This window comes from Narcine bancroftii, chromosome 2 (assembly GCF_036971445.1).
Source record: "Narcine bancroftii isolate sNarBan1 chromosome 2, sNarBan1.hap1, whole genome shotgun sequence".
Classification (NCBI taxonomy): Eukaryota; Metazoa; Chordata; class Chondrichthyes; order Torpediniformes; family Narcinidae; genus Narcine; species Narcine bancroftii.
Genome location: NC_091470.1, coordinates 225,875,776 through 226,019,954, shown reverse-complemented (window position 1 = coordinate 226,019,954; position 144,179 = coordinate 225,875,776). Strand labels below are relative to the sequence as shown.

The window sequence follows — 144,179 nt, the reverse complement described above, 5'->3', positions numbered from 1 at the left end:
GTACATTTGGTGTTATCAGTAGTGCGTAAATGTGTTGCGAGTACTTGGAAAGACAATACAGAGATTAACATACTACGTTGGCATAATGAATTGAAAACTTGTATTGTTATGGAAAAAATTACCTATAATTTATATGATAATTATTCCTTTTTTGTTAGCAAATGGTCTCTGTATTTGGAATATATGCATTTAAATATACTTTGAATTGTTCTTAACACTTATTATTTTCTAAAATATAAGTTATATTTTTGTCTCCCCTTAAGGGAGCTGGCTGAAGGGGTGGGAGGATGGGTTTGTGATTTTTTAAAAAATTATTTTATTTCTCTGTTTTTTTTCTTGTTTTTTATATATATATCTTTGTAAAATCAATTTTCGATGATTACTAGACTATATGTTATGTTTTTTCTATCTTTAAATAAAGTTTGAAAAAGGATTGGTAGACCTTCAACAATAATGGTCACATGATTCAGGGTAGCTGTTTCACTCAAAACAAGTTTTAATATTTATTGATTCAACTTTACCACAGTCTAATACTCTTCAGAAGACATTAAATGGTAAGTAAATAGCCAAGATTGGCTGCTTGGCGCAGTGTGAATAGATCCACCTCTCCAGGTTGTTCACTCAGATGTGAATCTTGACTCCCATGAGTTTTTAAAAAATAATTTGAATCTTTCTACACCACATTTTGATGCCTTAGGCTGCATCTTTTGAAATACAATAAAATCCCAGTATCCAAAATTCAAGCAACCAACAAAAAAAGAGGAAATAAATAAGTAACTACTATTATAAATAAGTAAGAATAAATTTAAAAAATAAAATTGTAGAAGTAAATATTCTGCAGAGCCACACACAATCCCTTGGTGAAGATGGGAGCAATCATTCAGCCAGCGGAGTGCCCCGGTCATTCCCCATCTGCAGCAAGCGTATGAATAAAGTTTCAATAAAGTTGTGCTTCAATAAAATGGGGCACCCAGGATGAAGAGCCAGTCAATGCTGCTGGGGCAACTCTCCCAAAGTATCTCCCCATCCCTGCTTGGTCAGAGTCTTTATCATTATTAGTATACTATTAAGTATATTAGTAAGGCTTTATCTGTAATTTTGGGGAAGGGGGTTAAATATGATGGTGATACAATTAGCGCAGGGGGGAGCAAAACTCTGTTACATCTCCAGCCACCGGGGTTCAAATCAAAATGTTAATTTTGCATGTTACGGGAATTACCTAATTAAAAGTGGACTTTGCATTATTAGGGGCTGCAACACTTTTTTTTTCAAATTACAATATATTTTGCACTCTTTTGTCTTTTAAATTATTTATTCTTAATGCAGATGTATTAGAAAAGGCATTGTGTCTCAGGCAACCGGAAAATTCACCTATCCAGCATCCACAATCCCCATAGGTGTCGGGTACTGTGGATTTTACTGTATATTGTCCTCTTATCTGCTTCTCATGGCTTTGTGTGTTAGCTCCCTTACTCATTCTTCATACATTTGCATAACCAATTCTTCTGGATTGGCTGTTACCATGGTTCTGACACATCAGCATTCTCTGCCTTTTAGTTTTCAAACTCACAGGGCAAAGTGCACAATTCTCCCTTCATGTTAAAGTATCTTGGATTGAATCGCTACCATTTAGATTTGGACTCACTCAACTGTGAATAGAGCCAATCCCATGCCAGAGAACCAGGTTCAGGCTTGACATTGGGTGGCTATCTGTGTGGAGTCTGTGCATTCTTCCTGTCATAATGCAGGATTCCTCCAGTTACTTTGGTTTCCTCCAAAATCCCAAACGCATGCAGGTTAGGGTGTTCATTTGCCACTGTAAGTTCCCACACTGTGTGTTGATGCGTGATATGCTCCATGGGGAATTCATTGCAATGTGGGAGAATAAAATAGGATCAATATAAATGGATTCTTGACAGTTGTCATGGAATTGGAGGATCAAATAAGACTATTTCAAGTCAAGTTTATTGACGAATGATTGTAGAAGAACAGCCCGAATGAGACAGTGTTCTCCTGTCCTCAGTGTAAAACATGTAGACACACAACCAGACATAACGCATATACAGACAAACAATACATATGCAGGACAAGTATTTTATCTATATATATTTACATTGCTTTGTACAGATAAGTCTCAGATGGTTAGTTCGAGAGCTTCCTTTAGTATTTCAGCATTCTGAATGTCCATGGGAATTTGTCTGCTCAGAATCACAATCAAAATTTATTTTCATGATCAGGTTATGAAATTCTGTGTTTTGCGGCAGCAATCTTAATGTGAAAACATTCATACTATAACCATCTTATAACATTACTGTATAAAAATTAAAATTAACAATGTACAAAAAGTAAGGCAGAGTCTTTGCTTCAATGATTAATCAGGAATCTGATGGCAGCGGGGAAGAAGCTGTCCTTGAGCCGCTGGGTGTTCGTCTTTAGGCTCTTGTACCTTTTCCCTGATGGTAGCAAAGTGAAGAGGGCATGGCCTGGGTGGTGAGAGTCTTTGAAGATAGAGGCTGCTCTCTTAAGACACCGCCTCGTGTAGATGTCCTCGATAGAGTGAAGTCTGGTGTCTGTGATATCGCAGGCCGAGTTAACAACCCTCTGTAGTTTATTCTTGTCCTGAGATTTGGTGTCTTCGTAGCAGGCAGTGATGCAATGAGCCAGAAAACTCTCCACGGTACACCTGTAGAAGTTTTTGAGAAATTTCACTGATATAGCGAATTTCCTCAAACACCTCACAAAATATAACCACTGGTGAGCTTTCTTTGTGAAGGTTCCAGGACAGATCCTCAGAGATGTTGACACCCAGGAATTTGAAGTCCTTGACCCTCTCCACTATTGAGCCCTCGATGAGGACTGTGTCATGCTCTGCTGACTTCCTTCTGAAGTCCACAATCTTTTCCGCAAGGTTGTTGTTGTTACACCATTCAATGAGCTGATTTATCTCCCTCCTCTTTGCCATTTGTGTTTCTGCCGACAACTGTGGTGTCTTCTCAAACTTGTAGATAGCATTGGAATTGTGCCTGGCCACACTGTCATGGGTGTATAATGAAGTAGAGCAGTAGGCTAAGCACGCATCCTTGGGGTGCACCTCTGTTGATGATCAGTGAGGTGGAGACGTTGCTTCTAATTCATACTGACTGTGGTCTTCTGATGAGAAAGTCAAGGATCCAGTTGCAGAGAGGGGGTACAGAGGCCTAGAGTTTGTAACTTCTTGACCTACACTGAGGGAATAATGGTATTGAAGGCTGAGCTGTAGCCTATGAAGAGCAGCTGAATGTATGAATTGCTGTTTTCGAGGTGATCCAGAGCTGAGTGGAGAGTCAACATTATTGCATCTGCTGTGGAGCGATTGTGACGATAGGTGAATTGAAATGAGTCCAGATCTTTACTTAGGTACGTGTTAATTCTGGCTTTGATTAGCCTCTCAAAGCATTTAATCACAGTAGAAGTTAGTAGCAGTAGCTGGTGAGGCAGCAATGAGAGGCTGAAAATGTCCAGTTAATTTGGCGCAGATTTTCAGTACCCTGCCAGGTATGGCGTCAGGGCCTGACACCTTGCAAGGGTTCACTCTCTTGAATGATGTTCTGACTCTATATTTAAAATAATACCAATAAAACATTAAAACAATGACATGCTAACACAAGATCATTCTGTTAGTCGTCTAACTGGGAAAAAACATGCAGCTCAGTTCTCTCAGTGACGGTATGACAAGATGTTGATAAAAACCTTCACCCAAGAAACACAAGTTAAATATCATAAACAGAAGTTAAACTTATCTGAACCACATAAGTGATTCTTATTTGAACACTAAAAGTAGAAACAGAAAAATCTTAAACCCAGAGGAGATTAGAGACACAGAGGTTCCAGGTATCGGAACTGGGTTGTGAGAGGGTGCCAGGGGCGTTGGAGGTTTTCTGATCGTGTTGGTGGTTCAGATCTGGAGCCTGAGTCACTGATAGTTTGGGCTGGACTCTGTGTGGCTGAGGAGGTTACGGAAGCACTGGAGGCGAATCTGGGGGTCTCTGAGACTGTGGGGCTATCTCTCTTTTGCTTCTCTTTCTCTGACTGTAAGAGATGTCTGGCAATTTCTGTTGGTGGTAAATCTGTCTGTCTTTCAGCAGACTAAAGCAAATTTGCACCTGTTTTTATTATGTAAAGCATCTTGATTCTTTTTCCTCCTTCCTTCTGCAAATAGACGTTAAATATTTTATCTAAGTGGGAATGCAACAGTACTCCAATAAGGACCTTTAGGGGAATGGCATCTGGCTTACACTTTTTCCAGGGGCAGAAATAAAGAAGAATGTTGCATAAAAAATGATTGAGCTCTGTTTTACTCTGGCTAATGTAACGGAGTGCTTTTCCCAAATTACAGGTATATATGATAAAACAATACCAGTAGGTACAAAGAGTGGGAGAGATGGTGAGTTTTGACCTTTTGGCTTAATAATGAATTCAATCTGAGGTTTCGTAGAAACATAGTTAATCTGTGATTATGTTGCAAGATGGCCTGACTGCTATATTTTGCATTTGTGAAAGGCTAGAGCAAGGGAGTACTTTTGATTGTATGATCTCTGATAACTCAGGCGTCGCGAGTTCAATCCTCGCTGGGGCCTCATTTCTGTGAGGGGCGCTGGACAAAGTGGCGACTCTCCGTCTTCTTTACAGTGGAAAAGTTAAAGAATTTCATGTAGTTATATTCTAAATGTAGTCTTACCTGACGAAAATTAAACCTTTACCTTTACTGAGGTTACCTAGAGCTGTTAACAGATGGGCAGACAGGGCACCTGGTCAGAAAATTGTGATGCATTAGTGACAGGAATGTCTTTTCAGTAGGTCACAGACAATTAAATTCAAGGTCAAGTTTATTGTCATCTAATTGTGCAGATATAACCTGAAGAAACAGTGTTCTCTGGTCCTCAGTGCAAAACATGCAGATATGCAACCAGACATAACACACATGCAGACAACCGAAACATATGCAGGACAAGTATTCAAATATAAAATAAATAAATGTTTAATAAATAGTAGAGTCATGGATGGTTAGTGTGAACAGTTTGTTTCATTGTTATATTTTATAAACCATGTTTCAGATTAAGGATTGATAAACAATTAAAATATCAAATAATGAATGCCAATGTTTTCTCCAGTAAAGAAGATGACAAGTGTTCAAAGTGAGAGATTTTTTTATTTGAGTACCGTGTTAATTTGGCATGCTTGCCATTTGGTGAAATCTGGATTACCAGATTTTCCAAATTATTGGATGATATTCCATTTAATAGTTTAACCTAGTGGTTCTCAACCTTTTTCTTTCCACTCACATTCCACTTTAAGTAATCCCTATGCCATAAGTACTCTGTGATTAGTAAGGGATTGCTCAAGGTGGGTTGTGAGAGGGAGGGGAAAGTTGAAAATGACTGCTTTAGACCCAATTGTTACTGAAATATTTTGCTTGAGAAAAATTGTCATTGGCCCATTTCCTTTGGAGTTTTGAAACCATGCACATAATGAGTCAATGAGATATGATTAAAACAGTGGTTTTCAAACTTTTTCTTTCTATCCACGTACCACCTTAAGCAATCCCTTACTAATCACAGAGCACCTATGGGCTGGGGAATACTTAAAGTAGTATGTGAGTGGAAAGAAAAAGGTTGAAACCACTGGCTTAACCCCAGTTTAAATTCACAATTTTAGAGATGATGAAATCATTTCTTAAATTTTCCAGTTAACCCAGAAAGACTCAAAGCTGCCTGGGAACTGGTGTGTTCATGGGAAGGTGAGAACAGGTGTTTGGTGAATTACATGGAGTGGAAGAACTAGGGGCCAGGTGGGGTAAAGGGAATTGGAGAACCAGTACACGGTCAGCCAGATGCCGAAACATTGAGTTTTCCAAATATCCGGAAAATGGATGATGTGATTTTTTTTTCTATAATTATCTGGATGATCCCAAAATTGAATCTTTGGCAGAAAATGCAAGCTCAAACCAGACTTATATATTCCAGCTCAGTAAGATTTTTTGAGATCATGGTTTGGATTATTTTTAGCCCAAAATGCAGAATTGAGTGTCGAGTAATTAAGTATCAGTTCTGAGAAGTTCCAATGGAATGGAGGGACTGTCAACATTTCAAACTGATTTGAATAGAAAGATAGATGAAAATGATTAGAGAAATTTATGAAGCGATAATATGACTAAACTTATTAACATAATGTACAGGTTAGTCCAATATAATTTTTTACATCAATTATATTTAACTCCTCAAAAATTAAAAAAGATTTAATTTAATATCCTCAGATTTATATTTTAGATGTGGTAAAGAGATTTTTTCCCCCCACACGATTTGGTTATGCCCCAAAGTTAAAACATTTTGGATACAAGTTAAATTATTTTTGGAAAAAAAATAAAATTGATCTTGTTTTTATTAGGAGATATTAAAATGATGAGTTTAAAATTATGATTAACTATGTATCAAACTGAATTTTTACGATTAGCTTTAGCTGTATCTAAGAAATGTCTGGCTATCGCTTAGAAATCTGATTTGGTGTTGGGGATTCAAAGATGGTGCACTGAAGTGAAATTTTGTATCCCTCTTGAAAAGGTAACCTAATATTTACGGGATAAATATCATTTCTTTTTGAAAGTATGGAGCCCATACTTACAAATTGTTGGTTAGAAGATATGAGCTCTCAATCTGTTCTGGTGATGGTTTAAAGTTGAATTATATACATAATTTATGATCTCTTTCTTTCTTTTTTTTCTTTTAGTGGGTTTTGTAGGGTAAAGAGAGTGGGAGGTAAGGGAGAGGGGAGGTTGAGGTCATATATTGTCCACATATATTCTTCTTTATATGTATTTTATTATAATTGAATGTAAATTTGATTTTAAACTTTTAAAATAAAGGATTAAAAACATTTAAAACATTAAGTGGCAAGATAAATTATAAGAACAATGCTGAAAGACAGGAGAATGCACGAGTGGCAGATGAATGTGGCTGGGTATGTGCTCCTTTCTGAACTCTTTATCAAGCATCATCATTATTTAGTAAAATAAAGGTTACATTTGTGTTTTGAATGAATTAATAAATGAGAGTTTATTGTCCTATAAATAAGTTCAATGCACAGGTACAATGAATGTCTAACTCGTGGCAAATTCCCACTAACACAACTAACACAAATTAAGTATGATTGAAACATCCTGAAGAAGAACAAAATATAAAATGAAAACAAAATATTTGCAGTTGGTTTGGCTGAAACTACAAAAAGAAAGAAAAGGGTTTTGTCACATGTGATTGTTAACTCGTGTCATGGTTTGGGTGATATGGGGAAGCTCAAAATGTGATTGTTGTTGGACTAAAACTGTCCTTGCACCTGGAGGTTTTGCCTGAAGTTAGCAGTGAGAAGAGAGCATGGCCAGGATGATGGGGTCCTCCAGTGACCTCCAGCTGCCTTCTTAAGGCAAAGTGAGAAGGCATCCAAACGACATCTTTCTATTCCACCATGCTAAGGATGATTTAATTTGCATTTGTCCTGGTTCCTGTTGAATCAGAAACCAGCTTACTGTGTAAATTTTAAATGAGTTTTAAAGGAGGCTATGCCTATCTGTAAGAGTGCTTGGTGGCTGAATAACTGGCAGGATGTATAACTACCATGAAGAGAATGATGGCTATTAAATAGCCACAATAAGTCAGAGAAAGCAGACTTCCAATTAAACAACCTAGCAGAATTCATTGCCAAGGGAGATCCTGCACACAAATGTGCCTCAACGAAAGCCCTTAGCTTTGATCTTGTGATGCAAATGGTCATGGGTTATTTTATATTTTATATTACATAAATATGTCTTTTAAAGAGATAGATTGTGGGGATTCAGTGTAGGTCATTTCATAAGCAGAGTAACAAAACACATCTCATTTAAAATGCAAGAGCTTTGCTGAAGCTACACATACTGGCATCAGTAATTTTTGCAAAGACAATGGAACTGCTTTGGAAAGAATTTCCAAAGCAGGTGCAAATAAAAATCCAGGAAAAGTGCTGATAAAGATCTTTCAAGGATTGGGTTTGGAGCCTTGGGAGGAGGTTTGTTTTTTACAAGAAGAGAGAGAGAGAGAGAGAGAGAGAGAGAGAGAGAGAGAGAGAGAGAGAGAGAGAGAGGGGGGGTCAGTTCTGCAGTAGTTTTTGAGGCTGCAACATGACAAGCTGGCAGGCTTGTTGAAACCCCCATTTTAAAGATGAGTTGTGAGTTCTGAGTTCAGCCTGTTCAAACCCCTTGTGGTCCTTACAGGAGGAAATGGCTGGCTAGAGTGTTTCTCCTGAAATAAGTGAAACAAGAGGATCTCTGTGGTGACCTGGTTATCATTTGGAAAACCCATGATGGGGCAAGTTTCTTCAGTAAAACACCGAAGTGACTGATTAGAGGAAATCAGTTTGTGGGAGTCCAACGAGCAACAAATCTCTCTCTGAAACTAACAAGAACCTTCCTGAGTGGTAACCATTTATCTTTAAGCACCAGAGCCTGGTGAAGATTCATAATTGTTAAATTCTGTGCACAATATAAGAATTGCCTGATATCGGTGAACTTGGAGAAGTGAGAAGTAAACGATTGGACTGTGAAACAAAGAACTTTCCTGAACATATACACATTACATACACATGTGCTTAGAATTAGAAGGGGGTTAAGTTAATAATAATAAGTTAAAGTTTGATCTTGTTATTATGTTTAAAGAAAATTAAAAGCAACTTTTGTTTATGTAACCACTTATCTTGGTGAATTTCCATTGGTGCTGGGTTTTGGGTCCTCTGGGCTCATAACAGAATTTTAATCCATTTGGCAAATTGGCAGCATTCCTTGCCTGCACTGGGACCCTTGCTTTTTTAAAATTTCTTTTTGCTGGTTTAGATGAATGCTTTGCCAATGACACATAAATACATGTGGGAGGAAAGAGCCTCAATTAAAGATGTACTATCGGTACAAATGTCTCAATTTTAGAAACAAACCTGTAGTCTGAAGCTGTTTAACAATTAAAGAAACAGATCTTGTTTTGTATAACTAGGTTAATTGAAAAGGATAGACATAACAGAACTATAGGTTATGCTGAATAACTGCTGGTGTCCATGGGATGCTAGAAATTTTCTATTTATACAGAATCCCAGTCTCTGAAATAGATGCGCAAGATGGTGAAACAAGAAAGTCTGCAGATGCTGTGATTGTAGTTAATATACCAAATTGCTGGAGAAACTCAGCAGCGTCCACAGGAAGCAAAGATAGATACCAATGTTTCGGGCCTGAGCCCTTCGTTGAGGGCTGAGGATATATATTATATAGCATTCCTGATATTCTTCAGGGTGGAACTGGTCAGGATCCAGAATAGAGACTATCTCTTGATTTCCAGAATGGAGGTAATAGACTGCAGGAATTGTTGATAAATTGCTGAAACTTCTTTGAGCTTGTTTGATTTCCATTCTGAAACGCTGGTTTATATACCTTTGCTTCTTATAGATGCTGAGTGACCTGCTCGGTTTCCCCAGCACTTTTGTGCATTAATCATATTGGTGTCGGTCTTCCACTACATCTTCCACAGATTTGTAATAATACCTTTGTGCATAAACATACAATGAAAATCAGCTGATAAATAGTTGATAGTCTGGTGATCAATGCTGGCTGCTTTGAGTCAAGGGGAGACTGAGGAGCTATTTTCTGAAATCTAGTTAATGTTACAATGTAACTCAGGGAAAACATCATTATTGCTTTGATATAAAGTATAAAAAACTTGCCAAAATACTGTTTAGTTTCTGAACAGTTTGCTCAATCTAATCTTAGCCTGGTGGAACGATCATTCATTTGAAAGGTGAGGAAGATCACATTATAGCCGTTTTGGAGAAAGTCTGTTGGATCCAAGGTAAAATAATACATTAGATCAGTTGTTCTCAACCTTTCTCTTTCCATTCACATACCACTTTAAGTAACCCCTATGCCATAAATGCTCTGTGATTAGTGAAGTGAGTGAGAAGGGAAGATTGAGAATTACTGCTCCAGACCCAATTGTTGCTGAAATATTTTGCTTGAGAAAAATTGTCAATGGCCCAATTCCTTTGGGGTTATGAAACTGTGCACATAATGAGTCAATAAGGAACGATTAAACAGTGGTTTTCAAACTTTTTCTTTTCACCCACATACCACCTCAAGCAATCCCTTATTAATCACAGAGCACCTATGGCCTAGATAATACTTAAAGTAGTATGTGAGTTGAAAGAAAAAGGTTAAGAACCAATGCTTTATTTCATCAAAGCCTTCTGTCAGGTGGAGTAAGAGATGATGAATTCCAGTCCAACTTCTAGTGCAGAACATAAAAATGTATCTGAGACCTTGACAGAAATGTGTGAAAATTTGCTTTCCATACCATTGTTAGCAACCTTCTCATTGTGTTCTTCTCAGTTGGCATTCTGACTTTTAGTCTGTTACATCACATGTGGGTCATTTGAAATCCTTGAAAAATGTTGTTTTTTTAAAATTGTCTCCTTATCAACTAATAACTGGGGTTTGCATCCTGGATCAATGCGAAATCGCAGTCATTTTGAAAATGCATTGTAGGTTAGTTACAATAGGTAGAAAATTCCATTCCGAAAACAACTAAAAGGAGAAAGTTTGTTCAACTCATCTCCTTCTTCCTTAAACCATGAACAATTTGCTGGAGTTCCTCAACTTGCTCCCTCTCCTCAAAAAGGTGAGTAATCATGCCCAAATTCTTTGACACGGCATTTTAAATTTCCTCCAATCACACAGATAATCATAGAATCAGCTCAGTGTTACAATGAAAAATCTTTGTAGTACAGTAGAAGTCCGAAACTCCAGAATTGGATCAGTCTGGATTCTCCGGCAGTGCTTTTAAAATTCAAATTTAACGAGGAATAAATCTTGATTGTTTATTCATTAATGGATACAGCATGGTTTATTGATCAAAACAAGCAGTTTTCAAGAAAAATAAAGTGGCTGCTTGTTGCCACTGTGCTAAAGCCCGGTAAATTTAACAAGTTTGAGAGTTTTTGAAAAGTCCAGATTCTTGGGTGGTCCAGATTTCTGGGATCCAGATTTTGGTCTTCTACTGTCATTGCAAAATCAATCTGCAGACTTATTTTATCCATCTCTCATGTTTGTCCAGAAACCTTCTTTTCTCATTTCCAAAGGGAGATTTGTGGAGTTGATTTTCACTGGAATACAAAGAGCAATGTCCTAAATCAATTTGCCCAGGAGAAAGTTCCATATATTTAACAATTTCAGCAATTAGAGTGTGAGTAGGGCACTGCAACCTTGAATGAAAGGTTTGTTTGTTAACATGCAGGCAGCAGGATAATCGACCATCTTGTGTTCATTTGGCCTCTTCTCTCAGAGGTTTTGCATCACAGCACACTGCCACTTTTTGTTGGCCCATGCTTTCATTACCCTGAATCTCCCCCTGGCTTTTAGTGGGAAGGTTGTGGTGTGTCTTGAATGAATCTTGGAGCAAGTTTATACTCTCTGTAAAGTGGGTGACCCTATTTCTGTTCTTTACTTAGTTCTTCCCTGGTTGGGATTGTGCGCTCCCTCCTGGAGGTGGGGATACAGGGGGTAAAATGTTGGTTCTGGGGAAACTCAATATTCCATATCTCTAGTGGGTGATCTTTCCCATTTCTGGGCTTGGGATTGAGTCTATGGTTATGGGTGTGGTTAGTGTGTGGGCTCAGATTGGGGTGTAGGCTCAGGTTAGGGTGTGGGCTCAGGTTGGGGTGTGGGCTCAGGTTGGGGTGTGGGCTCAGGATGGGGTGTGGGCTCAGGATGGAGTGTGGGCTCAGGTTGGGGTGTGGGCTCAAGTTAGGATTGGGATCCTGGTTAGGGTTGGGATTCTTTTTAGCTTTAGGTTTTGGGTTGGGTTAGGCTTAGGGTAAGACCCCCTAACACTTAAATCAACCACTTTGGCATTCCTGTACTTTTCCTGCAGGTGTATTCCAGATCTAAATATCTCTAGATCCTAAAGTAGATATTCTAGTGCTCTGAAATGGGTGAGCGGGTCTGGGCTACATCAAAGCATCAGTTAAGGGCCCATGACTCAAACATGGCAACAATTGAAAATGTGACATCTAGAACCAAGGACAGACTCAGGGGTGAAGAATGGAGGTCTGGTGATTGCAGATTGTGAGTGGGTTCTTTGGTCATCTCAGTGACAATGGTAAGTGGCTGGCAGTTTGGTTCTGGTGTTGTGGTCTGGAGACATGTTTGGGTGGGAATCTGAAATCCTTGGCTTCTGGGGTTGTGAGGTGCTGCACCTGGAATGATTGGAATCTGAGATTATGGAGGGAAAGGGATTCTCAAAATTTTGGATTAGGACCCTGAATCAGAACTGAGTGCAGTTGAGAGAATGGCAATATAAAAAGGAGAGAGGAAGGGGTAGGACAGGGACTGTGATAGATGGAATTAGGTGAGATGGGGGGGATGATGATCAGATGGATCCAGGTCAGGGAAATGGGGGAGAACGTTGCTTTTTCTCCTCTTGTCTGTTCCATATCAAAATTTAAATTTATTGTCAGAGTACATATATGACATCATATACAGTCCTGAGATTCTTTTTCTTGTGAGTCAGGCAGAATTTCTGCTTATTGGTAACTGCAATCCGTACTGGAATAAAGATATGTACACAATGGAGGGAAACGTAAAAAAAGAAAGACGTAAACAAACTGCAATACAGAAGAAAATAAATATTAAACAATAAATAATGCACAAAGTAATAATGTCCTTAAATGAATCTCTGATTGATTTGGTTTAGGAGTCTGGTGGTGCAAGTCTTGTAGCACGTATACCTCTTTCCTGATGGCAGTAGTGAGAACAGCGCGTGTGCTAAGTGGCGTGGATCCTTGATGATTGCTGCTACTCTCTGATGGCAGTGTTCCCTGTAGGTGTTGTCGGTGGTGGGGAGGGTTTTGCCTGTGTCCACTACCATTTGCAGGGCTTTATGCTCTGGGGTATTGGTGTCCCTATACCAGACCATGATGCAGCCAGTCAGCACACTTTCCACCTCACAGCTGCTAAAGTTTGGCAAGATTTCTGATGACAAACCAGCCCCTGTCTCTAAACTCCATCCTCCCCCTGCCACACCCGGCTCCACCTGGACATTATCCTGGACCTCATCTTGTTTCACCTCTCACCTACTAGTTGCTTCCCCAAGCTTTCATACCCTTACACTGGCTATCTTTCCTCTACTTTCTCAGTTTTGATGCAGGGTCTTGACTTGAAGCATTGACCAACCCTCTGCCTCCACAGATGTGGCCTGAATTGATAAGTTCCCCTCAGGGTCGGCACCAAGGGGGGACATCCGCGGGCATTGAGGGTACTGTGCCCCCATCGCTGGCCGGCAGACCCACCCCTTCACCCTACCGCACCACTAGCGTCTAGCCTGACATACGCTAGCGACTCTCCACCCACCCCTGGCCACATCATGAGCAAGTGTCAAGCATAAGCAGCAGTGATACGACACAAAATAAAAGGATCGCTCTTACCTCCTACATCAGAAGGACAGATGGTGTTAACGACAGGTAGGTGTCGGCATTCAATAGTAACCCCCCTCCTGGTTGACAGGTAGGTCCTGGCTAGCACCACTCCCCCACCCCCGGCTGAACAAGCCCTCCTCTAACACACTAATGCCCCCTCTAACATTCGTTCTGGCGCCAACCCCTGGTTCCTCCAGTAGTTTGTTTTATGCTCCTGATTGGAGACTCCTGTGTCTCCAAAAGGACCTTAGCATGGGGAATGTCATCATTACTTTCATGTTTGACATGGAAGTCACCTCAGTCATATAACACTGACTTACTGTGTGAAGTATCCCGCGGAACCTTTGGAATGATGCAGAATGACTGAGAATGCTTGTTATCGCATTTCATGCGGTGTGTGAAAAAAAGGAGCTGGTTTGCTTGCAATTCGCTGAGAAGACAGAAGAAGCAATTAAGTTTGCAGGCATCAGTACCTCTGGGAATGCAAACTTACACAACACGGATGACAGCAAAACCGGCAGCGAAATGGGTAGATTCCTCAGGGTGCTTTGGTGGGCATTTTTCTACCTGCTGGCCCCGAGCGGTTTTACTTCTGGGGTCCTGTTGAGATGGACCTGAGCAGTGCTGGTTAAGAGGTGAGCAAGTTGTGTTGGGAATGGGGACTGGGCAGAAAGAGAAAAGTTTGAAACAAACAGAACGATGGTGTTCATGGGCAAACAAAAAAGAAGCTCGCAATTGTCAGGACCCTGCCAGAGTTTTATTACAGGTTGTCATCGGCAGTACTTGGTTTCAGTGAAATGGCCCGTCGATGGATCATAAACTGACACTCTTTGTGAAGGCGTACCTTCATTATTTCCTTTGCACAATTCATGGCTTTTTCCTTCATTGATTATTCTGGTGCAGTTCTGATGTGACTGATCATTATCACACTGGAAAGTGACCAATTTCCATGTTTCCCTTTCTCAATGATTATATCTGGTTTTTAAAACTGCTCCTCGCCCACAGTAAAATGACTCATGGTGAAAATATAGCACCACAAATAAAATCATAATTACAAGTTGGAACAGATTTTGTCTCCAAAACCAAAATGCTGAAATCATGGGTGACAATGGGGCAGGCAGCATCTGTGGAGAGAGAGCAGCAGTTTATAGTTTGGGCCAAAGACTTCTTATTGGGAATGTTTGGTCAACCTTAAACATTTCAACCCAGGTTCAAACCCAGCGCTGTCTGTAAGGAATTTGTACATTCTTCCTGTGATGGCATAGGTTTCCTCTGGATGCTCCAGTTTCCTGCAAAATGTAAGGGATTTGCAGATGAATTTGAGTATAATTGGGGCAGCTTAGGTTTAAATGGCTTGAATCAGCTTCTACCGTGTCGTAAATAAAAATATTAAAATTTAACTCTCCTTCTGTCTCTCCCGATGCTGTAAGAGATTGTATTTGCCACATATATGGTTTGAAGTGCATCAAATGTCTCAAAATATTTTTGCAACCTTGGTGATTTGTACAAACAATTATTAGTGACCATTGCCAAAAATAATCACCTGTTATAGACGTTGTTGAGAGAGAATAATGCTGCTGGATTTGGAGATTGAATGGATGGCAGAGCAGTCACTAAATTTCAGGATTAGTAGTCAGTGGGAGTGAATCCCACCAGGGTAGCTATGTAATTTAAAATTCTTTTGCTCACCAAAGTCTGCAATATTTCTTTTAAATATTGACTTTATTAACAGCAATTAAGGCCTTTTATGTTGTCATAAAAACCCACTTGATTCGTTAATGTCCTTTGGGAAAAGAAATCTGTGATCTTCATCTTCTATGTGACTCTCGAATCATCATCTATGGAATGATCTCTTCCTTACCTCCTCAATTCAGGGGCAACTACTGTTGTGTAACAAATGCTGGCATTGCCAGAAGAGTCTGAGCAAATAATAAACCTCAGAACTTAGACGAATGCAATATACCAGCTCCATCACTTATTTTGATTGTCAGATTTAATACACCAAAGTGCTGGAAAAACTCTGCAATCATGGCATAGCGGTTAGCGCAACACCTTTACAGTGCCAGCAATCAGGACCGGGTATCGAATCCGCGCTGTCTGTAAGGAGTTTGTACGTTCTCCCCGTGTCTGTGTGTATTTTTCCTGGGGGCTCCCGTTTCCTCCCACCGTTTGAAACGTACTGGGGTGTAGGTTAATTGGGTGTAAATTGGGCAGCACGGATTCGTGGGCCAAAATGTTATCATGCTACAGGTCTAAATTAAATTAAAATTATTTATACAAAGATAAAGATAGATAATCAAGGTTTCGGGCGTGAGCCCTTTGTCATGGTATGAGCAAAAAGCAGGCAGACAGCTAGATAAAATGATGGTAGAAGGGGAAGGGGAAGGGGTGGGAAGCTGGAGGAAAGGAGAAAGAGTGGTGGTGAAGGAGAGGGAGACAGGAACGGGGCCTAACAGAAATGAGAGAAGTCAATGTTAAAGCCATCTGGTAGGAGAGTGTCCAGATAGAATATTGGGGTTTGTTCCTCCAATTTGCAGGTGGCTTCAGCTTGGCAGTGCATGTTGGTGTGGCAATGGGGCAGGAAATTGAAATGGTTGGCCGCTGGGAGGTCCCCGCTATCACAGTGGACAGAACCAAGGTGCTCAGCAAAACCATCTCCCAGTCTGCATCCAGTTTCTCCAATGTAGAGGAGACCACAGCGGGAGCTCCGGATGCAGTAGGTGACCCCTGAAGATTCACAGGTGAACTGCTGCTTCACTTAGAAGGACTGTTTGGGGCCCCGAATGTTAGTGAGGGAGGAGGTGTGGGCACAAGTGTAGCATTTCCTGTGGTCACAGGGGTAGGTACCAAGGGATCACTTAGACTCCATATTACATTAGCTGGCACTATTCAATCAAAAGACAAAGCCACAAATCCATTTGGATATTTCATATTGAATATGTTTGATAGATGTTACATGTTCCCATGTTTAACTACATTAATCAAACTTTGCAATTTGCTGTGTCCTTCTAATATGTTCCTATCCCTGCAATCAATTCTTATTGAATTGTAATACATTTTACATAGCCCTGATGGTGATATCAAGCATTAATGATCGTAACTGTTCTCACATTGCCATATGGTTTTCAAACTGCATTCTTTATGAATCAAATAAATATTTTACACAAAAATACAGGTTTTACTATGAAGGTATTTAAATAAACATTGAGTGAACTATTATTTGCTTATAGTTATAGCCAGAAAATTTAAAAAAAAGGGAAATTTGGTCTTACAATTTGATTGTCTGAGTGCTCTGCCGACATAACCACTCCCCATCTGGTTGACAGACTATCATCGAGTCACAAATATAACCATATAACCATATAACCACTTACAGCACAGAACAGGCCAGTTCAGCCCTACTAGTCCATGCCGTAACAAATTCCCAACCTCCTAGTCCCACTGACCAGTGCCCGGTCCATACCCCTCCAGTCCTCTCCTATCCATGTAACTATCCAGTCTTTCCTTAAATGTAACCAATGATCCCGCCTCGACCACGTCTGTCGGAAGCTCATTCCACATCCCCACCACCCTTTGCGTAAAGAAATTTCCCCTCATGTTCCCCTTATAATTTTCCCCCTTCAATCTTAAACCATGCCCTCTAGTTTGAATCTCCCCCACTCTTAATTGAAAAAGCCTATCCACGTTGACTCTGTCTGTCCCTTTTAAAATCTTAAACACCTCTATCAAGTCCCCCCTCAATCTTCTACGCTCCAGAAAAAAAAGCCCCAGTCTGCACAACCTTTCCCTGTAACTCAAACCTTGAAATCCTGTCAACATTCTCGTGAACCTTCTCTGCACTCTCTCTATTTTGTTTAGATCTTTCCTATAATTTGGTGACCAAAACCGTACACAAATCATAGAAGTATTTCCCTTCGGGTCACGGCGCCCATTGTCCAATCATGTCACTCTACTGAAAACAAAACAAGGAATGGTTAAAAAAGAAAGACCAACATGTTTAACTTATTCAAAATTATATTTCAGAGCTAATGAACAAAATTAGAAAAATTATTTAATTCCTGAGATGGGAAAGAGCGTAAAGGTATCGGAATGAATTGAACACCAGATTATCATTTATCAATAATGAACCAGCTTGCTCTGTGAATTCGGAGAATAAATGAAATTCAGATATAATTTAAAAAGGAATTTTAAATGGAAATTCCAGTTAGTTCGGGATAACCAGATGATCAACTATTATCAAGCTGATTTTCATTGTATGTTATGATCATGGAAAAAGGTACAGGAGCCTAAAGACAAGCACTCAACGGGACAAGGACAGCTTCTTCCCCACTGCCATCAGATTCGTGAATGATCAATGAACCAAAGACACTGATTTATTTTTTGGTGGACTATTATTATTTTTTATAGTAATGTCATAAGATGGCATTACTATGAATGTTTGCCCTGTGATGGTGCCACAAAACACGGAATTTCATGACTTGTTCATGACAATAAATTCTGATTTATCAATACCTTTTGGTTGAATTGAGAACTAGCACCATGTAATGGGAAAATGAACAAGTAGCAGTTGATTTATTCTTCCCAAAAATAAGATCCTGCTCATTCAGAGAGACATACTGGTTCATTAGTTCAACATATGAGAAAAATTTCATCGGAATCATCATATCCAAAATGTATTTATTTTACTTGTAGGCATCTTTTTCAGTTTGAAAGTGTCTGGAGAAATGACTCAAGGTGGATTGATTTAGTTTCTCATACCAGCACAGTTACAAATAGGTTAGCATTCTTCCACATTTTCAACTAATTTGCCAAAGCAGAGATTTAAAAGTCTAAATGTTTTTTTTACTCTGGACAAACCAATCTGTGTTATTCATCTTCTCCAGTCTTCCATTCCATCCCCTTTGATCTCCTCAGCCCTCCCCCCTTTTAAGCATTACTGCCTTCTACATTTTCCCCATTCTGAAGATACGAGATTGATCTGCAATGTTCACTGTGCTTCTCTCTTGAAGAAAGGCTCAGGCCCAAAAACATTGCGAATGTATCTTTACCTCCTACGGACGCTGCGAGACTGGCTGAGTTCCTCCCGCATTTTAGTGTGTGTTCTTACTACAATCTCAGTGGCTGCAGACAACCATGTTTCACTTCTCCTCACAGATGCTGACCAAACTGGTGAATATTTCGATGCATTTCAGTTTTATTTCCCATGGAACAACTGTCTGGTTTAGCTCATCAAACCTGATGGTTGAGTCATGGGAGCTCAGTAGGCAAGAGAGCAGAGAGGTACTGAGCTCCACCATTTGTCCACCCCCCCTCCCTCACAGACAGAATTCTTTCCTTGTATAACAAGTCCATCTTCAGCTCCTTAGCTCAGAGGAGAAAGATCAGACATGTTATTATAAATGAGAGTTGAAGCAGCAGTGGGGAGAAGTCAAGGGGGTGGATCTGATGGAGAATAGTTCCAGCTACAGATTGATTTTTCACTTCTGCTCCTCCCTCTTCTTGACAGTGATTGTCATTAGATTTAAGAAGTCTCCAAGTACCATCAATGAAACACCTGCAGAGTGCTGGTCGCAAACATCATGCACGGGGCTTTAAGATGGCAACATGGCGGATATATTTTAGACCTCACCGGGCCAGGAATATTGATTGAAGAGTGGAATGGTGTGCTTTAGCGTTTGCCTGGACATCACTTGGCTTTGATACGTCACCATCCTGCTCATCCATAAATGGAGTATTGATAGATTCAAGATTCATTTTATTGTCATGTAATAAACACAATATCATATTACATGAAATTGGTTTTGCCTGCTCTTAGATTCATATTTGGCACAAATTGCCTGAAGCACCTCTAACAGTCAGAGAAAGAGAAACCAAAGAGAGATCCCCCCAGCGTCACCGAGTGTCCGCAGCCACCCAGAGTCCAGCCCAAACCATCAGGCAACCCGAGCTCCAGATCTGAACCTCCAATAGGATCCAGAATCCTTCAATGCCCTCAGCACCCTCTCACATCCCGGTTGGCTACCCCAAGCATGAACCTCCCCTTGCTGGGACACAGGAACTGTCCACTGAGCGCATTTGCCCCAGGATGCATTTGGGGGACGCCACCACAGAGACCCCTTCAGCCAGTCTCGAGCCTGTCTCCAGCAGTCCACAGCCTGGTGCGAGTCCTTTGACCGTAGTCTCTTGCAGCCTGCGTGGGTTCCTTGCCTTGAGCCACTAGCAGCCTTCTGCCTGTGTGGTTCCTTCAGCCGCAGAGCCCCTCACTGGTCTACTGCTGTGATCACTGTCCCATGGGTCGCCTCCTCTCCTTCTCTTTCTCAGATGGGGGTTGGTCTCCCTGTTTTCTGGTGGCCGGCAGCAGTCCCCTTCTTCCCTGGAATCTGCCACCCCTCATGGCTGCTGTCGATCAATGGCACCACCATCTTGGGCACAGACCCTGGGGTTGCATGATTATAAATAAAACCACCATCAGCTCCTTTAATGGGCTGTTCAAAGCCTGTATGGAGCTGACGACAGTCAGACTGGGTGGGTGGACCCCACGGGAGCACTGTGACTCTGCTCCCCGTTCTCCGCGGTCTGCATCAGTGTCGTTACAGCAGCTCTTGTAGCAATCCAGGCTGCTTGAAAGGCACTCTTGTGCACCCTAAACCCAAGCGTCTCCTCCCTTGCCAACTAAACCAATGAAACTTTGGTTCCTGACGTCCCTGGGAAATGCAGTCAAATGGATGACCTGAAAGGCAGAATTCTATTGAAGGATAGCTGGTCAACTGCAACAGCCTGGGGAAAGTGTGAATTAAGACTTTAAGAAAGTTAGTTCCAGGTCTTGTGCAAGAGGCTGAAATTCCGAGAAATTGTTGCAATTAAACAACTGGTACAATTAAACCCAAATTGACTGAATGCTTCGCAAGAACACATCCATCTCATGGTTCTTTATCCCACTTCCACTATGTTCTCTTTGTCTTTGGCCAAATTAATTGATGTATATTTTGCAACAAAATACCTCATACACCTACAGGGATTGGTAGATGATGGATAATAATATTTTCCATATGCTTGAGACTCACTTTTACAATGCCTAACTAATACACCAGCATTAAGAATAAACAGTTTAAAAGACAAAAAAAAACCCTACTGTGTACAAACTTACATTGAACAAACTTCACTTGCATGAATTTATAAACCTGAAGAATTTTACTTTATTTTCGGCCACTTTCTTTGAGAACATTTAACTGCTGCCTGCATCTCCATGCAGCTGCCCAAAAGATGAACAATAACATTATAGATAGTTAACTCCCTCTCCCATAAACATAGATAATCCCTTAATAATATACTGTAGCGGACACAGAAAATAGCTGTTGAACACGGCAATTGAGCAAACAGCCCAAGGGATGAGATAACTGCTCCCATAGGCCGCAGTAATCACGGTCGAATCGGCCATTCACTGCCAGTGGATCGCAGGGGGTCCAATCTGGGCCCGCGTATCCGGGACAGCCCCGCTCAAGCCACGCACTGGTGGTGACGGGGCCGGCTGCCTATAAAAGGCAGAGCTGAAGCCCAATAAAGTCAGTGTTGATTACACTCCCTTCATGTGAGAGTCTTCTTTCTTCAACCTCAAGCTCTATCCATAGTGACCCCACTAATACTAATAATATAAGGATTCTTACTAAGCAGGCAGCCAACGGCAAGTGGCATCAACCAGCTCTTCATCCCAGGCTATTTCACACAACTTTATTCAAACAGCTGCTATGAGCAAACCTGGCTGGATATTTGCTCCCATTTTCACCAAGGGTTTAGGTGTTACTTCAGAGAACATATCTTTTATAAATTTTAAACATTTAAAAAAAAATTATTCTTATTTATTTTAAAATTTCTGTTTCTTTATTTGTTTTCTCAGTTTATTTTTTGCAGATTGATTGAGATTGCTTGAATAATGGGGATTTTATTTTACAGTGAGACGGGATCTTCAGCGAACAGGCTAACTGGTTTCTGTAAGATTACCTACAGCTGTGCAGAGAACACAACAGAGTCTGGAATTAATACTGAAAGGGAAGATCAATTATCACCAAGCAAGAGCAGCACTGTCGTGGGGTTCATTCAGGAACCTAATAGATGCAGGGAAGAAAATTAAAGTAGTTTGTGCATATTTTCACACTCTTAAGCCTTCTGTCTGATGCAAGGAGGAAAAAAGAGAGTGTGTCAAGTGTGTGATGGGCCCTTCAGTCTGTTGGCTGCCTCTTCCAGGCAGCAGGAGATGTAGATGAATTCTGAGATGCATTCACTACCTGTTGTAGTTTACTCCAATCTTGAACAGAGTAGCTCCCATACTGTCATCTTCACAGAAATGTGAGCATCGATATTCCAGATTATGATCTTAATCTTCCAATAAATCAAACTTTGTAATTGCAGATTTATGTAGCCTTTAATTTGTAGATAAAAGGAATAAACATTTTGCATAACTTCACATTGAAATTTTCATAATGATAAGTAACAAGGCATAATGTATATTAATAATATTCAACTTTAAACAAAGATAAAAGAAATAAGCAAAATAAGATGAATTCAAAGAAAAGTATCTTGACCTTATATCTCTTTTATGATTTTTCGAGGAACGAGAGCAAGCTCCCCGTATAGTAATAAAATTAACTACAAATCAAAAAAACACTGGTTTTAACCTTTACACATCCCATGCGATGAAGAATCCTGTAAGCATGCTTTTGACAGTGCCCCTGTAGAAGCTGCTGAGGGAAAAAGGGGACATGACTCCTTGGTGTGGTTTCTTGATGGTCATGTTGACGTGCTTGGGGAGAATTGATGTTGAGTGTGATTGTGGAGGAGATGTTGTTATTCCTCTTTGATTGCGGTCTGGTAGACATGAAGTCAAGTGGTACAGAAGGCCTAGGTTCTGAAGCTTGGGAATGGGTTGCTAGGCACTATGGTATTAAGGGCATGAACTGTGGACTATCATAGGTGTCCTTAGCACCCAGGTATTCCAGGGCTGAGTGGAGAGCTGAGGAAGTAATGTCTGTTGTAGATTTGTTTGGCTGACAGGCAATTGAAGTGGGTCAAGGGTTTGCAAAATAAAATTGTTAGAACATAACAGAGGGTTATGGGTGTGAGGCTTAGTTTGTTGAGCAGGTTTATATAGGTCGGCACAAAATCTTGGGCAGAAGGGCCTGCACTGTGCTGTAATGTTCCATAATAAGAAGCAGGAGTAGGCAGATCAGCCTAACTAGGTGAGGACCTAACTAATTCAAACTTGGTCCAACACTGCTTTCCTGTCAGTCTACCATAGTTCAGTGAAACACAGATGTCTATAGATGCTGTGATTTGAGCAAATGCACAAAGGTGCTGGAGAAACGCAACAGGCCCCGTAGCATCCAGAGGAGGTAAAGCTACTTCCTACCTTGAAGGAAGCCTCAGGCCCAAAATGTTGGTTGTACATCTTTGCCTCCTCTGGACCCTGTGGGACCCGCTGACTTCTTCTAGCACTTTTGTGGATTTTCTCCCGTAATCTTGACACCTTTCCAGTTTAATCTAAATGCCTGTCTCTCTGGGCTGGTCAAAAGATGACATTAAGGAGGGAAGGGTCACAATTCCAAAATCAGCTCCATTAAAGGATCCCACAGACGTTGAATCAGTTACCTCAAATTGTCAGAAACACAAAGATTATGAAAACAGGGGCTTGCTGAGGAGTGTAAGGTAAAACATCATGAGATGGGAATGTGTAAGGAGTTACCCTGTACAGGGCTGTAACAAGATGTGAATGCATCCTTGTACTTACAAGATAAGAGAGACATTGATGGATTGAGAGGCAGGAAGCTAGCAGGGAAAGGATAGCAACAGTTTTAGTCATTGGACAAGTAATGATATGATGATGTTCTAAGCACGTATCCAAGGGTATAAAAAATCACCATTTTGCTGATAACGGCAGAATGCATTCTCCGACTAACATTGTTAGTTGCAAGTGTTACAATCCGGTAATAAAGAACAAAGAACCCTGATTTCGACTCAGTCTGGTGTTTGTCTCACTCATTCATGAACAAAGCAGACCTAACAGGAGATAATGGGCCAGCTGTAGAATTGATAGCACCTTTTTTTTGAGGAGACTTTAGTGACTCTGAAGGCTCTGCCTGTGACCATGAAACTGACAGCAACAATCATAGGTACCTGTAGCCGGCACTGAAAGCACCATTAGTCACAGTGGCATTTCCACATCCCTTCAATGGATGACTGATGCACTGCTTGTGAAAGGCGGCAAGTCATCTATTTACTTCCAGGATCCCAAGGGAGAGATATGACAACAAGGTAAATGTTTTAGGCTGTTACATGATTCCTCGCAACCTTAGATTCGACAGAGTGAAACCAAGTAGAGATATAGATGCAATTGGTCAAGCCCAAAGCTTCATGAATCATACTGCCCATAGTATGCCATGTAAGCAACGCTGTGGGTTAATGCCAGATTTTGAGATTTACATGTGATTTCTTCATCATTGCAGCTGACCACCACACCTGGTTCATGAATAATATCCAGAGCTGTTTGCAATGTTGGTCTGCAAATAGGCAATTGATCTCTTCTCCAACTAAGGTCTTAGTATCACTCAAGGACAGACCAGAGGTTAATCCAACCAAGTGCTGCATTAAAGAGAGAACATTCAAGGAGGCAGGAACAATTTCACTATTGTATGTATACAAGTAAACAGCATCTCCACACAGACACAGTAACAAAGTTTCATGTGGAACATACAGCAGCTGATTGTTATAGGTCTTTGATTTTCGATCCAGTTGGCTCACAGTCAAACCATGTGAAGGAGCATTACTTAGAATGTTGGGTTCAGTTCTGGTCACCTCATGACAGGAAGGATGTGGAAACTCTGGGGAGAAGTGTTATCAAATGAGGAGTGCTAGTGGCCCCTCTTTGTGTGCCTTTATGGCAAGCAAGAGTTGACAAATTTTATTTATTCCAGGTAGACCCCACTTCATAAAGGTGGAGTGTTTCTGATAAACTGTTCGTAATCTGAAAATTCATAAAGTGAAGACCCACTGACTACTATTGGAGGCAATTTTCGTAAAAGCGAAAACCCATTATAATTTCTTCATAAAAGCGAACATGGGTTTCTTTGTATAAGAGAATTAGTATAATTTGAGTATTCGTAAAGTGAGGTTTACCTGTATTACATGGCAATAAAGGAATCAAATCATAAATCCTTGTTCTATTTAATTTCCTTTCTATCTCAGCCCCTTCACGTTTATTTCATCCACAGGAGGCATTTCTACTAGTGGTGTAATTACATATCACCACATTCACCCCCCCCCCTTAAAAAATTGTTATCCCCCTACCCCACCACCCCCGTCCTCCTTCCCTTGTTTGTAAGTTTATAAGCCCAAAATTTTTCGCGGCTTCCATTGCCTTCTGGACCTCCTCGGTAGTGGTATAGGGGTGGGGAGTGCAGACTGCCTTTTGGCCTTTCTTGGTGGAGGTGTTGGAGTGGGAAGTGATAGATGGCCATGTGACCATGTGGGCTGAAGATCCTCTTGTATAGGATTAGGTCCTGCCATCAAGTCTAGGGTGGTGATATTTTGTGGGGCAGGCGTACTCAGGGTCCTGATTTCCGGGATGGGTAGTATAGTCCTCTGGGGTCACTCGATGGATAACTGTTCTAGTGACTGCTGCTGTGCTCCTTGTTGATCTGTAGAGATCTGTGTTTCCTCCGCATTGTTCACACATCCGTCCGGTGTGAGATCCCTGGTGGCCACCGAGTCTTCTCTTCCATCTGGGAATGTGATGAAGGCATACTGAGGGTCCGTGTGCCTCAACTCCACTTGATCCACCAGCAGGTCCGCTTTGTGGGGTCTGCAGTGCTTCCAGAGGAGAACTGGTCCCGGTGTCATCATCCATTTAGGCAGTACTGTGTCCGTCGTGGCTTTCCTTGTGAAAGAAAAGATACGGTCATGTGGGGTCATGTTAGTGGCAGTACACAACAAAGAACGTATAGAGTGTAGGGCTTCTGGCAACACTTCTTGCCATCTAGTAACAGGCAGGTCTTTTGCTTTTAAAGTCAAGAGGACTCTTTTCAGATAGTGGCATTTTCTCTTTCGACTTTTCCATTCCCCATGGGATTGTAACTTTAGTGCGGCTGGTAGCAATCCCTCTCTCATGCAGGTACTGCTGTACTTCTGTGCTCATGAATGCAGCACCCCTGTCAGTGTGTATGTAGTTCGGGTACCCAAATATGCTGGAGATGGGTTGGATGCATTTTATAACAGTGGCTGCTGATACATCAGAACACTGGATTGCGACGGGGAAACGGGAATATTCATCTATTACGTTTAGGAAATAGACATTTCTATTATTGGACGGGAGCGGGCCTCTAAAATCGAGGCTGAGGTGCTCAAAAGGTTTGGTAGCTTTTATCAGGGTGGCTTTGTCTGGCCGGTAAAATTGCGGTTTGCATTCCGCACAGATGGGGCAGGTCTTGTTCATTGACCTCACTTCCTCTACCAAAAATGGGAGGTTTTAGGTTTTAATGAAGTGAAACAGTCTAGTGACCCCCCGGGTGGCCCAGCTCATTGTGCAAGCTCTGCAACTGGGACGTGTGGTTAAGGATGGCACAAGTGCCTCTGGACAGCGCATTGGGGGCTCGTTGAGTCTCACAGGGCGGTATAAAATGTCATAGTTAAATGTAGACAATTCTATCCGCTAGCGCAGGATTTTGTTGTTCCTAATTCTCCCCCTGTTCTCGTTATCGAACATAAAAGCCACAGACTGTTGGTCCATGATGAGGGTGAAGTGTTTGCATGCCAGATAATGTCGCCAGTGCCTTATTGCTTCTGCAATGGCTAGGGCCTCCTTCTCTACTGCTGAGTGTCTTACCTTTGACCCCTGTAGGGTTTGCGAGAAAAAGGCCACTGGTCGTCCATCTTGGTTTAGGGTGGGTGCCAGAGCCACATCGGATGCATCCGTTTCTACTTGAAAAGGGATCGACTCATCTATGGACCACATGGTAGCTTTACCGATATGGTCCCTAATGTCCCTGAATGTACTGGTGGCTGCTGGGCACAGTGGGAAAATTTAGGCTCTTATAAGTGGGCGGGCCCTCTCAGCATAGTTGGGGACCCATTGGGTGTAGTAAGCGAACAGTCCCAAACACCTTTTTAGTGCTTTCAGCATGTGTGGCACTGGGAGGTCTAAGAGAAGGCGCATACGGGCTGGGCTGATTTCCCTGTTCTGCATTATGTAGCCCAGGAATGACAATTTCCTGGCGCTAAAGACGCATTTGTTCCTGCTGTATGTTAGGTTCCTTTACTTGGCTGCCTGGAAGAAGTGTTTTAAATTCGTGTCATGATCCTCCTGAGTGTGGCCACAGATTGTCACGTTATCTAAGTAGGGGAACACTGCTTTCAGTTGGAACTCATCTACTATTCAGTCCATTTCTCTCTGAAACAGGGACATTCCATTGGTGACACCGAAGGGGAGTCACAGAAATTGATACAGCTTGCCGTCTGCCTCAAATACCGTGTAAATGTGATTGCTGTTTCTAATGGGCAGTTGGTGGTATGCTGCCTTCAGGTCTATGGTGGAGAACATTTTATACTGCTCAATGTTGTTGACCATGCCTGCTATGCGTGGCAGGGGATAGACATCTAGTTGTATAAATTTGTTGATTGTCTGGCTATAATCCACTACCATGTGCAGTTTTTCTCCTGACTTTACTACAACCACCTGGGCTCTCCAGGGGCTGGTGCCCTCCTAGAGCGCCTGTGGACCTCTGTCCTAATGAAGGCTTTGTCCCTCAAGCTGTACCTCCTGCTCTTTGTGGCTGTTGGTGTGCATTCTGGGGTCAGGTGTGAGAACAGCAGAGGGGGTTCTATGTTCAGGACAGACAGGCTGCAGTGTTGTTTCTTCGCAAGGCGTAGTGGGGGGGTGAGGCCCGTTGTGCACTATTGTAATGCTTTCTAACTGCCACTGAAAATCTAACCCCACTAGTACTGGGGCACAGAGGTGAGGGAGTACTAGTAATTTGAACCCTTCATATTTTGTGCCCTGGATTTCTAGAGTAACCCCTGCAAAACTGTTTTATCTCAGCTGGCTGCTAAAAGGATCCGGTGCTCACTCGGGCGTGTGGGGAGGGCAAGGTGGTTGACTAACCCCTTGTCAATAAAGCTTTCAGTGCTTCCACTATCTATTAAGCAATTTACTCTCACATCATTAATTTTGATCCACACAGTGGCATCAGATAAATTGTGTGGACTCACCTGATTCATGCGTAGGGAAGCAAGTCTGGTGTGTCCTTCATGTCCTTCCATCCGATAGTACTTGGCATCATATTCATCTCCTGAAGACTGTGTCCTCTGCTCTGTAGCATTTGTTCAAGATGGCCGGTTGCACATGGCATTCTTCTTCTGTTTGTCTGTGGAGAAAGAAGAGCTTTCCCTCCTCTCATTAGCATGAGAATGGGTCTTGGCTGTGGTCTTGGGGCTTCTGCAGACTTTTGCATAATGCCCACATTTTCTACAGTTGGAACAGACATTTTCTCTGGCAGGGCAGAGGGCTCTGGGGTGCTTTCTTTGTCCATAGAAAAAGCACTTGGAACCCTCAAGGTGTGCTGCTGCTGTGAATTCCTGTGAGGCACCATACTTTTCTTTTCGTGGGGCTAGAGAGTCCAGCAGTGTGACGTTTGTTCCAACCCCAGGGTCCTGTGAGTACTCCTCCAATTCTTTCCTGGTGCTTTCTAAAGCTTCTGCAATAGTCTCTGCTTCATCTAGCCCCACCATTCCTTTCTCCAGCAATCGATGTCTCGTCTCAGTGGACCATATCCCCGCAACAATTACATCCCGAATAAGATCCTCCACATACTCCTGAGCTGATACTGTTTTAAAGTTGTAGCCTCTTGCCAGGTCTTTCAGAGAGAGTATAAAGTCTCTGGCAGACTCCCCTACTTGTTGTGACCTGGTCATGACCCTGTACTGGGAGTGGAGTTCGCTATACCCCTTACTGTAATGCCTCTGTAAAGTGCTCATTGCCTCTTGGTAGGACCTGGCATCTTGTATAAGGGTGGTCTCCCAGCTGCGCTTACAGCAGCATTAATAGCTCTTTATCTGATGCCTCAGCACCCTCCACGTAATTTAGGAAGCATCTCTGCCAGTGGCCGAAGTGCGTGCTGGCTCTGGGATTTCTGGGGTCGAGCTCCAGCCTGTCTGGTTGCAGCACATGGTTAAGCTGCAGTCTCTGGTCCCTTAGGTAATGTGGGGGCACCCTGGGGGTCGTTCCTGGTCTCCATGTGGTCTCTGGGTCTAGGTGTAGCAAGGGCAGATCCTGGGGTACTGGGAGCTGCTGGTAGAGCCTCTGTGAGGCTTGTGTCTGCTGGAGGAGTTACCTGAGTGCTTGGGGCTGTTGGCTGAGTCTCTGGCTTTGGGACATTTGCAGCGGGCTTAAGGGGGATCCCAGCGGTAGAGTCAGGTCTCCGTGGTACTGGGGAAACTGCTGCTGGGGAAGAGATGTTAGTGGTGTCTGCTTTCCCTGGCTCTGGAGTGGTTGGGAATTCTGCACATACATGGCAATTGGGAGCATGACTTGTAGGGATCCTTCCACCCACGCTTGTAGTGGCCCCTTTCTGATCGGACCGGGGTTTAGGGTCGGCAGTGCCTGTATTGGTGAACCCATGGGCAGGTGGGGCTCTTGGCCATTTCATACCTGCCCTATCATACTTCTGTGGTCTTCCCCACATTCCACCACGATTCCAGTACAGCAGTCGCTCGCTGTCTCTGTCTTCGGATGCATGTGCGTGATGGTCATCCCTGGATTCCATTCCTCAAGAAGATTCTCCAGGTGATCGGGAATGCATGTTGGAGCAGAAGCAGCTTCCATCCTAGTAGCTATGGTATTAGTTTATTAAATTGTACTGACAATAACCACACCAGCAGTGTGAGTATAAGACAGCTTTAATAAACTAATATGTACACTAAGAGGTCTTGTCTCTCTGCAAGATAAACCTGGAAGGCTAGACTGTAGCTCTGGACTGCTTTATATACAAGGTCACCAGGATGACCCCTGGTGACTTAGTGGTGTAATTACATATAACCACACTCTCCATAACTCAATTCCAGCAACATATTGACAAAGCTCCCCTGCACTCTTCCCAGCTTAATCTTTGATCATCTGTATGTGGCCATAGCTGTCAAAGCTGGCCCTCACTCTCTATTCCAACCTGCACCGAGAAGGCCATTGGTTTGCTAGGTACTATGCAATCATGCTGGTGGTGAGGGTTATATAGAACAATTCCAGCACAGGAACAGACCACTTCGGCCTCTCTCTTCTGTGCCAAACCATTTTTTGCTGCCTTGTCCCACTAACCTGCACTCAGTGCATAGCCCTCCATACCTCTTCCATCCATATACCTGTCCAAATTTCCCTTAAATGTTAAAATCAAACCCACATCTACTACTTCAACTGGAAACTTATTCCACACTCCCACCACTCTCTGAGTGAAGATGTTCTCCCTAAACTTTTCCCCTTTCACCTTTAACCCATGCCCACTTGTTTGAATCTCACCCACCATCAATGGAGAAAGCCTATCTACATTTACTCTATCTGTCCCCTTCATAACTTTAAATACCTCTATCAAATCACCCCTCATTCTTTTATACAACAGTGAATAATGTGAATAACCTGTTTAACCTTTCCCTGAAAGTCAGTTCCTGAGGTCCAGGCAGCATCCCAGTAAACCTTCTCTTCACTTTCTCTATCTTAACGATATCCTTCCTGTAATTAGGTGACCAAAACTGCACACAATATCTAAAATGAGCCTCACCAATGTCTTATACAACTTTACCATAACATCCCAAACTTGGATTTATGAAGGCTAATATCCCAAAAGCTCTCTTTACAACCCTATTCACATGTGATGCCACATACAGGGAATTTTGTATGGGTATCCCCAGATCTGTCTGTTCTACCTCACTCCTCAGTGTCCTACCATTTACCATGCATATTCTTTCTTATTTTGTCCTTCCAAAAATGTAACACCTCACACTTGTCTGCATTAAATTTCATCTGCCATTTTTCAGCCCACTTTACCAGCTGGTTCATATCCTTCTGCAAGCTCTGAAAACCTTCTTCATTGTCCACAACACCTCCAATCTTAGTATCATCGCAAACTTGCTGATCCAATTTACCACATTATCATCTAGATCACTGATATAGTTGACAAACAACAATGGTCCCAGAACCAGTCCCTGAGGGGCACCACTAATCACAGGCCTCCAATCTGACAATCATCCACCACTACTCTCTGGCTTCTCCCTTCCAGCCATTGTCAAATCCAGCTCACTACTTTCCCATGGATACCTAGTGTTTGAACCTTCCCGACTAACCTCCCATGTGGGACCTTGTCAAAGGACTTACTAAAGTTCACATAGACAACATCCACAGCCTTTCCTTCATCAACTTTCCTGGTTACATCCTTAAAAAAGTCTAGAAGATTGGTTAAACATGATCTACCCCGTAAAAAGCCATGTTGACTATCCCTCATCAATCCTGAGTATCCAAATAATTGGATCTCTGATATATCTGATCTCTTAAGAAAAACTTACCAATCAGATGCAATCAGATGCAAGGATCGACAATGAGATAGACAACAGACTCGCCAAGGCAAATAGCACCTTTGGAAGACTACACAAAAGAGTCTGGAAAAACAACCAACTGAAAAACCTCACAAAGATAAGCGTATACAGAGCCGTTGTCATACCCACACTCCTGTTCGGCTCCGAATCATGGGCCCTCTACCGGCATCACCTAAGGCTCCTAGAACGCTTCCACCAGCGTTGTCTCCGCTCCATCCTTAACATCCATTGGAGCGCATTCATCCCTAACGTCGAAGTACTCGAGATGGCAGAGATCGACAGCATCGAGTCCACGCTGCTGAAGATCCAGCTGCGCTGGGTGGGTCACTTCTCCAGAATGGAGGACCATCGACTTCCCAAGATCGTGTTATATGGCGAGCTCTCCACTGGCCACCGTGACAGAGGTGCACCAAAGAAAAGGTACAAGGACTGCCTAAAGAAATCTCTTGGTGCCTGCCACATTGACCACCGCCAGTGGGCTGATATCGCCTCAAACCATGCAGCTTGGCGCCTCACAGTTTGGCGGGCAGCAACCTCCTTTGAAGAAGACCGCAGAGCCCACCTCACTGACAAAAGGCAAAGGAGGAAAAACCCAACACCCAACCCCAACCAACCAATTTTCCCCTGCAGCCGCTGCAACCATGTCTGCCTGACCCGCATCGGACTTGTTAGCCACAAACGAGCCTGCAGCTGACGTGGACTTTTTACCCCCTCCATAAATCTTCGTCCGCGAAGCCAAGCCAAAGATTGACTTCTTGCTCACTGGCCTATAATTTCCAGAGTTACTTTTGGAGCCTTATTTAAACAATGGAACAACTCAATCTACTCTCCAATCCTCTGGCACCACACCTGCGGCTAAGGATATTTTAAATATTTCTGTCACAGGTCCTGCGATTTCTACACTAGCCTCCCTCAAGCTTTGAGAGATCATCTTGTCAGGCTCTGGGAATTAATCTACCCTTATTTGCTTTAAGACAACAAGCACTTCCATCTCTTTAACCTGTCTAGGTTTCAAGACCGCACTGCTTGTTTTCCTTACTTCCCACGACCCTACATGGAACATTGAACATTACACACAGCACAGGACTCCCGACCATGAATTTATGCTGACCCATATAACATCTACCAAAAAAATGAAACCTGCCCTACCTCATAGCCCTCGAGATTTCTTTCATCCATGTGCCTGCCTCTCTTAAATGTCCCTATTGATCTAGTCTCCATTACAACACCTGGCAAGGCACTCCTGGCACCCACAACTCTGTGTAAAGAGATGACCCCTTAAACCTTTCTCGATTCACTTTGTACACTATACAATGTTTGCTACTCCCACCCTGGGAAAAAGGCGCTGGCTCTCTCCCTAATCTCTGCCCCTCAGAATCTTGTAGACCTCTATTAGGTCTCCTCTCATCCTTCTATGCTCCAGAAAGAACAGCTCCAGCTCTGCCTCTTTTCACATATTTTCCAGTCCAGGCAACATCTTGGTAAATTTCCTCTGCACCCTTTCCATAGCATCCACATCCTTCCTGTAATGAGGTGAGCAGAACTGAACAAAATACTCCAAGTGTGGTCTCACCAAAGATTCATAAGAGCTGCAACATTACCTCACAGCTCCTGAACTCATTTCCCTGACTGATGAAGCCAGCATCCCATAAATTGTCTTCACCATCCTATCAATTTGCATGGTGATCTTGAGAGGACTATGCGTCAGACCAGGTATCCTACACTGAAAGATATTAATAAACCAACTACTATTTATAACAATCTTTGTTGTCTCTTATGGTAAAGCCTATTTTATACAACCTAATGGACAAACTATTGTAATGGAATTCATATGAGGTTTTCTACATTATGAACTCAGGTCTCTGAACTGAACTGATTTTGCCCAGTTCTGTTCCAATGTTCCATATACCAAGATCCCTCTCCTTATTTGTAGTTTGGCTGAAACCTCATCCTATGATGTGTACCGAGAGCTCCAAGATCCTTGAGGCTCTCCGTCAAAGTAGCTTAAAACCTGACGCCCCCTTTCCAGTCTCTCCACGTTCAAAGAAGACAGTTTGAAAGTCTGCAATTATAGCCATGCAACCTAGCACAACAGCAATATTCTTTTAAACTTCTAATTCATCCCAAGCTATGTTCCAGATTTGCAAGCAAATTAAAAACTGCGATCCTAAATACAAAATCTGCCAATGTCATAACTTTGATTGAACTGGAGGTATTCAGTGGGTCAGACAGCAACATGAATAGAGATTATTGTGGTGAACAGAGTCAAGGTGCTCAACAAAATGATCTCCCAGGCTAAGTCCAGTTTCTCCGATATAGAGAAGGACGGAATGGGAACATCAGATGCGGTAGACAACCCCATCTTCACAAGTTCACATTCACAAGATTCACAATTCACAAGTAAAATATTGCTTCACTTGAAAAGAGTGTTTGGGGCCTCGAATGGTGATGAGGGAGGAGGTGTGGACACAGGTGGAGCATCTCCTACAGTCACAGGGATAGGAGCCAAGGGGATGATTGGCGAGGAGGGTGGAGTGAACAAGGGAGTCATGGAGGGAGCATTGTCTGTGGAAGGTGGAGATAGGAGGAGAGGAGAATATGTGTTTAGTGGTGGGATTATGTAGAAGGTGGCGGAAATGGCAGAGGAGAATCTGGTGGGGTGGTAAGTGAGGACAAGGGGATTCCTATCCTTGTTGCATTTGGGGGCAGAGGGGACCAGGGCAGATGTGCTGGTAATAGAGGATATGCAGGTGAGTGCTGAGTTGATGGTGGTCAAGGGAAAGTCACATTGTTTGATGAATGGACATCTCTGATGGCCAGGGATGGAAGACCTTATTCTGGGAGCAGATATGATAGAGGCAGAAGAATTGAGAGAAGGAAATGGAATCCTTGCAGGGGACAGGGTGCGAAGAGGAGTAGTCGAGGTAGCTGTGGGAGTTGGTGGGTTTGTAGAAGATGTCTGTCAAGCATTTGTCTCCTGAGATAGAGAGACTGAGGAAAGGGAGAGTGTTGCTTGAGATGGGCCAAGTAAATTTGAGGTTGGGGTGGAAGATGGCAGCAAAGTGGATGGTTGACTAGGTCATCATTAGTACATGAGGTTGCAGCAAAGTAGACATTGATGTCGTGGAGGAAGAGTTGAGGGGCCTTGCCTGTGTAGGTTTGTAGCATGGATTGCTCCACATAGCCAACAAAAAGGTAACCATAGCTTGAACCCATGTGGTACCCATGGCTACCCCTTTGACCTTTGCGAATGTGTGGTGAGTCAAAGGAGAACTTATTGAGGGTGAGGTCATTCTGCCAGCTGGAGGAGGATGGTAGGTGGAGGGGGACAGGTTATGTCTATTATCCAGAGAGGAACAAAGGTTTTTGAGATCTTCAGCATGGGGGATAGAGGTGTATAGTGATTGGATTTACATGGCACAATTGAGTTCAGGGAACTGGAAGTTGTTAAGTGATTGAGGGCGTGTGAAGTGTCCTGGATGTAGGTGTGGAGGGACTGGACCAGGGGGGACAAAACAGAATTGAGGTAAGCGGATACCAGTTCGGGAGGGCAGAAGCATGGGGACATGGGTTTGTGGTTCTTAGATAGGAGATTACAGTGAACATGCAGGAGAATGGAGAGGAGACCAACACCAGATGACCATGGATTCATTGGCTGACAGAGCAGCCTTAAGAAACTGATGGCCTATCCCTTACATCCTTAAAGGCCCATTTGTGGAAATAATAGTGAAGGTCTTTTTAACTTCAATCCATTTCAAAGATTTTTCAACATCACACTTGCTTATTTTTGATTATGGAATGTCTTGTCACAGGAAGATATTCTCTGGAATGGACGATGATGTGGTAAACACTGTATATATGTCGGGATGTATTAGGACATGCCCCTTTCTGACTATGCCTGTGGCTCCTCCCAAAGACCCCTGAATAAAGTTGACTGTGCCACAGCCCCCTCTTAAGTCCAGGGCAGTCGACCAGCATGGACAGACCTCCATTCTGTAGTTAGTAAAAGCCTATCAGTTTCTCTCCAACTTCTAGTCATGAAGTTATTGATGGATCAAATACCAGAGCCAATGAATTAATCATAAATGTGGACAGTCTTTTGTTGCACATTGTCAATAATATCTGATTAAAATACTGAGTGGACCAAATGAGGAAAAATGATAGTGTTGGTTGGATTTGTACATAATGCTTAAGTTTTTTTTTCTGCAAAAAGAAGAGAATACTAAATGTCTTACAGCACAGAAACAGGCCTTTCAGCCAAACCACCAACCATTTATGCAAATTCTGCACTCAACCCGTTTTATTTTCCAAACATTCACATCAGGTTTTCTTCGGTTCTATCACTGACTCATTTAAGGATGCTTCCCTGTGCATGTTATTGATTTTATTTTATTCTCTTTGTATTGCACAGTCAGTTTTTTGTAGCAACTTCGATCCACAAAAATTGTTGCTTGGAGGCTAAGTGAGGCATTTGTCTGTGATGTGTTTCTTGAATGAATCAGTAACGAAGCCCAAATGAATTTTCTTAAAAGGCCTTTATTAACAAACACAAAAGGGCTAATGTCTGTATTAAAGTTCAACATCACTGGCAAAAATCTTCTGTAGAACGAAATACAGATTAATCACAACATATAATGTGCAACGTTCTAAGGTTCGTGTAACGTTCAACAGAAATTCTAGCACACGCTCCTCGGATCGCCCCAACTGATGATGCAGGCTAACGAACCTACCTTTCAGCGGGTGCAAACCCTGATGCATGCTCACTGCAGAACGCACTGGCCCTGGCTTCAACCGCTTGCTGCCAGGGCTGAGCCAAACACGCATTTGTTAACCCAGTCCATGGTGCTCTTCAGCCAGCCCCAGCTGAAGCCATCGCTGCTAGGGACGGGCCAACTGTGCATGTGCGGATACGGAAAGAGGCCCACAGACCCCGAGACACCGCCGGCACCCGAGGCCAAACCACAGGAAAGGAACAAGCCTTTGGCTCTTGCATCCGCTCCTAATTGTTATAATATCTCATAATAATCACTTAATTATGCAATCAATTATAAATAATAACTTGCATATTATGCAGGTCTTTTTTCTTCATTGGTGGTTACCAGTACATAGACTTGGAAAAGTGTGATCTTTACCACCACTCTGGATCAGTAAAGTTCTGTGTAGTAGGAAAAAAACAACAATAAGTCAGTTTGTACTTATCAAAGTTCCGCCGTCTCCTGCAAAAACGTCAACCAGTGAACCTCAGATCTTCTTCAGACTGAATAGACACATCTTTGCTTTTGAGTTTAACATGAGATGTGATGTTGGATGCAGTGGCCTCTCCAGGACCAGTAGATCATTTTCATTTTCTTTTAATTATAGCTATACAGTACATTATATAGTTTTAGTTTTTGTAGTTATACCTATAATGCCACTACAGCCTAATGTATTTAAAGTAATTTAGAAGCTCATCTACTTACCTCCGGGAAGATCTACGGGTCAAACTACGTGACCACGAGCTGCTGTGGGGACAAGGCCTAAAAGCCTTGGGATTGCGAACCCCTGCAGCCCGCCTCTCCCATCCATCCTGTTCGCCAATGTCTGTTCCCTGGAGAACAAAATGGACCACATCTGACTCCAGAGTGCGCGCAGCATGAGTGCAGGGATGGCTGTGCTTTGGTCTTCGCTGAATCGTGGATCAGTGACCGAGTCCCGGACGCTGCCATTCAGCTGGGTGGGCTCACTTTATTTTGGGCTGATGGAGATGCTGCCCTGTGTGGTAAAGTCTGTGGTGGGGGCTTGTGTGTTTAGATCAACACGGAATGGTGTAAGGATTCTGTACCAATCTCCAGTCACTGTTCAACACTGGTGGAATTTGTGACTGGCAGATGCAGACCATCTACTGTGGGAATTTAATATGGTCATCATAATTGGACTGTATATTCCCACCCTTAGCTAATGCTAAGGAGGTGATCTGGAAACTGTATGGGCCTATAAGCGAATTGCAAACTGCACACCCTGACGGGCTGTTTATTATCTCTGGGGATTTCAACCAGGTGAACCTCAAGTCAGGGCTACCTAAATTCCATCAGTATGTGGACTTTGCTTCGAGAGGGTCAAATTAACCTTAGATACTCAGACCACATCCCTGTAATACTAACCCCAGCATACAGACCATTCATCAGATGCTCCAAACATGTCTAAAGCAGGTTAAAATCTGGCCAGCGGGGGCCATTTCATGCACTTCAAAACTGCTCTGAGCTCACTGACTGGGACAAGTTCAAGGAAGAGCCAACCATTTTCGACTGCATCAATCTGGAGGAGGGCACAGCATCAATGACCAGCTACATCAGTAAGTGTCCGGACGACGTCACTGTGCCCAAGTCCATCCCTACTCACTCTAATCAAAACCATGGATGACAGTGGAGGTGCACGTCCTGATCAGGGACTGAGACTCTGGTTTCAGAGCATACGACAAGGTAGCCCTGGCTATTGCAAGAGCCAAATTGTTTAAGGCCATCAGGGAAACAAAGCATGCACATGCCCAGCACATTTACATCACTTCCTGGACAGCAAGAACATGCGACGCATGTGGAAGGACATCCAAGACATCACCAGCCACAGGACTATGCCATCGGCCTGTACTGGTAATGCCTTCCTCCCAGTCGAAATGAACAACTTCGACGCATGTTTTGAGGTGCAGATCGATGTGGCGGTAAAGAAGACCACCAAATGATCAGGTGCTGTGTCTTACAGTGGCCGATGTGAAGAGAGTTAGGCAAGGTCAACACGCAGAAATCTGCTGGACTGGATAACATCCCCAGCAGAGTGCTCAGGGATGTGCGGCTCAGCAAATCTTTAACATCTCCCTGAGAAATGCCATAGTTCTAACGTGCTTCAAAGCTGCCACCATTGTCCCCGTGTTGAAGAAGCTGTCTGTGTCCTGCCTCAATGACTACCCTTCTGTTGCACTCAAGCCCATCGTCATGAAGTGCTTCGAGAGGTTCGTCATGGGGCACATCAACCTCCTGTTGCCCTCATCATTGGACCCCCTGCAATTCGCATATAGATCCAACTGCTCTATGGATGATGCCATCACCATTGCCCTCCATCTCCCCCTCACTCACCTGGAAAACAAGGACACACATGTTCGAATGCTGTTCATTGACTTCGTTTCATGCGTCAACCTCTTACCATCAGACCTCTTAAATAGGTCACTTCGAACAACAGCAACAACAGATCCTTTTAAGCTCGTCAGTACCTTCACTTCAGCCTTCTCAGCAGCAAGTTTTGATTTCAGATCCAATTGCTCCCTGTTCCTCCTGAGCTCCAATTGCTGCTTCATTTGCTGCCTCCTTAGCTGCTCCTCCTGGTCTATTTGCTGCTTCATTAGCTGCTCCTCCTGGTCCTCTCAGGCGTATTTCTCATCAAGCGCACCTTTTGGAACTTCTTTTGTTTCTCCTGCTTCCAGCATTTAACACACTGTTTTCTGGACTCACTTCTGGTACATCAGTTGTTGCCCGGAAATCTGACTCCTTTTCAAATTTGAATCGTACATCCTCTTCCCTTTCATCCTCCTCACCGACATTTGGTGACACATCTTTAGCCAGTTCAGTACCTCTGACTCTAGAATCAGCTGACGTCGTCGGCAGTGCTTTCACACATTCTTTACTCTCATCTACTGAAGCTGCCTCGTCTTTTTCTTTAATTGCCGGCTTCAGTCCAGCAACGAGAGCACTTTTGTCGCCTGTTGTATCTAGCCCCTGATGGCACAGTTCTTTCTTAAGGTCTGCCTTCTTTCAGTTTCAATACATTGTGACTCAGTGCAGAGACCTAAAGCAGTGGTGACTATCTTGCCCGTATCCATCTTGATGCTGAGTGCCCAGCACAGAAACACAAGCAAACTGTACCGTTATCAGCAAACAAATCTCCACCGCAGCATCCATAAATTATGTCACTAATTTGCAAGGAATGTGTTTACCAACGTGTTAACAAAATCCTCTTCTCACAGCTTAGAAGTATTGAACACTTTTTCTGGCCACTACTCAGGCCAATGAATAAGGATTACAAACTGCAAAGCAGCTCTGCATTTCTAAGTTAGCCACCATATTGTTTTCAATTCAATCAATTTCCCCTTACGGCAGTCGAAATGTTCCAATAAAAATTTCAGTCGACTAATTGTAGTGACTTTGATCAATAAAATAGTCACTTGGAGGCTATGTGAGATGTTTGTCTGCAACGTATTTCTTGAATTAATCAGTAATGAAGCCCAAATGAATTTTCATAAACAGTCTCTATTAACAAATACAGAAGGGCTAACATCTGTAGTATCATTCAATATTAATAGCAAAAAACTAGAAGAAAGTAATGTTATAGTAAAATACCAAATAATCATAACATGTAACGCCCATGTAATGGTCAACAGAAATTATTGATCCCTCCTCAGATCACCCAATTGATGATGCAGGCTAGCGAACCTCCTTTTCGACGCGCATAAACCCCTGCACATGCTCATTGAAGAGCACGCTGGCCCTGCCAAATGCGCATGCGCTGCCATGCTCTGGATCCATAAATGGTGCAGGCCTTCGTGCATGCGACCCATGGGAAGAGGCCTACAGACCCCGGGACATCACCAACCCCCTCAGCCAAGAAACAGGTAAGAAGCGAGTCTTTGGCTCTTCCAACATTCGTTACCCTTTCTCTTCGTTTATATTTGTATGTTGAGTGGAGCATTTTTTTTGCACTACCAATAAGTGGTAATTCTGCCTTGCCTGCAGGACAATCTGAAATAAATTTGAATCTATACACATGGGGCACTTTACTGTGGCCTATTAATCAAAAAACCTATAAATCTTTGAGATATGGGAGGAATTTGGAGCTCCCGGAGGAAACCCACGCAGAAATCTTAAGGTCGGAGAATGTGCAAACTCCACCGAAAGAATACCAGAGGTCAGAATTGAAACCTGCTTGCTGGAAGTTTGAAGCAAAGAGGTCTACTAGTGCCATCCAGAATATATATTATGTGAATCAGGAAGTTTATATTATATAAAATGTTGAACAGAAGAATGTTCTTAAAAGACTAGTTATTAAATAAAGCATTTGACTGTTATATGTATTACGAGCTCCCATTTTTATTTTAGTGGGACTGTCACTTGAAGAGTTAACATCAAGCTGCAAACCTGCACAGCTTTGGGGAGATTGGCTATGACTGTGTCCGAAGTTGATACTTTGAAGAGGAGTAAGGAAGTGTCCCAGAGAGGGTCATGTGACTGACACTGAAGGAACAACACACTTGGTGAACAGCAGCCATCTCCAAAGTTGTGCGAGAGTGACTCTGTGTGGTTCTGGACACCTGCCAGGGGGATCATTGAACCACACTGTAATCAAAGGAAAGGTCACTTTGATTGACCCGTTTTTGGGTTTTTGGAAGCTGGAGAATTGCTGCATTTGGATCATGACAAGATAAGTTACTGGAAGAAAGAAAATAAACTGATGTAGTGTCTACAGTTTCATTGTCCATTCAGAAATCTGATGGCGGAGGAAAATAAGCTGTTTTTGTAATGCTGGGTGAGTCGGGCTCCTGTACCTCCTTCCTGATGGTAGCAGTGAGAAAAGGGCATGGCCTGGGTAGTGAAGTTCCTTAATGGTAGAGGCTGCTTTCTTGAGACACCGTCTCTTAAAGATGTCCTTAATGGCGTGAAGACTAATGCCCTTGATGGGGCAGGCTTAATTTTCAACCCTCTGTAGCCTTTTCCTGTCCTGTGGATTGGCATCTCCATACCAGACAGTGATGCAACTAGTCAGAATACTCACCAGGGTACACTGAAGACATTTGCAAGTCTTTGGTGACATAACAAAGCTCTTCAGACTTGAGGAAGCCATCTTCAATTCTAAAGGACAGCTTTAAAAAAAATAGTGATGAAATCAAATTTAGCTCAATCTTCCTGGAGGAACGAAAAGTAAAATGGCCAACCTGAATAATATTTATAGGTCCACATCACAAAATCAGTTGCTAATATAAGAATATTTGGGGAAGGCCACACGTCTATTCAAACTTGTTTTGGTATTCAAAAACAAATCCTGGTTGATCTATTTCAGCCCACTTCCAGACTAGTGCCTAAAATATTTAACAGGCCTGAATGTACTAAATAACTGAATAGACATTGCCCTTTGAGGCAGAGCATTTTAAAGGTTTTCATCCACCTATTGAAAAATATTCCTCTTTGCCACATTCTAAACTGCCCAGTCTCTGATTATGAGGCAGTATCTTTTGGTTCTAGGCTCTCCAGTCAAAGGAAAGATCTGCATAGCACTCATCCTGACAAACTTTTTTGGTATTTTGTATGATCTCATAAAGGCACGTTGTTCTTCTGAACATTAGCCATCCTTTAAAATCTCCGTAATGGTACCAAAGACTATCTACCCTCTGATTACTCAATTTAGATCTCTGTGGTTTTATGTTTCTAAATATTGCTGATTTTTCAAAAGTCGTTGAAGCAAAACTCTCATCGAGTTCAATTCTGCTGACGGGCAATATCTGCAAACACATGCATATAGGATGAAACTAGAGCGTTGAATCAGTGCAAAGTTTTTCTCCCCTGGATCAAGATCCCAGGGATAACTTCAGTCCCACCACTCCCAGTCACCCTTGCTCAAGCCCAGAGTAAACTGACCTGTACAAACTGTGTGGTGGATGAGCTCGGCCTGAGCATACGAGAAGCTCCTGTGAGAAACTATAAAAAACTCACTTGAAAACTCTCTATTCACAGTCATCCCATTATTAATTTGGACAAGATATACCGAAGAATAACTTTGAATGAAGGTATCCGAAATAGTTATAATTTTGTTAGATATAATATTCTTTCTGAATTGCACAGGGAATTAGTTCAAGCTTCTGTTCTTCTTTCTTATTTCATTTTCCATCTGGGAAATATGTACTCAATCTTTTGGGTTCAGAACATCATCTTGGATCAACGACATTGCATTGAAAGTCTATTGCCTCATTAATACAATCTGGTAACGATGACCTCTATAAACCATCACATTGTAGGAAGCATATATTATGCATCAGGTCTTAATTAGCACTGTTTCTTACATATTACAATGAATCTTCTTCATTTCCTTCCTCTTTGTACCCAGTTCTTTGCAAGGCTATTAGCTATCCTCAGGTTCAGTCGACATCTGAAACAGTTTAATGCTTGCTGATATGGTTTATGACCTCTTTGAAGCCATCCAAGGTATTAAATATTATAACAAGGGATAATTATATCAAACGAAAAACCTTAGAACAATGGCGACAGGTTGTGTTTGCACTAAGAATAAATACTGTAAAGCTGGGCAAGGCTAATGGCCACCATCATGTCAAGCCTTCTACAGGAGCTCTGTTATTCTGTTATGAGCTTCCTGACAGGGTGACTCATGATGTGGATTGGTGGCTCCAGAGCATTGGATTGCAGGTCAATCCACAAAACCATCAGACTGGCAGACAGGATCACTGGTATCTCCCTCCCAACCTTTGCCCCACCAACATGATCTAGTGGGATTAATGTTTGAAAATTGCGGAGAAGCCCTTCCACCCTGTGCACAACTGCTCCCTTCAGGGAAGAGATTCAGGAGTATCAGAGCCAGACCCACCGGAGTGAGGAACAGCTTCTTCCCCGGTCAGTGAGACCGATGAACGACTGAATGAACTTCTCACTCAAATCCTCCAAGACCCTACTATTTATTAAACACCACTTATTGATTTTTATATATGTATATCATTTGCCTGTATGTGTGTTATGTCTGGATGTGTGTTTGCAAGTTTTTGCACTGAGGACCATTTCGTTGGGTTGTATTTGTAGAACTGGATGATAATAAACTTGAACTGCAAATGGAAATGTTGTGCAACAAAGTCTTGTGTTTGGTATCACGAATAACCCATTCATTACTCTCTTAATGTTTATCATCTTAGTTCACTGATTAAACTACACCCTATTACTAGGGGCAAACATTTCATAATTATGTTTCATAAACTGGAAGACTCAGTTTCTGAAGAAGATGAGATGCAAACATTGGGTTTGTGTTAACTTTATTTGAAATATAAATTAAGCATTAATTCTCCATAAAAAATGAAATCACAACATGACTGCAATTAAAGTGATGCAATAAGCCAACGATTGTCGTTTATGAAATGATATATTTTCCAATCTATGCCAACTTACAATACTGAAACGAAACATTCAAGTTATTTTTCTTTTGAAATGTCCATCCTATCTTTTACTTTCTATTCACGTGTAAATCATTGATATGGTCATTAGTTTGCTGCTACCTGGATTCACAGATTAAATCAATGCTATTATTTATAATTGAACTTCATTACATAATGTGTACACCTGGTGAAATCATTCAGACTTGTTTAGTGGTTTGATTTTCTATAATAATCATTCTATATTGTGTTTGGACCTGCAGGTGATGATACAGCTGCAACCAGCAACCCAGGTCACACTCTGTTCTCACTGCAGCCATCACAAGACTTGCACCACCAGGTTCAGGAATAATTGCTATCCCTCCACCATCTGACTCTGAAACAATGGACTCAATCAGAGTCTCATTTGAGGATTCAACTTTGCAAATAATTATTATTGAATATTTGTGGGGTTTTTTTTGTATTGCACAATAAATTTGCTTACATTTCCTTCTTTTGTATATATACCTTTTTTCCTTTAGTACAGATTACAGTTACCGATAAGGACAAATTCTGCCTGGCCTACTGGTAAAAGAATCTCAGGGTTGTATGTGATGTCATGTATGTACTCTGACAGTGAATCTGAACTTTGAATATTTTGGTCCGCAGCATCTAAATCTGTTTTAAAACAATCTTTAATATGCTGCTGATGTTTAAAGCTTAATTTTAATCATATGCAAGATGACATTTATACTGTAATGAATATTTATTACACCAGAGGGAGAGAAAACAACATATAAGTATAAGAGCAGCTGCAGTTATGTATATTTTGGGACTGGGTTGAGGTTAACTGGGTTGTTAAGTGAGGCACGACTCTGTCCCACTCAGTTCCACTATTGACGGTGTTTAAGGCATTTCCTGTGGGAATAAGAGTTCAGGGAGGAGAGAAAAAAAGATAATGCAATACATAATATAAAAAAATAAAACAAACTACTCCCTTAAATCAAAAATACTTGGGAGAGAACAAGCAAATTATATTCAAAGCGATATGAAATATCTCTGAATTCCTGCTTCCAATGTAATTAACCCTATGCCTTCATTTGAATTCTACTGATGAGACTTTCCACACTAGTGTTCATGGGATGTCTTCCTTTTTTCTTTGCTATGGTGTCTTCTCTGCCATAATTGGAAAGGTTCTCAAGCCCTTTCTCATCTTTGCCCCTCATTCAAAGCCTCTTCTTATTGTTATCCTTGTCCTTTGACCTGACCGTCCTCCACTCAACACATCACCCTCCATAATTTCAACCGCTTTCAATGAGATTTCACCATGCGACACCTCTTCCCATCCCGTCTCCCTTCCCTTCACCACTCAAAAAGGCCAACCCATCTTTGGCCCCCTGGTTCACCTTTACATCTCCATCAACTTCCGCACCTCTAACAACATTCTCTTGTACAATCGAAAGCCCCTTTTCCCACTGGCATCCTGTCCCAGGAATTAACTGAGAATTTACTGGGACAGGGTCCATTGGAAAAGGAACACTGTCTGAACACCGGTGTCAAATGATGTCATTTCATACTGGGGATTAACAACTTTGACCCCTACTCATATCCCCGGTGTTTGCTGTCGTCAGCGTGCTAATAAAACCAGTGGGAAAGGGACAGCAGAAAGTCACTCATTTCCAGTTAAAGGTAGAAGCCTCCGATCCCCGGGGATAAGTTGTGTTCAGTGGAAAAGCAATTAGTGTCCCAGTGGAAATGGCACAAAAGCCTTCCTATCTCGGGACACTGCATGGCCAATTAACTGGGATGCCAAGGGGCTAATGAAAGCGCAACACCTGCCTGACACTCTCTATCCACAATCTTGGGACCAAACAGTTCTCCACTGCCAGAGTGAAGCCAATTTCCTTGTGCCTCCACTTATCATCTTCCAGCCTCTATCACGTTCCCTCCCCATTGTAGGTTCCTTCTGTCCTTTTTTCCCCTTCCTTGTCTCCTCCCATTTATTACTGCTGGAAGAGTATCATTCAAATATTATCCCCAAAAATAAAGCAAACGCTCTCAAGTCTTAACATCCATAAAATGGGTATCTGCTTTCCTTTATTTTGCTCTTCTAACTGTTTCTAATGATCTCCTTTTCTCCCCTTCCCGCCCAGCATGAACCTTGCGCCACTCACCTTGCCTCCCCATTGGCTTATTCCCACACGCACCATCGCAACTCCTCGCTCTGACCGCGCGCACATGCGCAACCAATGGCAGCTCTCCATCAATCACACCTTCACCAACCAGTCTGCGCCATTTTCTGAGCATCTGCTGTGACTTCCTGTCGCCGAGATGGTCCATGGCTAGAAGCTCTGCAATGCACGACCCTTGAGACAGCTGCACTTGCTCTAAAATAGTGGCCTTCAGGGAATTGTATGGGTCATCTTCACCTGGATTAATTAGAACATCTTCTACCTCGCAAGCAATGCTCTCTGGGAGGTGTGTGATGAATAAACCAAATTTAGTCTTCTGGCTTGTAATATTAAGCAAGGAGAAACGTGCTTCGAGGATGGAGAACCAGGTGTGAGCGGTGTTCATATAAAGGTTGAGAACTTCCATTATGACCTCCCTAACTGCTCCTGCGACCAGTTTATCATCCTCCATTTTCACCCAAAGACGTTGTGAACCAGTAGGGTCACCACTTGTCGGAGCAAAAGAGACTCACCGTGTCCATACATTTGCCTCCAATGCTTCTACAACCTCCACAGCCACCCAGATTCCAGTCCAATCCATTGGCGACCCGAGCACCAGCTCCGAACCTCTGACACGGTCAGGGACCCTTCGTTGCCCTCGTCCCCCTCTGGCCAGTTTGAGCCGGTCTCCAGCAGTCCGCAGCCCGGCCCCCGACAGCAGTCTCCAGCAGCCGGCAGCTTCTGTGGGTTCCTCTCCTCGAGTCGCCAGCAGCCCGCTGCGGTGCCCCCGCCTCACTGGTCCGCCTCCGTGGTTACAGCCCCGTGGGTCATCTCTTCCGATTTTCCTTCTCAGACAGGGATTGGTCTTCTCGTCCTCTAGTGCCCTGCTCCAGTCTTCCGCTTTCCCCAGAATCTGAAGCCCCTCGTGGCTGTTGCCGATTAGTAGGCGCAGGCCCCGAGGTCATGGGATCTCTAATAAAAACCACCATCAGCTTCCTGGATGGGCCATTCAAAGCCTGCACAGAGCCAACGGCAGTTGACTGGGCGGCTGGACTCCGCGGGCTGCATAGTTAGCATAGCAGTTAGCACCAAAGTGCCAGTGGTGTGGGTTCAAATCTGGCGCTGCCTGTAAGGTTAGGTAACTTGGACAGCTTCAAGATTATAGAATGATATAAAGAGGTGTTTACGTTAACAGACAGTCTGAGAGTGTGACACACATTTCAGATAAATCGAAGAAGAAATGGAAAAGATCAATTGGCATTTTGGAGAAGAATGTGGAATACCCTGCTTCTGACCATAATTGAAGCCAAGTCCATGTGACATTCAAATGGAAAATATTGTAAAAGAATTATCTTGCATTTATATTGTGCCTTTCTTGGCCTTGACAAGCACCGGAGTGCTTTGCAGCTAACAAAACATCTCTGGAATAACATAATTCTTCAGTCACTGGGAAGAACAGCAGTTAGTTTTATTGTATGGCAAGTTACCATGACCACCAAGTGACCAAATATTAAATGCTAATAAATTTATTTGAGTGATTGATGTTAATGAGATTACTGGGAGGAAATTAAATGTTTATGTTTGAATGGAATTTTTGATCAGCAAGGGAAGCTAATTTGCAAGATGTACTCTCTGACAATGCAGCACTTGCCTCAGTACTCTATTAATGAGATGTAAAGCAGAAAAAAATGGCAGAACTGAAATTAAAAACCGAGAATGCAAGAAATAGTCACCTGTCTGGTCTCATTTATGGAAAGAGAAATAGACTTAATGTTACAGTTCAATGACCTTTCGTCAAAATTGGAAATATTAGATCACTAAGCAGACGTTCAGAAGCTGGGCGTGGGGCATCAGAGACGGGGAGAACAGCGCACTCACCGGCTGCGGGCAGTTGGCGGCTTGTGACCGAAGGACCCAAACAGGCAGTGGGCTGCTGGAGGCTGGCTCACGGGAACCAGGTCTCGGAACTGGGATTCGAGAGGGAGCTGAGGGCAAGAGGTGCTCCGCAAAGGCCGCAAACACTGAAAGCTTGGTACTTCTTGATCATGTCGGAGGTTTGGATCAGGAGCTCCAGCTCGAACTGGAGTCCATGCGGCTGCAGAAGCTGCAGAAGTTGGAGGAGAATCCACAGAAACTCGGTGTCTCTGAAGAAACTTTCTTTTGCTGTTAAAAGCATCGGGCAGTGCTTGTGGTGACTTTCTGCTTTATGGAAGACAAAAGCTGAAGTATGTCATATATATTATATTTTTAATGTATCATTATGTGACAATAACTTTGAACTTTGAATGAGGGACAGAACGAAGGGAGAGGGAGAACCCCGAGATTGAAACACACATGAATGGTGATACTGACGGAGAGTTTGGTAAAAATGTATTAGTCGCTCCTGAGAATAATTGGACAATGCCTGTAAAAGAAGACGTAAATGGAATGAAGTGCAAGTCACTGAACGTGGACAAATATTTAAATTAAGTTTTGTCTTGGTCCTGTATATCTGGAAGCAGGTGCACATTAACATATAACAAAGAGGCAATTAGACCCATTGTTTATGTGTCAACTTGTTGAACACCAATTAAGCACAAGGATTTCTTGTAATTTTTCCATTTGACTGCAAAATCTTTTCTTATTCAATTACATGATTGCCTTTTTGTAAGTTACTATTGAATCCGCATTTACCAGTATTTTAGGCAGTGCACCCCGGGACCTGAACTCACTTGGCTGAAAATGAGCATCATTGTTTATTTGGGTCTCCCAGTGGCCAACCATCTCAGTTCTGCACCCCACTCCTGCACTGACCTGTCTATGCCCTCGTGTACTGTCAAACCCAGACTATGCGTAAAATGGAGGAGCAAAACCTATCTTTCTGTCTGGCCACTCTCCAACAGGATGGCATTAACATCGACCTCCACTTTCTCCTCGTCCACTCCCCATTCTCCCTCTCTCCCCCGTCCCTCTGTCTTCTTTCCTTCAACCCCCTCCCCGCCAACAACTTCCCTCTCCATTCGCAGAGCCTTCCTTCCTCCCCCTCTTTGCTGGTGTGCCCTCCCTCCCTTATCCACCTGTTATCTCCAGCCAGTGGGCTTGTTCGCTTCCCCTCCTGCCCCTCTTAGCGCCTGCCTACATTTTGTTCATACCTTGACGAAGGACATAAGCCCAAAACTTGGTTATGTATCTTTATCTTTTCTATCTGAGGTACACTGTTTGACCTGCTGAGTGTCGCCAGCATTTTGTTTTTACTGCAATCACAGTGTCTGCAGACTTAGGTGCTTTACTCTTTTAATTCCATATTCTCTAGTTCTCTCACAGGTTCTAGTTACACTCAGGCTGGTTGTTCACCTGTCTGATTCCAGAGTCCTGAAGCAGATATTCTATTCCAAGCTCTGTCATGGGCAGAAAGACTGTGGCAAAGATTCAATGAGTTCTTGAAAGATTGCAATGTCTGTAGCGTGATCAATATCTACAAGTAGGCACAAAGCAAGGGTTTAATAACCTGAAATGTCAGGCACATCATTACATGCTGCTGGCCCGGATCCAAGGCTGGTATGGAGGGAGGAGCCTTTATTGGGGGTTACAGAGTCAGAGGTGGGCCAGTCAGTAGAGTGTAGTGAGGTCACCTCCTGCACGATTATATTCCACCACATTCACCCCTTCTTTTTAGATAAAGTCCGGCAGGGTGAAATGGGACAGTGTCCATCGTTACTGGTTGTGCAGTCCTTCATAGATCACAGGTTCAGCCAGTCTAGTGGCTTTATCCGCCACTGTGATCACCACAGCACTGTTTGCGTCGTTGTCGGCTCTGGCAGGATGGTGACTTATATGATGGATTAAATGTTCGGGGGCTGTTCTGTGTTAGTCCGAATGGGTTCCAGGGGGTGTGGGGTGTTGGGGGTTCAGTTCTTGGTTGAAGGGGTGGTGGTGGGGGAGGAGGTCTGAGGGGTAGTGGTGGTGGATTCAAGTGGTAATTTATCTGGAAGATACATTTGTTGCTGATGAGGGTCTCTGGGTGCACCTCCTTTTTCAGGGCCCCTGCTCGAGCTAGGTCCTGGATGGACACTGTGTCTTCCACCCTGTCTGAGTACTGTACTTAGGCATACTGGGGGTTCGCTTGCAGGATGTGCACTTCCTCAACCAGCGGGTCTGCCTTGTGGGTCCTAATGTGTCTGTGGAGTAACACCGGCGCTGGGGTCATCAGACTGGCAGTGTGGCAGATGTTGACCTCTTGTGGAAGGAGAACAGTTTCACATGTGGGATGGCATTCATAGCAGTACAGCGTGTAGCGCCTCCAGAAGGACGTCTTTCCACTTGGAGACAAGCATCCTTTTTGACTTGACAGCCATGCGGATTGCCCTCCAAATTTTGCCATTCTCCCTTGCCACCTGCCTATTCCCATGAGGGTTGTAGCTGGTGGTCCTGCTTTTGGCTATGCTCTTGGACAGGAAATATTGGTGCAACTCCTCACTCATGAATGAGGATCCCAATCACTGTGAATGTAACTGGGGTAACAAACAAAATGAAAAGGTTGTGGAGGGTTTTAATGACCGTAGGCTTGGTCATATCCAGGCACAGAATGGAGAATGGGAAATGCGAGTACTCGTCCACGATATTCAGGAAGTGCACATTCCAATTTGTGGAGGGAAGGGGGCCCTTGAAATGCATACTGAGACATTGAAGGGGTGGGTAGCCCTCAACAGCTGGGCCTTTTCCAGCCGGTAGAGCAGTTAAGGGTCAGCTCCCTGATCTCCTCCACTGAATAGGAGAGGTTGCGAGCCCTCACAAAGTGGTAGAGCCTGGTGACCCCAGGGTGGCAGAGGCTATCATGGAGGTTTTGAAGGCAATCTACTGGCATCCTGGGACAGGCCATTGGGTGGCTCATTGAGCTTCCCAACCCAGTACAAGATCTCATAATTGCAGGTGGAGAATTCAATTCTCCACCTCATGATTTTCTCATTTTAAATCTTCCCCTGCTGTTTATTGTTAAACATAAATATGACAGCTCTCTTGTCCATCAGCAGGGTGAATGTTCAGCCAGCCAAATAGTGCCTCTAGTGGCACACAGCCTCCACTAAAGTCTCGACTCCTTCTTGGTGGATGAGTGCCTAAGTTTGGGACCCTGGAGAGTCTGGGAAAAGAATGCCACGGGCCTTCCTGATTGTTTCAGTGTGGTGGCCAGGGTGAAGTCAGAGGCATCGCTCTCCACTTGGAAAGGGCGTGCATCACCACCTTGGCAATCTTATCCCTAATGCCTTCTGGGCCTCCACCGAGGGTGGAAACGTAGTGGTTCTCACCAGGGGGTGGGCTTTATCCACGTAATTGGGGATGCATTAGGCATAGTACGAGAGGAACACCAGGCATCTATTCAAGGCCTTGAGGTTTTGGGGCAGTGGAAGTTCCAGAAGTGGGCGCATGCGCTTCGGGTCAGGGGCAAAGAAGCCTCGCTCCACCATGTACCCTAGTATTGCCAGACGTGGTGCGGAACATTCACTTTCTCAGGGCTTTAGTGGTGGCAAGGAACTTCTGCAGGCTTGCGTCGTGTTCCTCCTGGTTATGGCCTCAGGTGGTGACATTATTCAAATTATGGATAAGAGGCTCTTAATTTATAGTTATCTACCATGTGGTCCGTCTCCCTTTGGAGCACAGATGCGCCATTCGGAAGGCCGAATGGGACCCGCAGGGAAGTGGTAGAGGCAGCTATTGGCCTCAAATGCCGTGCATGGCAGCCCTCCGGGTGGATCAGGATCTGATGATACGCCGAATTGAATCCAACTTCCTACGTGATACAGCAAATTATCTTTCTGTTCAACTTGAAGTTGTCTATCATAATCCACAATATGTTTTCAGAAAGCAAAAAACCTTTTGAAAAAAATGTTGTCCAGTGAATCAGTCAAAGGGAAGAAGAAGCATTTGGGATAAAGATTGGAAAGTATAGATGGAGCATAGGGAAAGTATGAATCGAGAGCACACACTAGGTCAGTTGCCGAAGTAGCACACCATCTCACCGTCCATTATACCAATGTGCAAGAAGGGCAAGGTGATATGCCTCAATCTCTATTGGCCTGTAACTCTATTGTCACCACGGCAACTCTGGCAAAGCAATTCTATGCCAATAGCTTGTGGATAGCGAAGGTCCCTCCTCGCAAATGACCAGACATTCTGCAGTGTGATGTACAGAAGGGCAGTGATAGTTAATCTGCTCAGAAAGTTGAAAGGGCAAATCCAAGTTGGGAAATGCCTGGCAAATTAGGTTCTGGAGTTTTTTACAGATGCGAGAATCACGTACAGCATGAGAGATTTACACCTTGTGGAATTGAATTTTGTGCGTGAAATCCAATCACTAATTATGTTCAGGTACTCTAATTTTGTGGGAGGTGAAATTCATTCAGGATTCTCTGTGTGCATTACTTACTGAAGGCACATGTAAATGAGGCTAATTACATGAGTGATGCAGACCTCAACAGCAAGTGTAGCCTAGATATGAATAATTTAGACCTCAATCTACCTGGGCCACAGGCAGGAGGCAATCCAACAGGAGTAGGATTTTCTTGCTTCAGTTCAGTTCACATATTGTTCTTCTGTGAGTTCCCTTGGAAGTCCCAATGATTGCTGTCACCATCCAGCATGCCTACTAGTCACAGCTGCGACATGTAGTCCCGAGGACAATGTCCCATCATTCAAGGACAAATATGCCCAAAAGTGTCCCCATTGGTTCCAGAAGGAGGTCCTGGTGGGTGAATTCTGAAAGTAAGGTCACATTTCAAAATGAGGTCATTGTGTAGTCTTTATCTATCTGTGGGATTGATGTTTGAAATGCACACAACAGTTTGTACATTGCATCTGACTAGGCCTTGAAACAACAAATCCACATCTTTTCACGCATTGAAGATTTCTTTCAATTAAGACATACAGCATGATAACTGGCCCTTCCTGCCCATGAGCCTGTGCCAGTCAAATACCCCAGTTAACTTGCAGACCTCCACCATGGGAGGAAACCGGAGTGCCCAGGGGAAACCCACGCAGATTCAAGGGTAAGCTCCTTTTAGACAGCGCCAGATTCGAACCCAGGTCGCTGGTGCTGTAATACTATTGTGCAAACCACGACGCTAACCATGCTGCCTGTGGAGCGCGTCGGAAGAACCAAAGACTTGTTGATCCAAACTAAGGTTTTTATTAACTAAAAGACTGGCGCATATCACAAGTAGGTCGACCAGTCCAGAATGACCTCATCTGGTTAGGAGCAATCCTTTAAGACCTGCCAGTAAGTGTGGCTACACTCTCAGCCAATCACAGTCATCATACACTACCATCTGTAAATATGTACATATACACATTGGTGATAGAATCTGTACTATCACATTCACCCCTTCTTTGAGAACTGACCCCAGGGTGCATGGAAGTTAGGGGCTGTACCGGTCAGGAGGCCTGACCATCCGGCGTGACCGCCGTGGTGCCTGGATTGGCACTGCTCTACCAGCTGGAGAAGGCCCCAATGGTGTTGTCGACAGTCTAGCCTGAGCTGGTGGGGTGGTGTTGGTCCCTCTGTTCAAGCACATGACCTGGGAAAGAAGGAATAGGGGGAGGTTGGGTTAAAAGGCACTGCTGCACCTGATCCAGCTTGGGCTAGGTCTCTTACCAAGACTGTGTCCTCCCGCCCGTCTGGGTACACAGGTTCGGGAAGCAGGAGTACTCGTCGATGGCTGTAAGGATGTAGATGTTATGGTTGGTCGATGGTAGGGGTCCCATGAAGTTTACGCTGAGGCGCTCAAAGGGGCAGGTGGCTTTGATGACATGGGTGTTCTCCAGACGGAAGAAGTGGGGCTTGCACTCAATGCACACCGGGCAGGCTTGGGTCATGGAGCGAATCTCCTCGACCGTGTAGGGCAAGTTGAGAGAGTTGACAAAGTGCGCGAACCTAGTGACCCCTGGATGACAGATCTCCTCGTGGAGTCTCTGCAGCCTGTCCAGTTGTATGTTGGTGCAAGTCCCCCTGGAGAGTGCATCTGGTGGGTCGTTGAGTTTACCAGGCCGATACAGTATGTCATAATTAAAGGTGGAGAGCTCGATTCACCAACTGACGATTTTGTAATTCTTTATCTTACCTCGCTGGGTATTGCTAAACATGAAGGAGACCGCACGTTGGTTGATCAGCAGCTTAAAGTGCCTGCCAGAGAGGTAGTGTCTCCAACAACATAATACTTCGACTATAGCCTGGGCCTCCTTCTCGACAGAGGAGTGTTGGCTCTCAGGACCCTGGAGGGTTCTGGCGAAGAAGGCTACTGGCCGGTCGGCCTGGTTCAAAGTGGCTTCCAGTGCAAAGTCGGATGCATCGCTCTCAACTTGGAATGGAATGGACGCGTAGATGGCGTGCAGCGTTGCAGCAGCGATGTCCGATTTGATGCTGTCAAAGGCCACTCTGGCTTCGGTTGACAGAGCGTAGGAGGTGGTCTTGATGAGTGGCCGTGCCTTGTCGGCATAGTGTGGAACCCATTGGGCATAGTAAGAGATAAAGCCAAGGCAGCTTTTGAGTGCCTTCTGGGTGGGGGGGGGGGGGCAAGTCCATGAGGGGACGCATACGGACAGTATCCGGCATGACCACCCCGTTCTCCACCACACAACCCAGAATTGTGAGCCGAGTGGTCCAGAAGACACACTTGTCAAAATTATAGGTCAAGTTCAGCCGAATTGCAGTGTGAAAAAATTTCTCAAGGTTGGCATCATGATCCTTCATGTTGTGGCCACAGATGGTGACATTGTCCAGATACGGGAAAGTAGCAGTCAGCCTGTTCTGGTCCACCATCCAGTCCATTTCCTGCTGGAAGACTGCGACGCCATTTGTAACCTCAAAGGGTACCCTGAGGAATTGATACAGCCACCCATTCGCTTCAAAGGCCATGAAAGGTTGGTCTTCTTGGCGGGTCGGGAGCTGATGATAGGCCGAACGTAAGTCAATGGTGGAAAATACATGTTATTGGGCGATATGATTCACCACATCCATGATCCGTAGAAGGGGGTATGCATCCAGAAGCGTGAAGCGGTTGATTGTCTGGCTGTCGTCAACCATCACCCGCGGCTACTCCCCGTTTTTAAGAACCACCACCTGGGCCCTCCATGGACTCGAGCTAGGTTTGATAATGCCCTCGTCCAGCAGTCTGCGCACCTCGCTTGTGATGAATTTCCGGTGTTCATCACTATATTGCCGGCTTTTGGTGGCCACAGGCTTCCAGCCAGGGGTAAGGTTTGTGAAAAGCGCTGGCGGAGCAACTCGGAGGGTGGAGAGACTACAGGTGAGGCCCGGGGTGATGGGGTGGGTGGCTCATGCTGCCACTGGCAGGAGGCTTCTGGGGTGGAGTGGTTATTGACAGAGAGTGGAACGTGAGGCCCCCCAAAGTGCAGGGAAACGGTTTGAAACTGGCACTGAAAATCCAGTCCCAGCAGTGAAAGGGCACACAATTGGGGAAGGACTAATAATTTGAAGTCTCTGAATTTGATGCCCTGGACTTTCAGTCTCCACACAGTACCCTTTTACATCAGTCGAGTGCGATCTGGTCACCAATGAAATTCTCTGTGCAATGGGGAGAAAAGCCAATCTGCAACGGTGGGCCAGGTCTGGGTGGATAAAACTGTCAGTTGACCCCAAGTCAAATAAGCAATTGGTATAGTGTCCATGCACTTTAATCAGTTCCATAGCTTTTGTGAGGGTTTGGGTGAAGTCCTGGTCGAGGGTTACTGATGCAGAGACTTGTAATTGGGACAGTGGAGTCCTGTGTGATGACGTTACACAACGTGTGCATAATGACGTCACGCAAACAGTTGGGCCTGAAGAGACAGCATCGAGGAGTTGGTGTTGCTGCCTGCAGCCTGCTGGGGGTGTCGGCCAGCCAAAGGTAAGTGTTGGGGGTGGCTGCTTGCTGTCGGCAGTGGGGCGATCATTTGGGCGATCAGCGGTGGCGTGTTCCCGGTCGGCAGCGTCAGTCGCAGTTGCGGGTACCTGGTCAGCTGCCTCAGTGGTGGTGGATCCCCAATCAGTAGTGGTGGCAGGTCCCTGGTCAGCAGCAGCAGTGGCGGGTCCCTGTTCGGTGGCAGTGGTGGCGGGTCCCTGGTCGGCGGTGGCAGCGGGTCCCTGGTCGGCAGTGGCAGCGGCCGTTGAGGTCGGGGCTGGGGCCTGGTCGGATGTTGCTTCATGAGGTAGGGTGAATGTCATTGTGGCAAGGGTGGGTTGTACCTTCCGTGCTCCGCATCTGCCCCGTGACGTCAGGTGCTGCCACGCAGTGGAGTTCTCGCTCTCATTCGACGAAAGCTCTGAGGAAGAAATGTTTGAAATGGAGAGTGGCGATTGGGCTTTACACGAGGCACTGTGTTTGAGGGTGGCCATCTTGGAGTGACAGACTACAGCAAAGTGGCCGTTTTTAAGGCACTTCTGGCACCTGGCTTTTCTCGGCGGGCACTGGCACCTGCTATGCTTGTTCCTCCCGCAGAAATAACACTTTGGGGTTGCATCGGGCAGCGAGGCGGCAGTAGTAGGGTAGAGGGAGGGCATCCTACTCACATCAGAGTGTGGGGTCCAGCTCCGAGAGTACGTGTCCATACTTAAGACCGCAGCCTCCATCATCTCTGCGATCAAGATCACGTCCTCTAGGTTTTCTCCCCCGTGCTCTAGCAGGTACTGCCTCACCTCATTCGATCGAACCCCGGCCACATAGGCATCCCGAATGAGATCGTCTGTGGTCTCTGCAGCAGTTCTGTCTGTGCAGGCACAGTCCTTGCCCATTCCCCTTAGTGCCTGAATATAAGCTCGACAGGATTTAGCCTCCTTTTTTAAAAATATTTTTTTATTTTTCACACTATGAACCATATTAACCAAAATACACACAAACATTTCCCTCTTGAATATACAGTGTCATTTTCTCCCCTTTGAACCCTCTCCCTTCCCTCCCTGCTTCCCACCCCCCTCCCAATCCATTAAACGTTCAACATATACAATACAATAAACCCATTAAACAATATCATCACACAATGAAAATAAACATAATTGTGTCATCTACTTTTACACACTGGGACAATTCATTTCGTCTTCTTCTCATTCTATCATTTTAGGGGATGGAGGTCCGTGGTAGGCCCTCTCTGTTGTGTTCCGTGTACAGTTCCCAAATTTGTTCGAATAATGTGACTTTATTTTTTAAATTTTATGTTATTTTTTCCAATGGAATACATTTATTCATTTCTATGTACCATTGCTGTACTCTCAGGCTCTCTTCTGATTTCCAGTTTGACATTATACATTTTTTTGCTACAGCTAAGGCTATCATAATAAATCTTTTTTGTGCTTCATCCTGTTTGAGGCCTAATTCTTTACTTCTTATATTACTTAGAAGAAAGATCTCTGGATTTTTTGGAATGTTACTTTTTTGTGATTTTATTTAATACCTGATTTAGATCTTCCCAAAACTTTTCCACTTTCTCACATGCCCAAATTGTATGTACTTTTGTTCCCGTTTCCTTCTTACAGCGAAAACATCTATCTGATACTGTTGGGTCCCATTTATTTAACTTTTGAGGCACGATATATAGCCTGTGTAATTAATTATATTGTATCATGTGTAACCTTGAGTTTATTGTATTTCTCATAGTTCTGAAGCATAGCTTTTCCCATATTTCATTTTTTATCTTTATGTTTAGATCTTGTTCCCACTTTTGTTTGGGTTTATAGCTTATTTCAACATTCTCTTTCTCTTGCTGCTTGATGTACATGTTAGTTATAAATCTTTTAATTATCATTGTGTCTGTAATCACATATTCAAAGCTGCTTCCTTCTGGTAACCTCAGCCTGCTTCCCAATTTGTCCTTTAAGTAGGTTTTCAGTTGGTGGTATGCAAACATTGTACCATGAGTTATTCCATATTTGTACTTCATTTGTTCAAAGGATAATAAATTATTTCCCAAAAAACAATTTTCTATTCTTTTGATCCCTTTTCTCTCCAATTCTCTAAAGGAAAGGTTATCTATTGTGAAAGGGATTAGTTGATTTTGCGTCAATAATAATTTTGGTAGTTGGTAATTTGTTTTTTTTTCTTTCTACGTTTATCTTCTTCCAAATGTTGAGCAGATGGTGCAGTTCTGGTGAACTTCTATATTGCACCAGTTTTTCATCCCACTTATAAAGTATATGTTCTGGTTCCTTCTTCCCTATTTTATCTAGCTCTATTCTGGTCCAATTGGTTTTTCCCTTGTTTGATAAAAATCTGATAAATATCTTAATTGTGCTGCTCTATAATAATTCTTAAAGTTTGGTAGCTGCAAACCTGCTTGTTTGTACCATTTTGTTAATTTATCTAGCGCTATCCTCGGTTTCCCCCCCTTTCCATAAGAATTTCCTCATTATTTTCTTTAGGAATTGGTAACAATTGAAATAGGTATTGTATCCTTGGGAAGATATTCATTTTAATGCAATTTACCCTTCCTATCAGTGTTAGTGGGAAATCTTTCCGATTTTCTAAGTCATCTTGTAATATCTTCTTTAATGACTGATAATTTAATTTGTATAGATGGCTTAGATTATTATCTAGTTGAATACCTAGGTATCGGATTGCTTGTGTTTACCATTTAAATGGTGATTCTTTTTTAAACTTTGTGAAATCCGCATTATTCATTGGCATCGCTTCACTTTTATTTGCATTAATCTTGTACCCTGATATTTCTCCATATTCCTTCAATTTCTTATGTAGTTCTTTTATTGATAATTCTGGTTCTCTTAAGTATACTCTGATGTCATCTGCAAATAGACTGATTTTATATTCCTTCTCTTTTATTTTTATCCCTTTTATTTTATTTTCTGTTCTTATCAGTTCTGCCAATGGTTCTATTGCTAAAGCGAATAGTGAGGGAGATAGTGGACATCCCTGCCTAGTTGACCTGCTTAATTTAAATTGGTTCGATATATATCCATTTACTGGCACCTTCACCATTGGACCCTTATATAATGCTTTAATCCAATTAATATATTTCTCTGGTAGGTTGAACCTCTGTAGTACTTTGAATAAATAATTCCATTCTACCCTGTCAAAGGCTTTCTCTGCATCTAAAGCAACAGCCGCTGTTGGCGTCTTATTTCCTTGTACTGCATGGATTAAGTTAATGAATTTACAGACATTGTCTGTTGTTCGTCTTTTCTTAATAAATCCAGTTTTATCTAGTTTTACTATTTTTGGTACACAGTCGGCCAATCTGTTTGCTAATAGTTTTGCTATTATCTTATAATCTGAGTTAGGTAGAGATACTGGTCTATATGATGCTGGTGTTAGTGGATCTTTCCCCATCTTTGGTATTACTGTAATTATTGCTGTTTTACATGAATCTGGCATGTGTTTCTTCAATCTGGTTCATTACTTCCAGGAGAGGAGGAATTAGTAACTCTTTAAATGTTTTATAGAATTCTATTGGGAGTCCGTCCTCCCCAGGCATTTTATTGTTCGGTAGCTTTTTTAATATATCCTGTATTTCCTCTATTTCAAATGGTTTTATCAATTTGTTTTGCTCCTCTTCTTGCAATTTCGGTAGTTCAATTTTAACTAGAAACTCATCTATTTTGTCTTCTTTCCTTTTATTCTCAGTTCGGTATAATTGCTCGTAGAATTCCTTAAAGTTTTCATTGATCTCTGTTGGGTTATATGTAATTTATTTGTCCCTTTTCCTTGATGCCAATAAGATTCTTTTAGCTTGTTCTGTTTTAAGCTGCCAAGCCAGTATTTTGTGCCTTTTTTCTCCTAGCTCGTAATACTTTTGCTTTATTTTCATTATGTTCTTCTCCATCTTATAAGTTTGTAGTGTTTTGTATTATATTTTTTGTCCGCCAATTCTCTTCTTTTTGTTGTATATTCCCTTGTTGCTAGTTCTTTTTCTGTACTTACTATTTCCCTTTCCAGCTGTTCTATTTCCTGATTGTAGTCCTTTTTCATCTTAGTTACATAACTTATTATCTGCCCTCTGATGAAGGCTTTCATTGCATCCCATAATATAAATTTGTCTTTCACTGATTTTGTATTTATTTCAAAGTACATTTTAATTTGGTGCTCAATAAATTCTCTCAGATCCTATTTTTTAAGTAGCATGGAGCTTAATCTCCATCTATACTTTCTTGGTGGGATGTCCTCCAGTTCTATTGCTAATAACAGGGGTGAGTGATCCAATAACAATCTAGCTTTATATTCTGTTTTCCTAACTCTCCCTTGGATATGGGCTGACAACATGAACAGGTCAATCCTTGAGCATGTTTTATGTCTACTTGAATAATATGAGTATTCCTTCTCCTTTGGGTGTTGTCTCCTCCATATATCCAAAAGTTGCATTTCCTGCATTGATTCAACCATAAATTTGGCTACTTTGTTCTTTTTGCTAATCTTTTGTCCAGTTTTATCCATCTTTGAATCCAAATTAAGGTTAAAGTCCCCTCCTATCAATATATTCCCCTGCTTATCTATAATCTTCAAAAAAAAAATCTTGCAAATATTTTTGATCCTCTTCATTAGGTGCATATATATTGACCAATTTCCAGAGTTCTGAATATATCTGACACTTTATCATTACATACCTCCCTGCTGGATCTATTATTTCCTCCTCTATTTTGATTGGTACATTTTTATTGATTAATATGACTACACCTCTGGCTTTTGAGTTATATGATGCTGCCGTTACATCCCGTACACAGTCTCTCCTTAATTTATTGTGTTCCACTTCAGTTAGATGCGTTTCCTGCATGAATGTTATATCTATTTTTTCTTTTTTCATTAAATTTAATAGCCTCTTCCTTTTGATTTTGTTATGTATTACATTAATATTTATAGTCATATAGTCAAATGGCCATTTCATACTTTGTTTACATCTCATTTCCGCTTCCTCACCACCACCTTTCCCCTTTTTCCTATTTCCATTTCTCAGTTTTCATTTTTTGAACGCACTGTATGACAACACTTCTAAAACATAAAATATTTCAACCATTCCCACATCTGAAATTCCCTTAACCCCAAGTGTCCCCCCCTCTCTGAGTCGCCCCTTGTCCCTCTCCATTTGGACTGCGAACCTGTTCGCAAGTGTCAACTGATTTCGCAGTGACTGTTATTCTCCCACCCAACCCCCTCCAGAAAAGACTTTTATCTTCACATTACAACAAAGTTCCCCCTCTTTTCTTCTCCTTTTCTTCTTCTTATTTATTTATTTATTTATTTACTTATTTTTGGGCTGTTGCCTCCTTGTAGCAAGTTTGTTCCGAGCATAGACCCTGTTCACCGGTTGCTCATAGAGCCCTTTCAGCACCTTCGTGGCTGCGGCGTAAGTGGTCGCGTCCGGGACACTCTGGTAGACTCTTGGGCACACCATAATCATCAATATTAGTAGTTGAGAGCTGTAAGTATGTTTAGAAGCATCTCACCCAGTGCTTAAAGTCATTCGAGGCTGTAGTTGACTCTGGGTTGACGTCGATGCATTTCAGCTGTAGCATATGCTCCATCCCTTCAAAACTTTTTAGTTAATAAAATTGTAGAGCACGTCGAAAGAACCAAAGGCTTGTTGATCCAAACCAAGGCTTTTATTAACAAGTAGATCAACCAGTCCAGAATGACCTGGTCTGGCTAGGAGCAATCCTTTAAGACCTCCCAGTAGGTGTGGCTACACTCTCAGCCAATCACAGTCATCCTACACTACAATCTGTACATATACACATTGGTGATAGAATCTGTACTATCACACTGCCCAAATATTTCAAAGCCAATATTTATTAAAGTAGAAATTCTTAAAACAGATGCACCAAAGATAATGAGCTGGAAGTTCTTCTATATTGTCTTCTAATGACATTAAAACAAAACTCATGATCACACTAACACTGCTTCAGAATGAGAAGAAGACGAAATGAACTGACCCAGTGCGTAAAAGTAGATGACACAATTTTCTTGTTTATTTTCAGTGTGATGACATTGTTTAATGGGTTTATTGTATTGTATATGTTGAACGTTTAATGGGTTTGGAGGGGGGTGGGAAGGAGGAAGGGAAGGGAGGGGGGAGAAAGGGGAGAAAATGACACTGTGTATATTCAAGAGGGAAATGTTTGTGTGTATTTTGGTTAATATGGTTTATAATGTGACAAATAAAAAAATTTAAAAGAAGAAAGACTCGTTGGATAGGAACATTCAAAAGGAAGGTTTCCTGAACAGTCTCGTCAGGTTTCTCTGCTTAAAATTGACATTGTTGCATTTGGCATGTTGTGATGTTTTGCAAAGAAACATTTAATGGATGTTGGGGTAGGTTGGTCACGGGGAGGGGTGGGGATCATACACAATCAAACAGTTTAGAGGTGCCAATGTACAGGACAGGAAAATATTTCAGAGTTGTTAACTCAGCCAATAATGTCACGGGCACTAGCCTTAACTCCTTCGAGGTCATATACAAATGTCTTAAGAAAGCTACCTCTAAACACAAGGACCCCCACCACCCAGGCCATGCCCTCTTCACTCTGCTACCATCAGGAAAAAGGTACAGGAGCCTGAAGACGAGTATCCAGCAGCATAAGGACAGGTTCTTCCCCGCTGCCATTAGATTTCTGAATGGACAATGAACCATAGACACTACCTCACTTTATCCTATTCCCTTACACTATGTATTTATTATTTTAAATGTGATTTAGAGCAATATTTATGCTGTAATCCTGCCACAAGACCTATTCATGACAAATTCTGATTCTCTTTTCTGTTGAAGAAGAGTAATTTTTGTACATGAGTTACAAGGAGGTCCTCCAAGTTATCACCAGGCACTCCTGGCAGGAGATTGATGAGTGGGGAGGGTGGTGGAGGGGGGGTCCTCTGAGCTATAGGGAGAGGTTGAACAGACCAGGGCTTTATTTCTTGGAGTGCAAGAGGGGTAATCTCATAGAGATGTACAAAATCATAATCAGGAAAGGAATAGATCAAGTGAATGCAGGGAGTCTTTTATTTCCCCCAGAGTAGGGGAATCCGTAACCAGATGTTTAAGTTGAGGTGGGGGAGGGGGATGGGGGAGAGATATAACAGGAACCTGAGGAATAACATTTTTTTATGCAAAAGGTGTTGGGTGTATGGAATGGGCTGCCAAAAGAGGTGGTTGAGGCAGGAACTATTTCAAGGATGGGTTGATGGAAGATTTTGGTCATCATGAGCAATTTAGGCTGAAGGGCCTGTTTCCACACTGTGTGACCCTTTTACTCTAATAGTGTAGTTAAGTTGTTCTCAACCTTTTTCTTCCCACTCATACAACTTTAAGTGACCCCTATGCCATTGGAGCTCTGTGATTAGTAAGGGTTTGCTCAAGGTGGTAGGTGAGTGGGAAGGGAAGGTTGAGAATCACTGCTCTAGACCCAATTGTTCCTGAAATATTTGGCTTGAGAAAAATTGTCATTGGCCCATTTCCTTTAGAATTATGAAACCGCGCACATAGCGAGTTATTGCGGTGTGGCGGTGTGAGCAGTGGAAGAAACACAGCCATCACGTTGAGGGTCATTAACAACTGTTTTTATCCAAATTCAGCACATCCCAATAAGAGCAGCATGAGCTCAGTAACCTGGTGTATTGCGCTATCATAATCGCTGCCAAGGGTGCGCACTGGAAGGGATGCTGGACTAAGAGAGAAACCACTGACAACTCCATTTCCCCATGGCTGCCCCGCCACGTGGCGATACAAGCGGGGCCGGTTTGCCATGAGGATGTGCACCACCATACAACCCCCACAACTGGCTACGCGTCCTGTCACTTTGGCGGCCAGCCCCGGCGCTTGGGCGCGGCCATCTGCACTGGCTGTGATGTCCAGATAGGCCGCCTTCAGGTGGTCCACTATAAAAAGTTCCTCTCTCCCCCTAATGTCCAGGGTGAAGGTTCCGATGCAAGACTTTGTATGGCCCCTCGTATGGTCGCTGTAGCGGTGCATCTTGTGATCCCCTCCACATGAAAACAAACTGGGCTGAGTTGAGCTCTTTGGGGAGATGAAACGGCCGGGTGCATTGGCATTCCAGGGAGGGGAGCTAGGGAGGCCAGTTGCCTGCATAGGTCTGCCAGCATGTTTTTGTCAGTGGCCGTGGTGTCAGAGTCTGGGCCGAAAAACTCACCCAGCAGGGAAAGCGATGCGCCATAGACCATCTCCGCTGCTGAAGCCTGCAGGTCCTCCTTGGGTGCTGTCCTAATTCCGAGGAGGACACAGGGAAGTTTGTCCACCTAGTCTGGTCCAGAGAGCCTGACCATAAGCGATGCCTTCATGTGCCTGTGGAACCTCTCCACCAAACAGTTGGACTGCGGGTGGTATGCTGTGGTGTGGTGGAGCTTGACTCCCAGGAGCTTCATCATCTGTCCACAGGGCAGATGCAAACTGCGCCCTCCATTGCCAGTGATGTGCACCAGGACTTTGAAACAGGCAATCCTTTGGCTGACCAGAATCCTGGTGCACATCTCTGCAGAGAACTCCTTAATCAGGACGGCCTCCGGCCACCTTGTGGCCTGATCCACCACCGTGAGGAGGTAACGAGCCTCCTTGGACACTGGCAGGGGCCCGATGACATCAACATGGATGTGTTAGAATCTGCGAACTGCCGCGTCGAAGTTCTGGATGAGGGCTCGCGTGTGTCGCTGGTCTTTGGAGGTCTGGGACCTGGTACAGTTCCTGGCCAGTTCCGCCACCTCCTTCTTCAGCCTGAGCCACACAAACCGTTCCGTGACCATCCACACGGTTGTCTTTATCGCTGGGTGAGCGAGGTCATGGATCAGACTGAAGACCTTCGCCCTCCAGTGAGGTGGGACCACCGAGCACAATGTGCCTGTTGAGACATCGCAGAGCAATGTGTCCAGGCTGCAGGGCACCTAGACATCCTTGAGTTTGAGGCCTGAGATGGCGGTCCGCCAGGCCTGTGTCTCCGCATCATTCCTCTGTGCCTGAGCCAGTTGCTCGTAATCCAGACTGGGCGCGAGTGTGTTGATGGCTGGACGGGAGAGTGAATCCGCCACTACATTGTCTTTGCTGGCCCTGTGTCGGATGTTGGTCGTAAACTCAGACACATACGAGAGGTGGTGTTGCTGTCTGGTGGACCATGGATCCTTGGCCATTGCCAGTGCTTGAGTGAGGGGCTTGTGATTCGTGAAGGCTGTGAGCGACCTGCCCTCGAGGAAATAGCAGAAATGGTGGATTGCTCCCGATTGAAAGTGCTGTATTTGAGCTCCGGTGGGCGCATCTGCTTTCTGAAAAAGGCCAACAGGCACCATTGTCCATTGAGCTACTGTTCCAGAACACCCCCCACCCCCCACTGTCGTAGCTGAGGCATCCATGGAGAGCGTCATGTGCGCCTCTAGTTGCAGGTGCACTAGCAGCGTGGCGCTGGCTAGAGCCTCCTTTGTCACGATGAAAGCCCTGTCCACCTCCTCTGACCATGATAAAGTATTTTCTTTGGTGGTCATGAGCACAAACAATGGGCGCATGGTGCGCGCGGCTCTGGGGATGAAACGATGGTAAAAGTTCACCATCCCCGCAAACTCTTGGAGGCCTTTCAGGGTGGAGGGTTTGGGGAATCATTGAACAGCCGCTACCTTCTCCGGCACCAGTGCGGCCCCAGCCGCCAAAATGGTATGCCCAGGAACTGGAGGGATTCCTTGCCAAACTGGCATTTGGCCACGTTGACCGTGAGGCCGAAATCCACCAGCCGGGCGAAGTGTGTGCGGAGGTGGGCTTTGTGTTTGTTGTGGTTGCAACTAGCAATGAGAATATTGTACAGGTAAATGAACACAAAGTCCAATTCTTTTCCAACCATGTCCATGAGGCGCTGGAACATTTGGGCCACGTTCTTTATACTGAAAGGCATATGCAGGAACTTGAAGAGGTCAAAAGGGGTGATAATGGCCGTCTTACTCAAGTCCTGTGGATGCACCGGGATCTGATGGTATCCCTGTACGAGGTCCACTTTGGAGAAGACCCGTGGGCTATGGAGGTTGGCGGAGAAGTCCTGTATGTGGGGTACTGGGTACCTGCCGGGAGTGGCTGCATTGTTCAACTGATAGTAGTCTCCACACGGTCTCCAGCCCACGGACGATTTCAGGACCATATGGAGTGGCGATGCCCAGGCACTGTCTGAGTGCCGGACGATTCCCTGTTCCTGGAGCCTAGAGAACTCCTCCTTTGCCTGCTGGAGCTTCTCGGGCAGCAGTCGTCTGGGTCTAGCTTGCAGCGGTGTCCCTGTGTGGCAATGTGGTGGAAGACCCCATGCTGGGGCAGGGTGGTGTTGAACTGTGGCTCTAAGATGGGGGGGAATTCATGGAGGATCTCATCGAACGCGTCCCTGGCGGTGGCTATGATGGCATTTTCGGGCCTGCAGGCTTCTGCTGTGTCCAGTTGGGTGGAGTGGAATGTTCTGGTGTTGACCAGCCTTTTGCCCTTCATGTCAACCAGTAGGCCATAAGCTTTGAGGAAGTCAGCCCCTAACAGCGTGGTGCCCACAGAGACTAAGACAAACCTCCAGTGGAACTTCTCCTTTCTGATCTGGATCTGTGCCTGCAGGTTCCGTAGGTCCTGATGGTGGAGCCGTTGGCTGCCTGCACAGTTGGACCTCGAGATAAGGTGCGAGTTTCTAATGCTGTGGGGGCATGGATGCTGAGCGCAGCCCCTGTGTCCGTCAGGAATCGGAGGCCAGTGGATCTGTCCGTCACATGAAGGAGGCTATTTGTGTGGCCAGCTGTCACAGCCATCAACGGTGGCTGGCCTGGTTGTTTCCCTAAAACCTGCAGGGCTGGCGGCACTTACGGGCTTGCGCTCCCCAGTGCTGGTGGTAGAAACACCAGGTCGACTAGCCCTCTTCTGGGTTGGTCTTGGGAAAGCTTATGGTTGGCTGGCTCCTGATCGTGCCACCTGGTTGAGGGCTGCCTCGTTCTCCCTCTTCGTGGGCCAGAGGGCATATGCACAGGCTGCTGCTCTCCTCGGGTTTGAGTAGTCCTCATCCGTGAAGAGCAGATGGATGTCTTCCAGCATCTGTTCCAGGAATATCTGGTAGAAGAGAAAACAAGGCTTGTGGTCTTCCACCAGGGCCAGCATTTCACCCATTAGTGCTGATGGACTATGGTTCCCAAGCCTATCTAGGTGAAGGAGCCAGGAAGGCCGTTGCTGGGGAGTTAGCCCGAAAGTTCCAAGCAGCAGGTCTTTGAGGGCAGTGTACTTCCCCGTAGCCGGGGGGTGGTGGATGATTGGTTCAGGGCACTCATGACATGATATAACATCGTGGCACCTGAGGAGATGTTGCAGAGTTGAAATTATGCTTCCGCCTGCCCGAACCATGTTCTGGGTCGGTGGGTCCAAAAGGCCGGAAGCTTGATGTAGACAGTGTTAACCTCTGCTGAATCCTTGGTGTTTTGAGTCCAGAAAAACGTCTGTGCTCGTCGGGGTCACCACTGTGGCGGTGAGAGCAGTAGAAGAAACACAGCCACCACGTTGAGGGTCGTTAACGACTGTTCTTATTCAAATTCAGCACGCCCCTATAAGGGCAGCAGGAGCTCAGTCACCTGGTGCATTGTGACATCATAATCACTACCCAGGGTGCGCGCTGGAAGGGATGCTGGAGTCAGAGATAAACTTCTGATGACACCATTTCCCTATGGCTGCCCCACCATGTGGTGATACAGGCGGGGCCAGTTCACCATGAGGATGTGCACCGCCACATAGGTATGATTAAAACAGTGGTTTTCAAACCTTTTCTTTCCACCCACATACCATCTTAAACAAATCACAGAGCATCGATCACATAGGGATTACTATGTGAGTGGAAAGAGAAAGGTTGTGAACCATTGGGTGTAGTTGATCAATTCCTCCACTTACAAAGGGGCCAAGTTCCTACAGCCACTTTACCAGGTTCTGTGGGAGGAAGGGAAGTAAAGACCCCTCTCCTTTGGTGTGTGGATTGGTTGACCACCCAGTTTTGCAGAAATGCGCAGCACAAGGAGAGGAGCAGAGATCTAAAATGACCAACAAATTGAGTTCAACCATGAAGCCAAAATCTATGTTGTACATGAAGGCATCAGAATAAAGATTAAAGACAGGGGGAGGAATCCAGACCAACAGGCAAAAGGTGGTGAAAATATAAGATAAGAAGAGAGATGAGTATTGATTTGACTCTGTGAAAGGAAATAGACGGAAAAGGAGATAAAGAGGGAGATAGAGGGAGAGAGAGAGAGAGAGAGAGAGAGAGAGCTGGGGCAAAGAGAGAGAGAGCGAGAGAGCTGGGGCAAAGTTAACAGTGAAGAGGAAAAGGGGGTGGGGTGTTTAAGCGGAAAACAGAGGGGTAATTGTTAATGCCATCCAATTGGAGGGTGCTCGAGTGGAAGATGAGGTGTCATTCTTCCAATTGTGGGTGGTATCAGTCTGGAAATGGACAGGCATGCCCTCAAGAAAATTAAAGAGCCAGAATCAAGTCTCAGCTCTCCTCTTTGTTCAGGCGCCTTGTCGTTCGATGGGGGTGATCATGTCTCTCTATCCATCACGGTCTCTGACCCTCAGAATTGTAGTTGTGGCCTCCCCTGTTTCTAGCCATGATGCTAATCCATCCATCATTTTCATTCTCTGGGCCTTTTCATAGTCCACCTCTGCATGGAGGACAGCTTAAAGCTGAATTAAAAGGTATTTTTTACCTTTTCACGCAGGTCCAGAAAAGCCTGCTCTGATGTCCCCTTTCAGCCTGGAGGCGGCTGAGGCATTTATGCAGTGTTCAGGAGGTGTGGTTTCTGCTGTTGTGATGCCATACATACGTGCCGAGCAATGGCCAACTTTGTTACCCATAATTCCCCACGCAGCTCGGACCGCTCTGCATTTCCTACAAAAGTTCCAGCTGTATGGGGGATTATGGGTAGGGTAGACCCCTGTTGCTCTGCCACGTACTGAGCGGTTGGTGTTGACGAATGGCCTTGAATTCCGAAGTGTACTGGTGAGGTGCTGGAGGTCATAGAGGCTGTCACACCCTGCCCCGGCCACCCCCTGACAACCCCTCCAGCCTCCCCTGCCCCAAGGGAGTCATGGAAGGAGAGGGGTGAGAGAGTGGGAGAGAGAAAAGTGAGATGGGTTGCGGGCTGATGACATCACCATGACATCATCAGCCCACCCCTAGCCAGCCACTTATAGCAGCAGTACATTCATTATACGTGGTGGAGCACTCTGCTCCACCGCTGACACTACCTCGGAGAGGGATTGGATTTAGTGCCTTGGAGCCAGTCAGGAACATTCAAGAAGGTAAGTTTCCGACGTGAGGGCGGAGAATCTTCGCCTTTACGTTCATATTTTTTTGCTTTATGAAAAGGCCTAATGTCTGCATCTGCTTCTTTTTCCAGTTGTAACTAAATGTTCTAATGTATCATTTTGCATGATGTGTCAAAGAACTTCGATCACTGTTTTCCAATTCTTTTAAGTAATGTACGTTTTGTTTTTAGTTCTTTGAAGAACATCTTCATTTGTTACTTTATCATATCCAGTTGACTCTTATCATATCCAATTAACACCTTTTGTTGGTCTGGACTCCTTCCCACTGTCAAGCTTCAGTCTTTATTCTGATGTCTCCGTCTTCTTTGCTTATTCTTTGAAGAAGGGCTCAGATCCAAATTGTCCATAATATATCTTTACCTCCAATGGACCCTGTGAAACCAGCTGAGTTCCTCCAGCATTTTGATGTGTCTTTACAGATGCAAATGAGAATTATTTATCTGAAATTTTAACCTCTACCAGTCTTGGTGACTCAACTGTAGTCTGGATCGACATTGAAACAAATCTCAATGTTGATATCAAAGATTTCAGATTTATTGCCAGAGTACATACATAAATAACATTATATACAACCCTGATAATTTTTTTTCCTGGGGGTGAGACAGAATTACCACTTATTAGTCATTAAAAAAAAACTTCACAACATACCCATGTAAACAAATAAAGAAATATAAACCAACTGACTATGCAATAGAGAGAGAAAAATATATTTTTTAAAAAATCGATAAAGTTCAAAAATAAGGTTACTTAAATGAGGGGTAGCAGCTGTTCCTGAACCTGGTTGTGTGAGTCTTGTGGCACCTACGCCTCTTTCCTGATGGCAGCAGTGAGAACAAAATGTGTGCTGGTAGCATCCCCTGTAGCTGTTCTTGATAGTGGGGAGGGTTTTGCCTGTGATGCCCTGGGCTGTGCCTATTTCTTTTTGCAGACCATGATGCAGCTGGTCAGCACACTTTCCACACACATCTGTAGAAGTTGGCCTGGGTTTCTGATGTCATACCAAACCTCTGCAATCTACTGAGGGTGGAGGTGATGACTTGCTTTCTTCATGATACCTTTAGTGTGCTCGGTCCAGGAAAGATCCCCTGAGATAGTGACTCCCAAGAACTTAAATTTGCTCACCTTTTCCATCTATGATCCCCCAATGATCACTGAATCGTACACCTCTGGTTATCCCTCCATGAAGTCAACAACCAACTCCTTAGTTTTGGTGACATTATGTTCAAGGTTGTTCTTAGTACACCATTCAGCCAAGTTTTCCATCTCCCTCCTGTATGTTGTCTCAATGCCACTTTTAATACAATTCCGCCCCCCCCCCCCAATACTGTGGTATTGTTAGTGAATTTGGCCAGAGTGTTGTCAAATGAACCACACAATCAAAGGTGGTAAAGTGAGTAGAGCAGGGGGCTAAGAATGCAACCCTGCGATGCTCTGATGTGGATGGAGATTGTGGAGGATGTTTTCTTACCAATCCTCCCTGATTGTGGTCTGGAGGTGAGGAAATCAAGGATCTAATTACATAGTGGGGTGTTGAGTCCCTGGTTTGTTCATCAGTTTTGAGGGGTTGATGGTGTTAAATGCCTTTAGTCATGAATGATTATGATGTATGATGGTGTAAAACATTCACCATTTTACAAACAAAATTAATTTATAATGATTAAAATATTATAACTATTTCACCCCATTAACCCCACAATACTCAACACTAATTCATTCTGTCTTTTTGGCCTCTTGACTCTCTGATCACAAAAAATAGTCATTGTTGTAAAATCAAACCACTGAAAAATTGTAACTAACAGAATTACAGGCTATGTGTTATCTCTCTCCCCCCCCCCCACCCAGCCTCCATCCTGCCCAAGGTCTTAGTCCTGTCAGCTCACAGGTCAGGATGCCAGAATCTAGTCTCCAGTGTATACAAATGGTTTGACAGAAGAGTCAGAGATACTCGGTGTTGCTCATGGTATTTAATCAACTGAAATCAAACGTCAGACATTGGGAAAACAGACATAACATCATTGGGAAAATTGCAAAGCCAGAATGCAGGACGGGACATTTGGCTTAGAAACCGGAGGAGCTCCCCTTCCCAACATAAAACTTCCCCTGGAATCCACTCTGGATGGACGAGGGAGGGTTGATGGGGAGTCTTGGGGAGAGAGAAAGATGATATAGAAGAAGGTGACCCAGACGACAGAATCAATGTCGCCTCTTGGAACGTGCACATTAGTGCCTACCTCCAGTTATTTAGATGAACTCTAGACTCACTCAAATGCTGCCCAATTCTTCTGCTGCCCAGCTACATAGGGAGTAAGTTATGGAGCCCAATTAACCTACTGCTATATCTTAAGGATGTGTGATCTTGATTAGAGGGAAGGGTTAGATTAGGGTTAGCTTTAGTTTTTAGTTGTTATTCCTTTATTTTACGGTATTTCTGGGGTGATACAAGCAGTACACTGGCCATACTCCTACTAGCCTACTGCAGGGTGCAACCTCTATACCTGCAGGTAGACAACCTGGGAGGCTGGTCTTCCCTACTGTCAATCACCAGCCCGTATAAAGTCTTCAGGGACAGTTAGACACGTGGAGCCATCAAAGGAACTGTGACTGGTCTGTACAAGTTTAAGCTAATTAAAGCCTGTTGTACAGTCTGTGGACTTTGCGTCAGAATTTTTTGCCCAGCGGCGCTCACAATTTCATAAATGGGTTTAAACTTGGTTGCATGGATCAAGTTAATTAAATGTTTTTGAGGTATTACAAGCAATTATTGATGTAGTCTTATCTACTTTTCCTTTCCATTGGCTTTTAATGTGTGTGTGTGTGTGTGTGTGTGTGTGTGTGTGTGTGTGTGTGTGTGTGTGTGTGTGTGTGTGTGTGTGTGTGTGTGTGTGTGTGTGTGTGTGTGTGTGTGTGTGTGTGTGTGTGTGTGTGCTTACCTGTATACAAATAAATAATTATGTAATTTTCAATTCTGTATTAATGCTTATATGTTAAACTCAATAAAAATATTTTAAAGAGAAAATAAAAGGTTGTGTGAAGAGACAAAAGCCCCTTAACAGAGAGCACCTGAGGTCAGGATTGAACCCTTGTTGCTAGAGCTCTATGGCAGCAGCACTAACCCACCACAGCACTGCTACACCCCTCCTGACAAGCCGATGTACATTAGGCCGACATGAATTTTGCAAGCAACTTTACGTTTAAATTTATAAATTTAGACACACAGCACGGTAACAGGCCCTTTTGGCTCACCAACCCGTGCCACCCAATCGCACCCAATTAACGTACAACCCCCGAGGGTGGTGGGGGGAAAACCAGAGCCCCCAGGGAAAACCCACACAGACACAGCCACAACTTCTTTAGAGTTTAGAGATTCGAACCCGGGTCGCTGGCGCTGTGACAGTGTTGCACTAACTGTGCTGTATTGTCAGGGAGTTGAATGGCCAACAAAACAAGATCATGAGGATCCTATTGGGTGAACAGGCCACACCTTTTTCCCAGGATGGCACTGGCCCATACCAGAGGACATCCATTTAATGTGAGTGGGGGAAAGTTTCGGGGAGGTGTCAGAGGTAAGCTTTTTACTCAGAGAGTAGTGGATGCATGAAATGAACTGCCAGGGGTGATGGTAGAGGCGAATATAATAGAGATATTTAAAAGACACTTAGATAGGCACATAGATGTAAGGAAAATGGAGGGTTATGGGCTGAGAGGAAGTGTTAGATTGATAGTGGAGCAGGTTTATGCAGGTCAGCACAACATTGGGCTGAAGGCCCTGCATTGTGCTATGTTAACCCTGGCAACAGAGTGGCTGACTGGACTCTCCAGGTCCTCCCCAGGTTAGGAACACCTGAATTAAAGTTAGCCTCTACGTGCGAATGAATAGGAGACCAGCTGCTCCGGGGATCCCCAAGCCCCCCCCCAGCAGACACAGCACTTGAAGGCTGGGGGGAAGCAGAGCTGGGAGCACCAAGACAGTGAGGCTAGCTGGCTGCTGCTCTTCCCTCATTTGCTCTCCCTCACATCCTGGTTGTCTCTGTGATTCTCTCACACACAACATCTGCTCTCTTTGGATCGAATCAGTAAAAGATGCATGCTGAACAGTCTGGAGTGGCTGGGTCAGGAAATTCTGGAAATATTCGGCAGGTCAGACAGTGTTTGTGGAGAGAGAAGAACAGTTCATGTTCATCTGATGGCAGCACTCATGATGTGGTAATTCCAATTCATACTGGTGCAAAGGAAAGTGACTTTGCAAGAGTGCAGGCAATCCTTCATGGTGTCCGTATAATGTACTGTACATGCAGCAGAATTTTACTTTGGCATCAGGTTTGACACAGACATGTGGGCTAAAGGGCCTGTTCCCATATTTGTTCTCAGTCTGAATTGATCTTTAATTCATTGTAACTCTCTACTGTGTAAATTTTGCTCTTTTCATGGCTGCATGAATGTTAGAGATGACCTGTTGGACTGCTTGCAGAAGAACTCCTCACTGTACTAGGTACTATACGACAAATAAAACTAAACTGGGCGTCACAGTTCGTGTAGCAGTTAGCAGTTAGTGCAATGCTATTACAGCGCCAGTAACCTGGGTTCAAATATGGCACTGTATGTGAGGAGCTTTTACATTCTGTCCGTGTCTGTGTGGGTTTTCTCTGGGGGTTCCTCCCACCCTTCAAAATGAGGTACAGGGGTTGGAAGTTAATTGGGCTATTTGGGTGGCATGGGCTCTTGTTGCTGTGCTTTATGTTAAAATTTAAATTTAAACTGCCTTCAAACTAGTATATGGTCTCTTCATCCCTCCTCTCAGAACTTGCTTGCTTTCTCACATGATCTGTTCTCAGTCATTCCCCTGAAAAAGTAACATACCCTGTTGAGTGTTTCCCCTAGTCTCACTTTTTATCTTAGGTTTCCACCTTCTGCCATTTTTTGGCTTCACTTGCGAATTTGGTGGCTTGTTGCAAATTGTCCGACAGGCAGTCTGGCCTGTGGCATGGAAGGATTCAAAGCCTGAGGGTGTGCATTAGTGAACAGAGAAACTGTAACTTTAAGAAGATGGTGAATAGCATCAGTTGCAAAGGAAAAAAAAAAGACCCTACAGTGTGCACAATGAAACCAGACAGGAGTTTCCATCTTAGAAACAAGTCCACATGACCAAAGGTCAATTATTCAGTTGAAGAAGATCATGGTTTATTTATAGGCCGTCTGTCCTGTTAATGAGATTAGCTCATTTCTGGTGCACTGGTCATCAGTTTCAATACATTTTATTCTGAGACACCTTAATATGATTCATTTGTGCAACTCAGTTAGTGCAGTGTTATTATAGTGCGAGAGGGCTGGGTTCAAACCCAGCACTGTGTGTAAGAAGTTTGTATGTTCTCTCCATTGTTTGCGTGGGTTTGTTCCGGGGCTCTGCTTTCCTCCAAACATACAGTGGTTGGAGGTTAATTGGAGTATTTAGCCTGCATAACTAAATTTAAAATTTAAAAAAATGTTGGCTCACGTGGAGCAAAGTAATGAATGCTAAAAAAATCCATTAACAGCCCCAATATTAATTTCAAAATTAATATTGTTCTTTTACTACTGTTGATTAAGTGATCTCATCAGTTTTGTGAGTGGCAGGGTGGACAGTAGGAATATGATTTGCAATGTTGATTATTTAACTCTGGTCTTGGTTACACTACCAGATATATATGATCTTTGCATCCTCCTTGGCCACAGGACGGGTGCTGGAGGTTTGGAGAATGGCGAATGTGGTCCCGTTATTTAAAAAAGGTAATAGGGAGAATTCTGCAATCTCTCCACCATCAGACTTCTAAACAACCAACTCAATCAGGACTCATTTAAGGATTCTGACTTTGCACATTATATATTTATTTTCTTCTGTATTGAACAGTTGATTTGTTTACATTTACTCCAGTCAGAGGTTTTCTCTTGAAACTTGGGGGAGGGGGTGTTAATTATGTATAATGTTATTTTTCAGGCAGCTCTGTGGAGGGGAGGAACCTGCAGATGCAGTGACGGTTAAATGTTTTCATAGAATGTGACTGAAAATAAAGTAAAATGCTTTAAGATTTATATATTTATATTATATATTTTACAGTAGTAAAAGAACAGAAGAAACCCATGCAAATAATGGAGAGAACATATTTATTTATATATTTATATATTCATGGTCTATAAATAAACCATGATCTTCTTCAACCGAATAATTGACCTTAGGTCATGTGGACTTGTTTCTAAGATGGAAACTCCTGTCTGGTTTCATTGTGCACACTGTAGGGTCTTTTTTTTTCTTTGCAACTGATGCTATTCACCATCTTCTTACAGTTTCTCTGTTCACTAATGCACACCCTCAGGCTTTGAATCCTTCCATGCCACAGGCCAGACTACCTGTCAGACAATTTGCAACAAGCCACCAAATTCTCAAGTGAAGCCAAAAAATAGCAGAAGGTGGAAACCTAAGATAAAAAGTGAGACTAGGGGAAAAACTCAACAGGGTATGTTACTTTTTCAGGGGAGTGACTGAGAACTGATCATGTGAGAAAGCAAATACAATATTTGCTATCTGCAAATAAGATATTTCTTAAGGAAAGAATTGGGACCATCTATGTCCCTACCTAGTAATGTGGAGATTTTAATTCTACAGGGGAATGAGTGTAAATTTATCTCTAAGATGTATTTTTGGAGGAAACTGGAGCATATGGAAGAAACCACACAAACATGAGGAGAACTTACAAACTTCTTACACACTTGGTGCTGGTTTTGAACCCAGCTCTTTGGCATTGTACTGGTGCTGGACTAACTGTTACACCAACTGTGTTGTACAAATAAATGATATGAAATGGGTTCACAATAAAATTTAAATAAACTGATGACTAGTATTACCTATTCCAGAATGAGGGCCTGAAGCTGGGCTGACACAGGTTGAGGGAGAGATGGGAGTCGGACTTGGGCACAAAAGTCAATGAAGAGTGGTGGCAAGACCTGTGTCTGGACAGCATGACTGGGGTCATCAATGCAGATACAGATTGGTGCAATCCAATTTTTTCAACCACTGTACCTCACACCACAAATATTACACAAATCAAAATTGGAAATTTCAGAAATGTGCTTTAGGTGTGGTGTGGAGATTAGAACCTTTGTCCATTCCACCTGGCTGTGTACAAAGGTGAGATCCTTCTGGGTGAAAAAAATTACAAAAATGGATTTTCCATGGAATCTTGAGTTGTACCTCCTGGGAAATATTGAGGATGTGAGTGTAGACTGTCCATATACCAAGCTCAGTTCGTGAAGGTCATGTCGGTAGCCAGGAAGTGTATAATGGTTATGGAAATCCGACTCCTAATTAAATACCATGAAAAAAGCAGAGCTGCATTCCCCTGGAGAAAACCACTTACAATTTAAGGAGGAAAAATGGCACATCGTTAAAGTGTGGCAGTCATATCTGAAATACATGGGCATGCAGATTTGACTAGCCCCTCCCCACAAATATGAGTACTGTAACAATCCATCCCAGCAGGGAAATGAGTGGAATTAGATTGGACGTGAGACAAACGATGTGCTTTTTTAGTTTAGTTTTTAGTTCTTTCTTTTTATTCCTTATTTTTTGTTATTTAGTCACCCTGGTTGTTTTTCCTAGGTTTCTGTCAGTTTTTTCTTAGGTTTCTGTAGGGGTCGTGGACCCCCAAGTATTTGTATCTGTGTAATTTATATGACCACATATTAGGGTTGGGGGGCTGGGGAGGTGGTGGTGGGGTTGGGGGAGGGAATAAATACAGAGTGCTGAAAGGGATTGTACTGGTTGTTTGAATTTTTATGTCTATGAAAATCAAAAATAAAATATTCAAAAAAATGTATATATTCATGCAAGTGAAGGGTGTTCAGGGTACATACATTAGAATATTTTTGTCCTTTGACTTTTAAGCTGTTTATTCTTAATATAGGAATTTTAGTTTAGCTTTGTAAGAGTTAAGTCTCAAGCAACTGGAAAATACACTTATCTGGCATCTACCAATCCTGATTGGCGCCAGATACCAAGGTTTTACTGTATAAGTTTGAGAGTTTATTGTCATATACATAAGTACAATGTAATATGTCCCAAATCTTCTATTCAGTGCTTTGGCTGGTGAGGTCATGTGCCTTCTGCACTGCCCTGTCTAACTGCATTGCTACATTCAGGGAACTATTTTTCTTTCACTTTCTCACACCAGTGTGAATAGCTTACCTCTGATGTCTCCCTGCAACTTTTCTCCACTCACCTTAAACAGATATCCTCCATATTGGTCATTACTGCCCTGGGTAAAAGCTGCTGGCTATTCACTCTATCTATGCGTCTCATAATCTTATACACCTCTGCAAGTTGCCTCTCATCCTCTGTTGCTCCAAAGAAAAAAAGCTTTTGTCAAATGCCTTGCTAAAATCAATATAAACTGCATCTACTGTCACACCCTTGTCAATCCTCTCTCTCCCTCTCTCCATCCCTCTCTCTCTCTCTCTCTTTCTCTCCCCCCCCCCTCCCTCTCTCTCTGTGTTGTGCTCTACTCCTGGTTACATTATTCCATGGGATGGATAGGAATGAGCTGGCAATGTCTCAATGAGCTGCGGTATCCCTTCACGCACCGTTCTAAAATTGTTCTCAAGTATTCACATTTGACATGTCTGGACTGTATGCAGACACGTAATAGTCAGTAAAAGTGATCTTGTCCAGTATGCTAACATTTCCTGTGTGTCTCTCAGGCCTCTATTAACATGAGAACATCAAATGTAACTTTTCCTTGCATTTACTTAAATTCTCCGAATGGCTTAAATGCAGAATTAGAAAATGCACCCCTTCATGTACATTAGAAAAATGTTGCATTTAGCCCACAAGTTTACCAAAGGTACATGGCCTTAGCATAGGCCATCATACAGGTTATTGTAAGCAGCTTTCCTGTGTAAGGAAAGAGGAACAATCATATTCAACTTCTACTCTTAGTCACCATCCATTGACTAGAACTGCACGGTAATGATTTTTTTGGACTGATTTAAGCTTGGTTTTGTTGCTATATGTGCATCTTTCTAAGATTTCTTATCTGGCCTCATACATGAAAGAAAGGCTAATATATAAGAATGCACATTATATTGGCATCTACCATTTTCCATAGGTGCCGGATACATGGAGTTTTACTGTATTTGAAACTGATAGCTATTATAAAAGTGTAGAATTAACTTGTTTTCAAGCAATCAAGTTCAACAGTTGAAGGCAAAGGGGGGAGTGGTCATCGTTGGAGTGGGCTGAGTTAGATGGTTAAGGCTTTGGCTCAACAGGCTTTGGTGAGAAGAGGTAAGAGGTGAGGAATAGTCGGAGTTGAAGTCAGAAAGGGCCATCCTATTCAAGGGACAGAAAGGATTCAACAGGTAGGCACAGGTAAGGGCAGGTTTTTTTTTAGATATCATATATTTTGTTCATCAAGTCATAGACAGTGGGAATGACAGCCAAGGCAGGGGAATGAATGCTCCTCTTGCAGAGTGTAGGTCATGAGGGAAGGCCAGCAGTATCCTTGATGACTTCATCTGCAAGAAGTGCATCCAGCTGCAGCTCCTGTCAAGCTGAGTTAAGGAATTGGAGCTGGAGTTGGATGAACTCTGGATTAATCAGGAGGTAGACAGGATTACAGGGACACCTAGAAGGCAGAAGGAGGGTAGATAGGTGACAATCAGGAGAGGGAAAGGGAACAGGCAGGCAGTGCCGGGGACCCTTGTGGTCATCTCCCTCAAAAACAAGAATACCATTTTGATTCTGTTGGTGGGGTGGGGGGAATCAGGCATCTGGCACAGTCCTGTGGCTAAAAAGGCAAGGAAAGAGGAGGCAAGCTGTAGTGATAGGGGAGTCCATAGTTAGGGGCACAGATAAGATATTCTATGGAAAGGATCAAGTTTCACAGATGGTATGTTGCATCCCCAGATCCAGAGTCCAAGATATTTCAAGTTGAGTTCACGGCATTCTCAGGATGGAGGGTGAGCATCCAGATATTATGGTCCATGTAGGGACATGGATAGGAAGGGTGAGGAGGTCCTTCAATGAGTGTTGAAGGAGTTAGGTGCTAGCATGAAGGAAAGGACCTCCAGGGTAGTGATCTTAGGATTACTACCTGTGCCATGTGCTGGTGAGGTTAGAATTAGGAGGATAATGCAGCTTAACACATGGCTAAAGACATGTTTTAGGATAGAGGGCTTCAGATTTCTGGATCATTGGGCTCCCTTCCAGGGAAGGTGGGACCTTTTCTGATAGAATGGTTTACATCTGAACTTGAAGGGGACATAATACTTGTGGAAAGATTTTCTAGGGCTACTCCGGTGGATTTAAATTAGATTTGCAGGGGGAGGGGAACCAGAGTGCCAGAGCAGATAGAGGAGTGGAGGAGGGAAAAGATGATGTTAAAATTGCATGCACTGTTAGAAGTCAAAGGGTTGAACGTGGTGGAAATGTTCTCAGGTGAATCTATTTCAATACATTGTAGGAAAGGCAGGTGAGCTTGGAGCATGGATTAGCATGTGGAATTGTGACATGGCTATTAGTGAAACTTGGTTGCAGGAAGGGCAGGACTCACAGCTCAATGTTCTGGGCTTCCGTTGCTTTAGACATGATAGAATGGGGGGGGAGGCATAAAAGGGGAGGAGTGGCATTTCTCATGAGGGAAATTATCACAATTGATCTCAGGCTCAGCAGACCAGAGGGCTCATCTACTGAGGCTATATGGGTGGAACTGAGGAACGGGAAAGGTATGACCACATTCAGGGGGTTGTATTATAGACCACCCAATAGTCAATGAGAATTGGTGGGGAAAATGTGTAAAGAGATAGCAGACAGCTGCAGGAAACATAAGGTTGTGATAGCAAGAGATTTTAAATTTCCACAAATTGACTGGGAATCCCATACTGGATGTCTTGGAGTTTGTCAGATGTGTTAAGGAAAGTTTTCTAAAACATTATACAGAGGTACCAACTGGAGAGAGTACAATACTGAATCTCCTAATAGGGAATGAGGCAGGACAGGTGACCGAAGTATGTGTAGGGGAGCATTTTGGACCCAATGATCATAAAGCCAATAGTTTCAAGTTAATTATGGAGAAGGCGAGGACTGGGCCTCAGGTTAAGATTCTAAATTAGAGCTAGGCCAACTTTGAGGAAATGAGAAAGGACCTAGAATGCGTGGATTGGGATAAGAAGTTTTCAGGCGAGGATCTACAAGATAAGTGGAGGTCCTTTAAAGGTGAAAATTTGGCGAAGTTAACAGGCATAGGGAACCTAGATTTTTGAGGGATATTGGGGATCTGGTTTGGAAGAAGAGAGATATGTATAAGAGGTATAGGCAAACATGGAGAAAATGAGGTACTTGATGAGTATAAAGAATGCAAGAGAAACCTCAAAAAATAAACCTGGAAGGCTGAAAGAAGTTATAAGGTTACTTTGACAGACAATGTCCAGGACAGATTACCTTGTTTTTCAGTTGGTTTACCATTTAGGGTTAAATATTTATTAAGGTTAAGTGTTGAGGCAGTGATTGGATCATTGGCTGCAGGTGTGAAGAATTAAGAAAATTGCCTAGAGCTGCACAATAGTGGTGTTTCTAGACTTTTTAGCTTTACTTAAAAGGAGGAATAGGGCTAGCAGCATTTTAGAGTGGGAAAGTGGTGCCTTTGTTGAACAGTGACTGAGGAGAGCTGATGTTGCTTGAATTCAAGAAGGTAAGTCTAATTAAGGGAGTTTTCAGACAAAGTTAATGGAGTCAGCTAGGGCTGTGGATTATTCTAGCATAGGATGTGGGAGATCTGGAAAGGTATACTTGTTCCAGACCTGCAGAAAGTGCATTCAGCTCCAGCTACTTACTGACTGAGTTCTGAGAGCTGGATGAAGTGTGGGTTATTAAAGGGGCTGAGGCAATCATTGAGAAGAGTTATGGGGAGTTAGTCACCCCCAAATAGACAGATAGTTGGGTGATTGTGCAGAGTACCCTTGTGGATGTTTCCACTGGGAATGGCTATGCTGTTTTGGATGCTGATGGTGCGGAGGATCTACCAGGGGCAAGTTGAGGTGGTCAAGACTCTGGTACAGAGGCCATCAACTTGGCTCAGAAGGGAAGGGCTGAGAAGAGGAGAGCCTTAATAATAGGGGGCTTGTTGATGGAAGACAGGAAGTTTCTTGGCATGTATTGAAATTCCTGGTTGGTTTGTAGCCTCCCAGGTGACAGGGTCAGGGATATCTTGGATTGAGTCCACAGCATACTGGAAGGGGAGCAGCTGGATGTTGTGGTCCATGTGGGGACCAATGACATAGATAGGAGGAGAGATGAGGTCCCCAAGAAGGAATTTAGGGAGTTGGGTAAGAAGTTAAAAGACAGGACTTCAAGGGTGGTAATCTCTGGATTGCTGCTTGTGCCATGTGCTGGACAGGATGCTAATAGAAAGTTATGGGTGATGAATATGTGGCTGAAGAGTTGGTGTGGGTGGGGTGGGGGGAGGGGAGGCTGCTAGGCTTCAGATTTGTAGATCATTGGGATCACTTCTGGTTAAGGTCAGACCTCTATAAAAAGGATGGGCTGCACCTGAACTGGAAGGGGCAAAATATCCTGGCAGGAGGGTTTGCTTGAGCTGTTGGGAAGGTTTAAACTAGTTTGGCAGGGGGTTGGGAATTGAGTCATGAATGTAGAAACTAGGGTTGAGGAAAGACAGGAAGGGGGAAAATCAAATGCAAACAGTCAGAAAGGTTGGAATATGTCTATTTCAATGTGAGAAGTATAATGAATAAAGGGGATGAACTTGCAGCTTGGATCAGTACATGGAACTATGATGTTGTAGCCATTACTGAAACCTGGCTGGAGGAAGGGCAGGGTTGGATGATGCAGGTACCAGGGTATAGCTGATATTTAAAAATTGAGGTAGGAAGGGGAGGGGGTGGGGAAGAAGAGTGACATTGTTGCTTGAGGATAGTATCACAGCTGTACAGAAGCAGGGCACTGAGGGAGGTGAGTCCACTGTCAGTATGAGTAGAAATCAGAAATAGGAAGAGAGCAATTACTGTGCTGGGAGTAGTCTCCTGGACACTGAGGAACAGATAAGGAGGCAGATTTTAGAACGGTGCAGGAAATACAGATTGTAGTCGTGGGAGATTTTTACTTCCCTAATACTGACTGGGGCCCTTTGACTGCAAAGAGGATAGATGGGGCAAAATTTCTTGTGTGTTCAAGAAGGATTCTTGACTGTCCATTGAGGGGAGAGGCCACACTGGATCTGGTGCTGGATAATGAACCGGGTGAAGTGAGGGAGCACTTTGGTGAAGGTGATCACAACTCCCTTAGCTTCAGTTATGGCTATTGAAGAAGACTAACTTAAGCTAAATAAGAGAGTGTTTAGCTGGGGAAGAGCTAATTGTAAAAGGATTAGGGAGTAACTAGGGAATATTAATTTGAAAGATGTTCAAAGGGAAGTAATGTGGAGAAAGTTCAGGAACCAATTGAGCTGGGTTCAGGATGGGGTTGGCTGACTAGGACAATAAAAATGTGGTAGGAAAATGGAACTGGATGATTAAACAGGTAAGGTGACTTGTAGAGAGGAAGAAGCAAGCCTTTGTTAGATATAGGAAGTAGGCAACAGATGGGGCTCATGAGAAATGTATAGAAGCCACAAAGGAGGTTGAGAAAGAAATTGGGAGAGCTCAAAATGGGCATGAAAAGGTAGAATTAAGCATAAGCCAAAGGCTTTCTTTGCATGTTTTTTTTAAAAAAAAAAAAGATGAAAGTGAAGATTGGACCATTAAAAGAAAAGAGGCAACATGTGCCTAGAGTGGAGGAGATGGGGGAGGTCCTGAATGAGTACTTTGCATCAATATTTACAAGAGAAAAGAACCTTGATCAGGATGAAGTCGAAATCGAGCAGGACCACGTGCTGGACAATGTGGTGATTATGGAAGAGGAAGTGTTGGATAACATCAAGATTGATAAGTCCCCAGAGCCAGATGAGATATACCCTTCAGTGCTGTGGGAAAAGAAGAAATTGCAGGAGCATTTTCTATTGTCTTTGAATATGGGGAGGGTTCCAGAGGATTAGGAAGTGTCAAATGTAGTTCCTTTTTTTAAAAAAAAAAAAAAAAAAATAAGGAGAATCCTGAGAATTGTAGACCGGTGAGTCTCTTGTTCGTGGTGGAAAGGATTCTTAAGGATGGGATCTACCAGCATTTGGAGAGGTATAATATACTCAAGAATAGTCAGCATAGCCTTGTAAAGGGACGGTTATGCCTCACTGACCCAATTGACTTCTTTGAGGAAGTGACAAAAATTGATGAGGTTAGGGTAGTAGATGTGGTCTATATAGTTTCAGTAAGGAGTTTGATTATGTCCCCCAAGAGAGACTCATCAGAAGGTCAAGATGCATGGGATTAGTGGAACTTTGCCTGTCTGGATTTTTTTTAAAATGGCTTGTAGGAAGGAGACAGGGTAATGGTGAAAGGGAGGGCAGTGACTCGTGGAGTGCCACAGGGATTTGTTCTCGGTCCCTTCCTCTTCGTGATTTTTTTCTAAATGATCTGGATAATGATGATACAGAAGATTGGGGAAGTAAGTTTGTGGATGATATGAAGATTAGAGGAATTTTAGATGGAGTTGAAGGTTGTCAGAGGTTGCAAGAGGACTTAGACAGGAATGCAGGTGTTGGGAAGAAAAATGGCAAATGGAGTTCAATCCAACCAAGTGTGAGGTGATGCCTTTTGGCAGGACAAATCTGAGTGCAGGTTTAATGGTTGGTTAATTAAGAGTGTGGAAGAACAGGGGGATCCTGGGTTTCATGTCCATACATCCCTCAAGGTAGTTGCTCAGGTTGATGGGCTTTTTTTTTTAAATATAAACTATCTTATGGGATTCTGGGTTTCAATAATAGGAGGATTGTGTATAAGTGTAGAGAAATCCTATTGCAGCTTTATAAGACTCTGGTGAAATCATATTTGAGTATTGTGCCCACTTCTGGTCACCTAATTATAGGAAGGATGTGGAGGCAGTGGAAAAGGTGCAGAGAAGATTTACCAGGATGTTGCCTGGATTGGAGGGTGTGTCTTATCAGGCAAGGTTGGCAAAGCTGGGAATTTTCTCTTGGAGTGTAGAATGATAATTGAGGTCAACAAAATTGAGACATAGATAGGTTGGACAGCCAATATTTGTTTCCTAGGGTGGGAATAACACTACTAGTGGACATGTGTATAAGATTAAGGGAGTGGAGACATCAGGGTTATGTTTAATTTATATAGGGTTGTTGAGATCTGGAATGCCTTGCCAGAAGTGGTGGTTGAGGCTGAAACATTAGGGGCCTTTAAAAGACTATCAGATAAGTACATGGATAAAAGGCAAGTAGAGGGTTGTCAGGTTGGGAAGAGGGTTTGGCACTTGTATGTTCAGTATAACATGGAGGGCTGAAGAGCCTGTATAGTACTGTAATGTTTGAAAATGTTTTCTACAGGCAAAAGTAAAATAATAGTAAGGAACAAAATTGGTTCCCTGCGGATTAGTGGCCAACTTTGTATGGAAACAAAAGATATGAAAGGGGTCTTGAATGGTTTCTTAATCAATATTCCCCAAGGAAAAGGTCACATATTCGTGGGAAGTAAGGAAAACAAGCAGTGAGGTCATAAAACCTCTTACAGATTAAAGAGGAGGAAGTGCTTGCTGTCTTAAAGCAAATAAGAGTGGAGAAATCCCAAGGGCCTAACAAGATATTCCCTTGGACTATGGAGTCTAGTGGAAGAAAAAAATTTGCAGGGGCTCTGGCAGAAATGTTTAATGTTCTTGGCCATGATTGTAGTGCCAGAGGATTGGAGGGGAGCTCATGTTTTTCAATTTTTTAAAATTCGAAAGCTCAAAGTAAACCTGGAAATTGCAGGCTGTTGTGCCTGATGTCAATGGTAGGTAAATATTGGAAGACAGTCAGAGAATAGATATAAAATTATTTGGATAGCCATGGACTGAATAGAGATTGTCAATGTGGTTTTGTGCGCATTAGGTAGTATTTGACCAATCTTGTAGAGTTTTTTAACAGGAATGTTAACAAAAGGAAAGACTGTGGATGTTGTCTACATGGACTTTAGTAAGGCCTTTGATAAGGTCCCACATGGGAGGTTAGTCAGGATGGTTCAGTCACTAGGTATTCATGGTGAAGTAGTGAACTGGATTTTACAATGGCTGGATGGGAGAAGCCAAAGAGTGAGGATGTTTATCAGACTGGAGGACTGTGACTAATGATGTCCCTTAGGGATTGGTGCTGGGACCATTGTTGTTTGTCATCTATATCAACGTTCTGTTGATAATGTGATTAAAATTGGATCAGCAAGTTTACAGCTGACACTAAGATTGGAGATGTATTGGACAATGAAAAAGATTTTCAAAACTTGCAGAGGGATCTGGGCCAGTATAACATGGAGGGCTGAAGAGCCTGTATAGTACTGTAATGTTTGAAAATGTTTTCTACAGGCAAAAGTAAAATAATAGTAAGGAACAAAATTGGTTCCCTGCGGATTAGTGGCCAACTTTGTATGGAAACAAAAGATATGAAAGGGGTCTTGAATGGTTTCTTAATCAATATTCCCCAAGGAAAAGGTCACATATTCGTGGGAAGTAACGGGCCAGGTGTTGTCTTGTCCTCCAGTGCTCTTCCTGTGGGTGTTTCACCACAGTACAGATTTGCACCCTCCATTTGTAGGAGTAACTTTATCATAGTTTGAACACTCTTTCCAAGAGGATCTCTAACTACAAGCTCACTAAGTTAACTGTCTCATTGCTCAGGAAGATCCAAGATGCCATGTTCCCTTGTAGATCAGTACCATGCTGTTAATGAAAGCCATCATGTATGTATTCTATCGTCCAAGTTTGCCTCAACCAACCTGATCACCCAATCTGCATGTTAAAGGCCCCCAAGATAATTTAAGATGGGGAGGTTATGCTGCAACTGGTGAGGCCTCCTCTGGATGTACTAGCTTTGGAGGTGGTGCAGAGGAGGTTCATCAGTTTGATCCCAGAGAAGAGGGTGTTAGTCTATGAGGAGATTGAGTTGTCTGGGACAGTACCCACTGGAATTTAAAAGAATGAGAGTGGATCTCACAGAAACAGAGTTATGAAAAGCATAGATAAGATAGAGGAAAGTTGTTTCCTTTGGTGGAGGGGACATAGCCTCAAGATTCAGGGTAGCAGATTTAAGATGGCGATGAGGAGGAACTGATTTTTACCAGAGGGTGGTGAATCTATGGTATTTGCTGCCCATTGAAGCAATGGAGGCTTATCACAGTAAATATATTTAAGACCAGGTTGGATTAAATTTTTATAGTAGGAGAATTGAGGGATATGGGGAAAAGGCAGGTAGGTGGAGAGAAGCCTGTCATCCGATCAGCCACATCTCATTGAATTGCGGAGCAGGCTTGATGGGCCAGATGCCCCCTGCTCTTCCTACTTGTGTAACTATGTTCTTGTATTCTATTCCTCTTGATATGAATGCCAACATTGAGGAAGGACTCTGGTCCAAAATGTCAGTAATGTATCTTTACCTCCTATGGATGGTGCAAGACTGGCTGAGTTCCTGCAGCATTTACTGTGTTGTCAGCATTGCATTTGCTGCCTTCACCACTGACTCAACATGCAAGTTTACCTTCAGGCTATCTAATGTGAGGATTCTCAGGTGCATTTGCATCTGAGCATTTTCAATTTTCTTCCCATTTAAAAAATGTACCCGTTTATTTCTTTCCTACCAAGTTGCATGACTGGACACTTTATGACATAGTATTTCAATTTTCCACTTCCCTGCCCATTCTCCTAATCAAAGTCCTTCTGCAGCCTCCCTACTTCCTCAACACTATCTGCTCCCCCATTTACTTTTGTATCATCTGCAAACCTGGCAACAAAGCCATAATCCAAATCATTAATATACAATATAAAACCAGTGACTCCAACACTGACCCCTTTGACACATCACGAGCAACTGCCAGCCAAACAGAATATGATCCTTGCATTCGGACTCTGTTTCCTGCTATCAGCCAATGCTCTAATCACGTGACTAGATTTCCTAATACACCATGGGCTCGTACCTTGATATGTGCACTTTGTCAAATGCCTTCTGATAATCCAAATACACAACATTGGCTGCATCTCCCTTCTCCAGCCTGCTTGTCACTTCAAACCATAGAAAACTACAGCACAGAACAAAGTCCATTTGGCCCTTCTAGTCTGTGCTGAAATGTAGTTCCTCCAGTCCCACTGCACCAATTCCACAACTCTCAGACCTTGCTCATCCATGTATCTATCCAATTTACTCTTAAAACTTAAGAGTGAGCCCTCATTTACGTCAGATGGCAGCTCATTCTAAACTCCCATCACTCTGGAAAATTTCCCCCTAATGTTGCCCCTAAACCTTTCACCCTAAAGCCATGTTCTTTCATATTTGTCTCTCTCAATCTAAGTGGAAAGAGCCTACTCACATTTACTGTCTATTCCCCTTATAATTTTTTAAACCCCTATCAAATCTTCCCTGATTCTTCTATGCTCCAAGAAATAAAGTCCTAACCTGTTTAATCTTCAACTCCTGAAGACCTGGAAACATCCTAGTAAATCTTCTCTGCACTTCCATCTTACATGTGTCTTGTGGTTAGGTGACCAGAACTGCACACAATACTCAAATTTGACCTCCTTGTAGAACCTCAACATTGCATCTGAACTCCTGTACTCAATACTTTGATTTATGAAGGCCAAGCTCCCAAAAGCTTTCTTTACAACCCTATCTACATGTGATGTCACTTTCAGGGAATTTTGTATCTGTGTTCCCAGATCCCTTCATTCCTCCAAAACTCCTCAGTCCTTTACCATTTAATGAGTATATCCCACCTTGGTTTGTCCTTCCAAAATGCAACACCTCGCACTTTTCTGCATTAAATTTCATCTGTCATTTTCTGGCCCATTTTTCCAGTTGGTCCAGATGCCTCTGCAAGCTGTGAAAGCTTTCCTTGCTGTCCACAACACCTCCAATCTTGGTGTCATCAGCAAACTTGCTGATCCAATTTATCAATTCCAGATCATTGATATAGACAACAAGCAGCAATGTTCCCAACACTGATCCCAAAGGCACATCTCGGGCTTCCAGTCTGAGAAGCAGACTTCCACTACCTCTGACTTCTCCCATTCAGCCAATTTCAAATCCATTTTACAACCTCTCCATGGATAACTAGTGTCTGAACCTTCTGAACTAATCTCACTTCTTGAAAGAATTTCTTCAGAGAATTCTGATCGGTTAATGAAGCAAGATTTTCCCTTGAGGAAACCATGCTTGCCTTGGCTTTTCTTGTCATGTGACTCCAAATACTTCATAATCTCATGCTTGTCAATCAACTCCAACATCTTCCCAATCACTGATATCAGGCTAACTAGCCTATAATTTGCTTTCTACTGCCTCCCAACCTTCTTGAACAGTGGGGTGACATTTGTGAATTTTTCTCTGGGATCCAACCAGAATTTATTGATTCTTGAAAGATCATTACCAAGGCCTCCACAATCTCTGCTGCTCCTTCTTTCAGGACCTGAGGATACAACCCATCTGGCCCTGGAGACTTTCTGCCCTCAGACAATTCAGCATTCTGAGCACCTTCTCCCTTGAAATGGTAGCTGCACTCACTTCCCTGACACCCATTGACATCTGGCACACCTGCTAATGGCTTCCACAATGAAGCTGATGCAAAATACTCATTAATTCCTCTGTCTTCTCCTTGTCTCACATAATTATTTCTCCAGCATTATTTTCTAGAGTTCCTATATATCTACTCTCATACTTGAAGAAGCTTTTTGTATCCTCTGATATTTTCTTGTCTACTTGCATATTTCATCTTTTCCTTTGAGTTTTTAGTTACCTAGTGGTAGTATTTTAAAACTTTCCAATATATCTTCTCACTAATTTTGCTTTCTTGTATGTCCTCTTTTGCTTTTGGTAACTAATGTTATTTATGTTTTGAATGATTTCTTCTTAACCAATAAAATTGAACAGGTCATTTAAAATGATGTGTATTAATTTTGATGTTGGAAGAAATTGGATTAGTAAATTGAAGGTACTGCTCTTTAAAATTAATTGAATGTAATTCTCAGTAGTTTGAAGAGTTTGGCAGCTGAGAACTTTTTCCCATGACCCTTGTGATCCATCTGACTTCTCTCTCCATTCTTTCCACTTCAGTCGATTGCATACATTTTCCCACGCATGCAGTAGAAGCATGACATTTACTGCTTTGACAGGTCTGGCTGTGCCTTAATGGCTTGTGTGAGTTATTTGTCACCATTGTCTTGGGTGGTGATCTAAATGATGCTGCGTGACATTAATGATGAGAAAATGTATGCTCGTGAGAGGCTTGTGTGGTATGCACAATATACCTGGGGCATAGAACAAGACTTAGTCAGAGAGGAATAATAATATGGTGTATAAAGACCATTATAATTGTACTAGTGTCGTAATAATTATTGCCTTGCCCTTACTATTCACTTTCACTGGTCCACTGAAATGCTTTACCTCCGACTAACATGACTGTCTGGCTTGGTTGGATTCTTCCCCTCATTTACTTTTGGAATTTGTAAGCCAGTCAATCTGATGACACGTGTGCTCCCCAAGGCTGTCCTGCTCTGCTAATTATAGCTGAGGAACAGGCAGAAGGAGCATGATGGGGGACCAAAAATGAGCCCTTAGTACATTTGCCAAGTTAGTGAAAATATGTCAGTTTGTCGATGGAGACAAATCATCAATCAAAGTATTGAGTATAGGAGTTGGGATGATATGGTTAAAATTGTACAAGGCATTGGTGAGGCCAAATTTGGAGTATTGTGTGCAGTTTTGGTCACCTAACTACAGGTAAGATATCAATAAGATTGAATGAGAAGAGCTTCAGGGATGTGGCCTGGGCTTCAGGGATTGAGTTACAGGGAAAAGTTAGATGGGTTAGTACTTTATTCCCTAGAGCATAAAGAATATGGAGAGATTTGATGGAGGTATACAAAATTGAGTGGTATAGACAGGGTAAATGCAGCTAGGTTCCCCCCTCCCCCCACTGAGGTGAGATTGGACATTGAGGGCAAAAGGGGAAAAGTTTAGGGTGAATATTAAGGGGATCTTCTTCAGAGTAGTGGGAGTGTGGAATGAGCTGCCAGTGGAAGTGATTAATGCGGGCTCAGTTTTAACATTTAAGAATTTGGACAGGTATGTGGATGAATGGTATGGAGGACTATGGACTGGGTCAGTTTAGTGGGATGAGGGAGAATAATGGATTGGCATAGACTAGAAGGACTAAAAGGCCTGTTTTTCTGTGCTATGTGTTAAGGATACAGCTTCCTCTATGGCCATTATTGATCATAGCACCCTTCTATAGTGATAAATTGAGAATAGGTTACAGGTAAAACATTATTAATTGCCATATGTAATCCCAACCCACCTCCATGCTATCAAATCCTGGGTTTAATCCAGGAGGATGAAAAGTAGAGCAACCTAATCTCAAGGAGTGGGGCACAGTGAAATCCTTCTACATTAAATCATGCAGCACTGAGAGCTGTTTTCCCAATGATGCCTGTGCCAGCTATTTGAAGGGACTGCCCCAACAGTCCCACTGCCCTTTCCTGCCACCTAACAAAATGTCCATTTCAAGAATTTGAGTTCCTTGCAGTCACCATTTCGTGTCTCTTAACATGGAGTGAATTTCAAAACACGATTCAATGCATAAAAATGTTTCATGTAGTCTTTTATTACTTGCATTAAGTTTTTGCCTCTTGTTCTGAGGTTTGGTACAATATCAGAAACCCTGGCAAATTTCTACTGATGTGCGGTGGAAAGTGTGCTAACTGGCTGCATCACAGTTTGGAATGAATGCAGACATCAATACCCCCAAGCATAAAGTCCTGAAAAAGGTAGTGGACATAGTCTTGAGGACATCACAGACAAAACTCTCCCCACATTCAAGAACATCTGCAGAGAATGCTGCCATTAGAGAGCAGCAGCAATCATCAATCATCCATGCCATCCAGCTCTGTTCTCAATGCTGACATCTGGAAAGAGGTAGAAGTGCCACAAGACTTGCATGATCAGAAACAGCTGCTAATCAATTGGGGACTCATTTAAGCACTTTTGCATTTTATTGGTTTTATTCTCTCTGCATTTCAGTCAGTTTGTTTACATTTCTTTTTGTTTACAGTTTGTTGCCTTGCCAATAAGGGGTAATTCTGCCGCATGCAGGAATAAAAGAATCTCTGGGTTGTATGTGATGTCGTATATATACTCTGACAATAAATCTGAATTCTATTAGTTATTCCCCCCTTCCATGTCTCTATCAAAACTTGTCATCACTTTAAACACCCCTTAGTCTTTTGACATATCCAACCCATGGAGAATAGCCCAATTTACCAAAGTCTCAGAATAAAACTGAAATCTTTCACCCTACTATCATCCTGCTAAGTCTCCTCAGCCTCCTCAAAGGAACCAAAGATTTCATTTTGATCTCTGCACCTTGGGGATCTTGCCATCTAAACAATGATGAGTGGGATGGACAATGAGGTCTGTGGACATAGTGAACAGAAAACCAACTGGAAGGAGAATAGGTGCATCATCCAGCTTCCATCTGCACTATCAGTTGCCACCCATCCTTTCCACTCAACACATAACCCCATCCCACGATTTCAATGTGCAGTTGTTCCCACCCCTGATGTCTGAATCATCTCAAATCCTGATAACTGACTCATCCCAACACTCCAAGGTCCAGTCATACCAAAGTCTCCCAAATCCATTTTGCCTCCTCTCCCAAAAAACTTGTTTCACCACTGCAACCTGCCTAGTTTGATTTGCCTCAACAACCCCCAACCATAATATCCAGTTCTCTCAAAATTTCCTTGACGTCCAATTTATTTTAACACTCCACATCCCTGCCCCCAAGAGAATATCCTGCCATGTCGATAATGATAATTAAACTGGGACAACTTTTCAGTGGTTCAAGGCCGTCAGCCATCAAGGTCAATGGGAATAGCGGAGATGCAAATGCTAAGTGGCACTGCAGAGAGAGTGGGTGGGGTGGGGGGGGAGGGTGAGTGAATGCAGGGAGGTGGTAGGAGCAGGCACATGTACCTTTTGACTTGCAGGAACAGCTCAAGTTGACAAGAGCTTCCAGTTTTAAAATGTTGAACCTGAGCATGAAATATCATTGGAATTTCCTTCTTGCATCCAGTTCCTTGACTCAGACAGAAAAGTATTTTGAAGTTGGATGCAGCTCCATCCATAAACTGCCAAAGCCAAATGAGTTCTTGAATTCTTTGCCTGCTTTAGTGGCGATTAAAGCGATCCATTATAGGAGCAATTTTGCTGTTCTCATATACCAGGAAATATTGAATTCATAAAATTGTGATTCATTGCATTTAGTTTTCATGCTCAGTATTATAATTTATATTCCTCCATTACTTCCATTATGGGGCCTTATCTGGCTATTTCACCAGATTACTACTTTTTTCTTATTACATTTGGCTTCCAGTTGAATCTAGATCATCGTTTTACTCGACATATTACTTTAATGGAACCCAAATACCTCTAAGAAATGGGTAATTTTTCTGAAACTTTGCTTTTTTCATCTTTGTATTCATTTTCTTAATTGATCTTCCAGTTTTCCCTTGTAAAAAGTCACTTTCTGCTGCATGAAAGATTTAAGTTCAACTTCGAGTTTATTATCTGACTGCACAAGGACAGCTCGGTGAGTTGGCATATTCCAGGCCATGGTGCCACATGCCAAAAACACACTTGCAGACATAATGCACATACAGATAACTGGTACATTTCACAGTGCATAGTATCTACAAATGTTAAGATAAATAAATATTATTGTTTAATAGGTATTTCAGGTGTGGAGGGTTTGTATGAGCAATTTGTCTCTCTGCCCATGAGAGGAAGTTGTTTTTCAGCCTGGTGGTTCTGACCCTGGTACCCCCATTTCTCTTTACCAACAGGAGTAGCTGGAAGATGCTGCAAGCAAGGTGGTAGGGGTCCTCACTGAGTTTGCGAGCCTTCTAAACAATGATCCCGGAAAACCCCATTGAATGGGGGTGGGGGTTAAAGAGCCCAGTGATCATCTATGCTGCCCTATAGTGGCTAAAGTGTTTAATTGCCAAACTTGGATGGAGAGCACTTGGACTATTCGTTTGGATCAAGTCCTGCCATAGTCATTAGGAATTTTTAATTTCAGAAATCAACTAGTGGGAATTTTAAGCTCTGTTGCTTCTCAGCCTTGTACCAATGGTAACAAAATTAATGGATTTACATTCCCCACTGTGTCATTGGATCCTGGATTTACTCCCCTCCAGACCACAAACCTCTCCAGCACCAGAGCATCACAAGGCGACCTACTTAGCAAATCTAAATAGGTCGTATGCATTAAATGGTAGGCTATTGAGATGTGCAGAGCAACAAAGGGATTTAGGAGTGATGGTAAATAGTACCCTCAAGGCTGATACTCAAGTAGATGGTGTGGTGAAGAAGGCATTTGGAATGTTGGCCTTCATAAATCGGAGTATTGAATTCAAGAGTAGGGAGGTTATGATGAAATTGTACAAGGCATTGGTGAGGCCAAATTTGGAGTACTGTGTACAGTTTTGGTCACCAAATTATAGGAAAGATATAAACAAAATGGACAGAGTACAGAGAAGGTTCACAAGAATGTTGACAGGATTTCAAGGTTTGAGTTACAGGGAAAGGTTGTGCAGACTAGGGCTTTCTTCTCTGGAGTGTAGAAGATTGAGGGGGGACTTGATGGAGGTGTTTAAGATTTTAAAAGGGACAGACAGTAAATGTGGATAGGCTTTTTCAATTAAGAGTGGGGAAGATTCAAACTAGAGAGCATGGTTTAAGGTTGAAGGGGGAAAATTATAAGGGGAACATGAGGGGAAATTTCTTTACGCAAAGGGTGGTAGGGATGTGGAATGAGCTTCCTGCAGACGTGGTCGAGGCGGGATCATTGGTTACATTTAAGGAAAGACTGGATAGTTACATGGAGGGGAGAGGACTGGAGGGGTATGGAAGGTGGAAATTTGTTACGGCATGGACTAGTAGGGCCGAACTGGCCTGTTCTATGCTGTACGTGGTTATATGGTTAACTCCCTGTTTTAATCACTTTAGACCTACAACTGTGTGGCTCAGTGTGTAACAACTGCTCCAGTTACAAATTTGCTGATGATACTACACGTATTATGGTTAAGGTTAATGGGCTGTATAAAAATGGACGATGAATCAGCTTGAGGAGGGTGATTGAAAATTTGTCTCACTGGTGCACAGACAATCTATATGCACCTAATGAAGAGGATCAAAAGTTTATGCAAGTTATTTTTTTGAAGATTGTAGATACTCAAGGGAATGTATTGATAGGAGGGGATTTTAACCTTAATTTGGATCCAATGTTGGATAAAACTGGACAAAAGACTAGCAAAAAGAATAAAGTGACCAGATTTGTGGTTAAATCAATGCAGAAAATGAAACTTATGGATATATGGAGAAGGCAGCACCCAAGGGAGAAGGAATACACATTATTTGAGTAGGCATAAAACATACTCAAGGATTGATATGTTTTTGTTGTTGGCCCATATTCAAGGGAGAGTTAAGAAAACTGAATATAAAGCTAGATTACTATCAGATCATTCACCCCTGTTATTAGCAATAGAACTGGAGGACATTCCACCAAGAACATATAGATGGAGGTTAAACTCCATGCTACTTAAGATAGGAATTTAGATAATTTATTGAACGCCAAATTAAAATGTACTTTGAAATAAATACAGAATCAGTGAAAGACAAATGTATATTATGGGATGCAATGAAAGCCTTCATTAGAGGGCAGATAATAAGTTATGTAACTAAGATGAAAAAGGACTACAATTGGGAAATAGAACATTTGGAAAGGGAGATAGTAAGTACAGAAAAAGAACTAGCAACAAGGGAAGATGTAACAAAAAAGAGAATTGGCAGATAAAAAAATAAAATACGAAACATTACAAACGTATAAGGTGGAGAAGAACCTAATGAAAATAAAGCAAAAGTATTGAGTTAGGAGAAAAAAACATACAAAATATTAGTCTGGCAACTTAAAACAGAACAAGCTAAAAGAACTGTATTAGCATCAAGGAAAAAGGACAAACAAATTACATATGATCCAATGGATATTAATGAGAATTTTAAGGAATTTTATGAACAATTGTATCGAACTGGGAACGAGGGGAAAGATGATAAAATAAAGTTATAAGCTAAAATTGGGCTGCTGAAATTGCAAGAAGAGGAGCAAAACAAGCTGATATATCCTGTACTTCCTCCATTTCAAATGGTTTTATTTTAAAAAAAAAGCTGCCGAACAATAAAACACCTGGAGAGGATGGATTTCCAATAGAATTCCATAAAACATTTTGTTATTAATTCCTCATCTCCTGGAAGTGATGAACCAGATAGAAGAAACAAAACTTGACAGATTAGTGTAAGAAAGCAATAATTACAGTAATACCAAAGACCGGGAAGGATCCACTAACATCAGCATCATATAAACCAATGTCTCTACTTAATTCAGAATACAAGATAATAGCAAAATTATTAGCAAACAGATTGGCTGACTCTGTACCAAAAATAGTAAAGCAAGATTAAACTGGATTTCTTAAGAAAAGATGAACAGTGGATAATATCTAAATGTATTAATTTAATTCATGAAGTTCAAGGAAATAAGATGCCAACAGTGGTTGTTGCTTTAGATGCAGAAAAGCCTTTACGGGGTAGAATGGAATTATTTATTCAAAGTATTAGAGGTTCAATCTACCAGAAAAAAATATATTAATTGGATTAAAGCAATGGACCATTGGTGAAGGTGACAGTAAATGGATACATATCGAATCAATTTAAATTAAGTAGGTCAACTAGGCAGGGATGTCCACTATCTCTCTCACGGTTCGCTTTAGCAATAGAACCATTGGCAGAACTGCTGAGAACATAAAATAAAAGGATAAAAATAAAGGAGGAATATAAAATCAGTTTATTTGCAGATAACATCATCGTATACTTAACAGAACCAGAAATATCAATAAAAGAACTACATAAGAAATTGAAGGAGTATGGAGAAATATCAGGGTACAAGATCAACACAAATAAAAGTGAAGCTATGCCAATGAGTAATGTGGATTATACAGAATTTAGAAAAGAATCACCATTTAAATGGCAAACAAGTAATCTGATACCTAGGTATTAGATAATTTAGTTTGTACAGGTGGCTTAAATTATCAGCCATTAATAAAGAAATTGCAGGAAGACTTGGAACATTGGAAAGAATTACCACTAACGTTAATAGGGAGGGTAAATTGCATTAAAATGAATGTCTTCCCGAGGATACAATACTTATTTCAATCGTTACCAATTCCCTTAACAGAGAAATTCTTCAATGAACTAAAGAGAATAATAAGGAAATTTTTATGGAAAGGGGGGGAAACCGAGGATAGCATTAGATAAATTAACAGAGATACAACCAAGGTGGTTTGCAGTTACCAAACTTTAAAAATTGTTATAGAGCAGCACAATTAAGGTATTTATCAGATTTTTACAAGACGAGGGAAAAACTAGACTGGACTAAGATAGAGCTAGATAAAATAGGGGAGAAGGTACCGGAACATATACTTTATAAGTGGGATTAAAAGCTAGTGCAATATAAAAGCTCACCAGTACTGCATCATTTACTCAATATATGGATGAAGATTCACTTAGAAAGGAAAAAACAAATTACCAACTGCCAAAATTATTATTGACACAAAATCAGCTAATCCCTTTCACAATAGATAATCTTTCCTTTAGAGAATGGAAGAGAAAAGGAATTAAAAGAATAGAAATTTTTTGGGGGGGATTAATTTACTAGCATTTGAACAAATGAAGTACAAATATGGAATAATTCATGGTACAATGTTTGCATACCATCAACTGAAAGCCTAATTAAAGGATAAATTGGGAAATATACTGAGATTACCAGAAGGAAGATGCTTTGAATGTGATTACAGAAACAATTATAATAAAAAGATTTATAATGAACATGTACATCAATATGCAAGAGAAGGAAAATGATGAAATAAGCTATAAACCTAAACAAAAGTGGGAAAAAGATTTAAACAAAGATAAAAAATGAAACATGGGAAAAGTCGTGCTCTGGAACTATGAAGAATATAATAAACACAAGGTTATGTATGATGCAGTATAATTGGTTACACAAGTTGTATATCACGCCCCAAAAGTTTTTTTTTAAAAAAAGGGGCCCAACAGTATCAGATGTTTTTGCTATAAGAAGGAAACGGGAACAACAGTACATGTAATTTGGGCATGTGAGAAAATGAAAGAAGTTTTGGGAAGATCTAAATCAGGTATTAAATAAAATCACAAAAAGCAATATTCCAAAAAAATCCAGAAATCTTTCTTCTAAGTAATATAAGTAAAGAATTAGGCCTCAAATTGGATGAAGCACAAAAAAGATTTATTATGATAGCCTTAGCTGTAGCAAAAAAATGTATAATGTCAACTTGGAAATCAGAAGAAAGCCTGAGAGTACAGCAATGGTACATGGAAATGAATAAATGTATTCCATTGGAAAAAAAACATACTATTTAAAAAATAGTCACATTATTCGAACAAATTTGGGAACCGTACATGGAACATAACAGAGGGCTTGCCTCGGACCTCCACCCCCTAAAATGATAAGATGACAAAATGACTTGATCCAGTGTGTAAAAGTAGATGACACAATTTTCCTGTTTATTTTCATTGTGTGATGACATTGTTTAATGGTTTTATTGTATATGTTGAATGTTTAATGGGTTTGTAAGGGGGGGGGAGTGGGAAGGGGGAAAGGAAGGTAGGGGGGTTAAAAAAATGGGGGGGGAAAAAGAGAGAAAATGCCACTATATATTTAAGAGGGAAATGTTTGTTTGTATTCTGGTATGGTTCAGTGTGAAAATGTTTTTTAAAATTAAAAAAAAAAAGGTGCACAGACAACAATATCACACTCAATGTCACCAAAATCAAGGAGCTGATTGACTTGGGAAGGGAAAAACCAGAGGTGTAAGATCCAGTTTTACATGGGGATCCCCCAGAATGGGGAATCAGAGGTGGAGAGGATGAGCAAATTTAAATTTCTGGATAAGACCCTTCCTAGACCCAACATACTAACGTCATCCTGAAGAAAGCATGTCAGCTCCTCTACTTCCTCAGGTGTTTGTGGAGGTTTGATTATGACATCGGAAACCTTGTGTTAAGAGTTCTGTTGTGTATTGCCTAATGTGTTTGGTTTTGTGTTGGAAAGTGACAGTTTGCCTTAGAGAGCCAATGTGAAGGTGGACTGCTGAGAGAGTGGGAGTTGGACTGGGCATATGCAGAAGATGATCTAGAAATTTCTGGACTTGGAAGACAAATCACCACTGGGTGTGGCTGTGGAGTGGAAGGAGGCCCCAGCAGAGTCATTGTCTGGGAGGCAGTTTGGAGTGTTGGGCCTTTTAAAAGGGATGAACATTCAAAAGGTAGCCAGAAGGATCTGGACCAAGCCATTGTTCCTCTCTCTGCAAGCAACACAAGAAGACAACTTTGAATTTTGTGCTCTCTCTCTAAATGATCTGTTGGCTTCAGTTTACCAAACAAACTGAATTTTGTTTACGATCTTTACTTCGATTGCAATTGAAGTTTTGTGAGTCTTGTGTGTTTGTTTTCTCAGTTTTTCTGTGGGCTAGTTAGAAATATAACTTAGACTTTGATTACATGTTATATTTAGGCTGGGGAATTTATTAGTTTTACGCTGTTATAGAAATTTGTATATTAATAAGTGGACATTGTTATAAAAGGGGGTGGATTTTGAATTGAAGTTTGAAGGTGAAATTTTGTTAAAGTAATTGTTCATCTTTACCCTGTGTGATATGCTTTTTTGTGGTTGCTGGTTTGATCTTGTAACACTTGGCAAACTTCTATAGATGTGGAGTGGTAAGTGTGGCTGCATCACTGACTGGTATGGAGGCACCAATAACTGAGTCGATAGCCCTGCAAAAGGTCGTGGGCACAGCCCAAGGAATGCTGCCTTTGGAGAGCAGCAGGAATCGGCAAGGATCCACACCACACCAGATAAATATGGTTCTCAGTAATCCCATCAATGAGGCATAGGTGTAACAAGACTCGTACCACCAGGTACAGGGACAGTTGCGATTCCCTCCACCATCAGACTCCTAAAGATTAGACTCAATTAGAGACTTGCTTAAGGACACTTTGTACATTATATATTATTGAATTTTTCTTTCTGTATTGCACTCAGTTTGTTAACATTTCTTGTTTACATTTCACTCTTGTATTTGTATCTTAATCTTTACAATTTACACAGCCAATAAGTAAAAATTATTTCTGACTTGGAATGCCATTGCATGTAAACAGACCATTTGGCCCTTCTAGTAAGTGCTGACCCTTGTTCAGCTAGTCCAATAACCTGCTCTTATTCCATAACCTTCCAGACCTTTCGATGTATCTATCCAATTTATTCTTAAAACTCGAGATGGAGTCTGCACAGACAAAATAAGATGGCAGCTCATTCCCCACTCCCACCACTTTCTGATTGAAGATGTTCCCCCTGAATCTTTCACCCTAAAGCCATGTCCTCTTGCATTTCTCTCCTAATCTCATTGGGAAGAGCTTGCTTGCATTCACTGTCTTTACTCTCATAATTTTGTAAACCTCTAAGTCTCCCTTTAATCTTTGTTCAAGGAATAAAATCCTAAGCTTTTTTCTAAAGACCTGGCAACATCCTGCTATATTTTCTCTGAAGGAAAAGGAATCTGTTTTATGTAGTATTATGCATGTTCCCTGACAATAAATTTGAACATGAACCAAAGAAAAAGGAACAGGTCCTTTGACCCAACTTGTTAATGCTGACCATGTTGTTGACTTGAGCTGTACCCTTTTTGTCTGCATTTGACCAATATTCTTCTCAACATTTCCTCTCCATATATAATGTCTTTAAATGTTACAATTCTGCCACTTCCTCTAGCAATCTGGTCCATGTATCCAGCATCCTCTGTGTGTGGGGTGGGGGAGAGGTCTCCCTCTGGTCCCTTTTACCCTGGAAAATAGACTATTTACATTTCCAACTCCCCAATGATTTTATTTGAGTTTTAAGTTTGCACTGAGTCTCGCACTACAATCAAGGGAGAAAACTCCCCAGCTTGGCAACATTCTTGAGAATCTTTTCTGCACCCTTTTCAGCTGAATGATGCCCTTCCGATAGCTGGATGACCAGACCTGCTTGCAATACTCCCAAGTGTAGTCTCACCAACACTGTTTTGACATGACATCCTTGCTCCTGTAATCAATGACTTGAGAAAATAATCCGTGGAATCCACAAAATTATGTTGGTATAAATTAAAAAATTGAAGTAAGCACCTAAAATCAACTGCTCTGTGAATATTTTGATTTTTTTTTTTGACAGCTATTAGCTTTTATAAAAGTCTGAGGGCTGTTCATGGAACCATCCTGTGACAAAGTTTGAACTATTTGATGTCATCTGGAGCAGTTATTAATTTTATGAATAACTCAAATTGGATTAATTGGCATAAAAAGGTACAAAGGGTATAGGAAATTATTGTGGCTTGATGTATATCAAGAAACAGGGCAGTGATTTCCCTGACAATAACACACACATTATGGGTAGGGTTGGTGGGCTGTATAAAAATAGAAATTTCAAGAAAGAACCCTCCAAACCAAATATAATGTCAGCTCATTTAAAAAGATGGATGGACAACAGCAAGTGTGGCAATCTCCCATCGATGTCAATACAGAGGGAGCACTGCAATAACAGATAATTGCCGTGGGCAGGATGCTGGATATTGTCCAATGGACTTTAGCAAGGCTTTTCACAAGACCACCTATCGATCCTGTTTCACTCTTCAATAAGTTCATGGCTGATCTGGCTGTGGACTTGGCTCCGCATAGCCGCCTGTTTACCATAACTCTTCATTCTCTTCCTGTTCAACAATCTCGTGTGTATGTGTGTCTTAAAAACATTGATGCAGCCTCTCCTGCTTCATTGAGCAGCAGAGAATTCCAGATTCACTACTTTCTGGGAGAAGCAGTTCCTTCTTGACCCTGTTTTAAATCTATTCCCCTGAATCTTGAGGCTATATCCTTTTGTTCCAGTCTTGCCTGCCAGTGGAAACAACCTCCCTCCTATTTTATCCATTCCTTTTGTAATTTTAGATAAGATCCTCTTCATCCTTATAAACCCCAATGAGAATAGTCCCAGGCTACTCAGTCTCTAAGCTAAAGCCCTCATTTTGGAATCGACTTGATTAATTTCCTCTGCACTTCCTCCAAGCCACTATATTCTTTTTCTCATACACCGATGTGGCCTCACCAGTACTCCGTACAGATGCAGTAGAATCTCCCTGGTCTTAAATTTAATCCCTCCAGTAATGAAAGTCAACATCCAATTTGCCCTTTAATTACCTGTTGCACCTGCAAGCTAACATTTCGCATTACACGTGCAAGCAATCTGTGGTGCACTGTCGGTCAGAAGCAAACACAACACCAAAAGACTGTAGAATAGGCTTGATTTGACATAAACTTCCACATAGCCAGCTGTGAGGAGAGCTGCTGTAAACTCTGAGAGTGTCTTTGAAGGGCCAGCTCAGGCTTATATTCCAGACGATGATTGATACCTGACCAGGTGGGGCTTGGTCTATTCAGCCGGCTGGGTGTTGTCTTGTACCAAGGCTCTTCTGCAGGTACAGAGGTTGCCCCTGGAAGTAGGCCAGTGGTGTACCACCACACAGTCCCATATCTCTCTGCACATGTAGTTTTTTCACCATTTAAATAATAACCTCTTTACTTCACTTTGACCTGCATTGTCTTGCATCTGCCAAACCCTTGCTCAGTCACTCAATCTATTTATATCTTTCTGCCCATTCTGTGTGACCAACCCATAATTTGCTTTATCACTCTGTTTAGTGTCATGAGCAAACTTGGGTGCATTAGTTCTCCTCTATAACATTTCTATAAATTGTGGACTGTTGTGGGGCCCAACACCAGTCCTGCAGCCCACCACTAAACAATGATTGACAACTCTCTGCTGTTTATTGGTCATCCAAGCCTCCATCCATGTTAATACATTATGTCCAACTCCACGCATCCTGATCTTATGCTGGTCTTTTGTGGGGCACCTTTTCAAATGCCTTCTGGAAATCTAATATCTGCCTGTTGTTTACCATCTTTTGTAAACAATGGAGTAGCATTTGTAAGGGTAAACGGTTAGTCTGGAGAACTGGAATCCTACCCAAAATGCTGGAGGAACTCAGCAGGTCAGGCAGATTCAATGGAAAGAAATAGGCAGGTGATGTTTTGGGTTTGTAATATGGAGGATTACATGTGTTGTGTGATTCTACTGACAGGCACCTAGTCAGAAGTTGCTTCACCTGCCAATCAAGGTCAGGTTCTGGCCCCAGATTAATGCACTCATGACCATTGGCTCCCTTTAATCACCTGAGCTGGACTTTCTAGCTGATTGCACTATAACGTGCACCACATGTGAACCATCTGCCTTTTCTTCCCCTGGGATGAAAACTAGGTCCACTTCAGGTTGTGAACCATGGGCCACATGCTAGAGAGACATTGGTAAAGGTGTCCACTGACAAAGGGTTGGGAGGTGTGTGGTACATGTAGAGATCACTGTTATTGTAAGCCTAGTTTGGTTAGTGAAGAGCTCTGTCTGCCTGTATCTAGAGGTGACAGGTACTGTGTTGCAATCCTTGGCTGTTAAATTATTTCTCTGTGGGTGGTTGCAAGTATCGGGTAGCTGTGCGTCCGATGCAATTTTATTGTGCGATCCGCGTATGTGCATTATCCCTGTTGCAACTTCCGTACGTGCATGAATAAGGTCACTATTAATTAGGCGATGTTCAGTCTCATTGCTCTTTGGACCTACCAGATTTGTTTTCTCTCATACAAGCTCCAGCTTGAAACACTGGGAGACTACTTCTTTTCATGGATGCTGCCTGATTCCTGCAGAATTTCCTGCATCGTTATATTTGCTGTCGTCTTGTCCGCTGGGACCTGCAGAGAGTGCTGAGAATTTGGGTAAGTTAGTATAAGTGCAGCTGCTATTGGTTCCATTTCTTTTATAGTCCTGGGATTCATTCCATCAGAACCAGTTGACATATCTAACTTTAGACCCAACAGCGTGCCTATGGATCAGTTAGGAAACTGGACAAGCAGCTAGAATTTAACATAAACAAATGTATTTTGGGGAGTTAAACAGGGCAGAACATACATGATTAAATTTTGGGTCCTGTACATTCATGTTGAACAAAGAAACCTTGGGTGCAAGGACAGTCAGGGGCGTAGCCAGATACGAAAGTTAGGGTAAAGTGACCACATTAAAAAAAAGGCACCACAGCGCATGCCAGATGGTGAGTTACTGGCTATTTGGGTAGCGTCGGGGTGGGGGGGGGGATGGTCAGCAGTGGCAGACCCAGGGGTGGGGAGGAGCACTTTTGATGAATGTGCTCAGGGGCAGTTTTCGCTCCCTCTGCTCCCCCTTTGGCTATGCCACTGAGAGTACATAATTCCCTGAAAGTAACAAAGCAGGTAGATAAGGCAATGAAGAAGGTGTGTGGTGTGTATGATTCACTAACCAAAGCTTTGAGTTTTGGAGATAGGATATTCAAGTTCGAGTTTATGATCTACAATCAGACAAAACAGCGTTTCTCTTAACAGTGCACATACAACACAGCATATAATGAACCCATGCATGCATAAAGATAATTTAAAATAAACATAAATATTTTGGGATTTATTTATAATTAAAGGATACTGTTCATCAATCTCACAGCCTGCGGGAAGAAAGATGCTGTGCACTGGATGGAAAGCATCCTCTACAATTCTTTGTGCCCTATTTAGGCATCGCTCCTAGTAAACGTTGTTAATGGAACAAAGGGAGACCCCAGTGATCTTCTCTGGCATTTTGATGATCCTCAGTATTGACTTCTGGTCCAATACTTTGCTGCTACTGTAAATGATGTTACATTGAATGTGATAACGAATTCTCATGCTTATACTCCTGCAGTTGAACACATTGTGAACCACGTGCAAAGAGCAATGATCCAGACAGCGAACCAGACAGTGTTTTAACTTTTAAACACTAATTTTATTTCTTAAACTGTAGGCTAACTCATAAGCTATTCTTAAAACTAAATCTATCTCAACTCTGTGTGTGTGTGTGCGATACTCAAACCATTAGAGTCCAGGACAAAATCTAGAAAATTACTTCAAAGTTCAGTCTTTTAAATTCAGTGTTTAAGTGTAGGCCTTTGAAATTTGATGTCCAGTATTAATGATGAACTGATGGGAAGACTAGAGTTGTGGCTGCTACAGACTCTTGAATTCTCTTTGCTTTGGCTTTGAAGAAATGTCCATCCACATGAGCTGCAGTCATAACACCCCTAGTCCTTTTGTGGCCAAGACTCGAACTGGGCAGCTTCCACGACCCTGGCACCAGTCTCTCCAAGTGACCTTCACTCTTGGTCATAACCTAAATGAAGAACTTTGCTTCCTAAAAGACCCTCCTGGCACAGATCATTCCACCTATAAGGCCCAATCATTCCCAGAAGATGTTTTGCTCTGAATTCCACAAAATGGCTGGCCACAAGAGCTTCTTCAAAAAGCTGCTTTCTCTTCAGCAGTCAACATGGTTCTCCCTTGCAAAATCACAATGATTTTGCAAATGTATCAAATCAGGAACGGACTGTGACAAAACTTCCCTCAGTTCTTCCAATGTATCGAATTGTCACTGGGCCGTGACTTGTGATGCTGCTTGTGTGAAATGTTAACTGTGACCATTCAATTCCTCCTGTCTATACTATCCCTTAGTGATGATCCCATTTTACTAAAATGAGAGCTTGTAATATACATAACATTGGTTAGGCTGCACTTTGAGTGTTGTATGCAGATCTAGTCAGCACTCTGTAATTAAGATGTAATTAAACTTGAGAGGTGGCAGAAAAAAAATCTCAAGAATGAAGGGCTTTGGAAAAATAGGATTTGTGCTTCACTGAGTGAAAGCTGAAAGTCGACCTGCTGGAGGTATACAAGATTGAGATTCCATGGGAGTTGTGTCTAAAGTTAGAGGTGTAGGTTTAAAGTGAGAGGGAGGAGGCTGAAAGGGGATCCAAGGTGTAATTGGTTAACCCAAGAATAGGTGGGATCTGGACGGTAGCAGCATTTAAGAAGCATCTAGACAGCTGCTTGAATAAGCAGGGAATGGAGGGATATTGAATTAATGCAAATAACTGGGATAAGCTAGGTGGTCAGCATGGACGGCGAGTGCCAAATGGGTCTGTTTTCGTGATGAACTACTCTATTAGTCCATAATGCGTGGTTTTGTTGCTTTGTTTAAATAAATGTCTAGACAAGAAGGCACTCTACAAGAGGCAAAAAAAAGCTATTACAGAAAAAAATCAAATAAGATGCAAAATATCAAAATAAACCCATGTAAATGTTGTAAATATCAGGCACAGTAACTTTGTTGCTTATTTTAATATGGGAGGGGGAAGTATAAACAAGGGCCATCCTGCTGGTATTCTACTAATGTAATGGAATCTAAGTTTGCAGTTAGTGGTACACATTTACAGCACTAGCGATCTGTACCGGGGCTCGAATCCTCCACTGTTTGTAAGGTGTTTGTACGTTCTCCCCATGTCTGCATGGGTTTTCCCCAGGGCCTCTGATTTCCTCCCACTGTTCAAAACGTACTGGGGGTTGTAGGTTAATCTGGTGTAAATTGGGCAGCATGAACTCGTGGACTGAAATGGCCTGTTACTGTGCTGTATGTCTAAATTTAAATTTAAAAATAAAGCAAGCCAATGGTGTGTTTGTCTGCTGGAAATGTAACCAAGATCTGAGTTGAATCATCAGCTTTGCAAATCAGATTCCTACAGTCCACCCTGCTACTCACTAATTTAATTATTAATGGCAGAAGAATATCAAGAACTCGGCAAAAAATTTTTGCAGATATTTTCCAGTTAAACTTTTAGCACTCATCACTTTTCTCCACATGATCAATAAATGAATCATGTTACAGTGAAACCCTTGGTATCTGGTACCTACAAGCCTTGGTAGATGCTGGATAAGCACGTTTTCCTGTTGTTTAAGACTTACACTTACAATAACTAACTAATACACTTGCCTTATGAGTTACCCGTTTAAAATACAAAAATAGTGCAAAATGGAAAATAATTTGCAAAAAAAATCAGTATCGTCCTTGATTATATAAAGTTCATTTTATTTTCAGATCATTCCCATAACTTGCAAAATTTAAATTTAAACTCTAACATCTATGCTAACCATCCCCCAAGTTTACAGATAAAGCCTAACTAATAGACTTAGTCATATACAAATAAAGGTAATGACTCTTACAAAGCAGGGATAAGGGGACACTTTAAGAGTCACCCCAACAGCAAGCGGCATCAACCGGCTCTTAGTCCTGGGCGACGCCATTTTATTCAAACAGCTGCTACGAACAAGGCATGGCCAAGGCCCTCCGTTGGCTGAATTTGTGTTACTTCAGAGAATATTTACAATTTTAAACTTTAATCTTAATTTTTATTTCTTCTCATTCTCTCTCTCTCTCTCTCTCGCCTTCTCTCTTTCTCTCTCTCTCTCTCTCTCTATATCCCAGTTGCTTGAATTCTGGACAGCAAGGGTTTTACTGTAATAGACTTCACAATAAAAGGTGTTAAAACAGTAATGGCTCTGATGACCAGTGCACCAGAAATGAGCTAATCTCATTAACAGGACTGTCTCCATGCAAATAAACCATGATCTTCCTAAACTGAGGTATGAATATTTGACCTTTGATCACGTGGTCTGGTTTCTAAGATGGAAACTCCTGTCTATTTTCATCGTGCACTCTTAGGGCAGTGGTTCTCAATTCTTTCCACTCGCATACCACTTTAATTAATCCCTATGCCATTGGTGCTCTGTGATTAGTAATGGATTGCCTAAGGTGGTAAGGGAAGGTTGAGAACCACTGCTCATGACCCAATTGTTGCTGAAGTATTTTGCTTGAGAAAAATTGTCATTGGCCCATTTTCTTTGGAGTTATGAAAGCGTGCATATAACAAATCAATTAGGTACAATTAAAAGTGGTCTCCAAACTTTCTTTCCACCGACATGCCACTTTGAGCAATCCCTTACTAATCACAGAGCACCATGAGCACAGATGGCATAGGGATTACTAAAGTGGTATGTGAGTGGAAAGAAAAAGCTTGAGAACCATTTCTGCAGGGTTTTATTTGCAATTGATGCCATTCACAAATTAAAGTTACAGTTTCTCCTTTGACTAATGCACATCCTATTGCTTTGAACCCATATGTCAGACAATTTGTAGCTGAAATGCTTCCCACCTCAACAACAAGCCGCCAAGCTCTCAAATGAGACAAAAATGGCAGATGGTAGAAACCTGAAAGATAAAGTGAATTTAAATTTAAACTTAAATCAGATTAAACCCATTAGGTAGTCAGGCAGCATCGATGGTGAGTAAAGGAGAGGTAATATTTTAGGTTAATGATGTTTTGACAGAATTGGAAATGTTAGAGAACAAGCAGGTTTTGTATTGTAGAGGAGAAGGGGAAAGAGATCATGTGTGCTGATTAAAGTTCACTGCTGTGGATACCTGCTGTTAGAGAAAAAATGAAAACAAACATAGAAGCAAAGAGAAACTGAAATATCTAATCAGCAGAGGGAGAGGGGGTCGTGTAGGAGTGGAGGTCAGAAGGTTCTATAGAGAAACAAAAGGAATCAGCAACAAAGGGCAGGTAAGGGAAGGTTTTCTTATACTTTTTGTATTTCAGAGGTAGTGGAAATGGCAACCAGCAAGGAATATGCTCCACTTGGAGTATGTGGATTGTCAGGGAAGCCAACAATATCCCTGACAACTTCATCTATCAGAAGTGCATTCAATTGCAGCTGTTTACAAATGGTGTAAAGGAACTGGAGGAGGATCCCGATGAACTTTAAGTCATTCCTGAGGCTGAGGGATTGATAGGAGTTGCAGGGAAGCAATCACACCTAGAAGGCAGAAGGAAGGTACCTGGGTGACACTTGTTCTGACATAGACCAGCAGCAATAGAAATTCACCAAGGCAATGGTATCTTCAAAATTATAGTTTTTATTAATAACTATTAACAATATAAAATCTTACTTAACTCTAAACCTAACATATATATATATATATATATGTGTGTGTGTGTGTGTGTGGATCACCCAAACCATTACAGCTTAGGCACAATTTTGAAGAGATTATTCATATTCAAAGTTCAGTCTTAAACATGTGTTGAAACTTAGAATCTTTAAATTGATGTTCAGAAGTAATTACAAAGTATTTTGAGACAGCTTGTTATCAGACTTCTCAAGGCTCATGAATTCTTGTCGAGTTACTTTCAGAAAAATGTTTCTTCATATGAATGATTTCAAAATTCCCCTCTTTTGTGTAGAGGTTATGGAACATATGATTTCTGTGATGCTTTAACAAACCCAGGGTAGGGTTAAATGAAATAACCATCAGAATGGTCATGGCCCAACTTCAAGAATGATCTTGCTTTCTTTTACCCAGATATGGATTTGTCAACAGGACCATTGCAATAGCCACAGCAGTGCTGCGGTCTCTCTTGATAAAGAAAAGCAGTTGAGGTGGCCATCCTCTCTGAAGCCACTCCAATTCTGTGTCCCACCCCTGACAAGGAGAACACAACAGCAGTCCATCTCATAGAATGTAGCTGCAGCTCAGTCTTTAGATAATTCTGGTTCATGATCTTAAAATGCTGTTTCAAGTGTCTTTAATTGCATGACTGCTTTGATCACTTCTGGCTTTGTCAGGTTTCAATTTCCAAATTTCTCCAAAAGTATGAGTCATCAAGCAGATTGTCTTTTTTGATTGAACAGGTGCCTCTCTCACCAAACACTCCATGGTCTCAGGATTTCAATTGAACAATAATTAGTTTTATGACCGCTCTTTGTCCAGTCAAACAGTCTTTAGAGTGTGTGTGTGTGTTTTCCCTGTCCATTTAACAAAGTAATTAAGGGAACAAACCAACAATACAGGGCACTCCTTGGCCATTTCCCTCAGTAACATGTATGCCATTTTGGATACTGTTAGTGGGAATGACCTACCAGGGAAAAGCCATGGTGGTCCAGTCTCTGTATGGAGTCTGGCCTTGTGGGCCTTGAAGGGAGGAGAAGAGGTGAGCTGCAGTGATAGGGATTCCATCGCTAGGGGAACAGATAAGAGGTTCTGTGGAAGTGATCAAGAATCCCAGATGGTGCCAGGATCCAGGATATCTCCGATTGAGTTAATGGCTTTCTCAAGAGGAAGAATGAGCAGCCAGATGTTGTGACCAATGACGCTGGTAGGAAGGGTGATGAGGTCCTGCAAAAGGAGTTGCTAAGTTGAAGGACAGGACCTCCAGGGTTGCAATCTTAGGATTGCTACCCGTGCCATTTGCTAGTGAGGTTACAACTAGGAGGAAAATGCAATTTAACATGTGGCTGAGGGCATGCATGAGGGAGGGCTTCAGGTTTCTGGATCATTGGACTCTTCCAAGGATCGTGGGACCTGTTCCGACAGGATGGTTTGCATTTGAGCTCAAGGGAAATTAATATCCTTGTGGGAAGGTTTGCTAGTACTTCTGTGGTGAATGTGGGTGGGGGGTGGTTAATATATATTTGCGGGGGTGGAAACCAGAGTGCCAGAGCAGATAGTGGAGTGGTAAAGATCGTTAAGATTGTATGCAAAGGCAAGAATCAAAGAGTTGTGCATGATGGGGAAAACTTCCTAAGGTATGTCTATTTCAGTGCAAGGTACATTGTTGGAAAGGCAGACAGGCTTAGAGAGTGGATTGACACATGGAATTATAACATTGTGGCTGTTAGTGTAACTGGTTGCAGGAGGGGCAGGTCTGGCAGCGCCGTGGTGGGGGGTTTCTATTGTTTCAGATGTGATAGAGACGGAGGAATGAAAGGGGGAAGAGTGGCATTGACCAGCAGGAAAAATATCACAGCTGTGCTCAGACAGGGCAGACCAGAGGGGTCGTCTACTCAGACTATATGGTTGGAGCTGAGGAATGGGAAAGGCATTACCTCACTCAAGGGGTTGCATTCCAGACCACCCAATAATCAGTGAAAATTGGTGGAGAAAACCAAGATAGCAGACAGCTGTAGGACACAAAGTTGTGATAGTAAGTGACTTTAACTTTCCACATATTGACCAGGACTCCCATACTGTAAAAGGGTTAGAGTTTATCAAATGTGTTCAGGAAAGTTTTTAAAAATTATAGAGGCACCAATTAGAGAGACTGTAATCTCCTATTAGGGAACAAAATAGAACAGGTGGCAGAATGTGTTGGGGAAGCTTTTTGGCCAGCGATTATAATGACACTAATTTCAAGTTAATTATGGATAGGAATTGGTCTGGTCCTCGGGTTGAGATTTGAAATTGGAGAAAGGCCAATTTGGGGAAAATGAGAGAGGATCTAGAGAGTATGGATGAAGACAGGTTGTTTTCTGGCAAAGATGGGCTGGATAAGTGGAAGGCTTTCAAAGGTGAACATTTGAGAGTATTGAGTTTGTTCTTGTCAGGATTAAAGGGAAAGTTAACAGGCATAGGGATCCTTGGTTTTTTGAGGGATACCGGTGTATAGAAGGTATAGGCAACAAGAAGCAAATGAGGTGCTTTAGGAGTATAAAAAATGCAAAATAAAAAGCCAAAGAAATAAGGAGGGATAAAAGTAGACATGAGCTTGCTTTGGCAGACAAGATGAGGCAAAACCCTGACAGCGTCTACAAGCAGAGCAAAATGATAGTGAGGAACTAAATTGGTCTTCTTGAAGAGCAGAGTGGTCACCCATGTATGGAGCCAAAAGAGATGGCGGAGATCTCAAATGTTGTTGTTTGGTTTTTTTTGCAGCTGCATTTACTCAAGAAACTGACACAGAGTCAATGTAGATGAGGCAAACAAGCAGCGAGGTCATGGAATTTGTCCAGATTAAAGAGGAGGAGCCACTTACTGCCTTAAGGCAAATGAAGGTGGGTAAATCCCCAGGCCCTGACAAGGCATTCCCTCAGAGGGAGGCTGGTGTTGAAATTGCAGGGGCCCTGGCAGATGTACTTGACATGTCCTTTGCCACTGGTGAGGTGCAGTAGGATTGGAGGATAGCTCATGCTGTTCTGTTGTTTTAAAAAAGTCTCTAAAGATAATCTGGGAAGTTATAGGCCAATGAGCCTGATGCCAGTAGTGGGAAAGTTATTGGGAGTTGTTCTAAGAGACCTGATGTACAATTATTTGGATAGCCAGGAACTGATAAGGGATAGTCAACATGGCTTTTTGTCTGGTAAGTCGTGTTTAACTAAACTTGAGTTTTTCAAGGAGGTTACTCAGAAAGTTGATGAAAGAAAGGCTGTGGATATTGCCTACATGGACCTTAATAAGGTCTCAACATGCAGTAAATAACTCAAGAGACTAAGACTGAGGCACTGATTTTATTCGCAATGGACCTCATCCTGTGCAGTGACCCAGGCTTTCTGGGGGATGGGTCAAGGTGTCAGAGGCTTTCTACAAGGTCAAAAGAGGGAGGGGTCACAGGTACAGTCACAGAATTGGGCAGAATCAGGTAATCAGAAATTCAGCAGTTCTCCACATGTAGCTTGGTGAGGTAATAAGTTTGTTTGGACATTAGCGTTATGGGAGAAGCGAGAGAGTGATAGTGGATGCTTGCATCTCTGACTGGAAGGCTGTGACTCGTAGTGTGCCTCAAGGACAGTGCTGGACCATCGGTGTTTATTGTCTATATCAATGATCTGGATGATAATGTGGTAAATTGAATCAGCAAGTTTACAGATGACACAGATTGGAGGTGTAGTGGAAATGAGGAAGGCTTTCAAAGCTTGCAGAGAGATCTGGACCAGTTGGGAAAAATAGGCTGTAAAATAGCAGTTGGAATTTAATGCAGACATATGTGAAGTGTTGGACTTTGAAAGGACAAAACAAAAGAGAACATACATAAGAAATGGTAGGACACTGAGCAGTGCGGAGGAATAGAGGAATCTGGGAATACAGATGCATACTTCCATGAACATGGTATCACAAGTAGATAGCTTTTGGCACATTGGCCTTCATAAATCAAAGTATTGAGGATAGGAGTTGGGATGTTATGGTGAAGTTATACAAGACATTGCTGAGGCCAAATTGGGAATGTGGTGTGCACTTTTGGTCACCTAGCTATAGGAAAGATATCAACAAGACTGAAAGAGTACAGAGGAGATTTACAAGGATGTTGCCGGGACTTGAAGAACTGAGTTATGTGGAATGGTTAAACAGGTTGTGACTTTATTCCATGGGGTATAGAAGAATGAAGGGAGATTTGAAGAAGTATCCATGATGGGGTATAGATACAGTCAATGCAAGCAGGTGTTTTGCACTGAGGTTCAGAGAGATGAAAATGAGAGGACATGGGTAAAGGATAAAGTGAACAAAATTTAAAGTGAACTTTCAGAGACCTGCTTCACACAGAGTGGTCAGAATGTGGAATGAGCTACCTTTTTAATTGGTAAATGCAGGCTCAATTTGGACAAGTAAGAAACATTTGGACAGTTACGTGGATGGGAGAGGTATGGTGGGTTATGTTTTGGGTGCAGTCAATGGAACTGGGCACAGACTAGAAGCACTGAAAGACCTGTTTGTAGTGTTGCAGTGTTCTATGTTCTATCGATCGAAAGAGGAGGGATATCTGAAATTGTTGAATACACTATTGAATTCTGAGGGCTGAAATTGCTCAAATGGAAGTTAAGGTGCAGTCTTTAAAATATACTTGGGCAAAGAAATCAGAATGGGAGTAGGATGGGGAATGAAACCAACATGTGACTGGAATCTGTGTCACACTTTCAGACTGAATGAAGGCATACTGCTAAATCAGTGGTTTTTAAACTGTGCCCCCCACCCCCCCAACTCACATTCCACTTTGAGTAATTCCTTACAAATCACAGAGCACTTGTGGCATAGGGATTACTTAAAGTGGTATGTGAGTCTAGGGGGCAGTTTGAAAATCACGGCGCTAAATGGTTATTCACTTTGCATTTGGTATCTGAATAGCAGTTGAATGAGCAAGGCATAGAGGGATATGGATTTAATGGACATAAATTGGATTAGTATAGATGGGAATAATATAGTTTGCATGGATATAGTGGCCTGAAGGACTTGTTTCTACATTGTACATTTTGACACTTCCATGTCAGTGAGATTGAATGGCAATGACCCTATCAGCTGTGATTAGAACCCAATAAGGAAACAAGCAGTTAATTAAAAAAGCAGCAAACAGTGAACCGGTGCTTCTCAACATTTTTCTTTCCACTCATATACACTTTAAGTAATCCCTATGCCATAAATTCTCTGTGATTACTAAGGCATTGCTTAAGGTTGTAAGTGAGTGGGAAAGTTGAGAATCACTGCTCTAGACTTGATTGTGACTAAAATATTTTGCTTGAGAAAAATTGTCATTGGCCCATTTCCTTTGGAGTTATGAAACCATGCACATAATGAGTCAATTAGGGGCGATTAAAACAGTGGTTTTCAAACATTTTCTTCCCTCCCACATACCACCTTGAGCAATCCCTTACTAATCACAGCACCTATGACATAGAGAATACTTAAAGTGGTACGTGAGTGGAAAGAAAAAGGTTGAGAACCACGGCAGTAAATGATCGGATGGAAGAACATCGGGAACCGTGAAAGGACAAATTAACGAGAAGGATTAATATAAAGAAGCTGAGACTAGGTTGGGGAGAGCAAGGGGAATGGATATGACTGCTTCAATTTTTTAAAATTTAGAATATTCATTGAATGTGCTTTCTAGGTTTAAAAATTGTGATATTTGTACATAGAGAATGATTGAAAACTTATAACTAAGCTATGAAATGGATTGTCAGTCAAGTTAATTTTACAAAATGATTTTTGTTAACACTGAAGTTTCATAATAAAATACATTTTGGTAATGAAATTCACTTCAGTAATGGTGGATGACAAATAATATCTAATTCATACTGCTGGGCCTTTTAATTAGAGATTGTAATCACAAAAATAATTATTATAACAAGTAATAGAAGCAGAAAATAAGACCAGAGTTGCCCCTTTTTTCTGCCATCAATCGCCACCCCCCTTTTTTTTTGAAACTCCAATACTTCTCCGAAGTCCCATCTGTTCAATCCACTTACCTTTGGAAAATAGCAGGTCTCATGGGCTTTATAAATCATAGTATCATCGCCAATCAATAATATCGTGGGGTTATTGACACAAGTGTGCTAACAGCTGCAATGTCCAGCTTTGTCTACACTTTTCTCGCATCATCATTCACTTGGTAATCAATTTTGTGGCTTCCATTGTCATTTAAAAAGTCTCTATAAAAGGAATTATTGATAACACAGGACGACATTTTTTCAAAAGGTTTTTTTCCAGAGAAAAAAAATTGGGCACTATGAAAGACAACTTTAAGATGAACACAAAAGATAATTTTAGATTTGCTGCATCACGTGGGAAGTTGGAGAAACATTAAATTAACTTTTATTGTATTTAGCCTCATCTTTTATCTGATAATGACACATTGCGTTCGTTCAACTGACCTAAAAATGCTTTGGCACTGATTTTTATCTGTACTCAGCATCTGATTCCTCTTGCGTCAGTGTTCAACAATAGTTGGCCAGCATGGATAGATTCCAGTTGCCATGATACTGCTTTTCCATGCTCGCAATGTCCTGATGGAAACTTTCACCGTGTTTGTCACTGACTGCACCAAGAACAGCAGGGAAGAAGTCCATGTGCGAATACAAAAATGAATTTCAATGACATGTTGCACGTTATGGCTTTGTATGCCGTAAGCATGTTGTCAATCAGCTGGATGTAGTTTGGTGCTCTGTAGATACCAAGAGCTTTAAATGTATACTTGACATAAATGTAACAGAATGTATTGCAGCTGTTGTGACATTGATGAGACTTGCTGTACTGAATCTTGCTGAAGACAATAAATGCTATTGTTAAGTACACTCACTATGTTATGGCCTGAAGAACATGTGCATCAACATGTGTTAAATCTATAATCAATATATTGACCAGCATCTGTATATGTGAGCTGCTTTTATAGCCTGTCTGCATCGATCCTGACTAAGCATGTCCAGGCCTAAGAAAACATTTGCAAAGCACCTGCACTGAGTGATTACCCAGGCATGCTTGAACTGACCAAAGCAGCCTGCTTAGTGGGGAATTTACTAGTGGACTTGAAATATGACAGGAAATCACAAAAACAGGTTTTATCTGAAAAATGGTAGTTGTCCTTAAGTGACCTAAATTGTGCCAATTGGGTTAAAATTTACTCACCGAACTCAAAGAAAATTGTTGCAATGGGAATCATATCACTATGTGTGCAACCTTGTAAGAGTTCCAAATCCTGATCCTTTGCTGTCAAGCTTTTACAATCAATGTACCTGTTCTCAACAAACAATATTTATTATTTCACAAGAAAAAGGAATAGATGCAGGCCATTTGGCCCATTGAGTCTGCTCCGTGAAACCTCCCTGAGCTAAACTATTCTCGCATCTAGTTCCAAGTGCCAGCCTTGTCCCCATATCCCTCAATATCCTGACTAAAAACTAAAACTGAGGTCCTCCATCAGCCAGCTCCCCACCATGACTACGAGCCCCCCGCCCCCCCCACATCTCCATCGGGCACAGAAAACTCAAAACGGTCAACCAGTTTACCTATCTTGGCTGCACCATTTCATCGGATGCAAAGATCGACAACGAGATAGACAACAGACTCGCCAAGGCAAATAGCGCCTTTGGAAGACTACACAAAAGAGTCTGGATAAACAACGAACTGAAAAACCTCACAAAGATTAGCGTAGACAGAGCCGTTGTCATACCCACACTCCTGTTCGGCTCTGAATCATGGGTCCTCTACCGGCATCACCTACGGCTCCTAGAAAGCTTCCACCAGCATTGTCTCCGCTCCATCCTCAACATTAATTGGAGCGACTTCATCCCTAACGTCGAAGTACTCGAGATGGCAGAGGCCGACAGCATCGAATCCACGCTGCTGAAGATCCAACTGCGCTGGGTAGGTCACGTCTCCAGAATGGAGGACCATCGCCTTCCCAAGATCGTGTTATATGGCGAGCTCTCCACTGGCCACCGTGACAGAGGTGCACCAAAGAAGAGGTACAAGGACTGCCTAAAGAAATCTCTTGGTGCCTGCCACATTGACCACCGCCAGTGTGCTGATATCACCTCAAACCGTGCATCTTGGCGCCTCACAGTTCGGCGGGCAGCAACCTCCTTTGAAGAAGACCGCAGAGCCCACCTCACTGACAAAAGACAAAGGAGGAAAAACCCAACACCCAACCCCAACCAATCAATTTTCCCCTGCAACCGCTGCAACCGTGTCTGCCTGTCCCGCATCGGACTTGTCAGCCACAAACGAGCCTGCAGCTGACGTGGATATTTACCCCTCCATAAATCTTCATCCGCGAAGCCAAGCCAAAAAAGAAGATACCTATCAATTTCCTCTATAAATTTCTCCCAAAGATCCTGCCTTCATATAGTTGCATGTGGGAACAAATTCCACAAATCCATTGCCCTCTGGCTAAAGAAATTTCTCCTCATCTCTGTTGTCAAATGGTACTTTTTAATTTGAAGATTGTGCCCTCTTGTCCTGGAATCACCCAACAGGGGAAACATTTTATTCACACCCACTCTGTCCAATCCATTCATTATTCGTTACACAAGAAAAACACAAGTCAGCCATTCATATTGCCTAGACTACAAACAGACCTCTTTCAGGTTGGTGTCCTCATTAGCCACGGTGGTAACATTATCGGATTTGTATTTGTAGGTCTGGACAATAGATTCGTTAGAAATTTAAATTCAAAGACTGAAACAAACTGTTAAATAAAAAGGCAATATTTGTAATGGTGACCATAACACCAACAAATTGCTTCCGAAAACCCATCTAAGTTCGCAAATGCAGAGAAATGTTCTGTTCTTCAAGATCTGGCCAATCCACTCAAGGTCCACCACTGTGGCTAAATCAAATAACTGGCTGATATCTCATTGTTTGGTGTCCCTTTGCCACTCAGTTCAGACAAAATTAGAAATGAACAATACACACTGAAGAGCACTTTTGGCATTGTAATTGCTTAAGGTGGAATGTGCCTTTAGGGCGGAAGTCTGAAAACCACTGGTCAGATTGATTTGCTGCTCTATGGGCATTGTTGAATTTCATCATCGATGTCCACCTTTGCTGAGAAGTGACTTTCAAAGTTTCGAAAATAGATCATATTTTCCTCGGTTCTTGTTTTGGATGTTGTAACCTGGAAGATTATCAAAAAGATTAAACATGAAACTGTCAGAACAGAAGTTTTTCCATGTGCCTGCAGCTGGAGGGTCATCTGACCACCCAGGCTGTAGGCAGGTTGAAAGTCATTTCCCCCTGACAATCAAGATCAGATCTATCCACAGGTAGACCCCTTCCAATCTATCCTCCCACCCACTCCCCATCTAAGATCACAAGAGCCTATCTGGACCAGCCTCCATTCAACTGCAAGATAAAAGCCCAGCACATGGGCTACTTCACTTACTTTTCCTCTTGAGCCCATCCCTGAGCTCCACTCTACGTTGTGAGCCGTGGATTGATTAAGGTGTGCCCTGGAAAAGGCTGGGGGTTATTTGTGGCAGGCTCCTGCAAAAGTCTCATGTCTCATTTGCTGTATATTGTAGCTAGATTTTCATTTCTTTGTTGCATTGCCATCTTTAGTAATTCACGTATCCGATGTGCATGTTTTGTGGATTTCTGCTTTGTGTGTCCCCTGTTGCATAGTTCCACCCCCCCCCCCTCCCTGCCCACGTAAATAAGTTCAGCACCAAGATGAGTCCAGGATTTGAACCCTTCAAACCTGTTCCTTCATCACAGATATTTATAAATGAAAGACAGTGGTGTGCAGCTGGGAAGTTTAGTAGAGCACTTTTTATTTTTTGATGCTGAGCTTTGTCTTGCATGATTGAAAGAACAAGATGATAAAGTTGAAAGCTTAGTGTCCAAATGTGGACTCGTGAAAATGTCATTTCCAACCTGCATCACTAAAGTTAAGAATGGATTGACTTTGGTTCTGCTGTGGACTGTATTGAGGTTGAGTAGTTTTCCATTCATCCTACTATGTAATCCATTTCCAGTGGGAGCCTCTGGTGCATTAGCCTGGCATGAAAGATTATGAAAAAGCTTGGAGTGGATCACACAATTGCTTAACTAGACATCTAAAATGGGCACTGCTTTCCAAATTCTGTCTGGCAAAATATTAAAGGCTGGGCATAGATTTTCTCAGTCTTTGGGGGATAAAAAATAATTCTCCCAAGCACGTGGGTATACCTGGTCCATGAGCTCTCAAAATGAAGAAGGAGTATCCAGGACACACAGGGTCTATTTTCCTTCAGCACAACAAAGATGGAAAATGAGTTAAGCAAAAAGGTTTGCAGAGGAAGTGCTGACTGTCTCCTAGAGTTGAATGCTCCCAACCTCCAGCCCCTTCCTTCACCTCCTGTGTCTAGGTCTGCAGGTTCAAAGTTAAAATTTATTGTCAAAGAACCTTGCAAGTCTTCATGTACAACCCTGAGATTCCCCTTCAGTTTCCAGAGGTGCCACACTGGCTTCATCAGCTATTTAACACAAGCAACAAGCAAGTCCTCCTCAACCCCAAGAGAGGGCAGGGTGAAGATAAACGTCAATGCTTCTTTTGCAAAGTTGGCGGCTGCTAATATTATCTTGCAGGTTATGTTCCATGACACTGCTGGCTGGAAATTTCTCTTGGATCTCAATTACTGACATTTCCTTCATGGTATAAGGTCAGAGATGAGAAGAGAGATGGCCTGCTCATGGAGGAAGAGCAAGCAAGGTTGCTGTTTATAAGTACAGAATGCCATGCTATGAAAAATGTACTGCCTTGTTTCATACTGTTATTTCTTACTGTATAATGTACAGTAAAACACCTGGTATGGGCACTACAGGAATTGATGGATGCCAGATATACAAATTTTCCAGTTGCTTGAGAATCACTCTTACTAATACACCTACATTAAGAATAAACTGTTAAAAGACAAAATGTAAAGTAATTTGAATAAAATCAATAGGAACATAGGAAGTAGGAACAGGAGTAGACCAAAAATGGCCCATCAAGCCTGCTCCACCATTCAATACGATCATGGCTGATCTAATTTATGACCTAACTCCACCTACCTGCCTTCTCCCCATATCGCCTAATTCCTCTATCATGTAAAAATTTATCTAACCGAATTTTAAATATGTTTAATGAGGCAGCCTCAACCACTTCCCTGGTAAGAGAATTCCAAACATTCACTACTCTCTGGGAAAAATTATTTTTCCTCATCTCTGTCCTAAATCTACTCCCCCAAATCTTGAGACTGTGTCCTCTCATTTTAGTTTCCCCGGCCAGCTCAAAAAACCTTCCTACATCTATCCTATCCATACCCTTCATAATCCTATATGTTTCTATAAGATCTCCTCTCATTCTTCTGAACTCGAGCGAATACAATTCGAGACGATTTAATCTTTCATCATAAGTCAACCCTTTCATCCCAGGGATCAACCTAGTAAACATCCTCTGGACCGTCTCCAAAGCCAGTATATCCTTCCTCAAATATGGAGACCAGAACAGGACACAGTACTCCAGGTGCAGTCTCACCAGTACCTTATACAGTTGCAACATTACCTCCCTACTCCTGAATTCAATTCCTCTAGCGATGAAGGCCAACATTCCATTTGCCTTCTTAATAACCTGCTGAACCTGCAACCTAACTTTTTGCGATTCATGCATAAGCACTCCCAAGTCCCTCTGCACAACAGCATGCTGTAGTTTTTCACCCTTTAAATAATATTCAGCTCTTTTATTTTTCTTGGCAAAGTGGATAACCTTACACTTACTAACATTGTATTCCATCTGCCAGACCTTTGCCCACTCATCCAGCTTAACTATATCCCTCTGCAGACTCTCCACATCCTCATTACAATTTGCTCTTCCACTCAATTTGGTGTCATCCGCAAACTTGGCTACACCACATTTTGTCCCCTCCTCCAAGTCATCAATGTAAATGATGAACAGTTGTGGGCCTAACTGCCAAGTTTACCCCCAAATTTACAGATAAAGTCTAATTGAGGCACTTAGTCATATACAAACCAGGGCTATAGAGGCACTTTGAAAGTCACCCAATGGTGAGCGGCATCAATCTGCATGATGTCTTTTTATTGAAACACAACTTTATTCAAACAGCTGCTGTGAGCAAAGCACGACCAGTCCGCTGGCTGAAAATCTGCTCCCATCTTCACCAAAGGTTTGTGTGTTACTTCAGAGAACATTTACAATTTTAAACTTTTTATCTTTTACTTATGTTATTCTATTTATTTATATATATTTAGTTTCTCTGTCTCTCTCTCTTTGCTGGTTGTTTGAATTCCAGAATACAGGGTTTTACTGCAATTTCAAATTTGTCTCTATTGGTTGAGCATTTAATATAGGCTGCACTACTGCTGATTTGTTAGATAATATCCTTTAATTCAGATATCCCCTCCTGACGACTTGCTTGGATGTTGTAAATCTCATTACGTTTTTAAAAGAAAACTGAATGAGAAATTCAGTGGAGCTGTTTTGGCAGTGATCAGCGGTTAAATTGAGGACATTCTATTCATTTCCGTACTTCACATTCAGGTGAAGATGCATGAATACCTGACAGGTTGTTTGAGTGTCAGTGGTAGCTGCCTGATGCAAATTGGTCGTTGTGGGGGGTCTTGAATAGGTGATTGCTAATGAATACAAAAGCCTGTTTCAAATCTGGAGAACCTGTCTCATTTACAGGCAAAATTGACAAAATTTCACTCTCGACCATAAACAATCTTATTCTATAAACATGTCACTCTATGCAATATAACCAGCACAAAATAACGACTTGGAACTGGATTTTGCAAGGTATTTGTTCTCAAGATCTGGGCAATGCTGGGAGTTCTGTAATTAGTCCAAGAAACTGGCAGGTTACTTTCTGAAATTCCGAGGCTAATGACGTTTGGGATGGAAAGGCAATACGTGAACCCAGCAATGAGAGCTGAGCCAAGCAACTGTCAAGACTGTGTGACTTGGAAAGCACAATGTAAAAATCACACTGCAGCTGAAATGTAAAATATGTTAAGGCATTAATGTACACTGGCAGATTTATGATGCCAATATTCTTAATATAGAATATTAAGAATGGTGTGCTCCGAGCATGCAGGATCTCCTCACTGTGAAATGGTTTGATACCCAATCATAATTTTCCACTTTTTAACTTGAATGAGTACAAAATCATAAGCTGGAACTGTTAATTTAGCAAGAAACTCTCTTGATGCTTGGCAGAGGTTGCACTACGGAATTTCTGCATCTTGGCTTGCATACCGAGAGTGAGCAGGGGCTACAGTAGACTTCAGATTCTATGTGATTGTGGTACTCATGTTAAATATTTCACTTTGGAAATTAAGGACATAAATGAGCCAAGGCGTCTGGAGTTCCAGCATAAACCCTTTGGCTTTAGCAGCAATTCTCATTCGCACTGCACCACTGTCAAAATACTTTTTTTAAATTTGGCTGGCTGCAATTCTGTCACCTCACTCTATTGCTACTTTGGCTTGACAGAGCAAGGATGTGTGGCTGAGTACATTTCCTATGGTAAACAAAATGTGCATTCGTAGAAGCCAAGTCGATGGGTGAATGACAAGAGGAAAGCTATGGGGCCACCTTTCCTCCGGCTCCAATTCAACAGCCACCCTTCAATTCTGTCCAAAATTTCCTTTGCTTAATTAGAAGCCATAATATTTCACTCAAATCATTGACTCTAGAAATGTACATAGCTGGAACACAGAGAATAGATTTTCTGTCTCGTATGTCAACGTATCTCAGAACGGAGCTATTGACACAATGAAGCATATTAAAGCACAATGACTTTCCCCTCACTTCTGGTTTCATAAATGCAGAAAGGGCTAATGAACAATCTGCCCTTCGTTTGTTCTCCCAAACTGATTAATTACTAGATTAATTGAAGAGGATGGCGGTGCTAACGGAGCCACTGTAGTGGCAGCGCTGATGCGGACCTGTGGGGTGCTAGGGAGTGGAGATGCAGCGCTCCCGTGGGGTCCAGCCGCCCAGTCGACCGCGATCGGTACTGCATAGGCTTTGAACGGCCCGTTGAGGGAGCCAACAATGGAAAGCATTCACAGATCTAATGGAGAAATTGCAAAAATCGTTTATACCGGTTTGGCATAAAAAATAAACCAAAAAAGATGACTCAACTGTGGATAACAAGGGAAATTAGAGACAGCATTAGGTCCAAAGAGAGAGCATATGAATTGGCCAAAAAAAGTACCACAACCGAAGACTGGGAGCAGTTCAAGATGCACCAAAGGAGGACAAAGGGATTAATCAAGAAAGCAAAAATAAATTACGAAAGTAAGCTTGCGGCAAATATAAAAACCGACTGCAAAAGCTTTTATAAATATGTCAAGAGGAAAAGATTGGTGAAATCCAGAGTAGGTCCTTTGCAGTCGGAATCAGGGGAATATATAATGGGGAATAAGGAAATGGCAGAGCAATTAAATTCTTACTTTAGTTCTGTTTATACAAGAGAGGATACAAATAACCTCCCAAGGATGTTGGGAAACATAGAGACTAATGCAAGGGAGGAACTGAAAGAAATCAGTATCTCTAAGGACATGGTCTTGGGGAAATTGATGGGATTGAAGACAGATAAATCCCAAGGGCCTGATAATCTACATCCTAGGGTACTTAAGGAAGTGGCCATTCAGATAGCAGATGCTTTAAGAATTATTTTCCAGAACTCGATAGACTCAGGATCAGTACCCATGGATTGGAGGGTAGCTAATGTTACCCCACTATTTAAAAAGGGGGGTAGAGAAAAAGCGGGGAATTATAGGCCAGTGATCCTTACATCAGTAGTGGGAAAAATGATGGAATCCATTATTAAGGATGTAATAGCGGAGCAGAGAAGGGATCAGACGGAGTCAATATGGATTTACAAAAGGTAAATCGTGCTTGACAAATCTATTGGAATTCTTTGAGATGGTGACAGGTAAAATAGATGGGGGAGAGCCAGTGGATGTGGTGTACCTGGACTTCCAAAAGGCCTTCGATAAGGTCCCGCATAAATGGGATAAATGGCTTGCTTTCTGAGTGGCAGGCGGTGACCAGTGGGGTGCCACAGGGATCTGTACTGGGACCCCAGCTGTTCACAATTTACATTAATGATCTGGATGAGGGGATTGGATGTAATATCTCCAAATTTGCAGGTGACACTAAGCTAGGAGGAGTTGTGTGCACGGAAGAGGGGGTCAGGAAGCTCCAGTGTGATTTGGATAAATTGAGGGACTGGACAGATACATGGCAAATGTGGATAAATGTGAGGTTATCCACTTTGGTAATACAAACCAGAGGGCAGATTACTATTTGAATGGCAATAGATTAAGAGATGGGGAAGTGCAGAGAGACCTAGGGGTACTTGTACACCAGTCTCTGAAAGCGAGTATGCAGGTACAGCAGGCGGTTAAAAAGGCAAATGGTATGTTGGCCTTCATATCAAGAGGGTTTGAATATAGGAACAAGGATACCTTACTGCAGCTGTACAGGGCCTTGGTGAGACCCCCACCTGGAGTATTGTGTGCAGTTTTGGTCACCTTATCTAAGGAAGGATGTTCTTGCAATGGAGGGAGTGTAGAGGCGATTCACCAGGCTGATACCTGGAATGGCAGGAATGACTTATGAGGAAAGATTGCGCAAATTGGGATTGTACTCGCTGGAGTTTAGAAGATTGAGGGGGGATCTCATAGAGACATTTAAAATTCTGGCAGGACTGGACAGAATGGATGCAGATGGGATGTTTCCGATGATGGGAAAATCCAGAACCCGGGGCCATGGTTTGAGGATAATAGGCAAACCATTTAAGACCGAGATGAGGAGGAATTTCTTTACCCAGAGGGTGGTGAATCTGTGGAATTCATTGCCACAGAGGGCATTAGAGGCAGGTTCATTAAATCTATTTAAGAGGGAATTAGATATATTTCTTCAGTATAAGGGTATTAAAGGTTACGGAGAGAAGGCGGGGACGGGGTACTGAACTTTAAGATCAGCCATGATCTCATTGAATGGCGGAGCAGGCTCGAAGGGTTGAATGACCTACTCCTGCTCCTATCTTCTATGTTTCTATGTTTTGAGATCCCGCTACCATGGGGGTCTGTGCCCAAGATGGCAGTGCCTATTGATCAGTAGCAGTCACGAGGGGCAGAAAGTGCCAAATTCGAAGCCAGGTCGCTGCCCCTGTAATAGCGTCCTGCTATCCACTATGCTACCCATGCCACCAGTTTCTTCATTATCCTTGTTAGCTACCTCAGAACCCAGAATGCCAGAGGGGAAATAAGTCAACCTGAGGCTCTACAGTTCAACCAACGTAAATTTCATTTGATGTTTCTTGGTATGGGTATGGAGCAGGGGAGCAGAGGACAGGAAGACCATGCACCGTCTGAGAGGGAGAAGCAGAGGAGATGGCCTGCGGGGCCAGTGACTACCGCAGCGAACCAGTGAGGGGGCTCTGCAGCTGAGGGACCAGTGTGAGGAAGTTGAGGGCTGCTGGTGACTGCTGTCGGGAGACTCACACCGGGCTGGAGACCGGCTCGAACTGGCTGCAGGGTTACCAGGTATCGGAACCGTGATGCGAGGAGGTGCCAAGGGCACTGGAGGGTTCCTGATCGTGCTGGAGGTTTGGATCTGGAGCTCAGTACGCTAATGATGTGAACTGCACTCTTTGTGGCTGTAGAAATACTGGAGGTGAATCTTCTTTGCTTCTCTCTAACTGTAAGTGTGACTGTAATAGGCAGTTAAGGAATTCCTGCCGGTGGTGAAAATGTCTGCCTTACAGCAGGCAAAAGAAATTTCATGTAATATAACACATTTTATTACTACGATAATAAATTGAATCTTGAACTATTTTTTAAAAATTGTAAGCTGCAAAATCATCATTATAGTTCCCGCATAACAATAACTCTGTAGTGGAGAAAGTGGAGTGCACCAAGTTCCTTGAAGTCCCCTTAATTAGTGACCTGTCCTGGTCACACAACATTTCCTCGTTTATCAGGAAGGTGCAAAAATGATTGCACTTCCTGAGAAGACTGAGGCAGCCAAGGCCACCGGCTCCCATCTTGTTAGCTTTCGCCAGGAGCGCTCTCTCTCTCTCTCTCTCTCGAGCGGTCCTGGCTGTCTGCGTCACAGTGTGGTATATTTGTTGTAGCGCATTGGATCAGAGGTCAATCCACAGGACCATAAGAGCAGAAGAGAGGATCACTGGGGTCTCCCTCCACCTCACCCCCCCCCCCACACCCCATGATCTACAGGGATTGTCATCTGACGAAGGTTCGCAAAATTATTAAGGACTCCTACCACCCCACCCATGGCATCTATGATTGGGAAAGAGATGCAAAAGTGTCAGAGCCAGATCCACCAGGCAGAGAAATTACTTCCTCCCACGGACAGTGAGACTGCTGAATGACTAATGAACTACCCCTACAATCCCTCTGAGACTCGACTATTTATTTAACAATATTTATTTTTTATATTTGCACTGCTCATAAATCACAAAAACATACATGCTATTGTCTTTCTTTTTTACACCGTGGAACAAAGAACTCAGTTTTGTCCAGTGGTACTTATATAATTGAATGAGAATAATGAACTTGAACATGAATTGACTGGTAAAGTGCAAAATCCTTCTTCCTTACCCAGAAGAGCTTCCTGTAGCAAAGGAGCCCAGAGATAAGCTGGCACTTCAGGGTGCAATTACCTTTTGCAGGGACCATGAGCAGAACCACAATGGGTGTGTTGTGAAGCACCATGCACCAAGTGCTGACGCCTTGCAAAAATCTTGCTAAGGTGAAGGCAGATGCGACTTCCCTGCAGGAGCCTGGGGTTGCCTGCACCTCTGGAGCTATCGGAGGTGGTAGAGATGATGGCCTGTGTGGTTATTGGCGGGGGGGGAGGGGGAAGAAAGGGAATAATTATTGCGCCTTTGTCCTGGGTACCCTGCTGCAAGGAACGATCAAATTTAAAGGGCTGGTTGTAGGCAAGGGGCCTCATTGTGGCAGGTGTAATGAACTGTAACATTGTGTATCAGCACAGTGCAACATGAATGTATAGAACTAACGGCACTAAAAATATAAAAAAGATTGTTCAATATTGTTCTTAGTGTTATTTTTAACATATAAAAGAAGTAAAGAAGCTCTAGAGATGAGTACAAAATGTCTTGCCGTGGTTCATCTCGAGCAGCTGCAGAGCACAGGACTCTGATATCTGGCCTGTTCGCAGGGTCACCGACTGAGGCAGACGTCAATTGTTGCTGGAAGATCATTAACTTAGTGGAAAACAGTCTTTGGTCTGCACAAGACCTGTTGTTTCTCCAGTACAAGACGTCCATGAGGGAATACTGCTGACATTCCAGGCTGAAGGAGTATGTGCTGAGCAACTCTCTTCGTGCATCCAACGCTAAGGCATTGGGAATGGGGGTGGGGGGGAGAAAAGGAGGATTGGGAGGAGGAGTGAAGTTTTGGGTCCTTCTTCTGCATCTCAGTGAGGGACTAAGGCCTGCAGAGAAGACCCTTAAACATTTGAAGTTTGTCTCATCCCAAGAAGCTCTGAAAACAAAATATGCGAGAACTAAGAATGCATAGAACTGATAACACTGAGGATTTATGGACTGAACAACACAGAAAAATAGGGTCATGCACTGTTTTTGTAGTTCTTGTAAATAAATAAATAACTCTCTCTGTCTCTCATGAATAAAGTTTATTAATAATTTAAAAATGTGCAGCCCATTACACATTAAATGTGTGGAATTTGCATTAAAACCACCATGAACCAACCTCGAGGATTTTGTTATATCTCCTATTGTATTAATGTAAAGTAGGTGGAGCGTGAGATGGGTGATGAAAATATTCAATTGAAGGTCTTGAAAGATGTGCATTCAAACATTTTTAAGAATAAAGTGCATGTAGCCAAAATAAATTTGCCCTACCTACTCTGATTGAGGAGGTGCGCTGAAAGCAAATGGACCTGTCTTCAAAAATCACTCGTGCACCCTTTCTAATGCCTCACCCTCCTCTCCACAGGGTTGTCCTGCCTTGGAAGGATTTTACCCAACTCTGAAAGCCCAATTCATCCACATTCAACCTCTGAAGGTCCACCAAGGCAGAATTTGGGGCCTAAGTAGTTCCCCACTTTCTCTTCAAATGTGAAGAATTCTATTTGTTACTGTTCATTAGTGTTTTATGTCTACCATTCAATTTATTGTTAAGGTTGCACCTTTCAACTCTTATAATATTTTACCATTTTACTAAGTGGGATACATCCCAAAGTTCAATGGCAATCACTTTCCAAACTGATTGATTGAGATAGCATCCACCATTAACTCATTTTAAAAATCTCTTTTAAAATTTGGATATTTCAAAAACTGACAATTTCATGTAAAGTTACAAAAGTTCTATTATCTCCCAAAAATGATCATTGCACAATTTGCATTTCACAATGATGGATCAGTTAGTGTTTCCAATTTTTTTTTCCTATCTTTTCCATACCCATAAACATCTCACAAGTTATCCACTCATCCACCCCCTGCAGCCACCATCCTTTGTGGAAGAGTCTGTTTGCTAATGAGGCGGGACGGGAGAAGGTGCTTCTGGCTCATGAATCTCGAACTGCCCAATTACCCTCCCAACCCCATCTCATTTAGGAGTACCTGAAGAAAACCCACACAGGTCAAACTCCTTTCAGAAAGTGCCAAATTCGAAGCCAGGTCGCTGCCCCTGTAATAGCATCCTGCTATCTGCTATGCTATCCATGCCACCAGTTTTTTCATTAGCCTTGTTAGCTACCTCAGAACCCAGGATGCCAGAGGGGAAATAAGTCAACCTGAGGCTCTACAATTCAACCAACCTAAATTGCATTTGATGTTTCTTGGAAGTGGAAGTGATTTATGGCAGTAAAATGATTGATGTTAACAGAGATCAAGTAAAGATCTCACTATATTTAGCATGAGCTCTTGATTGCAGAAAAAAAGAAAATTATTGGGCTAAATTTCTTTTCAAAACTAAGCTATTGTGCCAACAATGACATACTTTGGACAACCCTTTTCAGAGCCTTCTGTCAGACTCCATATCGAGCTCGAGTTTTCAGTCCATGCTAGGGTTCAACCGTGGAGCTTCATTTGAAAACTATTGTACCTAAATATTGATGTTGATAATATTACGAATGAAGTTTGGTTTGGGGATGGAAAAAGTGAGGATGGATTGAGTGGAGAAAGTTTATGGTTGGAAAACATGTTTGACTTCTTTTGAAAATCTTCCAGATGAAGAAGAGGATGGAATTCCATCCGACATAATTTATGGTTTCTGAAAGATTGTTGAATTTGATTCTACACACAACCATAGACATTGGATGAGATTTGAATACAAATCTGGCTAAATCGTAAAGGATTCTGATGAAAGACGACTTGTCCAAATGGCAAGTGCATTGCGCTCGTGTACAAAGTAAAATATTAAATCTCAGTTACAATCTGGATTCGCGAACCCATACCATATTTTTCAAATGATGTGAACATAAATATTTTCACAGAAATCATGGTGCATTTGAGGATTCAAATATTTATTTGAAATTGTCATGCCAGTGGAAAATTAAATTTGATATCATTAAGTTTTGCATGGGGCCTATGATAATCTTTGACACGTGTGCAAAGTGGATGGGAAAAAAAAATTACGTGACTTGGAGGAATAGAAAAGGATTAGGATGGTACAGTGTACCCATTGGTCAATCTTTTGCTTCATAGCCCTGGGGATCAGAATTTGATGCTGACCTCTTGTGCTATATGAATGGAGTTTTCGTGTTCTCCCTGTGATCTCTTCAGGTAGTTTCCTCCCACATCCCAGTATTTATGGGTTGGGGGGGGGGGGGAGGGTGTTCCTGGGCCACTGAATTGTGTGCAGGCAAATGGGAGAGTCTGGTGGGACTTGAAGCAAATGTGGAGAGAATGAAGTAGAATGAATGCAATTGGTATTTGATAGTCCACATGGATTTAGTCGGGCAAAGGACTAGTTTTTGTGCTGCATAATTCCTTGACATTAAAATTAATTTTGGAGTACAGTAAAGCCCCTAGTGTCCAGCACCTAAGGGGATCAGTAGATGCCGGATAAGTGAATTTTCCAGATGTTTGACAATGCTTGTTGCGTGATTGGCTAACTAACAGCGAGGTGCGCCAATTTTAAACTTCCATTTTTTTATAACTATTATGCAGTTTTTTTTCCTGGCTGCTTGAGGCTGCCACCTGCTTGAATTCTGGATAACAGGACATTTTACTCTATCTCTGTGTATACAAGATGGCAGCAACTTTGAAAAGTGTGTGAATTAATTGCCAGCCTCTAAATGGCAGACAGTGAAAATGACACAATCGTGACTGTACAATATTTTGGCCAGACCACATCTATTATATTCTGCCCAATCTCATTACTGAAATACAAAAGGGACTGAGAAGTATTGGAATGCAGAAATTGATTTCAAGTTCAAAAAGAGATAAAATATAAAGGCAAGACAGTTAAATCTCATGGTGCAAAATGAGAAAAAGTGTTTACATGTTGATGCACATCAGATATTAAAGATTCACACATATAACAATAAACGACCTGGGTAATGTTACTGGCAGATTGGTTCAGATGCAAATGTTCAGATTTTCAATGGACAACTGGAGACAAGATAAGAGAATTTTGAGTATTAAATTTCAGTGGAGTTTTATTAGAATTTTTCTATGAATTGGGGCTGCATTTTGTGTTTTACTATTTGCCTAACAATAAAAGCAGTAATAATGTCCCAGTAGGAGCTTACACCTTTCATCTTCCTTCATGTTGCGAGGCCCCAGCCCAATGAGCTGCGGTTTTATCTTCTCTCGTGAAATATTCTGTCCAGTTCTCTTGAAAGCCATAATTACTCATTGGGCACTTCTCATGAACATTAACTTCTGCAAGTGTCAAAATCAATAAGGACTCCTGTGCATGATTTCTCTGCAGTGATTCTTGCTGGACATCATACCCTGTAAGAGCTTCAAGAAGTCATGGGATTAGACCAGTTGATGATTATTTTCTCTCTTGGCCTCTTCACCCAACTTCTCCGAAACTCCCCCTCCCCCCAGTAATGTGGTAACGTTTAGCATTTGAGTGAAACACAAAAGTCTGATTGTAGTAGAAATGCTGGAGGAAATTGTCAGGTCTCGCAGAGTCCATGGGGAGGTACAGATAGGCTACCGACATTTTGGGCCTGCCCCCTTCTTGAAGGTATAAGTGAAAAGCAGGCAGTTGCCTGAATTCAAAGGCTGTGGAAAAGGAAAGCAATGGAAGGGAGAGATGGGGTGGGGGAGTGCAGATCAACAGACAAAAGGTGTTAATTGGACAAGGTTGGGAGGGCATGAGAGAAAAAGTGAGAATTGATAAGGGGATGGGTGACTCTCAATGTGGAGATGGGGAATAGAAAAGGGAGAGAACAGAGCTTGATGAAAGGAGTCATAGGGCTAGACGGGGGTGTGTGGCTATCGCAAACCAGAGAAGTGGATGTTAATGCCATTCAGTTGGAGGGTGCCCAGTCATAAGATGGGGTGTTCTTCCTCCAATTCGCAGGTGGTCTCAGTCTAGCAGTGAAAGAGACTATGAACAGACATGTCAGCAAGGGAATGGGGTGTGGAATTGAAATGGGTGACCTCTGGAAGATCCCCGCTATTGCGACGGACAGAGCTGAGGTGCTTAAAGAAGTGATCTCCCAGTCTACAACCAGTCTCTCCAATGTAGAGGAGATTACAATGGGAGCATCAGATGTGGGAGATGACTCCTGAAGATTCACAAGTGAAGCACCTCCTACTTGGGGGGGCCCTCAACAGAGATTAGGGAGGCAGTGTGGGTGCAAGTATAGCACTTCCTGAGGTCACAGGGATAGGTTAAAAGGGAGCGATTGATAGGAAGAGAGGAGAGCATGAAGGGACCGGTCCCTGCAGAAAGCAGAGAGGGGAGGAGAAGGGAAACTGTGTCTGCTGGTAGCAGAAATGGCAGAATTGATATGTTGGAAGAGGAGGCTGGTGGGGTGGTAGGTGAGGACAAGGGGAATCCGGTCCTTGTTGCACGTGGTTCAGGATGAGCCAGGGTAGATGTGTGGGTAACGGAGAATGTGCGAGTGGGATCCGAGTTGGTAGGGGAGGGGAAGCCACGTGTTTTGAAGAAGAACGTCTCAAATGATGGCCTCCTTCTTCGCATTTTTTTTATCTATGCTACGGAATCTAACATTTTTTAAACTACAGCATATATTGATTAAATTGAAATAGGATGTTAATTATGCCATGATTTTCATGAGTTAAAAAATGTCTTGGAATCTGAATGTTTCTTTACTGGTTACAGTGTGAAACAGTTAAAGTGCAGAAAGCAATCTTTGCTGGACAGAGAGAACAGAAGCAAAGTTCTTGGCAGCTGACCAGCGGCATCATGGTCTGGTATGGAAACACCAATACTCCTGCAGAAGATATTACAGGCAAAACCCTCTCCACTATTGAGTACATCTTCAGGGAATGATGCTGTCAGCAGCAGTGATCGTCAACCACCCTGCACATGCTCTATTCTCCCTGTTGCCTCTTGAAAAGAGGTCGCGGTGCCACAAGACTCACACCACCAGGTTCAGGAACAGCTGCTACCCATCCACCATCAGACTCCTCAACAACAAACTCAATCACGGGCTCGTTTAAGGACTCTTACTTGTGCACTTTAAAACATTTTTCTTTTTGATCTCGCTGTATTGCAGTCAGTTTGTTTGCCTTCATTATCTTTTCTACAGTTCTTTATTTTACACTCTGTACAGTTTTTTTTTGCACTACCAATTAGTGGTAATTCTGCCGAGCCCGCAGGAAAAAGGAATCTCTGGGTTGTATGTGATGTGTGTGTTCTCTGACAATAAATCTGAAATCTGAATCAGGTTGATAGGTTCTTGATTAATAAGGGTGTCAAAGATTGTGGGAAAAGGGCAGGAGAATGGAGTTGAAAGGAAAAATATATCAGCTGTGATATGAATGGTGGAGAAACTCGATGGGCCAAATGGCCTAATCCTGCATCCAAGTCTTGTCTAATCAGGAAAGGAGGCAAAATGCTTGATCCAGGGTAACCCAATGCCTTTTTGCATCATTTACAGCCTGCACTTTCAGCAAATGTGTGAGCAAACAAAATATTGCTTAAATATGCACAACTAACTCCACTGAAGCCAAATTGTCTGATGGGACAAGTCAAAAGATGCCTTGATCCATCAGAGTCTGGCCTCTCATTTTGATTTGTTCATCTTTTCAACTTATTTCCACTCAAAATTCCTGTGGCCGCATTTATAATCGAAACTGCCCACAAAAACTTGTCAGCCTGTAATTATACCTCCCACTAATGGCTGCAGGGGATCCACAGGTTGGAGGATGTAATTACAGTGTGACATGGTTACAAAGGCAGTTTCTATTTTAAATCTGAACATGGGAATTGAGGGCAGAATGCTTGACTCAAAATCGGGAGTAAATTGCACCTTGGTCAATTTTTTTTCTCCTCTAACTCCACTTTAACAGAAAGCCACACTTGGATCTTGACCCCCTTGGGAGACTCCCTGTGGGAGACTGTTTATGTTCATTTATTTAAATTTGAGGAGGTAGTTGTGGGTAGAGGCTAAGGAAATACATATTGCCCAGACAGATCTCCGTAACTGGATTCTGGACTTCCCAAAGGAAAGACCACAGTCTGTCCAGGTCAGTAGCGCAACATCGAGCACCATTGCGCTGAGCACTGGTGCACCTCAGGGCTGTGTGCTCAGCTCACTCCGGCTCATGCTTCTGATCCACCCAAGGCTGCATCCCTAGATCCAGCTCCGACAACGTCCATCAAGTTTGCAGATGACAATAGTCGGCCATATCAGCAATGACGATGAGTCGCACTCCAGAGAAGAGGTGGAAAATTTTGTGAAATGATGCGAGAGTAACAACCTGAGTTTGAACATGAACCAGATGAAGGAGATGATTATGCAGTTCAGGAGGACCCTCCACTACACATCAACAACTCTGTAGCAGAGAGAGTGGAGAGCATTGATTTCCTTACAGTTCACTTTAGTGACCTATTGTGGAAATTCAACATCTCCTCACTTGTCAGGAAGGTGCAACAGCGACTGCACTTCCTGAGAAGACTGAACCGGGCAATGCTACCAGACACCATTATGTCAGCCTTCTATAGGAGCTCTATTGAGAATGTCCTAGCCGGATGCATCACAGTGTGATACAGTTGCTGCAGAGAAATGGATTGGAGGTCAATCCACAGGACCGTAAGGGTGGCAGAGAGGATCACTGGAGTCTCCCACCCCCATCAACGTGATCTACAGGGATCGTTGTCTGAAGAGGGCGTGCAAAATTATTGAGGACCCCTCCCATCCTGCACACAACATCTTTCACCTGCTCCCTTCAGGGAAGTGATACAGTAGTATCAGAGCCAGCACCGCCAGGCTGAGGAACAGTTTCTTCCCACAGACTGTGAGAATTCTGAACGACAGAAGGAAATTCTCACACTAACTATTCGAGACTCTCGTATTTATGAAACCATATTTATTTATTTATTTGTACATAAAATTACCCATCCTGCATGTGTATTATTTGTCTGCATGTGTGTTATGTCTGGTTGTGCATCTGCGTGTTTTGCCCCAAGGATGGGAAAATGCTGTTTCGTCTGGTTATACTTGTACAATCAGATGACAGTAAATTTGACTTGATAATTATGGGAGAGGGAGGTGGAAATATGTGCACTCATGTTCATTCTATTGCAGTCTGGTAGACCAGTTGAAAATATGGCTTGGTGTCACTTCAAGAGATTGCCAGAGAGGACTGCATTTGTCCTTTAATCCTTGCTGTCTCTTCTGTACTTGATGATTTTGCTGGGGTGTCTAGGGAGGGGTAGTACCTCTGGTGGGAGAGGGGCCTGTTGTGCCCTTTTCAGGCAACTCATCCACCTTTGGTCTCCACCTGACACTCAGCTCTCACCTGTGGCTCCGCGCATAGCGGCCACACCCCAGTAAACCATCTTGGTGGACGGGCTAAACCAGGTGAGGGTAGCCGATGCGTCTTCGACCCTCAGTGAGGTAGGGGATCTGTATATACCAGCTTGTGAAGTCTGGCCCTGGTGGATTGAACGGAAGAGACCGAGTAATGGTCCAATGGTCAATAAGGCAGGTCCAGCAGGCATGGTGGAGCGCTAAGAGCACAAGACACTTGGATGTCCTGGTCATCCACTGCAGCAAGAGAGGACTCCAGCCATTAACAGTTGCCTGTGCCACTGGGTCAAGGTCTCTTCTGCTGAGAGAGTGGGATCGCCCTTGTATAAAGGCTGTTCCACTTAAAACTCCATCATGCACAGGTTTTTGTTGCACGATTCATCTCAGTTAACCCAACTCATCAAGTCCTGAGGCGAAGGGGGAGAGTGGTGAAGCTCCAACAGGTGGAGATGACCACTGGCAGTTGTTGTCACAAACCTGCATGTAAGCGGCCTTTGGACCAGTGGTCGTTCATCTCTGTACCTGGGACAGGAGAGATGTCCAGCAGCATCCAGGGCGACTGGGCAGTCTTTTGTAGAAAAGGTACCCCAAACATTGCCTGCCCCTCAACAGCACCTGGCTAGCTAACCACAGCTGGCAGATCATCTCTTTAGCGGTCGACAAACAAGAAAAATAAATGAAAAAAATCTTTTTATTTGGAGCTTGGAATGTCTGCCCCTTGCTAGATAGAGACAAGGTGGAAGGTTGGGGTCAGGTCCCATTGGATGTCAGCGCACTATCTGACATGAGCTTCACAAGTTGGGGGCGAATGGTACTATACTTCAACTAAACTCATCCAACCCAATGTAGCAATGGACAGGTGCAGACATGTTCACTCCATGACACTGAGATAGCACAAAGTTTCCCTTCCAAATGCTGACAACTTTAAGTTCTTCTGCATGTCACCATATTATCATCAGCTGGCACAAGTAATTGGCTTCAGGAAAAAAAAAGCAAAATGTGGAATGGAAGTGGATTCTACATGACCTGCCTGATCCAGAAAATTACTGGGTGTAGCACTTCCACCTTGCACCATGTTTGACACAGTAAACATACAGCTCTCAACCTACCTGTAGGTGGCTGTGTAGAGAATGGTGGCTGATTGGGAATATAATCATCAAATAGCCCAGAGGAAATCACAATCTATGGACCCCCCACCCCCCCCACACACAGTCATTTGTAGAGTCACAGACAGCAAGCAGGAAGCGTACAGGAGTGAGATTCATCAGCTCATTGAGTGGTGTCACAATAACAACCTTGCACTCAAAGTTAACAACATTAAGGAGCTGATTGTGGACTGCAGGAGGGGGCAATCAGGTAAACACGAGCCAGTCCTCATCACGGGGTCAGCAGTGTTAAGAACTTTGAGTTCCTGGGTGCCAACACCCCTGAAGATCTGTCCTTAGGCCTCCGTGTCGACGCAATCATGGAGAAGGTTTGTCAGCAGCTATACTTCATGAGGAATTTGAAGAGATTTGGTATGTCCCCAAAGACTTGAACATTTCTTCAAGGGCACTGTGGAGAGCATTCTGACTGATTGCATCACTGTCTGGTCAATGCACAGGACAGGAAAAAGCTACAGAGAGTTGTGAACTCGACCAGCACTATCACAGGCACGAGCTTTCCCTCCATCGATGACATCTATAAGAGGTGACCTCTTAAGAAAGCGGCCTCTATCCTCAGGGACCCTCACCACCCAGTCCATGCCCTCTTCAAGCTGCTACCATCAGGACGGAGATACAGGAACCAGAAGAAGGACATCCAGCATCGTGGGTTCTTCCCCTCTGCCATCAGATTTCTGAATGGACAATGAACCACCTCACTTTCTTTTCTTATTATTGCTTTTTAAATGCCATTTCTAGCAATCTCTGCACCTGTAATGCTGTCGCAAAACAATAAATTTTGTGACCCATCCGTGACATTAAATTCTGATCCTGCAAGTCAGTCCTGCAATGTAACATTTTAAGATTTTGTGCAATGAAATGAACCTATTGCCATGGAAGTAGTCTACAAAATGTATTTTCTTAATGAACAATTTTATGTTTCTTTCACCCAGCCTTTTAGATTATTTTTGCGCTGAGAGCAAATGTCAGCGCTGACATCTTATATCAATACTGACTCTAAAAATGATGCACAATATCATTCAAACTGCCAGATTTCTTTTTTATATTTTCAGTAAATGTTTTAATAGATATACCTGTTACAGATGAGTCCATGTACATGCTAGGAAAGTTAAAAGATGAAGAAAAAAGTAAACTGCTGGAAGAACTCAGCAGTATTTCAGCGGCTATGGAAGGCAAAAGGAGGGGTTGATGTTGTGGGTTGAGACCCTACATCTGTCCCGACACACATTGGAGCACCTGACCAAAAGCAACAGGAAGCAATAGGTTCTGAGCAACATCTTAAAAAAAAAGTAAGTGAATTCGAGAGACTGGGAGCTTCAGGCATAAGATTCCAGGGACTGCATTGGCAAAGGTATAACCTTAAGTGAAGAGTCAAAATAATCACAAAAGGACAAGAGGGCCAGAAATGGGCCAATGCAGTTTAGTCAGAACATTGGAAGGTTATCCATTGTATCAACATATTTTAATATTAATTGTATCTGAGTGCCAGGCTGCGAATAAATCAGCTGTTGGACGGTACTTATTCCTGATTAATTGCTGTTTATGATACATTAGTAAATTGATTCTCTTCAATATTATTCTCAACTTGAGATTACTTTATTAAATTTTCGGCTGACTCACTTAATCATTTAAGGGAGCTATATTTAAATTGATTTCCATTGCACGGCAATGCATTAATTTTGTTTGGTGTGGTCTCAAAACATATCGTTTGATACTTGCTGGGATAAATGGGCTTTTCCTCTTGAAATGTTTTTCAATGATCATTTTGCCGACAAGCATGGCAAGCCATGAAATGTAATCAGCTTTGATCCTTTTTATTGCTTTTCCACAGTTGGCTTTATTCTCTGCCACTCAATACTACTTCCTCGTGTGTATTAAGAGCCGCCTAATTTGCTGCCGAGCAGAAATTGCAATGTGTGCATAAAGAATTAAGTCTGTGTTCATGGTCAAAGGGAGATCAGAATTGAGTGTTTCCTTTCATATTTATAATAATGTGTTTTTAATCAAATGATAGGATAGCCTAAATTAAAGTTCATTTTAATCTCCAAGTGGATTTTTTTTTAAAAAAAGCAGTAAGTTGGACCTTGCCTTTACCATTGCCTTTTGGCATGCAAACTTTGCTGACATAAAGATCAGATTTTGGATTTATTGTCCGAGTGCATTCATGACATCATATGCAACCCTGAGATACTTTTGCCTGCGGGATTTTTTCTCTTCTTAAAGATGGGAGTTATTGACAGCAAAATATTAGCATTGACATCTCTCCCAAGACGGAGTTGGCAGACATGGACCATGTTAAAACTATAAGGTCCAAACATATGCTTCACAGCTCCTCTTAAATAAATTCCTGAGCCTCCAATATTGAAGTAGAAGCTCTGGGGGCAAATCTACAGGCATTCGGGGGGGGGGGCGGGTGGGGGGTGGGGGGAGACTCTCTTTTGCTTCTTTTTCTCTGACTGTAAGAACTATAAGAGGGGCTTTGGCAATTTTTGCCGGTGATGAATCTGTCTGCCTTACAGCAGGCAAAAGGGAATTTCATGTAATAGGGCACTGTTTTATTACTCTGTCAATAAATTGAAACTTGAAGTCTAAAAGCTTACATGTGCTCAAGCCTGAAATGTTGGTTATGTTTTTTTATCTTTGCTACATAAAATATGCTGTTTGACCTATTAAGTTTCTCCAGCATTGTGTTTTTACCTCAACCACGGTGTTTGCAAACTTTCATGTTTTACTCCTTTCCACTTGTTATAAGCCAGATGTTTAATTTGACCCATCAGGAATAAGCCTTTAACAATCACAATGGAGTGCCCATGCTTGATAAAAACAATGGGTATTTTGTAATGAGCTAATGGTGGTTGAGGTTTTCAACTGTGTAATTCCAACCGTTCACACAGCTCACACTGACACATCCATCAAGGTCCATTTTCAAAATGCACCAAAATTGGAAACTGGAATTGGGAGCTCTTCCCAACCTAATGCTGCAAGCACGGTAACTACTCAATTCACTCCTTCCCTCTTGGAACAATCTCAACACCCTCGACAACATTTAGAAGGAGGGGAGGGGAAAACAAGTCATCATTTGACCAATTCCACTGCTTATCCTTCCTTGTGGATTGGGCAAGAACCTTTACCTACGAGGCCATTAAGACAGAGGTCACCCTTCTGATTTCCAATTTAGTCTGAAATGTTCCCATTCCCGGTTTCTGACAAGATACCATTGAGTTGTCTTCTTCCTGAATCCTGGCTTCCCCTCCTGACAGACTCTTTAATTCAGAGGTGGCCAACCTTTTTAATTTTTAGTTTATACAGCATGGTAACAGGCCATTTCCACCCACGGGTACATACCGGGGATGTAGGTTAATTAGGCGGCACGGACACATGGGCGGAAATGGCCTGTTACCATGCTGTATGTCTAAATTAAAAGGTTGGCCACCCCAGCCTTAATTGAATTTCATTATTTCCTACACCTCTACTCTTACCCTCTCTCCTTCCTCAACAGAGCAACAACTGACTTCCCTGAACTGGACCTTCAGTACTAATACGATTACTGGTGAAACCAAGTCTGCTCTTGAGCTGCTGGGCTACTGACTCAAAGCTGCATGTAACAATGTTCAAATGTAGTGTCAGTGTACATGCAGGTACATGATATCACATACAACTCTGAGATTCTTTTTTCCCTGCAGACAAGACAGAATTTCTACTTATTGGTAACTGTAAATTGTACTCAAGAAAAAAAAGTACACATACAAAAGAGAGAAATGTAAGCTGACGAACTGCGCAATTTAGAAAAGACTGAGTCATAAATAATGTGCCAACTAAGAGCCAACTAAGAGACTCTGAATTCGTTTGGAAGTCTAATTGTGGAAGGGGTTGCAACTGTTCCTGAAACTGGTGGTATGAGTCTTGTGGCACCACCACTTCTTTCCTGGTGGTGACAACAAGAACAGATCCTTGGTACTGGGTGCTGACGTGCACTAGCTCACCATTATGTCAACTTTCCATTGGAGCTGTATCGAGAGTGCTTCGCCCAGCTGCATCACAGGGTGGCACGGTTGCTGCAGAGAAATGGATAGAAGGTCCATCCACAGGACCACAGGACCACAAGAGTCTGCCTACCCACTCCCCGTTGACACGATTTACAAGGATCGTTGTCTGAAGAGGGTGCACTAAATCATTGAGGACCCCTTCCACTATGCACACATCTTTTGGCTGCTCCCGTCATGGTAGAGATTAAATGCTGAATAACTGAAGGAACTGCTCACACTAACTATCCAAGACTCTCATATGTACAAAGCAACATTTATTTATTTATGAGTTGTATAGATGAAATACTTGCCCCTGCATGTGTATTGTTTGTCTGTATATGTGTTTATGTCTGATTGTGTGTCTGCATGTTTTACTCCGAGGACTGGAGAATGCTGTTTTGTCAGGTTATACTTGTACAATCAAATGAGAATAAACCTGATGTCTCTGTTTATTGCATTTTGGGTCAGTTTAATTTCTTGACCTGAGGAGGGTTTCTACAGGCATATTAAGAGCAAAAGGATAGTAAGGGGTAAAATTGGTCCCCTTGAAGATCAGTGTGGTCAGCTTTGCATGGAGCCAAAAGAGATGTGGGAGATCTTAAATGGGCTTTACTTTTCATCAGTATTCACTTAGGTAACAGGCAGAGTTTTGGGAAGTAAGGAAAACAAGCACCTAAACAGATTAAAGATGAGGAAGTTCTTGCTGTCTTAAAGCAAATAAGGGTGGATAAATCCTTAGGGCCTGACAAGATGTTCCCTCAGATCTTGAGGGAGGCTAGTGCAGAAACTGCAGAGGCACTGGAAGAAATGTTTAAAATATTCTTAGCCACGGGTGAGGTGCCAGAGGATTGGAGGGTAGCTCACATTGTTCCATTGTTTAAAAAAAGGCTCCAAAAGTAAACCAGGAAATTATAGACCAGAGAGCCTGGCATCAGCAGTAGGTAAATTATATAAAATTATATGGGTAGCCAGGAATTGATTAGGGCTAGTGAACATGGCTTTGTGCATGGTAGGTCATGTTTAACCAGTCTTATAGTTTTTTTCAATGAGGTTACCAGGCAATTTGATGAAGGAAGGGGTATGGATGTTGTCTATGTGGACTTTAGTAAGGCCTTTGACAAGGTCCCACATGGGAGGTTAGTCAGGAAGACTCAGACGCTAGGTATTCATGGGGAAGTAGTGAACTGGATTTGACAATGGCTGGATGGGATAGGCCAGAGTGTAGTGGATGGATGATTACTTCTTAGACTGAAGGCTTGTGACTAGTGGTGTGCCTCAGGGGTCGGTGCTGGGGCCATTGTTGTTTGTCGTCTATATCAATGATCTGTATAATGATGTGGTAAATTGGATCAGCAAGTTTGCAGATGACACAAAGATTGGAGGTATTGTGGACAGAAAAGGTTTTCAAAACTTGCAGAGGGATCTGGACCAGCTGGAAAAATGGGATGAAAAATGGCAGATGGAATTTAATGCAGACAAGTGTGAGGTGTTGCATCTTGGAAGGGTAAAATAAGAAAGCCCGTACATGGTGAAAGGTAGGGCACAGAGGAGTGTGGTAGAACAGGGGGATCTTGGAATACAGATGCATACCATATATTTTGATGTATAAGTCGACTGGCAGATGCAAATCCCCATTTTAATGGTTTTATCATATATCAGGTGAATAAGCTGACCCCTAAAAATTGCTTTGATGAGCTGTTGGGCTTTGGCTGGTTGTTATCACAGAGGCTCCAGCAAAACGACAAAAATATGAGCCAAGTTTTAAGTAATACAAGTGGCCAAGAAATCCAGTAACTATGCAGGAAAATTTGATGTATATGAGAAGTTGGTTAGAGATTGGAGAAAGAACAGAGACTTTAACGAAAAAATACCAAAAAGGCAATGCTCAATGAGAAAAGGAATAATTTGTTGGCCAGAGTTAGAAAATCACATTGCCAAATAGATACATGAATAGAGGCAAGATTGTTATATTGTCACGTGAAATAAAATAAGAACATTTGCACTGCAGAGGGCCATGTTGCACTCAGACCTCAGTAATGATTTTGAGGCTATGGTCGACTGGTGCAACCATTTAATGAACAGGAAAAATCTGGTATTTCGACATAAATTGATCAGAAACTACCAAAAGGTCTTGATCATAAAGTTGCACGTTTTCATCAATTTATTATATGGAACCAGCAGAAACACCAGTTTGCATTGGCAAATATCGGAAACATGGATGAAACCCCCAGGAATGTTAATGATAGGCAATAGAACAGTGGAATGGGATGGTGTTAAAACTGCGAATGAGAAGTACAGGCCATGAAAGGAGCAGGCCAACGGGGTGAAGGGAAGACACAATCTTCAAACACAAAATTAAACCTAAAGTAACATTCCCAGCAGGTATTTATGTACATTTTCATGAAAAAGGATGGATGGATGACAATGGTGTAAAACTATGGAGAGATCATTTGTGGAACAACTGGCCAGGAATTTGCTCAAAGAACAGAGTTTGCTGGTCTGGGATATGTTCATAGCCACTAACATAGAAGACTAAAAGGAGATTAGCACTACATAATACTTACATGGTGGGGTGGTTTGATGTCAATATTGCAACCTCTTGATATCCGCTTGAACAAGCTATTCAATGACCACGTGCGTGGGGAATAGAATACGTGGATGTTGACTGCACAAACCTTGTTTACAAAGGGTGGGGCAATGCGTGTTGCATCACTTGCATCACTCGATGTGCTGTGTAACTTCGTGCTCAAGGCATGGGACAAAGTTAAAGTAGAGACTCTGATAAAATCATTTAAACAGTGTAGTATCTCTTGTACAATTGATGATACAGAAAATGATTTATTGTGGGACACCGATGATGAACCTGAAGCCGCCACATCAGATATAGACTGGGACCCGTTTAAACAGTGAGAGGATGGATGTGCCTGTCGCCATCTTTGTCTCAGATGATTAAAGAGATTTTGAAGAATTCCAAATGTATCTTTTCAATAAAATTTTCAATGAAAACATGTTGTGGTTAGGTTTTTTTTTTGATTTTTCAAGGGTCAACTTGTACGCCGAATCGGGGGTCCAGCGGTTTTTGTGAGTTGAATTTCAGGTCTCAAAGATATATTTGGCATACAGGAAGATCCCCATTTTTTTTGAGAGACTTTTGAGGGTTTCAAGATTTGACTTGTATGGTAATTTTCTGAAAGTGGCACCACAGTGGATAGGGTTGCAAAGCGAGCTTTTGACACATTGGCCATCATAGATCCAAGTAGTGAGTACAGGAGTTAGGATGTTATGGTAAAGTTGTATAAAAAGTAAAACATGAAAATCTGTAGGCACCATGGTTGAAACGTCAGTTCTGTATTTTTACCTTTGCTATATATAAGACAGAATTTTTTTTTAAGACTGGAGAGAACTCTGCAATGGAGTTCACAGTTGTTAGTGTTTAGACTATAGTGGAAAACTACAGGGGAATCACACTGCTCTCCATTGCGGGCAAAATATTCACTAGGATTCTCCTTAATAGACTAATACCTAGTGTCACCGAAAATGTCCTCCCAGAATCACAGTGTGGCTTTCGCGCAAACAGAGGAACTACTGACATGGTCTTTGCCCTCAGACAGCTCCAAGAAAAGTGCAGAGAACAAAACAAAGGACTCTACACCACCTTTGTTGACCTCACCAAAGCCTTTGACACCATGAGCAGGAAAGGGCTTTGGCAAATACTAGAGCGCCTCGGACGCCCAACCCCCCCCCACCCCCCCCAAGTTCCTCAACGTGGTTATCCAACTGCACGAAAACCAACAAGGTCGGGTCAGATACAGCAATGAGCTCTCCGAACCCTTCTCCATTGACAACGGCGTGAAGCAAGGCTTCGTCCTCGCACCCCCTCTTTACTATCTTCTTCAGCATGATACTGAAACAAGCCAATAAAGACCTCAACAATGAAGACAGTTTTTACATCCGGTACCGCACAGATGGCAGTCTCTTAAATCTGAGGCGCCTGCAAGCTCACACCAAGACACAAGAGCAACTTGTCCGTGAACTATTCTTTGCAGACAATGCCACTTTAGTTGCCCATTCAGAGCCAGCTCTCCAGCGCATGACATCCTGTTTTGTGGAAACTGCCAAAATATTTGGCCTGGATGTCAGCCTGAAGAAAACTGAGGTCCTCCATCAGCCAGCTCCCCACCATGACCACCAGCCCCCCCATATCTCCATCGGGCACACTGAACTCAAAACGGTCAACCAGTTTACCTATCTCGGCTGCACCATTTCATCTGATGCAAGGATCGACAAAGAGATAGACAACAGACTCGCCAAGGCAAATAGCGCCTTTGGAAGACTACACAAAAGAGTCTGGAAAAACAACCACCTGAAGAAATACACAAAGATCAGCATGTACAGAGCCGTTGTCATACCCACGCTCCTGTTCGGCTGCGAATCATGGGTCCTCTACCGGCATCACCTACAGCTCCTAGAACGCTTCCATCAGCGCTGTCTCCACTCTATCCTCAACATTCATTGGAATGACTTCATCACCAACATCGAAGTACTCGAGCTCTCTTGGTGCCTGCCACATTGACCACTGCCAGTGGGCTGATATCGCCTCCAACCGTGCATCTTGGCGCCTCACAGTTCGGCGGCAGCAACCTCCATTGAAGAAGACCACAGAGCCCACCTCACTGACAAAAGACAAAGGAGGAAAAACCCAACACCCAACCCCTACCAACCAATTTTCCCTTGCAACCGCTGCAACCGTGCCTGCCTGTCCCGCATCAGACTTGACAGTCACCAACGAGCCTGCAGCAGACGTGGACATACCCCTCCATAAATCTTCATCCGTGAAGCCAAGCCAAAGATATAAGACACTTTTTAACCTGTCGAGTTTCTCCAGCATTGTGAGGTTTGAAGTTGTATTAGACATTGGTGAGGCCAAATTTGGAATAT

General features: G+C 42.6%; 1 long non-coding RNA gene across 1 annotated transcript; it reads left to right on the top strand.

Moving 5' to 3' along the window:
• The first annotated feature begins 67,050 nt into the window (after positions 1-67,050).
• LOC138755102 (uncharacterized) lies at positions 67,051-114,836 on the top strand. Its single transcript, XR_011352029.1, has 4 exons — positions 67,051-67,137; positions 102,745-102,872; positions 110,755-110,873; positions 114,497-114,836. It is a non-coding gene; the product is annotated as an uncharacterized lncRNA (long non-coding RNA).
• The last annotated feature ends 29,343 nt before the right edge of the window (positions 114,837-144,179 follow it).